At 42.5% G+C, this 144179-nt stretch overlaps 1 protein-coding gene across 1 annotated transcript; it reads right to left on the bottom strand.

Moving 5' to 3' along the window:
* Positions 1-30641: 30641 nt before the first annotated feature.
* OTOP2 (otopetrin 2) lies at positions 30642-142514 on the bottom strand. The gene is made up of 7 exons (XM_089654921.1): positions 142402-142514; positions 69314-69771; positions 50485-50621; positions 50289-50347; positions 43604-43743; positions 42682-43526; positions 30642-36958 (listed from the first exon to the last, which is right to left on the bottom strand). The coding sequence occupies exons 2-7, from the start codon at positions 69753-69755 to the stop codon at positions 36788-36790; spliced, it is 1794 nt and encodes a 597-aa protein (XP_089511047.1). The 5' UTR covers positions 69756-69771; positions 142402-142514; the 3' UTR covers positions 30642-36787.
* Positions 142515-144179: the final 1665 nt, after the last annotated feature.

Raw genomic sequence — 144179 nt, 5'->3', positions numbered from 1 at the left:
CTTTAATGACCATATCATCTGTAAGATTTATTTCTAAAATTTAATTCATCCACATTAGCAGCCTAATCTTAACTGAGAGGAGTGGAACCTGCTCTAGTCTTTGCTGGTGCAGCATATACTCTTTCAGATGTAATGTTCTGTGGATTCAATCCAGGACTTAAGGACTCTAAAGACTAGATTTTGTAAACGCTCTAAAGCCTTTCTCAACCTGTGTTCCAGTGGACCCCAGATTTCTGAGAGGATGAGAAATTTCTGACTCTTGGATAAATTAATCACTGATCTACAGTTAGGTCCATATATATTTGGACACGGGCACAATTTTAGATTTTTCAGGTATTTACCAAAACCTATTAAAGTTATAGTTATATAAAGGATATGGGCTGAAAGTGCACACTCTCAGGTTTAATTTGAGGGTATGTACATCCAAATTGGAGGAAGGATTTAGGAATTACAACTCTTAAGAGTAGCCATCCCTCCTTTTTCAAGGGACCAAAAGTAATTGGACAATTGAATCAAAAGCTGTTTCATGGCCAGGTGCGGGCTACTCCTTTTATTATTTCTTCATCAATTAAGAAGGTAAAAGGTTTGCAGTTGATTTTAAGTGTGGTATTTGCATTTGGAATCTATTTCTGTGAACCTACATCATGCGTTCAAAGTAGCTGGCCATGCAAGTAAAACCAGCAATTGTAAGGCTTCAAAAACGAAACAAATCCATCAGAGCGATAGCAGCAACATTAGGAGTGGCAGAGTAACAGTTTAGTACATTCTGAGGAAAGAAAAATGCACTGGTGAGCTCAGCAACATAAAAAGGCATGGACATCCATGGTAGACAACAGTGGTGGATGATTGCAGGATCCTCTCTATGGTAAAGAAAACCCCATTCACAACATCCAGACAAGTGAAGGACACTCTCCCAGGAGGTTGGTGTATCATTGTAAGTGTCTACAATCAAGAGAAGACTTCACGTGAGCAAATACAGAGAGTTCACCACAAGGTGCAAACCATTCATAAGCCTGAAGAATAGAAAAGACAGATTAGACTGCCAAAAAAAATCTTAAAAAAAAGCCGGACCAGTTCTGCAAAAGCATTCTTTGGACAGATGAAACTAAGATTAATCTGTACCAGAATGATGGTAAGAAAAAAAGTGTGGAGAAGGCGTGGAACAGCTCATGATCCAAAGCACACAACATCATCTGTAAATCATGGTGAAGGCAGTGTGATGTCATGGGCATGCATGGCTTTTAGTGGCACTGGGTCATTGGTGTTTATAAATGTGACAGAAGCAGCTGGATGAATTCTGTAGTGTTTAGAGATACTGTCAGGCCAAATTCAGCAAGGTTGATTGGATGGCGCTTCATAGTACAGATGGACAATGATCCAAAACACACTGCAAAAAGCAACCTAGGAGCTTTTGAAGGAAAAGTGGAATATTCTGAAATGGCTGAGTCAATTACCTGATCTCAACCCAATTGAGCATGCATTTCACTTGGTGAAGGCAAAACTAGAGGTAGAAAGACCCACAAACAAAGAACAACTGAAGACAGTCTGGTAAAGCATCAGAGAGGAGGAAACCCAGTCTTTGGTAATGTCCATGGGTTCCAGACTTCAGGCAGTCATTGCCAGTAAAGGATTCTCAACAAAATATTAAAAATGAACATTTTATTTATGATATTCATTTGTCCAATTTCATTTGTGCTCCTGAAAATGGAGGGACTGTGTAAAAATGGTTGCAGTTCCTAAAATCTATACTTGATATTTATGTTCAACCCCTTGAATTAAAGCTGAAAGTCTGCACTTCAAATTAATTTGGATTGTCTCGTTTTGATTTATTCTGGTAGTATACAGAGCCAAAGTATAAAAATTGTGCCTGTGTCCAAATATATATGGACCTAACTGTATATGATATTTTTAGCTATCAATAGGGGGGGAAACAATCTTCCCACTAGCTACCAAATGTTAGTGGTTTTTCCCCACTGACTCTCCAAATGACCAACAATGTAAGGGAACACTATAGTTACCAATGTAAGGGTGCACTACACTGACAATCAATGTACGTCCAGCGAGCAGGCAGACAAAAACAAAAAAATCAAAACCGATTCCTCCATCCACACAAATGAGCTGGATGGAAGAATCCCCCCAGTCCCCGCTGAACATCAGTGTAAGGAGGCATTTCTCCACTGATCACGAGTGCAAGGGGACACTACTATGCTGTCCTGGAAGAATTATGGATAAGGAGTTACCAGGTAACTAACTCTTGTTTTACCAGTTCATCTTCCAGGACAGCCCATGAGAGGACATTATAGAAATAACCTATTAAGGTGGGGCTACTGCTTCCAGGAACTATTCCACAAGGCTTTGTCCTGAAAGGACAGCAGGGCAATCCAGATATGTCAAAACACTGTATGAAAAATTTTAGTAGTGAAAAGCATGCATCGTCTTTTAGCTGAATGTAAAAGAAAGAATTGTCAGCAATTAAATAATTTAAAAAAAACGGCATGGGGTCCCCCCTTTCATCCATACCAAGCCCTTTGGATCTGGTATAGATTTTGAGGGAAAGCCCCACGCCAAAATTTAAAGAAAAAAAAATGGTGTGGGGTTCCCCCCCAAAATCCATACCAGACCCTTATCTGAGCATGTAGCCTGGCCGATCAGAAAAGGGGGGGGGAGCGAGTGCGCGCCCCCCCCCCGCCGAACCATACCAGGCCACATGGCCTCAACATGGGGGGTGCTTTGTGGTAGGAGGAGCTCTCCCCCAAAGCACCTTGTCCCCATATTCATGGGGACAAGGGCCTCTTCCCCACAACCCTGGGCTGTGGTTGTGGGGGTCTGTGGGCAGGGGGGCTTATCGGAATCTGGAAGCCCCCCACGTGAATGAGTATGGGGTACATGGTACCATTACCTATTCAAAAAAATGTGTGGTGTGAAAAAAGACAGGAGTCATTCTTTGACAAGTCCTTTAATAAAAGAATGTCCCCTGAAATAGATCCAACGTCAATCATGATGTTCACTGCCGCTCTGAAAAAAAAAAAAGGCTCCGCTACTGGCCCTGGCCCCCGTCCGTCTGCTCAGAAGCTGGTTTGACAGTTCTTAAATATGTAAGGGGCGGGGCCATCACGTATGTCACCACGCCACCGTGTGACATCAGTGACCAGCATGTAACATGGGTGATGTCACTGGGTGGTCCCGCCCCTTACATATTTAAGAATTGTCAAACCAGCTTCTGAGCAGACTGCCAGGGGCCATCGTTGGTAGCGGAGCTTTTTTTTTTTTCTTCCCCCGTGGTGTTGGATCATTGTGGTCCAGGCAGCAGGCAGGAAAATGATCCATAAAAAGTCCTGGGTCATTACAGGCAGCAGGTAGAGCTATGTTCAGCACAGCCAAAGAATTGGTCCAGGCAGCAGGCAGGAACATCAGGCTTAGGGCCTCGGTCAGGTAAGACTCAGGCACCGGGGTAGATGCTTCTTCTCACCCAATCTCTTTGAAACCTCCAGGTTAACAGACCCTGTTCCGGGAATTACAAAAGCTGGAGAAAAACAAAAACTGTTTTTCTCTACTCAGAAATCTACTCTGAAGCCCCTCACATAATTGAGACCCCTGTGTTATCTTGAATCCCACTACTACAGTAACAGGACAAAAGATCAGTACAAGCGACAGGCAGAATACATGGTTGATTAACAGGTTGGGGTCAGTGCAGGAAGAAGGCAGAAACATGGTTGATAAACAATGCAGGCAGAAGCATAGTCGATAAACAGGCCAGGGTCAGTTAAGGTGGAAAGCAGTGGCATGGTTGGTCAAGGTAGCAGTTAAATGATCAGCACAGATATTGAAAACAGGGAAATGGCAGGCTTTTAGGAACCTGGGATCATATTTTAGTGATGTGGTAACGTCAGATGCAGTTTCCGATGCATAGGCCTGTTTGGGAGGGACCTCGGGGACAATGAAAACTGGTGTCTCTTCTAACTCCTTTTCTGCTGCATACCCAACATTTTTTTTGGCATCTTCGGCCTGCATCTGTTGGTGGAAACAGGGAAATGGATCTCATACAGCCTGCTCACAGAATGAGAGCTGATGTTTTCTGGGGTGGTTGGGGTCCTTGCTGGATAAGGGAAGTGACAATTTATTCTATAAATTTGAGAAAGGTGGTGGGTCTTTCTGTGGATTTGTGTTAGGGGACATACGCATTATAAAGGACCAAATTAATAAAATAAATTGTAACTTTTTTTATACCAGTAACGGGACCTTCTTGTTGCTAAATAGGGCTGTACCATCTGATCATTGAACTCCACCACTCCATGTAGAGATTATAGTCTTGGATGCATGCAGGCTTTTGGATGGGACCGCGTCTTCTGGGAGTTTCCACAGAAGTGTCATTGTGGATGGTGGACAGGATGTACACATACTGTATCTCTTATCCTTCCACTTCATGGCCAACACTTCTTCATTCTTCAGATTTGCTGATTCCCCCTTTGTAGCCTTGTGGTCACTAAACTTTGTGGTAAGCCCTTCCTGTTTGTTTGGGTGGTACCGCAGACCAAGGTTTTCTCAAGGTACAGGTGGTGGAAAAGGGGCAGACTTGTACAAAAGTTATGTAGTTAGATCTGATAACCTTTTTTGGAAAGTGGAAATGCCAGGTCCCAGACAATTTTTCCACTTGTGCCGATGTAGGTTGGGTACTCAAGGGGCTAGAACTGGGAATCTTTGCCTTCGTACACGTGGAACGCACACAAATATCCTGTGGCTCTTTCAAAAAGCTTGTAGAGATTTTACCCAGCAAATCTCTGGGTAAAAAACAATAAGTGGGTGAATTTTGTATATTTTTTCATAGCCATGATGATCTCGGGGAGGGCACTGGATATTGTCACTGAAATGAAGGACGCACATGGTCATCTCATAGCGTGACCTGGCCTTCCTCTGGATCAACTGTGGGTATAGGAATATAACTTTTTTTTTTTCAATGGTTGAACTGGATGGACTTTTGTTTTTTTTCATCCACACTAACTACAGTTGTGCTCAAAAGTTTACACACCCCGGGAGAAATTGTGAAATTTTGGCATTGATATTGAAAATATGACTACTCATGCCAAAAAAATGCTCTTTTATTGAAGGATGATTATATGAAGCCTTTTATTATCAAATAGTTGTTTAGCTCCTTTTTAAATCATAATGATAACCGAAATCACCCAAATGGCCATGATCAAAAGTTTACATACCCTGGAATGTTTGGCCTTGGTACAGACACACAAGGTGACACACACGGGTTAAAAGGCCAATTAGAGGTTAATGTCCTACATCTGTGGCTTTTTAAATTGCAATTAGTGTCAGTGTATAAATAGTCAATGAGTTTGTTAGCTCTTACGTGGAAGCACTGACTAGGCTGGATACTGAGCCATGGGGATCAGAAAATAACTGTCAAAAGTCCTGCGTAACAAGGTAATGGGACTTTATAAAGATGGAAAAGGACATATGAAGATGTCCAAAGCCTTGAATATGTCAATCAGTACTGTTAAATTACCTATTAAGAAGTGGAAAGTTCGGGGATCTCTTGATACCAAGCCAAGGTCAGGTAGACCAAGAAAGATTGCAGCCATAACTGACAGAAGAATTGTCTGCGATTCAAAGGAAAACCCTCAAAAGAAAAACGGGCTGCTCTGGAAAAAGATGGTGTGGTTGTTTTTAAGGAGTACAATACAGTGATACTTGAACAAAAATGAGATGTTTGGTCGAGGTACCAGAAAGAAGCTTTTACTGCACCAATGCCACAAAAAAGCCCAGTTACAATATGCCTGACAACACCTTGGCATGCCTAACCAGGCCTTTTTGTGTCATTGATGCAGTAAAGGCTTCTTTCTGGCACCTCCACCATTCAGCTCATTTCTGTTCAAGAGTCATCAAATAGTGCTCCTTCAAAACAACCACACTGTCTTTTTCAAGAGCCTGTATTTTTCCTGTGGTTATCTATGGGTTTCCCTTTGTATCCCAAACAATTCTTCTGGCAGTTGTGGCTGCAATCTTTCTTGGTCTACCTGACCTTGGCTTGGTATCAAGAGATCCCCGAACTTTCCACTTCTTAATAGGTGATTTAACAGTACTGATTGGCATGTTCAAGGCTTTGGACATCATTATATGTCCTTTTCCATCTTTATAAAGTTCCATTACCTTGTTACGCAGTTATTTTCTGATCCCCATGGCTCAGTATCTAGCCCAGTCAGTGCTTCCACGTAAGAACTAACAAACTCATTGACTATTTATACACTGACACTAATTGCAATTTAAAAAGCCACAGATGTGGGACATTAACCTCTAATTAGCATTTTAACCTGTGTGTATCTGTACCAAGGCCAAACATTCCAGGGTATGTAAACTTTTGATCATGGCCATTTGGGTAATTTCTGTTATCATTATGATTTAAAAAGGAGCCAAACAACTATTTCACAATAAATGGCTTCATATGATCATCATCCTTCATTTTTTTGGCATGATCAGTCATATTTTCAATATCAATGCCAAAATTTCACAATTTCTGCCAGGGTATGTAAACTTTTGAGCACAACTGTATTTAACTATGTAATTACAGCAGAATAAAAGAATAAATGGACATATGGTGGGTGGACCAGTAAGCATGTCCTTTTTTCTTTTTCTGTAAGCCCATGTTAATGGTGAGGCCAAAAATAACTTGAACTCCTTCATTGTGAGATTTCTCTATTCAAAGGGATGGACAAAAGATGAACTGGTGTTGTTTGCAATACATTGTTGGGCAAAAAGATTGCTCTGGCCCACAATAAACTGAAGTAAACTTTCAGGCAAACATAAATTAAAAAATTCAATTAGGAAAAGGATTATAACGTTTTTTTTTTTTAATGGTTGAATTGGATGGACTTTGTCTTTTTTTAGCCAGACTAGCTATGTAACTATATCAGAGTTCAGCCTTACATCAATTGTCTCATCAGAGTGCCCCCTTACATCAACTGTCCCCATCAGGTCTCATGGATTTGTGGATGCGCTCCCAGAGGTCTGGGGAGCACAACTAAAATATGGGTGGCCTACCCCAGCACCCCACCTTGATCCGCACACCCCAGCACCCCCCCTAGATCCTGGCCTGCCTATGTTCCTTGCACACATTACCTAATATTTCATGTGGTCCTGTGTGTGCTGTTCACACAAATCCTATCACTTCGCCAGCAGGTGTCCCTGTTGCTCTTTAAGTGTCTTGGGTATACAGAATTATATAGTAAATGCTTAGCGAAGTGGCACACAGAGAAATATGACCAACTTACTGGACATGGAACCATTTAGAGCAGTGAGGTTGGCTTCATATTTATTAATAGAATATGCTTATTGAACCACTACCTCAGCTCTTTGACCAATTGCAAAAATGGAAACTTATCCCTCCTGGGACTTAATGGGCAGAATAATAGATGCATAGCATTAGGTCTTTAAAATATATCAAAATTACACCCAATTAGTAACATACATATAGCATACTAACAATAGATTGTACCTATACCCTGTTGTAAAAAGGTACTAAAATTAACTGCCAACAATATAGCATAGCTTGGTCAGTTGAGGTGTAGTCCTCCAATAGATCCCAATATGTTTTGGAAGATAATTCCTTCTTCAGGGGTGAGAATGGGTATATCGATTCTAAAATATAACATGTAAAGATCAATAATGTGTCAAAGTCAATAAAAATTCATATATAGGATAGACTGATATATACCTATATACACATGATACTTGAAAGTTACAAATTATATGTATGTAGTGCCGCATAAAAGCAACGATACTAGCAAATCATATAGAGCTATTATCCGCGATCATCCACAAAGATCATACGGGGAAACTGCTCCAGGGCACACCACACAGCCGCAAGGATCCTTGGGTCCCCCACAGTATGTTTACAGAGTGTCTATATTGGAGATTTAGAAAGGCGTAGTTCATATCAAACATAATAAGTATAAATCAGCACACATATATATATAAAATCCTCAAAAATCCCTTAAAGTCATATCAATATCCTTCCCCTGAAGTACTAATAAAATATATATTCATTGACTTAAACCCAAAAACCCACAATTATAGCGAAAAGATCAAAACCCAAAGAGATTACCCAAAAAATAAAAAATATCAAATATATATAAAAGAACAAAAATAAATAAAGTCCCAATATGCAAAGTGTCCAAATAATGTGTCCAAACAAAGATCAATTTCTTGATAGGAAGACGCTTCCTACTCCACTGAAGAAGATGCAAATCAATCACAGGTGCTCTTCAAATACCTCAAAAAACAAAATCTCAACATAGTATATTACCTTTTAAATCCCAGAACTAAAGTGCCACACGTGTATCATGCAAAAAAAAAAAACACTCCAGTGTCACAGCACTCATGTGAGAGAAAAAAAAAAAAAAAAAAATTTAAATTTTATAAATATCACTGCAAACTATATATAAAGTGCATAATTACCCTAAAACAAACAAATTCCAGCTTGTAATCAACCACATATGTACAGAGTGTCCTTAGATTGGTATCCTCTTGTTCCTCAGGACCTCACAAACAGACCAGGAATCAGTATGTGAATTATAATCATATATAAAATTTATTGTAGCCACTTACATATAAAAACGATAAGATCAGCAAGACAGCATCCAACTCCTCATGCCCAGTATGCGATCCCCTTTCCGTGTGTTAGAGGGTCTCCCGATCACCAGGTAATTCCCCCTTGCTACTCCTATCCAGCACTATCACTTTGTAGCTCTGGGGGACACCTGAAGTGCACCGTTACTCTCCAGACCTCCAACACACAGGGATTCCAGAATCCAAAATGGCTGCCGCAGCACTTCCGGGAACGTCACGTGCCTTGGACGCGTTTCGTCTCTTCCGGACTTTGTCAACAAAGTCCGGAAGAGACGAAACGCGTCCAGGGCACGTGACGTTCCCAAAAGTGCTGCGGCAGCCATTTTGGATTCTGGAATCCCTGTGTGTTGGAGGTCTGGAGAGTAACGGTGCACTTCAGGTGTCCCCCAGAGCTACAAAGTGATAGTGCTGGATAGGAGTAGCAAGGGGGAATTACCTGGTGATCGGGAGACCCTCTAACACACGGAAAGGGGATCGCATACTGGGCATGAGGAGTTGGATGCTGTCTTGCTGATCTTATCGTTTTTATATGTAAGTGGCTACAATAAATTTTATATATGATTATAATTCACATACTGATTCCTGGTCTGTTTGTGAGGTCCTGAGGAACAAGAGGATACCAATCTAAGGACACTCTGTACATATGTGGTTGATTACAAGCTGGAATTTGTTTGTTTTAGGGTAATTATGCACTTTATATATAGTTTGCAGTGATATTTATAAAATTTAAATTTTTTTTTTTTTTTTCTCTCACATGAGTGCTGTGACACTGGAGTGTTTTTTTTTTTGCATGATACACGTGTGGCACTTTAGTTCTGGGATTTAAAAGGTAATATACTATGTTGAGATTTTGTTTTTTGAGGTATTTGAAGAGCACCTGTGATTGATTTGCATCTTCTTCAGTGGAGTAGGAAGCGTCTTCCTATCAAGAAATTGATCTTTGTTTGGACACATTATTTTGGATACTTTGCATATTGGGACTTTATTTATTTTTGTTCTTTTATATACATTTGATATTTTTTATTTTTTGGGTAATCTCTTTGGGTTTTGATCTTTTCACTATAATTGTGGGTTTTTGGGTTTAAGTCAATGAATATATATTTCATATCAAACATATTGCCCAAAGTGGCAGGCACCCCCATAAACAGGGGGTATCATACATGGATGGATATAGAGTCAAAAACCATTTAGCACAGTGGCTAAATGGTTAGCACTTCCGTCTGGCAGCACTAGGGTTGTTGGTTCGAATCCCAACCATGGCACCACCTGTCTGGAGTTTGCATGTTCCCCCTGTGCCTGCTTGGGTTTCCTCCAGGTACTCTGGTTTCCTTCCACACTCAAGACGTGCTGGTAGGTTTGTTGGCTCCTGTTTAAATTGGCCCTAGTATGGATATGTATGAATGTGAGTTAGGGACCTTAGATTGTGTACACCCCTTGAGGGTTAGGGATTGATGTGAATGTATAATATATATATGTAAAGCGCTGCGTAAATCGTCGGCACTATATAAGTACCTGAAATAAATAAAAAAGAGTTTAGAGCTTATTGACTCTATATCCATCTCTGTTTGTATACCCCCCCCCCCCGTTTATGGGGTACCTACACCTTTAGGGAATATTTTACCTGAAATATCTATTATAGGCACTCTGTAAATATACTGTGGGGGACCCAGGGATTCTTGTGGGTGTATGGTGGGCTCTGGAGCAGTTTCCCCATGAGGTCTTTGTGGATGATGGTGGGGCTCTTTATGACTACTACTGTTGCTTTTAGATACAGCACTATATACCCATAATTTCTAAGTTTCTAATTATTGTCCATCATGTGTACATATGCATTATTTACTTTGTTTGGCACATTATTGATCATTACATGTAATTATATCACCTGACCTTGTATTTGTTTGCATCAGTTCTTTAACCACTTCAATATTGGGCACTTTTACCCCCTTCCCCTCACACTTTGAATAAAATGATGGTCATGCTACACTGTACGGAAACACAATTTTTTATCATTTTGTTCACACAAATAGAGCTTTCTTTTGGTGGTATTTAAACACTGCTGTTTTTTTTTATTTTTTGGGATAAAAACAAAAAAAGAGTGAAAATTAAAAAAAAATGTTTTTTTTCAGTTTCTATTATAAAATAAGTAATTTTTATTCATAAATTTAAGCCAAAATTTATACTGCTACATGTCTTTGGTAAAAAAAAATAACCCAAATCAGTGTATATTATTTAATCTGTGTGAAAGTTATAGAGTCTGCAAGCTACAGTGCCTTGAAAAAGTGTTCATACACCTTGAAATTTTCCACATTTTGTCATGTTACAACCAAAAACGTAAATGTATTATTTTGGGATTTCATGTGATCGACCAACAAAAAGTGGCACATAATTGAGAAGTGGAAGAAACATGATAAATGGTTTTCACATTTTTTTTACAAATATCTGAAAAGAGTGGCGTGCATTTGTATTCAGTCAATACTTTATAAAACTACCTTACACTGCAATTACAGCTGCAAGTCTTTTTTGGGTATGTTGCTATCAGCTTTGAACATCTAGAGAGTTTTGCCCATTCTTCTTTGCAAAATAGCTCAAGCTCTGTCATATTGGATGGAGAGCATCTTTGAACTGCAATTTTCAAGTCTTGCCATTTTTCAATTGGATTTAGGTCTGGACTTCGACTGGACCATTCTAACACATGACTATGCTTTGATCTAAACCAGGGGTCTCCAAACCTTCTAAACAAAGGGCCAGTTTACTGTCCTATAGACTTTAGTGGGGCTGGACTGTGGCCATTGGGAGTAGAAAAGGTCCCAACGTCAGTAGGAATAAACCATGCCCCTTCTTTGGTGTCAGTGGTAGGAAATGTGGCTCATTGTTCTTGTCATTGGGAGGAATTGTGCCCCATCATTGGTGTCAATGGGCCCCATTGTTGGTGTCATTGTGAGGAACTGTGGCCCATTGTTGGTGTTGTTGGGAAGAATTGTGCCCCATCATTGGTGTCAGTGGAGGGAATTATACCCCATTGTTGGTATCAGTGATAAAATATTGCCCCAAGGGCCGGATAAAAGCAAGCAAGGGCTGCATCTGGCCGCAGTTTGGAGACCACTGATCTAAACCATTCCATTGTAGCTCTGGCTCTGTATTTAGGGTCGTTGTTTTGCTGGAAGGTGAACCTTTATCCCAGTCTCAAGTCTTTTGCAGATTCTAACAGGTTTTCTCCAAAGATTGCCCTGTATTTGTCTCCATCCATCTCCCCATCAACTCTGACCAGCTTCCCTGTCCCTGCTGAAGAAAAGCATCCCCACAACATGAAGCTGCCGCCACCATATTTCACAGTGGGAATGGTGTGTTCAGGGTGATGTGCAATGTTAGTTTTCCGCCACACATTTTGGCTTTTAGGCCAAAAAGTTCAATTTTCTGTGTTCAATTTGCTGTGTCCCCCACAGCTTTTTGCAAACTGCAGACAGGACTTCTTATGGCTTTCATTCAACACTGGCTTTCTTCTTGCCACTCTTCCATAAAGGCCAGAATTGTAGAGTGTACGACTAACAGTTGTCCTGTGGACAGATTCTCCCACCTGAGCTATAGATCTCTCAGCTCCTCCAGAGTTCCCATGGGCCTCTTGGCTGCTTCTCTGATTAATTCTCTCCTTGCCTGGCCTGTCAGTTTAGGTGGATGGCCATGTCATGTATTAAACAGTGCTCCATAAGGTGTTCAAAGCTTGGGATATTTTTTATAACCTAACCCTGCTTTAAACTTCGCTACAATTTTATCCCTGACCTGTTTGTGTTCCTTGTCCTTCATGATGCTGTTTGTTCACTAATGTTCTCTAACAAACCTCTGAGGGCTTCACAGAACAGCTGTATTTATACTGAGATTAATCACACTGGTGGACTCTATTTACTAATTAGGTGACTTCTGAAAGCAATTTGTTCCACAAGATTTTAGTTAGGGTTATCAGAGTAATACAAATGCACGCCACACTTTTCACATATTTATTTGTAAAAACTGTTGAAACAAATTTATAATTTTCTATTCACTTCACAATTATGTGCCACTTTGTGGTGGTCTATCACATAAAATCCCAATAAAATACATTTACATTGTTGGTTGTAGCGTGAAAATTTCTAGGGATATGAATACTTTTTCAAGGCACTGTATGCTATGCATTATTGAAAATGGATCAATTCTGATGTACTGACTGCCTATTTCATTTCTTGAGGCCCTGAAATGTCAGGACAGTACAAATACCCCCCAAAGACAGTCCAAGGTATTTAGTAAGAGTCCTTGTGAGTTTTTTGAAGTTGTATTTTTTCCCACAATCTTTTGGAAAATGAAGACATTAAATATATATATATTGTTTTCTACACAAAATTGCCATATGAACAAGTTAGTTCTCACACACACATAGGCATACTTGCAATTGCACCCCAAAATACATTTTGCTACTCATTCTGAGTATGGTGATACCACATGTGTGAAACTTTTTCACAGCCTGGCCACATACAGATGCCCAACATACAAGTAGCACCTTCAGGCGTTCTAGGGGCCTACATTACACATTTTGTTTTCTGACTATCTACGGTATCATATTTTTGAAAGCCATGGAGCATCAGGACAGTGGAAACACCCACAAAATGACCATTTTGGAAAGGAAACACCCCAACGTATAGTCTATGAGGCATCATAAGTCTTTTGAACATGTCATTTTTTTCCACAAGTTTTTTGGAAAATGTGGAAAGAAAATTAAAATTTATTTTTTAACTCAAAGTTACATAATCTGGCCGAAAAAAGACAAGTCCATCCAGTTCAACCAAAAAAAAAAAGTTATAATCCTATACCTAAAATTGATCCAGAGGAAGGCAGAAAAAACCCAGCAAAGCATGATCCAATTTGCTCATGCAGGGGAAAAAAAATCCTTCCTGATCCCCCGAGTGGCAATCAGATATTCCCTGGATCAATTTACCTATAAATGTTAGTATCCAGTTATATTCTGTGTATCTAAAGCAATCCACTGAGTTTGCCAGAACCAACTCTTGAGGGAGTCTATTCCACATTTTAACAATTCTTACTGTGAAGAAACCCTTCCGTATTTGGAGATTAAATCTCTTTTCCTCCAAACGTAAAGAGTGCCCCCTGTCAGTTTATAAGATATTTCTAACAAACAGAATGGACATAACAAGAATTACAACCCAAAATACATTGTTTCTCCTCCCAATTATGGGGATACCACATGTGTAAGACCTTTTCAATGTCTGAACTGATTATGTACCCAACATTGCAACCTGTGTAACACAAAAAACAACAAACACTGTATAGAAAACAATGTCCTATAATGGTCGCCTCTGTAAGAGTGGTCAGTGAATGTAGCATAGTGTAGCTTCACCTACAGCAGTTTCTGTTCCTAAAAGTCAAGCGGGCCTACTGGTACGTGGCTGCCCACAACATAGCACAATGTTATGTTCACTGGCCAAGAAGTATAGGAGGCTGAACAAGGGGTAAACGAAAGATTACCTGTGGTTTGAGGAGATAATTTGTCCAGGAAGCAGGTAGAGGCATGGTCAGCAACAGTCAAAGGAATCATCCAGACAGCAGGCAGGAATATGGTCCATACACATGCCAGGGTCAGTACAGGCAGCGGGCTGACATCCAGACATGGTCCATAAAAGTCCTGGGTCATTACAGGCAGAAGGCAGAGATATGGTCAGTACAGCTAAAGTATTGGTCCAGGCAGCAGGCAGGAACATCAGGCTTAGGGCTTATTTGTCTAAGCAGCAGGCAGAAACACAGGCCATAACAAGTCCTGGGTCATTAAAGGCAGCAGGTAGAGATATGTTCAGCACAGCCATAGTATTGGTCCAGGCAGCAGGCAGGAACATCAGGCTTAGGGCCTCGGTCAGGTAAGACCCAGGCACCGGGGTAGATGCTTCTTCTCACCCAATCTCTTTGAACCCTCCAGGCTAACAGACCCTGTTCCCGAAATTACAAAAACTGGAAAAAACCAAAAACTGTTTTTCTCTACTTGGAAATCTACTCTGAAGCCCCCTCACATAATTGAGACCCCTGTGTTATCTTGAATCCCACTACTACAGTAACAGGGCAAAAGATCAGTACAAGCGGCAGGCAGAAAACATGGTCGATTAACAGGTTGAGGTCAGTGCAGGAAGAAGGCAGAAACATGGTTGATAAACAATCCAGATGGCAGGCAGAGGAATAGTCGATAAACAGGCCAGGGTCAGTTAAGGTGGAAAGCAGTGGCATGGTTGGTCAAGGCAGCAGTTAAATGACCAGCACAGATATTGAAAACTGGAAAATGGCAGGCTTTTAGCAATATAGGCTCATATTTTAGTGATGTGGTAACGTCAGAAGCAGTCTCCTTGTTGGGAGGGACCTTGGGGACAATGAAAACTGGTGTCTCCTCTAACTCCCCCTCTGCTGCATACCCACATTTCTTTTTGCATCATCGGCCTGCATCTGTTGGTAGAAATAGGGAAATAGCACTTCTACAGTCTGGTCACAGAATGAAAGCTCGTTTTCTGGGGGGGAAGGGGGGTTCTTGCTGGTATATAAGGGAAGTAATAATTTATTCTATAAATTTGAGAAAGGTGGTGGGTCTTTCTGTGGATTTGTGGTAGGGGACATATGCATTATAAATGACCAAATTAATAAAATAAATTGCAACTTTTTTATACCAGTAATGGTAATTGTTGCTAAATAGGGCTGTAGCATCTGATTGTTGAACTCCACTCCCCCATGTAGAGATTATAATCGTGGATGCACACAGGATTTTGGATGGGACTGTGTCTTCTGGGAATTTCCACAGAAGTGTCATTGTGGATGGTAAACAGGACGCACACATCTCTCTTATCCTTCCACTTTACGACCAACACTTCTTCGTTCCTCAGATTTGCTGATTCCCCCTTTGTAGCCTTGTGGTCACTAAACTTTGTGGTAAGCCCTTCCTGTTTGTTTGGGTGGTACCGCAGGCCAAGGTTTTCTCAAGGTACAGGTGGTGGAAAAGAGGCAGACTTGTATAAAAATTATGTAGTTAGATCTGATAACCTTTTTTGGAAAGTGGAAACCAGACAATTTTTCCACTTGTGCCAATGTAGGTTGGGTACTCAGGGGGCTGGAACTGGGAATCTTTGCCTTGTGGAACGCACACAAATATACCGTGGCTCTTTCAAAAAAGCTTGTAGAGCTTTACTCCATATCTGGCTCTTTTGCTTGGAATGTATTGCTTGATTCCCAGCTGGCCAACAAAGTGGACAAGAGTCTTGTCCACACAGATGTTTTGGTTAGGGACATAAGCATCAGCAAATCTCTGGGTAAAAAAACAATAAGTGGGTGAATTTTGTATATTTTGTCATAGCCATGATGACCTCGGGGAGGGCACTTGGTATTGTCAATGAAATGAAGCAAGCACATGATCAACTCATAGCATGACCTGGGCAGTACAGCAGAATAAGTGGTCATGTGGTGGGTGGACCAGTAAGCATGTCCTTTTTTTATGTAAGCCTGTCAAGGTCCTACCTTTTCTCAGGGCTTGTGCTGCTCCACGTGCTGGCATCCATCTTAGGTGTCTGCAAAGCATTGTGGGATCCTTTATGCTTTCAGCCCCCTGCGGCTCCTCCCTCAGGAGGTGGCGGCTTATCACATATAAGTCTGCTGTTTGTAGCTGTCCATTGCATTTGTGTCCTGTCTGTTGCACAGCAGCAAGCTCCTGTTTAGTTTCTCATTGCTCTCCTGGATACCGACTCGGCTGTGGCAAGACTCCTTCCTGGCTTCTGACCCCGGCTCTGGCGACCATCCTTCCTGGCTTCTGACCCCGGCTCTGGTGACCATCCTTCCTGGCTACTGACCCCGGCTCTGGCGACCATCCTTCCTGGCTTCTGACCCCGGCTCTGGCAACCATCCTTCCTGGCTACTGTTCTACCAAGTCATCTGCTGTTGCTGTTGGACTTGCATAGACTCTGTCTTGTTTTGTATAATAAACCTACCTTTAATTGCACCTCCTTGTGTGTCTGGCTCCTCGCTTCCTGACAAAGCCCATGTTAATGGTGAGGCTCAAAAATAACTTGAACTCCTCCATTGTGAGATGTCTCCATTCAAAGGGATGGACATAAAATGAACTGGTGTTTTTTGCAATACATTGTTGGGCAAAAAGATTGCTCTGGCCCACAATACACTGAAGTAACCTGTCAGGCAATCATAAATTAAAAAGTTAAATTTCTGAAAAATTTCAGTTTTGGCCTGCACACCTGGTTGTACTGTGAAACAGGGGATACTTGTTGATCCTGAGTTGGAGGGCAGCTATATTGGGTTTGCAAGAGCATGTTTGGGCCCTGGTTCTTGGGGGCCAGTGTAATATTTCAGTACTGCTACTGGGCCTTTCATCCTGGGGCCTACACTGCTGATGGGTAAGAGAGATACTTGGTGCACTAAGAGGAAAAAGTCTGGATGTATTATATGATGGCTAGTAAATAGACCGCATGAGTAAAGTCCTTAGAGTCCAAAGGTGGTTAAGGAAAATTCCAGCAATGCGTAACTCAGTGACAGCTGTTTGAAAAAGAGATATGAGAGTGTGCAAAACATAGAAAGAAGAGAGGCAACGCCATCTAAGCACAGCAATAAAAACAATTTATTTCCACAAAACTGGCAACTCACAATAGTAGTTAAATGAGCACTTGTCAACCGCTGTGCACCTCTGGTCCAGTCCCAGTGCAGGCAGGTCTCCAATAAGCTGTGCTGGTGGCTCTTAGCGCTTCCTGGTCGGCGTGGAGCCACAGGGCAGAAGAGAGAAACATCAGCTCCAACTACAACAGTAGGCGTGGAACACATTCAGGGTACGGGTGCTCTTTCATCAGGCGATAGAGGAGGCATATTTGGACAAATGATAGTTGGCGAACTATAGTGCCCAGTCAACTCATGGAGAGGCCAAAGTGCCATCATAGGTTAGTACAAATTACATATCAAGCTTCCCTCTCTTATACTAATGAAACTAAGTGCTCTTAAATTAAAATAAAATAAAGTACAATAAACATATAAGGAAGATATTAAGCAAAAGTTATGCAAATTAGGTGACATCGCAGGTTGCAGTATGTACAATCATGGTCAAAAATATTGGCACCCCTGCATTTCTGTCAGATAATGCACCTGTCTGAGGAATCCAAAATCCTTTTGGGAGAATGTGCTGTGGACAGACGAAACAAAATTGTAGCTTTTTGGTAAAACCCATCATTCTACTGTTTTCAGAAAAAGCAACAAAGCCTTTAACTGCTTCCCACCTGCAATGTACTGTGGCCAGGTGGCAGCTGCAGGCAAAGTGACGTACCTGTATGTCGCTCTGGCTGTACTAACACACGCGCAGTGTTCCCCGCCGCGACTGCTGTGTCCGGTGGACACAGCGGAATGAAGATCCCGGTGAACAGGACTCGGTGATCATGTGATCGCATAGCGATCACATGATGACAATGTAAGCAAAGCTGTTATGAATCAATCTCATTCATAACAGCTCTGCTTCTCTTCCTAGTGAGCTGTGATTGGCCCACAGCTGTCACATGATACATGGGGCCAATCACAGCACCCTGTACCATGTAACCAGCTCCAGCCAATCACAGATCACTATCTTGAGCTGTTACAAACCTAATTCATGACCGTTCATGAATGAGTTAGGTACATGACAGAAAGCTTTGCATTGCAGGAGAAATGATCTTCATCTCTCCTGCAAAGCAAAGCGTAAAAATAAATAAATAACTCTCTAACACCCCCCCCCCTTCCCCACAGTAGTACAATGTTACTGTAGCGTTCTGGGAGGACATCATATGACACCCTCCCAGAACTGGACAACTGTGCTGTAGCCGTCATTTGGCTATTGGCCGATTGGCAAGTGGTTAAATTGAGGGTGCCAATAATTTTGTCCAGTCCATTTTTGGAGTTTTGCATGGAATGTGTCAGTTTTGGCTTTTTGTTTCTCCACTTTTTTGTGTCATACCAATACAAACAAAAGAAAAAAACATGAAAAAGCCTAAACATTTGTAATTGTAACAATTTTCTGGGCAAAGTGGTACATTATCTGACAGAAATGCAGCGGTGCCAATATTTATGGCCATGACTGAATCTTACTTTGCACTATAATAGAGAGACCATAAGGGTCCTTTATGAATAAATAAGTAAATATGTAAAAATAAAAATGTTAATATATAAACAGGTAATTTACATATTATTACAAATGTGTACACAAACATTCTAGGTGATAATAATGTTACCTTGGCCATTTGGGAAAATGAAAATAATGTAGAGCAAGAGAAAATAAATAAAGAATAGAAAAAGTATTAGAATTGTAGAAGGATAGCCAGCTGCCGGATATATTAGGAAATGGATGTATCTATGTATAGGCTAAAGCAGAATTTGAAATGGATTAAGATTGTCTGAATACATGGTGGTGTATTGTCTCTCTTGAAGTTGAAGTCTGCACAGTTCTCTAAATATTCCACAGATGTGTCTCCTTAGTGTTTGCCTCCATTGTTATTCTCCCCTTTTTTTGGAGGCAAACTGACAATTTTGTAGCAATAGAGTTATACAGGGGTAGAGTTTCCACCATCCCTCCCATCTACCTCTTAGTACCGTTTTTGCCTTTATTTCCCCATCATTATAATTGATCCACGTGTTATATGATTTTTATACACCATAGGCTTTGTTTGTGCCAGCCAGTGATAATCATAATTGGTAATTATAATCATAATTAGATAATCATAAGTGGGTGTACTGTTACACCCACTTAGTTGGTACCTCTATTATTATTATTATACAGGATTTATATAGCGCACAGTTTGCTCAGCACTTTACAATATAACGGGAGACAATACAGCAACAATACAGTTCAATACAAGAGGGATAGGAGGGCCCTGCTCCTTGGAGCTTACAATCTAAGAGACTAGTGCCTTTGCTTATACATAGTTACATCCATTTCCTAACATCTCTGGTAGCTGGCTATCCTTTTACGATCCTAATTATCTTCTATTCTCTAATCATTATCTCTTGCTCTACGTTATTTTTATTTTCCCAAATGGCATAGGTAGCATTATTACTACCCTCTAGAATGTTTGTATACACATTGTTAATAATATAGAATCACCTGTTTATGTATTAAAAATTTTATTTTTATGTAGCTCCCTCCAGTTTAGGTAGGATTTTTGTCTTGCTAGAAGCATGGGATGAGTCAGCCTGGAAGTGAGAAAGTGAGGTTACCTCAGGTTAGTCTGAGAGGCCCTATGGATCAGGGCTTCTGGAGCCCTCCCACCCTTTATGAAAGCTCTGGCACTTTCTAGAAGAGGAGTGGAGAAGGCCTAGATTTGCACGTTTGGGGGAACCTGGCCAATTCCCAGGCACGAGGCCTGGCATGATGGCTAGGATGGCCCTTAAATATGGGAGAGCCTACACAGCAGGGGATGGAGTGAAGGAAGGTGTTGGTGTGTGGTATCTACAGGCTGAAGTTGGACAGAAGGATCTCCACTTCACTCGGTCTACTAGGAAAGACAGCCTGTCAGCAGAGAATTAGACAGCCCAGCTGCAATCTATTAAGCTACAGGAACAGGACAGTGTGAGCACTTCTACACCCCCTGAGCCAAAGAAGGGAGAGAGCAGTCAAGTGCAATACCCAACTAGTCCTCCCTGGGACTACTTCATTGTAGAACTCAAAATTCCTTGCTCAGGAACACCCTCAGGGTAGCCGGTGAATGGGGAGACTTTCATCTGGGGTCTAGGGAGCTTCACCAAAGGGGACCCAGTGCTCCTTACAGAGATTTTTTGCTGATTTTTGACCATTTTTGCTGAGAGTATCCCATTTACCCTTAGACCCCATCCAAGTTGTCAACCCTAAATAAAAACAACAAAACCAAGCTTAAGGACTGTTTTACTGACTTTGTATGAGAGTGCTGGAAAATGTGCGTTGCCTGGCTGTGCAGAGCTTAGGAGGGGACCCAAAAACTTAGCAGCTCTTGAGAGGGTAGCGCTACATTTACATATCTATTTATTCATACAGGACCGTTATGGTCTCTCTATTACAGTGCATAGTGAGATGCATATTTCAACCTGTGATATCGTCTAATTTGTATAACTTTCCCTTAATATCTTCCTTATATGTTTATAGCACTTTATTTCTTCTATTGTAATTTAAGAGCGTTAGTTTGAGAGGGAGGCTTGATATGTTTTTGTAGTAACCTAAGGCCTGATGAAGGAGCATGAATCCTCTGAATGCATGCCATGCCTACTGCTGCTATACTTGGACTCCTGCCTGTTCTGTCGATCCACATCAACTAGAAAGTATTGGGAGCTCCCAGCAGAGCCAAGGACAGCACACTGGAGACCTGCCTGCAATGGGACCAGACCTGAGTTGCACAGCGGTTGACACCAGTTTGACAAGCTCACATTCGACTACTATTGTGAGTTGACAATTTTGTGGAAATAATTTATTTGTTTTTATTGCTGCACTTAGATGGCGCTGCTTCTCTTCTTTTTGTGGTTCACACTGCAACAGGTGCTACTGTGTTGTGCAGTCACTGTACAGTATTCACATTGGTAACTCACTGTTAGCTGACACAGATCCTGTGTGAGGAGAGGAACACGGTAACAGTGAGTTACCAGTCTTTGTTTACATCTGTGATAGGCTGTGATTAGACTGGCAGTGGCTCTTTACCTTGATCGGTGATGCACTTGTCCAAGGGACACAGCTCACCACTGATCGCCGTGATGCTCACCTCCGGGAGCGCACATGCATGGCAAGAGTGGGAGAAACAAAAGGATAAAGCACCTCTAAGTGTAAACTGTGTGACAATATTTAATAAGAAGGTAAGTATAGCAACTCACATCTTGGATAATAAAAACAGGCTCATAGGGAAGTGGTATAAAAACGTCTGTAGCCAGATGTAGATGACTGATCCGGAGAGGAGTGAACATTGGTCCACCAGCAGGTGGTGCTGCATTAAGTAAAGCATGAATGGTGAATCCTGGCTGGGTCTCCAATATGTCCAGAGTTAGTCATGTTGGGGGAAACAGAAGGAGGATTGGTGACGGAGCAGTGGAACGCTGTCTGTTGTAGGGGGATAATGATCCAGCAGTGGCAAATGGTAAAAAGTATATACATAAAAATGACATATTAAGAGACATGAAAAATAAAAACATCAGATCTTTTTCTACATATATATACAGTCATGGCCGAAATTGTTGGCACCCTTGATATTTTTCCTGAAAATCAAGTATTTCACACAAAAAAGGTATTGCATTAACACATGTTTTGCTATACACATGTTTATTCCCTTTGTATGTATTGGAACAAATATAAAACAGAGGCAGAAAAGCAAATATGACATAATGTCACACAAAACCCCAAAAATGGGCTGGACAAAAGTATTGGCACCCTTAACTTAATATTTGGTTGCACACCCTTTGGAAAACATAACTGAAATCAGTCGCTTCCTATAACCATCAATAAGCTTCTGACACCTCTCACCCGGAATTTTGGACCACTCTTCCTTTGCAAACAGCTCCAGGTCTCTCTTATTGGAAGGACACCTTTTCCCAACAGCAATTTTAAGATCTCTCCACAGGTGTTCAATGGGATTTAGATCTGGGCTCATTGCTGGCCACTTCAGAACTCTCCAGCGCTTCTTTGCCATCCATTTCTGAGTGCTTTTTGACGTATGTTTGGGGTCATTGTCCTGCTGGAAGACCCAGGATCTTGGACGCAAACCCAGCTTTCTGACACTGGGCCCTACAGTGCGACCCAAAATCCTTTGGTAATCCTCAGATTTCATGATGCCTTGCACACAGTCAAGGCACCCAGTGCCAGAGGCAGCAAAACAACCCCAAAACATCATTGAACCTCCACCATATTTTACCGTAGGTACTGTGTTTTGTTCTTTGTAGGCCTCATTCCGTTTTCGGTAAACAGTAGAATGATGTGCTTTACCGAAAAGCTCTATCTTGGTCTCATCTGTCCACAAGACGTTTTCCCAGAAGGCTTTTGGCTTACTCAAGTACATTTTGGCAAACTGTAGTCTTGCTTTTTTATGTCTCTGTGTCAGCAGTGGGGTCCTCCTGGGTCTCCTGCCATAGCGTTTCATTTCATTTAAATGTCGACGGATAGTTCGCGCTGACACTGATGCTCCCTGAGCCTGCAGGACAGCTTGAATGTCTTTGGAACATGTTTGGGGCTGCTTATCCACCATCCGGACTATTCTGCGTTGCAATCTTTCATCAATTTTCCTCATCCGTCCACGACCAGGGAGATTAGCTACAGTGCCATGGGTTGCAAACTTCTTGATAATGTTGCGCACTGTGGACAAAGGCAAATCTAGTTCTCTGGAGATGGACTTGTAACCTTGAGATTGTTGATATTTTGCCACAATTTTGGTTCTCAGGTCCTCAGACAGTTCTCGTCTCCTCTTTCTGTTGTCCATGCTTAGTGTGGCACAGACAGACACACAATGCAAAGGTTAAGTGAACGTCTCTCCTTTTTATCTGCTTTCAGGTGTGATTTCTATATTGCCCACACCTGTTACTTGCCCCAGGTGAGTTTACAGGAGCATCACATGCTTGTAACATTCTTATTTATCCGCAGTTGTGAAAGGGTGCCAATACTTTTGTCCAGCCCATTTTTGGAGGTTTGTGTGACATTATGTCGAATTTGCTTTCTTTCCTCCCTTTTTTTGTTTTGTCCCAATACACACAAAGGGAATAAACATGTGTATAGCAAAACATGTGTTAATGCAATACGTTTCGTGAGAAATACATGATTTCCTGGAGAAATATCAAGGGTGCCAACAATTTCGGCCATGACTGTATGGACTGCTGAACCATGCACCATGTCATTTTCTTTCTATGGCAAGAGTAGGAGGATGTCAAATGACCTGCCCGACCGTCATTCTACAATACGGTAGGTGGGAGCCGGTTAACAACATGAATGCTAAATGTTTTCAGTTGCCCATTGTACAAATCCTAAAGAAGGGATCTAATTGATCCTGAAAGCTTGTATCATTAATAACCTAAAGGATAAGTTCACCTTTTTGAACATGCTTTTAGGGTGGGACATGTTACATGTTCCCATAGCTGAAGCCGCACCTGCCACCCCCCTCCCACTGACAGATTGTACGGGGAAACTTCACCTTGTACTAACTGTCAGATTTGAAAACAGCGCTGCCGTGTTAGGCTCTCCGCCCACATGGCTGCGTCACTGAGTGCCTACAATTCCCAGCAGCCTTAGTGCCTGTGGGCTTGTAGTTTTCAATAAACTACCACAGCGCCATGATAGTTCATTGAAGCTTCCTGTCAGAATATCTGCTTGCTCGAACATCTCGTACGGTAAACAAACATTCTGACAGGTCTGCAGGAGACTTGCATGGCATCAGCGATCTACTGATCACTTGTGTAATGCTTTCCAGGCTCCTGTGGACAAAAATACCTGCAAAAAAATGTGCATTTATTATTTTTGTCAAAAAGGTGAACTTATCCTTTAGGTTAGCCAGTAAAGGGTATCACTTAAACTGTAAACGTTTTGCATTATTCAGTGGCTAACACAGTTCAATACTCTACTACAGTTAGCCATTAAAAGGTATCTGCTCATGGTCCGGAGCAAGGAACCACACAAATGAATCTCCACATTTTATGGCATGCTACTCCTCTTTACTGCCACTACCTTGGCCTATGGACTAAAACTTTGCTGGGAAGCTGAAGTGGGAGACATGGATGACGAGGATTAGAGTAAGTTCTTGGACACTTGCAAATCTGTCTTTCCTAGACTGCCAGATTGCCTTATGCAATTGTACATACTTCATCGCACTTATTTTACCCCAATTAGGTTGGCCCGGTATAGTTGAGACCACAATCCTTGATGCCCTATCTAATCACTCAAGTACGTTGTATCATTTAATATGGGCCTGTCCCATTGTTCAGGGATTTTGGACACAGGTGGTGATGTTCCCACATAACAACATGGGCTCTCCCCTGCTGCTACACCCCAAACCGTGCTTATTGAGCTTATATCCCACACCTGACCTAGATGAGTTCACAAAAATTTTCTTAACTAAAACTGGATTATTGAAATTAATAGCACATTGCCCTTTAAGCAACTTCTTTATACTCACAGGAGCTGCCCATCCAAATATAACAAAATATAGGATTGCTGGCTACAATCTTCCACAACATGTGTATGATGTGCCTTTACCAGAGGCGGACTGACCATTTGAGCACTCAGTCACTGCCCGAGGGCTTGGGGTCAGTAGGGGGCCCCATGAAATGCCCCTGGTACCCTTTTTATAGGCTTTTTTGGGTGTGCTTTGACTGTGGGCAAGGACACAGGGGCCCCATGAGTTGTCAGTCCGCCCCTGGCCTTTACTTAACATTCCTTTCGTACTCACCCTTATTAGGTCTTTTATTTTATCAAGGGTACTCCTGTAATACTCCCTAGTCCAAGATGTGATTGAACACTCAGTGGATATAAGACCTCGAATCTGTGACGCATGCATTTTCTGCCTTATGTGTCTTAATTATGCATATTTTTCTTTTCTTTTTTTATGCTCTCCAGCCCTTCTGGGCATATACCTCACATAGATGACCATTCATACAGGGAATAAACCTCTAGATTTGTCATGTACCTACTTCTTATCCAATGTACACTTGTGACTGACTGCCTTGCACCCTGTCATCAGAGAACTGCTTCCTCGCCACTGGAACACAGGAACAAGGTATTATAGCTTGGAATTGCACCCGAGAACTAGACGACACTAGCTTAAGTACAAACCAGAACTGAACTTTATTGAAAATGTACACAGAATGTATACCACAGAAAAATTTGATAAGAGCTTGATCACATTATCCTAAACAATGCAAATTTTAAACAGTAATATCATCAGTACATCTAATGAACAGCTAGCGGCTAACAGTAACCTAATTAAACAGTGATCTAATTAACAATAAGCTAATCAACAGCCAGGCACTCAGATAGTCAGGGAGCCAGGGGCGGACTGACCATTTGGAAACTTGGGCATTGCCCGAGGGCCCGGGGTCAGTAGGGGGCCCCACGAGATGCCCCTGGTACCTTTTTCATAGGCTTTTTTGAGATTGGGCAAGGACACAGGGGCCCCATGATCCCCTATTGCCCGGGGGCCCCATGAGTTGTCAGTCCGCCCCTGCAGGGAGCCCAGCCCAGACAGTCCAGCAACTACTACCCTGAATACACAAAGTACATTATACATGCTATCTTTCAGGTGTTTGGCTTTCACGTGTGTAATATGTCCACTAGAAAAGTCATCATAAGACAAAACTCATACAATATTCGAACAGTCTGAAAAAGTGGAATTAATGTATCTTCATAGATTTCTTGAGGGAGATTGTTGATAAATATTTCTGTCTCAAATGGAGGAGCTTCTCCAACCCAGTCTGCAGGATGTCCCCATATTTCCTCTGACCATTAACCTGTACAAAATTAATATTACACATTTCCATCCACTCCAGAAGGAAAGATTTATTGTCTTTATTCAGAGAATGAATCCAAGCCTTGCTCTCAGTGCTCATCACGTTGTTGTCCATCATTAGTGAATGATCTGCTCTCTACATGGGATCAGAGGCTGAGCTGAGCTCTTTTCCATGCTCTGACCGGGAGAAGCAGACAAAATACCTGGTCTCCTCCATGGGCCATAATCAGTGGGTAGATGGGTAGCCACTAGTCCCCTCCAAAAGCCCTGTCCTGGTTGGGTCTGTCACAACACTTAACTGTTACAATGTTTGTACCTGGGAGATTTTTCTTTTTTGTTATCTGTCATATTACTGATACCTGTGATGTGTATCCTGTAAACTCCTATGCCTTTTTCTTTGTTCTTACTTCAATATACCGGTAATTTATGTTTCAAGTAAAAAACAAAAAAAACAGTATCTGCTATTTCACCATTAAAAGAATTTAGCATTACATATCACTGATGACACATTGTTTAAAGTGGTATTAACCCTTTGACTGCCAACATAAGCCATATGCTGGCAGGGGTTAGAGCCATTCCTCCTGTACTGGGCCCGGTCTGCATCAGTTCTGCAGAGGACCCAGGGCATAAAGGAGACTCTTTAAACACACCAGTGAGGTGAGGCTCACCCTCCCAGCAGTTAAAGCGTTATTAAACCTAGGACCCTGCATTCACTGTATCTGGTCTCCCACAGTGCACAGAACATGAAATGCAATTATTTTTAGTAAATATAAACTGCTAAATACCTTTTCTAATCAGCAGTGTATTGCAGTCTTGTGACATTTATCAGTGTCCAGCTGAGCACTGGTTAAAACTTGTAGGAGGAGTTTTCATTGTGCTCTGACTGTCCTTTGGGGCTGCATAACCCCTGACCCTCTGTCTGAACAGTGCTGATTGGCCCTGTGCTGATCACATGCACCCTTCCAAAGAAAAAATCATTCTGTAGCAATACACACTAAACTGAGCATATGCAGAGTGACTCCTAGAGCTCTGTACTATGAGCAGATGGATTGGGGACAGTAGAAGAAGAGGAGGATCAGAGAAGACAGGATCCAATAACCTTTTTACACAATGCCGTTAGGTTCCACAGTGAGTATAACAAGAATGATTTACAGCATATACAGACTATTTTACTGTTGTGGGTTTAGTAATACTTTAAGTTAAAGTTCTGTGGGCCCCATCAGTTCAGAAGCAGGGGAGAGGGGAATATTTACCCATTTTCAGGAGCAGGTGGAATAATCCTCTATGCTGCTGCTCCCAACAATTAATTCTGGCCAAGGCAGGTCAGAACTTAAATTTCATTGTCGGAAGCAGCAGCATGTAGGATTACTCCACCTACTCCTGAAAACGGGTAAACAGTCCCCTCTTTGTCCTTGCCCCTACTTCTGATGGGGCTCGAGGAACTTTTATTTAATTGCTGGGAGCCCACAGAATTACTGTGTGTGTTTCCAAAGGTATTTAAAGATCCCCCTGTCTCGAAGGGTAGATTAGCCAGCAGGACTGTCATGTGCATAAGGTTAGAAACATTGAGAAAACTCTACACTCAGTTGAAACACAGCACCTTCAGGTTTGATCACACTGAACTTTTGCCATTGCTAACATGCTTCCGAGGGCTGTAATTGTTTGGCTGTCATGTTGATCCACAGGCTTCTGTGCTGACTGAGCGACCAGAAAAAAGTGTAAAGCTAGAAGTAAAGTTAGGACCTCTCATCTGCTTACTTGTACACAGCAGTGAATAGCAGAAACTCCAGTTTTGGCATACATACAAAACATATTTTCCTGACTGACTTCATGACAGCATACATTTGGGTAGACTCCACTCTCGCTCCTATCCCATAGGACCCCTCTTCCATAAATGTTGAGGCGTATCCAAACTATGTGTTATTTTTTTGTTCTTATCATAGGATCAATCAAGATGAAATTGGTTTACTGATGGATGTGGGCTCCTGGATCTCTGGCAGGGTCATTAATGGAGATTGGTTGTTCTAAGCAATCAGGATGATACCAGAATGTCACACACAAAGCCTCAATCTCAACCTATCTACAGGAATCAGGTTCTAAACGTTGTTTTCTTGCTGGTACTACATTTCAGTGAACTTTCAAAAGATTTTCCCAGAATCAATTCCATTATGCTGTCAATGCTCTCCATCAGATGGGACCCAAAAGGATGTTAAGCCCTCTTCCCCAGAGACAACAGAAAATAGGTCTATCAGTGCTGTTTGGAGTAAGCCAGTTGTAGATTTATTATTATTATACAGTATTTATAAAGCACCAATAGTTCGCTCAGCGCTGTACATTACAAAGGGGGACAGAACATGTGACAGAACAATACCAATACAATGCAAAACATGAGGGGATTGAGGGCCCTGATTTATGAGAGCAAGCCTTTAGATGGAGGTCCCGGCATCATTGCTAGAGTGTGATCAGAGGTCTCAGGAGTTCTTCTTGAGGGAATGAAGGTGACAGTGTTTGATATGTAGGTAGTTCCAAATGACATGATTGTGACAACCTGAAGAATCATGAAGATTCTGGAGAGCAAGACAACTTTGTGGGGACAAGAACTGAGGGAATACTTCTCACCATATGGTGAAGATTTTCTGATTGATTTCTGGTGGAAAGAAGGGGGTTTGAAAGATTGGTTGTATAGGAGACAGCAACAGTGAGATATGAATATTCTCATGCCATTGTTCTCGTGTTTTTAATGTGATATCAGTCAATTAGTGGGTGGAAGATAGAAACAGGAACACTGGCATATGAGATCTATAGGAGAGAGGAAAAATTTAGAGGCAGGATTCGCATTACTTCGTGACCCAGTGTTTTCAGCCAACATGACAGACCCAATCAACTATCCTAGTCAACAGGCTGCAAACCAGTAGAGGAGGAAATGTAGTGCTCCTTGCCTTCCAGCTCCCTTGGCGTCACTTAGTAGTTCATATTGGATCCTAGGTGGTTTGTAGCTCCAGATGAATTTGGATGGTGATAGACCCTTTGATTCTGACACAAAAAATGATATCTGGACAAATCCCTATGGCTAGATACTCATTTTTTCATTTGTATGAGGCTGGCAAATTGGATTCTTACGATATTTAAAAAAAAAAAAAATCTATATTTAACTAATGGCAGGGCAAAACAGGCAGTCCGTGGTCTTGCAGTCTGAGAAGTCGAACAGTTCTAGGATTACAGGAACACATTATTAGGTCACACGAAAACAGGATAAAAGAGAAAAAGGAAAAAAGGGGGGATGAAAGCAAGGAAATGTATAGATACACTGCCCCAGAAGTTGGGATCTTAAAGTAGAAAGTCTTTTATAGAAGGACCAAGGGGTCAACATTTTAAAGTTTTAATGAAGGTTTTAACTACAGACTATAACTCTTGAAGTCTAGGGCAGTCCCAGAAAATGTGTAGAAGTATGCCCTTGGTCTCTTGACACAACAGAGAGGGAGGTACCCAAAGATACAGTATATTTATGTAGTTGTGGTGTTTTGTATTGTGTTAAGATCTTATATCTGTTCTCCTAGTATGTGTTTGTCAGTAAGACTTGTTTGCAAAGAGGAGTATCCAATCTCTTTGAATAATGTAAGTAAAATGGCGTAAAGAAGGAGTTAACAGCCCATGCACTAAATATTGCATAAGTAAATGCAATACACTAGAATCAGTCAATATAGCTAAAAGTCCATAGAATGTCCATAAACAACTATGCATTGGCAGCAGCTGTCCCCAGAGTAAGGCAGCTCTGTAGTGGGATTTAAAAGAAAGAGAAGGGAAGTGCCATCTAAGTGCAGTGTTACTGTAATTATATTAAAGGTTGCTTTTAGATGGCGCTTCCCTTCTCCTCTTTCTTTTAAATCCGATCTCATTGAGCCTGGGTTCCCCAGAGATTAGCATGGACTATAATCTTGATAATGAATGTTGCACGGGACTTTGTCCAAATATAGTGTTTGACTGAGAAGATAGACCGAGTCCCATGAGATGCGGTAGGTAATAACATAAGGATGCATGCATCTCATGAAATCTAGGCAGTTGGAATGTTAGCATCAGTCATAAGTCTAACCTGATGGGAAAAGTGTATTAGTCTGAATTGGCCTTTCTTGATTAAATTACAAAATTGGGAATCTTTAGGACTGTGAGGGAATAGTGGGGATCCCAGAATGGGGCTTATAGGGCAGGGAGTTGGTGATACAGTTATCAATCTGAAGAGGGTCTTGACTATGTTGATTGTATGGTGTATTAGTGAATGAGAAGTTGTTTGCTGTGAGATCAGGGCAGGGTTTATTACCCATGGCAGACCCTCAGTTGAGGTTATTATGATATTTTAACCAAAATTCTGAAAGAAAAATAGCATGGACATAAGCAAATGTATTCTGTTATTCTGTAGGCTTTCTTTAGCCAAGAGTACTCAGACCAATAAATTGTCAACATTTATTCATTTTCTGGAGATTCTTGGCTTTTAGACTGAATTAGAAGGATGAGTAATTACATTTTTTGGATTGCAAAATACATTGGTTTCATTTTTAATATAATCTTTATTATAAAATATTTCCAGACTGGATGATGTAAAATTGACTATGTATGTATATAATGATACATGCTTGTTCATGTTTGTACAGGTTCTATTTATATACAATATGAAATTACACATCTACACATGTACACACTATAATTCACAAAGGTAAATGTATATACTTTGACATATCTACACTGAAATTTTGCACCATGCACACTTGCCCACTGGATCTTTTGGCATTAAACCAGTTAATGACCATGAAGAATCTGCTGGTAGTTTCACAGTATGCAGTCTGTGCCCTACTAGACACAGGCAAACATTACAAAACACAAAGCTTTTAATGCTAAACCCTGGGAAAAGTAAACAAAATTACACTTGCAGTGCAGGGGAGCTGGGGAAACTGCAAGGGTTGTTTTTGTCTAGGGCACCTTAAACATTTGTACTGCCCTTATTGCTCACTCCCCCAGCAGGCAGCACTTTCCTCTTCCTTTTGGGTTGTGGGTGAGCCCTCAGTAACCTCACTTACAATGCAGGACTGCTTGACTTGCATTGTACATAATGATGTCATAGTGTAATTGAGTGACAGAGTGCCAAAGAGAAGCAGAGAAGGGACCTACTGCAAGGATAGCTTTAGGTGGAAGACCAAGATCCCAGTGGCATAACAATGGGAGCCACAGTAAGTGAAAGTGTGAGAAGAAGCAGAGGCCTGTTCTGGGATATCCTGTTCAAACAGAATGCTGCTCAATGTGGCTTAAATGTGGTTATTGAAAAACAGCTGAGAAAGAAATTCAATGTGCAGAAGAAAGATGAAGCAAAATCCAGAGTTTTTGATTCACTAAAATTTAAGGCCCCAGAAGACTACGGGGTCATTCACAAAGTGCAGTGCTTTTCTCGCATGCGCAGTGGGCACCCGGCTGTGAAGCCGCATGCTGTCATAGCCGTGTGTCCACACTAAAGATGCCAGGGAGTGAAACCAGCGGTGGTGAGGACACTGCTGGACCGAGGGACAGGTAAGTGGCTGTATTTTAAAAGTCAGCAGCTACAGTTTTTGTAGCTGCTGACGTTTATTTTTTTTTTCAGCTGGAACTCCACTTTAATGTTAGGATCCAGCTAGATGTCTGGACTAGCAGCTGACTCAGCCTCTTAGTGCACTGCTGGGAGCCTAAGCCAGGTGCTCTCAATTCCCCACAGCTTGGTGCTCCAGTGAGCACTGGAGGGGCAGAGTACAGAGAGGTTACTGACAGTCACTGCTCTCTGCTCACTGAAGACAAAGAACCGAGTGATCAGTAGTGTTTGATTGCTTAGTTCTCTGTCTTAGAAGCGGCAGGGGACAGATGCAGCATCGGACCAATGTTACATCCTCCTAGGTGAGCATGCAGGTTTGATTTTTTCCCAAACTTTTCTTAGTTTTACTTGAAGTTGTTTTGTTTATCTTTATTATAATTTCTTTCACTGACATTTCTTCCAAGCAGTTCACATGTGAAAACGTGAGACCAAAATTGGTAATTTTAATGCAAAATCGTCAATCTTCAAATTCTTCTGTTCATGTCCAATGCAGAACTATGAATGGGTGGCGTTGCTTGGTATAGGGTATGTAAGAAGTGCAGTCCTATTGTAGGACCTATAGGGAACCTATTTCATAGGACAGAGTGTGGACATATTTTCTACAGATTGTTTTGGATCAAAATTAGAAATAATGTGATCTATGTCGTGTTAGTAAATGATTTTTGACTATTTTGAATATTTACCAGAATACCACAAAATCACTTTGAATTTTGCTTCCATGGTCCTAGGCAGTTTTTACTACATGCAGACCTTACTGTGGTCCCAAGTGGGTGTTTAGCAGCATCCTAGTTATTTTCTCTCTTCCTCCGCTCCTCCTAATCAGTCATTCAGGCAGGTAGCAGTGATCATGTGATCATTCTTGTAGAACCAAAGAGTGAACCAACAATGTTTGTAACGGTGGTCCTCCATATCCCTATTTGTAACGGTGGTCCTCCATATCTCTTTTTGCAAAAACTTATCTTTTAAAATGTCCTAAAAATAAAGCAATCTCTGAATCTGATGAAAATGCATGATTAAGGCTAGGTTTAAAGTGTGTAGGGTTGTCTTGTTTAGCCTGTGGAGCAAATGATAGAAATATAATAGATTCCACCACCCGCACTAGAGAGTGGATAAAGAAACCACTTGACATCTGTGACCTATTGAATAACCAGTGACAGCACCCTGATTGGATGCAGTCACTGTTTGGCTGACAGTTTTCCACCCAGCTCCTTAGATTTTTCAGTGGACGTTTTTTGAGTCGGTAGTGACTAAAGGGCACCCCACAACACAACGAACACAGTCATTGCATGTGTTAGTGAAGGTAATAGTTCTGCTTATAGCTGGTCCAAACAAACATTATTTAAACTTCTCTAAAAACTGGAGATTTACTTTAAAGTTAAACTCCAGGCAAACAGTAAAGCAAAGCTTTTTTTACCTGCCAAAAGAGGTTTTAATTCTATTCATCCAGTCCTGAGACTGGATGAATAGACAGCTCTGCCACAAAGCACAATCCTGCTTGGAAGGGGAGGGGACCTGATTGTTCCTGTGCTGCAGTTTAATTTTCACTTATAGGTCCCATTCCCACCCTGTAACTGGGCAATGAAAGGGAAAGCAGAGCAGTAATGAGCTCATCTCTCTGCTACTGTGATCTCATCTCCAATCAACGTGCTCTTTGCATTGCAACACATCTGACTTCACTCCTTGTTATACTTCTCCTTCACCTCTATGATCTCTTCTGTACAGTAGACTGCAAGTTTAGACAGTCTGAAAATTTAGTTTAGACAAATACATTTAATAATGTAAAATTTCTTTCATTATGTAGTGAAATTACTTTGGACATTTTATATCTGCCAGAATGTTTAGCTTTAAAGCAACTCTGTCTCCACCTAAATTAATTTTTTTTAAATTCTCCTTTGTAAATTAAGGCTCTTAAACAGGTCCTCCTATCACCCTGACAGAAAATGGAAATACAGGTCCTCCTATCACCCCAACAGAAAATGGAAATAATCTAATATAGTGTACATAAATAAGTACACTTACATACAGAATATCCACTGTGCTTCTCTTTCTTATTGTGCATTTTACAGGGTGCCTCTGTAAAGTCTGTATCCTTATTGCCACACCATGATTTTTAAAATTTGTTTTTAAATTAAAAAATTTAGTTTTCTCTAAACAGTTGAGTTGAATGCTCTATGCACTTCATCTCACATGTGTGCAAGATCTCGCAACTTAGGTGCAAGGTCTCCCATTAGTGACGTTGCCTTCTCAGAGGACATCTCTAAGTTTCTTCAGAGAAACAAAAGTGGACACAAGAAAGGTAAGTAAAGACAAAAAATATTCACTGAAAAAAAAAACCAGTCGCTTTTACATCAGCATGCAGAAATGCTGATGTGAATTTTAGGAAAAGGGAAAAGTCCATGTTAATATTTATGTCCCGTTGCTGCATATCTTTTCTGTCTTACTTAAGATCTTTTAATATCCAAAACTTCTGGGAGTGTCAGGTGTTTGATCATCATTTGCTCTCTGTGGTTCCAAACTTTGGCTCCTATGTCACTACAGGTCACGGGGCCAGTGGATGGAACCACAACACGTGTAGGATGACCAGGCATACAGCACACCAGGAGGTTTCGGAGGCTGAACATGCTTCTGGAATGGGGCTTCTTAGTGAAAACATGGAAGTAGGACAGGTAAGTGTTAAGAGTCTAAGTCTGCAGGCAATATATTTTAAAATGTCATTTTGATGGTGGATGAATTGATTTAGAGAAGGAGGCTGCTTTAATGGAGCTGAACTCCAGTAGCTGTGCCCAAAAAGGCAAGTAGAAGGCAAAGGATTAACTACCAGTATTCCTAGATCTGATCTTTTCACCATTACTGACTTGACGTGTCTTGTTTTGCACAGTCTGTGTGTGGAAGCAACCATCTTGGTTGAGGCAAGGTTTTTGCTTTCTCATGTCAGACCCTCCAGCAGGAAAAACAGTGACTGGTACAGTAGTGACAAATCTTAATCCAAATTTAGTGAGACTAGTCGTCAGAGGCATCAGTCTTCGATATACAGCTATGAGGCTGGAGGCACAGGAAAGCCTAGGCTCCCTTACATACTATCAGGTGCTATTTTCAGGAGGAAAATGTACATTTTCAAGAAACTGCTTAGTTGCAAATAATATGTCTTAATTTTTACAATCGTGTAAAAATCTGCACTTTTTGAGTTCAGTTCTGCTTTAAAGAGCAAACAATTAGAACAATGGTGCAAGAGGTTGTCAAAGAGGAAAAAGAGACATTGCAACCCTGTGAGGTGTGAATTCAAAAGCGGTTCCTGTGCAATTTGGTGTACTTTGGCTCCATAGAATATGCTAGCCATATCCAAAGTCATATTAAGGTCACATTATATGACTACAATGCAGCAATGCAGCCACTCAGCACAGGACCCAGAAGCTAGTGGAGATCACTGGACTAGCTGTGTCTTCTAGACTGATTTCCAGCTTCCACAGAGATCCCACAGGTATGACGTATGTACATGGTTACATAGGTATAAGCTAGACCAAAGTAACTATGAATAAAATTCTATACCTAAACTTCAGCTGGGCTCTAGTCAGCCTGAGCTCTTCTTATTATTGCTTCTCTGTTCCTTGGGTTTCACCCAAAGTTTGGATTATTGTTTACTTCAGGCTGTGGTTAAAGTGGTTGTAAAGGCTTTCTATGCATGAAGGTAAAAACCCTTCTGTGTGCGGCCAACCCCCCAGCCCCCTAATACTTACCTGAGCCCCATCGTGTTCCAGCGACGTGCACAAGAGCTTCAGTTCTCCATGGACTCTCTCTCCTTATTGGTTGCAGGAGCTATTGGCTCCCGCTGCTGTCAATCACAGCCAGTGAGACAATGAGAAGAGAGAGGGGGTGGGGCCGAGCCACATGAACACGCTGAGCAATGGCTTGGGAGCAGGCCTGCTTGGGTGCCTCCATAGCAAACTGTTTGCTCTTGAGGCATTCAGCAGGACACCGGTGAGGGACCCAAGAGGATGGGGATTGGGGCTGTTCTGTGCAAAACCAGAGCAAGGAAACAACTGCCTTTAATTTCACATTAATGAGTGTCCCTGGCAAACAGAGCTGTTAGAAACAATATTACTGAGTTATGAATACTTATTCCTCTCGGACTCTCGTTCTAAGGCTGGTTTTGTCTGTGTTTGGTAACCCTTTCTCCTTGAGTTTATTGAGCTGATCTAACCTATAAAACATTCTAAAGTGACTGGTGCCTTTCTGACCTGAGGTTTGAAATGACAGCTCACTGAGCCGCCTGGGGATCTTCCTCATTTGCCCAGGGATAAGGGGATGCTACATATTCTCATAATTTACACTGCTCTTAAATTTCTTCTTTGTGATCCAGAAAAAATTGTTCCTATAATTGTGTAATGGGAAATCCAGCACCCCATCCACAGTGATGGTACAAAAAGATAAAAAGCTCTTTCCTCTTAGGTAGTATCCAACCTTATACGTAGGTTTTCTGTGCAAAGGTGAATTACGCTTTAAGGATCATGAGCTTTGCACTGATATCTATGTGTGAAATACCATGTCTTCAGCTATTATTGGGGAGTACATACTGTAAAAATATGCAGAGACTTCATAATACACCAGACAACGTGCAAAGGTTCAGCAGGTGATAGTGATACACCAGTGCACAGATCAAGTTGATAGCACAGTAAGAGATGTACATGTCTGCTGTATAAACACAGAGAAACTGAACACTGTGAATGTTCCTCATATTAAAAAAAAATAAGTTATCCATGACATTTTCAACACTAAAATAAATCTAGGTGGAGTAGTTCGCTACTGGCAACCTTCACTTTTCTTTTCTGCATTTTTCTATATTACCCAGACTTAACAGAAAAAAACACAATAAAGCGGGTAAAGCGACTTGTCTATAAATACATTAAAATAAATATATTTAATTACAGATTGTCTAGCAGAATGTGATAAGTTGAAATATTGTCTTTTGTGTTGTCTTCAATCTTCCCCTTTGGATATTCCTATATGTTGCCTCCATTGTATAATTTGGGTGTTATGACATATTGTTTTTTATCTTTTTGTGTAGTCTTAAGTCTTTCATGAGTTAGGACATTCTAAATACTTCCAAAAGACTGGCAGCTCCATGCATGCGGTAGAAAATGCCGAAGGGAAGGCTGATATTCGTGATTATAGTCCACACTGTAGGTCCATAGAACTTCAACTCTAGATTGTTCTTTAACTGAGGGCGAGCACCAAAGGCTGGCATGAGCCAAAGCTGTGAATGGATTTATAAAAGACATAGAATCTGAATAAGTAATATACAAAAACTACATTTTAAATAAAGTAACAAATGCATAAATTATAGCATTAGGTAAGAGTATTAGTGTTATGAACTATACAGAGATCATGCTTGTTTTAATTATCCTAACCTGCCTTAGAATACTTACTGTACTTCTGATGATCCAAGGAAAAAAAACATGTAGCCAGTAACTATACAGGGAAATTCTGCCTCTTTTCCTGTGTAGCCCATAGTGCTTGCTTATAAATTCACTCCTACTTGGACACGTTAGATTACTAGCATATCTAGCATATCCTACACTGTTGGTGGCACTTGAGATTAGGATTTGAAAAGTCTATACTATGGAGATCTCAATGAGCAGCAGAATGGCAAAGTGGTTACTTGCTTTGCATCATTATGGACCTCGGTTTGACTCCTGCCACAAAAATTATCTACATGAAATGTCTGTTTTCTCTTAAATTGCTTTTTGTATTCTGACCCAAATTGGTCATATATAAATGCACTTAGACCATGTGTGCTGTGGGTTATGTCAGTACTAGATAGCATAAAACAAATGCTAAGATTATTAAGGATTCTGACAAAGAAGTAAAATCTCTTCCGAAAACAGAACACCACCAAGAAAATGAGATATCCTCTTGCCTGCAGACAAGAGTCCAGGCCTTGATCGCTTTATAGGTACTTTCTGTAAACACAGTATAAAATTTCTCTACCCTATACTCAAAACTATTTTTAGTGACATAGCTACCTCTCATTTTCTTATCCAGGACCAAGAAGCCCATATCACCCTGATCCACCTTGATATCCTCAGTCAGTTTAGGCCTCAAAGTGTCTGCATGTAAATTTGACTGTTTCGTGCCCTGTCCTACAAAACAGCAAGGCTTTGATCCAGTTTCACCTACAGCAGCCACGTTTACCTTAAAGCTAGTATGCTTACTACTTGGATGCTCCCAGGATATAAAGGCATAGTGCTATAATTGCAGAACTGAGGTGCTCACCAGCAACTCCCAGAGGTAGAGGGTTCATGTACCATATCAGATGGCTTAAAGATGCAGAAAAGGTTCAAAGTAGATACAGTATGTAGAAGGGACCAGGGCTAGTGATTGGCTTGACACCAAGTGTGCAGTGGTCCGAGCTGGCTAGCATCCAGCAGAAGCTGAGTCCAATAAAGGATCAGGGAACATTGCAAACAGTAGCATATCCATTATCCAGCCAAGCAGGAACCAAAAGAGTTACCTATATCTTGGCAAGGGTCAAGTAACTGTAGCAATTCAAAACAAGACAAGGCACAGGTACAGGAGTCAGCAAAGTTGAACAATATCACAAGTCCGGAGCCCTGGGCTTGTGATGTTTAATAAAGTGCCACTAGTCATTTAGGAAAAAAGAAGCTAGGCAGGCAAGGCTGGCCTACTGCCTAACAATAGGCACACCTACCAATAAGGACACCACCCAAGGAGAGTGCCTCTGTCAGCCAATGGAAGTGAAGAAGACAATATCTGGCAATCGATAATTAGAGAGAGAGAGACCAAAGAAGCTATTGTAGGAGCAGGAGGAGCAACAATGGCTGCAGGGAGACAGAGAGAATACCAGACACGCCTAACATTGCCAAATGTAACTTAGACAACAGAGAACAACCCTACATCCTATTTTAGACTCGTACCAAACATGCAAGCTTTAGCCATTTTTGTAAAGTATCTGACAACACAATTCAAATAATTTCCCTTTTTTATTATGCCTTCTATTTATTGATACCAAGAAGGTGTTTGACTGCCTTGACTGGGATTTCTTCTCCACTCTCCACCAGATTGGCATCAAATCCTCTCCTGAAAAAAGATTATGGCACTATAAAACAGCCCCTAGACTCAAATCTGTTTGATAGGTCTATGATCAGATCTGATTGGCATCCACAATGGAACATCACAGGGATGTCCCCTCTCTCTATTGCTTTCTAGACATGGAACATCAAGTGAGAGTGTTCCAAGCTAATCCTACTATTCAAGGCATTCAGGTAAATGGCTGATACCACAAAGTAGGCCTCTTTTTGAATGACATGCTACTTTGGATCTCAAACTCCAGACTGGTCTTCCTTACTATACAATAGAATTCCAAACATTTGGGCAACTGAGCAATTTAAGTATGAACACCCACAATTCTGTAGCCTTGAACTTCTACAGGAGGCACTATGTAAGTTGAAGGAATAGTCCTCTAATTGACACTTATGGCTCGTTTGGGAAGGTTCAGTTAAAAGGGACATACTGCCATGCTTTGTATATATTTCCCAGGCTCCCCCCATCACTACCCTTAAATCTTTCTTTGCCAGACTTAAATCTTCTTTGATGCAATACCTATGAGCTCACTTCCCACTCCACAACTTCAATATGATGTATTAATTCACCACTAACAGTCATGAAGACAAACCTAACATAGAACTACATTCATAGACTAGATATTTCATTGCAAGGATAAATTGTGGGAGACTAGTTGACTCTCCAATACCTCTCCATTAACTTCTTCTCTTGGGTTCACCCCCTTTATACCCTTTTGATCTGAATACATCTCCTCTTGGGACTGGGCTCACTGCTCAAAAATCAAGAGTCTCTTCTTACAATAGTTCATGACACCAATACTGAGAAAGCCAGCTCCCCTCAAGCCTCACCTGCTGTCCTGTGTTGGTTAATTAGGGGCTTCTCCTCAATAACCAAGGCCTTGCAAGCTTGACATCTGGGGACACTTAATACCAGTGGCTCAGCAAATAAGAACCCATGTCTAGAACACTCATGTCCCATCTAAAAACTTGTCTGACTTAATTTGCTATCTATACGCTATTCTCCTAGATCAGGGGTACACAACCTGCCTCATAAAATGATCTTTACCACCAATTCACAAAAGACAAATTCCACAAAATATTTATTTTGATGCACAAATGCAGCATTGCAACTGCGGTGTAAGAAAATAAATTCAAGATTGTATTGCGTTTGTATAAATATCTTTCTGCCTTAAAGAAAATATCTCCCGCCACTTCAGATGGGTGCCGATACTGAAAAAAAGGGACCAAGTTGCATGTCTGGTGGTCTTGCTCTCTGATATCTTCCTTTTTAGTCACAAATCCTCAGTATATACATGCAGGTCACAGACCTAAAAATTCAGATGATATCAGAAATTGCATTTTTGTCACTAATTCCTGGTCCCATCTCTTCCATGAAAAAGACCTGTTGAGCGTCTTCCTCTTGGCAGCTAGAATGGTGATTCCCTACCTTCTATTAAGGAATGAATCACCCACCTACAGGATAAAGTTCTTCCCACCTACAATGCATGAAGGAACTGATGGTGTTACTACATGACAGATTTGATCAATATATCTCCACATGGAGTACCTGGATTGCTTCCATGAGCTCTGTACAATATAAGGAATGTACATCCTGTAATATAAAATACTTAGTGACTGGAAACAACTGTAGTCCTACTCATATGGACATTCATGCTCCTTGCTCCACTCAGCCTACCTTCCCTCTCCTTTAAGTCCCAATTACACCTCATCTGCCCACTTTTCCTCTCCTGTTGTCATCTTTCTTTTTTTCTAGTACTAGGGCAAGCTAAATGTCCACACAACATAACTACATATTCCCTAATCACAAAATGCTGTACCAAACTTCTCTTCTCCTTTCCTCTGACTGCCACATGGGCTTTGGAGCACTGAAACAATTGGCCTGTTGCTCATTGTTGACTATCAATTGTATCTTCGTTTATTTACAATTTCTTTTTTGTCTAATACACTTTTACTATTAAAAAGACAATCACTAAGGCCACTGTTTTGGAAGAGAACAATTAAATCTAATTTTACAACCATGGTAAGAAATAAGTTAACTAATGTTTACACTGGACTACATTAAGCTACCTATAGAAACACTTATGGTTGAGTTCCCCACTGCTGCCTAGATTTAAATCGAAGTGCTTCTGGATGTGGAGAACATATAGCACATCCCCTGACCTCCCCAGAGCACTTGGTGCCTGATCAGACAAAGGCCCAAGCACAAGAAGCATGCCTAACCATGTGTACATTATGACCATAATAGGATTCAGTTCCATTAGAGCTCTAAGGACTTACACCTGCATTGCTCTTTGAAGAACGGCATACAGTGGATCACTTTTCACAGAACGGTGCTGTACAGCTGACAGCCATTAGGTGTTACTACTGCCTGCTGAATGCCTTCTTTTCTTTTCACATCCAAACTGGCTTTTTGAATAAGACTACTGTGTCACAACTGCAAGGCTAACATTTGTCATGTGGTTGCAGGACAGCCCCATTTACTCAACCACATATTTTTACTGCCCTCAAGCTCAAGTGTAAACTAAACCAAAGGGTCATTTTGGGCAAGAGAGTGTCTGGAAGGGTAGTTAGGGGGGTAGTTGTTTTTTTTGCACCCAGTTGTACTTTAAAGGGGCTGTATTGTCTATATTTTTACTGTGTTGTATTTTCATGTCCTGGCTGTTCTTTTCTTATACGTCATTAAGTGATTCTAATTTCATCTTCTGCCATTGATCTGATCACACCCAGCTGAATGATCAAAGGAGAGACACACCTCTCACCATCTTTTCTTCATACAGCGGAGTGGAATATACTCATCCAACAGTGTTAAGGAAACTTCCTGTGTTTAAAGCCTTTTTTTGAAATGAATATTTAAGTAATCCTATACAAGTATAGAAAATAGTGACATAAGGGCCAGTTCACACCACGCCCACATCTGAATCGCAAAGAAATGTACTGTGCATTCTTGTGCAACTCACATGCGGTTCTGTGTGATGTGATTTTAGCCCATTCATTTTGAATGGGCTGAAATTACACCACACCAAAAAGTAGAGTATGTACTACTTTTTAAAAGTAACCAATTCTTTTTTGTACCAATTCTTTTTTGTAACCAATTCGCATGGTACAAAAGTACCATGCGATCCAGTGCCGGCAAACGCACTACGTTTGTGACCTGTATTTTTGGGGTGTCGTTAAATTTGTATTGACACCCACAGATGTAGTGTGTTTTGCATATGGTTTGCAATTCAGATGCGTGAACTAGCCCTTAAAGCTCAGTTTATAAAATTATACATAATTTAAATACATTTAGCAAAATCATTTTTTCTGATCTAACCGATCTAGTCAATCACAGTGCACTGGCAGTCCTAACAGATGTAACACTCAATACTTGCTAACATTATCTAGTTATTAATGTGTATGTATTGCCAAAAAGTGTGTGTATATTCTGGATGGTGTAGGGAAGGAATAGGCTCTCAATTGTTTTTAAATATGTAGATATATTTTTGCATTTTCCAACTGTAACTAGAACAGGAGGTGTGGGGAATCCTTTTCAGATGACAACTGACTAACAGGGGAATTCTGCTAAATTTATAGATATTTCTTCTTATTTCATGCAGCATACTTGGGTTAGGAAAGTAAGGAAAATCTCCCCAATGGGAGGAAATAGACAGCAAAAAATAAACTGATTGGAATTTATCCCTTCTTTACAATATTCAAAACTGAAACATTTGGGCTATACATACACTTTAAAGCACTGTATAGACTAAACATTTGCAGAAGTTTAGAACAGAACTTAGATGCATCGTCTCAGATAACATTCTACAAAATGGTTGTCAATTTACCAGCAATGGTATAAATATTTTAAGTTAGAAAAATTAAGTTTATGAGCACTTACTATAACATTGCATAGCAGTAGAAAAAGAGATATTTCCTGAACAAGTCTTCTTTTCAAATTCCATGGGTGATTTTCTGCATTGTGCATTGTATTCTCAGTATTGTTTGTTACAGGTAATGTGGATTCCTGAGATACTCTATCAGGCAGTGTAGGAGCTACCGCCTCATTTGAGTAAATAAGTTCTTTTGGTAGTTCCTCAGCCTCATCCAGGAATGGCTCTCGATGAAGTCCTTCAATAATAAAGGTATTCTGTAGTGTAAGTTGTACAATCATAAGGAGGGAGTAAACAAGATTCAAAACATTGAGCAGCTCCCCTGGAGAGGTGGCCACCATCGCTACAATGGAATAGTAAGATATACAATACTGGCCCAATGCTGCACCAAGGAGCAAAGCAACATCTAAAGTACGTGTTGGATTCTTATGGGCATCTATATGTCTTTTGTCAAATCTGTATATAACTGACCCAGCGAGTGAGCCCATGGACATAAAGCTGAGGACCACAATATTAAATGAATAGAACATAATATGGGCCTTGTAGCTTTTATCTGCTAGATTTACTTTAACCTTGTATGTAACAAGAGCCACAATTCCACCAAGAAGGACTATGCATCCCATGATAAGGCCAACAAAAATACTGTGAAAGCAGAAGCAAGGGCTAAGGCGACGGTGGCAAGGCATGGTGTCATCCATCTGACGTCCTACGTTCTTCCACATAACATATGTCATTGCTGAAGCAAACAGGCTGTACTCTATGTTGAATGGATAAAGGTAGTAATATCCTGTCTGAAAGATGTGGCACAAATGATTACTGCAGCGGCAGGTATGGCCATGTGCTCCTCCAGAATCTACAAAAGAATTGCAAGTCAATATAATGGTGAAAACAGTTTCTGCAATTAGTTTCCCCATTATAGTTGCTTCATACCTTTGTGTTCATGGTATCCATTTGTGCTGGACAACACCTTTAAGTCATCCTCCAAATCTCGAGTCTGGTGAACAGACTCATCTGTTACTGCAGCCATCCAGATACTGAGGTTAGTTATAAGGACCAACATGAGACCATATCTGTAGTAAAGCATTTTTAACATAACATATTAGTTCCTCTAGCGTCTTAATCAACATCATCATATCTTGTATCACTTCTATCATCAAATTTAATCCACAATGCCTATTCGGAGACAAGGGTAGAAAGGTGAACACACCAGTGAAGGCTTTCCTCCTTATAAATAGTCATGGGGTTGATTCACTAAAGGCAAATAGACATTGCACTTTGAAAGTGCAGGTTCACTCATTTTTCCCAAGAGCTAAGTGAATGTAATAAAACTTCACTTTGAAAAGAATATCCGATCAGGTGCAAAGAAAATAAACAGAATTTTTGCTTGCATGTGATTGGATGATGGAAATCAACAGAGCTTCACCGCATTTACCAAGCTCTGGGGAAAATAAATACACTTGCACAGTGCTCAGTCTATTTGTCATTAGTAAATCAACTCCATGGATTCAAATTCATTATAAAGATGTAAAGTGTTACTAAACCCACAACAGTAAAATCAGTCTGTATATGCAGTAAAACATGCTTGATATACTCACTGTGCAACCTAAGGGGGTAATCCTCCACATTGTGTAAAAAGGATGCTTGAGCCTGTCTTTTCTGATCCTCCCCTTCTTCCACAGTGCCAATCCATCTGCTGATAGCACAGAGCATTGGGGGCAAGCAGCACATGCTCAGTTTGGTGTGTATTGTTAGAGATATTTGTTTACTTGGGAGAGTGCATGTGTTCAGCACAGGGCCAATCAGCACTGTCCAGAGAGAGGGTCAGGGGTCCTGCAGCCTCATAGGACAGTTAGAGGAGAATGAAAATTCCTCCTACAAGCTGTAACCAGTGCTCTGCTGCACATTGATAGAAGTCAAAAGACTGCTCTAACTGCTGATGAGAAAAGGTATTTAGCAGTTTATATTTACTAAAATAATTGCATTTCCATGTTCTGTGTACTGTGGGAGACCAGATATAGTGAATGCAGGGTCCTGGGTTTAGTAACACTCTTTTTTATCAAAAGTCAGTGACAAAATTATCAGCTTGATCACCCTTCATGTTAGAACACAGCAGACCAAACTGAATGCAAAAGTAGCTCATAATGATCTGCAAAACCTCCTAATGGAATCACATCCTAAACAGCATTAAACCAAAGACTTTTAGCGCCATTGTAAAATTACCATGTCTTAAAACAGGCCTTACTGCATATTGTTAAAAACAGTTAATGGAATACACATTTGAGTCTAGTGTTCATTTTAATTACCAAAACCACATCTTTTCATATTCTTTAAATCCTGGTATGATAAAATTACATTCATAGCAAGCATTCACCCAAATGAATAAGAAAATAACAATAAGTTTGATATCACACATGCCATATTGTACAGCAGGCAGGTTGGGCATATTGCATCTCTCAAGGAGAGTGATCATAAGAACAATATCAAATCGACTGCTATCAAATCAGGATTTCATGCTATGTAATTATACATTGGTTGTTGGATTGTGAAGCAAGGTAATTGGAAATATCAATGCATTTAGAAAACTGTGGAAGGATCCACTTGAAAAAAATAAATGTTTCACAGCACTCCTACCTTCCACCCCTCAGCTCTGTTGATTGGGTGAGGACTGGTTCAATAGCACCCTCTAGAGAAGGGGTATTGAATTAAAATTTATGGGGGTCCAGTCAGTAAAATGTTTTTCCAGTAGAGGTTTGAATCTTATGTGTGTGCAATGATTCAGATACGTCACATCACAGTCCCCCTTTACATCACAGTTCTCCACTTTACATCAGTGTCCTCAGTCCCCCTTCACATCACAGTACCTTCTTTATATCACAGACCCCAATCACATCTCAGCTCCCCTTTTACATCAGTGCTCTCCGTCCCCTTTACACACCACAGTCTCCTTCATGTCACAGTCCCTTTCCCCTTCAAATCAAAGCTCCCCCTTTACATCACAGCTCCCCTTAACATCTGTGTCCTCAGTGCCCCCTTCACATCACAATTCCACCTTTACAGCAGTGTCCACAGTCCCCTCTACACATCACAGTTCCCCCACCTTTTACAGCACAGTCTCCTTCATGTCGCAGTCCCTTTCCTATTCACATCAAAGTTCCCCCCCTTTACATCACAGCTCCCCTTAACATCTGTGTCCTCAGTGCCCCCTTCACATTACAATTCCACCTTTACAGCAGTGTGCTCAGTCCCCACTTCACATTACAGTTCTCCTTTACAACACTGCTTCTCCCCCCCCCCTTTATGTCAGTGTCTTCAGCCCCCCACCCCCATCACACTACAATCCCCTTTTACATCAGTGTCCTCAGTCCTCCCTTCACATCACAGTCTCTTCACCTCCTTTACATCACAGACCCCCTTCACATCAGTGTTCTCCCCCTTTACATACAACCCTCTTCTCATCACAGTCCCCCCATCCCCTCCCTTACATCACATTCTCCCCCTCACATATCACATTGCCCCTTCACATCACAGCCTTCCCTCTACATCGGTGTCCTAACTTACACAGCAGAGCAGAGGGTGGGAGGTGCAGCATGTCTAGATGGAGGGCAGGAGCTGATGAACTTTTTATGTTACCAAGCAGATGAATGACAACCCCATGGTCTGATCTTAGTGGTGTGGCTGCAGTCCAGATAGGACTGTCACTTGGTTTGGGTCCAAACCATGGTCTACTATTTAGTGACCCTACTCTAGGGGGTCCACAAAAAGCTGCTGCAATTGGCAGCTGTGACCTCTGATTTTTTCTAAATTGATAAGCGTGATTCATGATAACCAATGACGTTTTTACATCAAACTGGACACCAGGCAACCTTTTTCACATTTCCACATTTAATCCTCTTTATTTTGCTGTTGCTTATTGGCTATTTTTTATATTTTTTGCTGTAATTTTTTTCTTACACAGTTTTTTCCTTTTCTTTCATTATAACATTATTTAAACATTGTTAGGCTGAATCTCTTGTTGCTTTGAAAAGTGCTACCATATTTTAAATTGTTACCTTCCTGTCTGTATGGCAGTGAGTGCCACAGACATTTCCTGAAATAATTCTTACAGCAGATATGACAAATTGTGCAAGCTTCCATTAAAACATGCAGTGGCAGCTACAATTGTTGTGTGAAGGGATAAATATGCAGTCAAATGATCCCAGTGATGATCATGCCCAGTCTCCCTGCACTTTGGCTGTTGTCTCATGAGCTATATAAACTGTGCAGGATGAGGCTGACACAGTGCCATTGCCACAGAAAGAATAATAATTCAAAGAACAGCAATTTCTTTTTATGAGAGGGTGAGCAAAACCTTGGACAGAGGGATGGCGGTGGATGTGGTATACTTGGATTTTGCAAAAGCGTTTGACACAGTTCCCCCACACACGGCTAATGTGTAAGGTAAAGTCTACAGGCTTGGAAACATTTGTATGTAAATGGAGGGAAAACTGGCTAAAAGATCGTATTCAAAGAGTAGTGGTTAATGATTCATACTCTGAATGGTCTAGGGTCGTCAGTGGTGTACCCCGGGGTTCAGTGTTTGGACCCTTACTTTTTAATATATTTATAAATGATATAGGGTCTGGGATTAAAAATCCTAATTCAGTCTTTTCAGATGACATCAAGCTGTGCAGTAGAATAATGTCTTTAAAGGATGTCTTCAATTTACAAGCCGACCTCAATGCACTGTTTAATTGGGCAACTGTGGCAAATGAGGTTTAAATGTAAGGTTATGCACTTGGGGGCTAAGAATATGCATGCATCATACATACTAGGGGGGAGAACAACTGGGGGAATCAATGGTGGAGAAGGATCTGGGAGTTCTGGTAGATCACAAGCTGAATAATGGCATGCAATGCCAAGCTGCGTTTTCTAAAGCGAGCAAAATCCTCTCTTGTATTAAAAGAGGTATAGACTCCAAAGAGAGAGATATGATATTACCCCTGTACAAATCATTAGTAACACCTCATCTGGAATATGCAGTTCAGTTTTGGGCACCAATTCACAAAAACAACATTGGGGAACTGGAGAAAGTACAGAGAAGGGCAACCAAACTGTTAAGAGGCATGGAGGAGCTCAGCTATGAGGAAAGATTAGAGGAACTGAATTTATTCTCTCTTAAGAAGAGGAGATTAAGGGGGGATATGATCAACATGTATAAATACATCAGTGGTTCATATAGTGAACTCGGTGTAGAGTTATACACTCTGAGGTCATCACAGCGGACAAGGGGGCACTCTATACGTCTGGAGGAAAAGAAATTTAATCTCCAAACACGGAAAGGTTTCTTCACAGTGAGAGCTGTGATAATGTGGAACAGACTCCATCAAGAGTTGGTTCTGGCCAGCTCAGTGAATTGCTTCAAAAAAGGCCTGAATTCCTTCTTGGATACACAGAATATAACTGGATACTAACATTTATAGGTAAAGTTGATTCAGGGAATATCCGATTGCCTCTCGGGGGATCAGGAAGGATTTTTTTTCCCAGCAGGTGAAAATTGGATCATGCTTTGCTGTGTTTTTTTTGCCTTCCTCTGGATCAACTGTGGGCATAGGATTATAACATTTTTATTTTTTTTAATGGTTGAACTGGATGGACTTTTGTCTTTTTTAAGCAGACTAACTATGTAACTATGTATGTAAACCCTAAAAATACATTTCTGTACTTAGCTGCCACTCCAATGATATATCAATTATTATTTTGCAGTCTAAGATAGGAACTAGGAAGGCTCCCTATGATAACACAAGAAGAGGGCACAGGACAACTTTAAACTTCTGACGTGATCAACGGGTAATTTTTTATGCTTTTATCAAAGCAGATTTAACAACATGCATGCAATGGTATATATAACAGACCAAAGGAGCGAATACACTAAGTTTGCCTAGAATTCTTCAATTGGAAGCTTCACCTGGATACACCCAACTACTGTACATGACCTAGTTCTAATAATTCAACGCTTTTCAACACAAGGAATCAGAGGGCCCTGCTCATTCTACTTTAACTGATATAACAGCAGTGGCAGGAGTATCAAAACTGAATGTACACTGCTCAAAAAAAAGAAAAAAAAATTAAAGGAATGCTTTTTAATCAAAGTACAGCACCAAGTAAATTAAACCACTGGGATATTGATCTGGTCAGTTAAGTAGCAGAGGGGGTTGTTAATCAGTTTTAGCTGGTTTGGTGTTAATGAAATTAACAACAGGTGCACTAGATGGGCAACAATGAGACAACCCCAAAACAGAAAAGGGTTTTACAGGTGGAGGCCACTAACATTTTTTCCCTACTCATCGTTTTTGACTGTTTTTCACTAGTTTTGCATTTGGCTAGGGTCAGTGTCACTACTGGTAGCATGAGGCAGTCCAACTTCTCCCAGCACAGTCTCAAGAGCATGGAGCAGATTCCAGGAGACAGGCAGTTACTTTAGGAGAGCTGGACAGGGCTGTAGAAGGTCCTTAACCCATCAGCAGGACTGGTATCTGCTCCTTTGTCAAGGAGGAACAGGATGAACACTGCCAGAACCCTACAAAATGACTTCCACCAGGCCACTAGTGTGAATGTCATTGACCAAACAATCAGAAACAGGCTTCATGAGGGTGGCCTGAGGGCCCGACGTCTCCTAGTGGGCCCTGTGCTCACTGCTCGGCACCATAGAGCTCGATTGGCATTTGCCACCGAACACCAGAATTGTCAGGTCCACCACTGGCGCTCTGTGGTTTTCAAGGAAGAGAGCAGGTTCACCCTGAACACGTGACATATGTGAAAGGGTATGGAGAAGCCGTGGAGAATGTTATGCTGCCTGTAACATTGTTCAGCATGGCCATTTTAGTGGTGGGTCAGTGATAGTCTGGGGAGGCATATCCATGGGGGGATGCACAGACCTCTACAGGCTAGACAATGGCTCCCTGACTGCCATTGGGTATCGGGATGAAATCTTTGGACCCATTGTCAGACCCTACGCTGGTGCAGTGGGTCCTGGGTTCCTCCTGGTGCACGACAATGCCCGGCCTCATGTGGTGAGAGTATGCAGGCAGTTCCTGGAGGATGAAGTAATTGATGACATTAAATGGCATCCACGCTTGCCTGACCTCAGTCCAATAGAACACCTCTGGGATATCATGTTTTGGTCCATCCGAAGCCACCAGGTTGCAGCTCAGACTGTTCAGGAGCTCAGTGATGCCCTGGTCCAGATCTGGAAATACCCCAGGACACCATCTGTCATCTCATTAGCAGCATGCCCCAATGTTGTCGGGCATGCATACAAGCACATGGGGGCCATACAAACTACTGAGTACTATTTTGAGTTGCTGCAATGAAATTTCAGCAAAATAAACTAGCCTGCTGCATCATTTTATCACTTTGATTTTCGGGGTCTCTTTGAATTCAGTCCTCTGTAGGTTGATAATTTTCATTTCCATCAAATGATGGGGCATCCTTATGTTCCTAACACATTACCCAGTCCACATCAGTATAGATATCCAGCATGATATTTTTCCCCATTGAGATCTGATGTGTTTTCAAAGTGTTCCTTTAATTTTTTTGAGCAGTGTATTATGGATATCTCATCAGATGATAGCTTTACCTGGAAATATTGGTGTGAATCTGAACACAGTGTTTGCTGGACACCCAGAGGAAATATGTCTGAAAGATAAAATAGAATGTATATTATTAAGCATACGTGAAGGATTTTTGGAGATAGTGAAAAAATTGTTTGAACGAGAAGAAAAAAACATAGATAATGCAAGACAAGGTGAAGTATGGCTTCTTAAGATTTTTACCTGGAGGATGATGAATGCGCTCTGCACCATGGGGTGAATTAGTTTAATTGGTGATTCGCAATCAATGTAGCTTATGTAATATCCAATCTTAAATACATCTAAAACTAGACTGCAGATCCCAAAAAACACCAGGCCACCTGTGAAAAGAGGGGAGAATCAATGACTCCTATGCTGTTACACAGTTAATATTTATGTTAATGTACATGAGAGTTCATATAGTTTATTCTTTGTACCATTTCCTATGGATATTTCTATAATTAGTAGTGCTGCCATCCAGTGGTCTTATTTGGTAATGCATTTGTTTTTCATGTTGCCTCCCTGAGATCTATGACACAATTCCTTTGTATATGAAGCTCCTCCCTTCTTCTTGAGTTCAGCACTTCCTGTGTCATGGAGGCAGCTAACAGACCACATGTAACAGGGACACATGTATTCTGCATAGTACGCTACAGAAAGTATCATCTTTTGACCGCATAATACTGGAAACCATTCATTCTGCTGTATCCTGTTGTCACATGTACAGAATAAAGCAACTTCTGGATGAACACAGTATTGGTGAGTTCAAGCTATCTGATAAGGATTGTCCACAGTGATTATATCTGCTTATACAGGCTAGGCAGAGAGTCTGAGTCAGAATAACTCCAGTGGAATTTGTTTAATGTCAAAGACCTCAATTACATTTTAGTTAATCAAAGGGTAGAATGGGACACTTTTAAGCAGATGCCCTTAGTACATTGAACACAAATGCTCATTAAAATGTATGTATAACCAAAACATACAAGTCTGCACGAATATACAATATTTCAGTCATTTTACAATATACAGCAACAGTATAGTTTTTCAGAAATGCTATGCCTTATTTTATTGCTGATCACCTGGTCGTGGTGTCTGCTGGGGAAAAAAAATGTGCTCATTCACCAATCCTGGCGAATCACATGGTTTACTTTGTTTCTTAGAACTTTATTGGCATGACACAATTGACATTTCATTAAGTTCAAAAAGAACAAAGTAAAAAACAAAGCAGTGTTGCGATGTGGTAGTTTGCATCGCAATCAGCTGCACTGAAAACTTTGTAGGAAGTCACAAGCTGACAGGTTGTAGCAGGGGGCTGATCTTTGTCAGACACAGGTTCCAGGCTTTACACAGCTCTATCAGTTGTAAACCAGCATCTCATCCAGGAAGTTGAGTTTGAGGCCTCGGCGGCGTGACGTCAATGCGGCAAGGCTCCTCCCTGACGTGTTTTGTGCGAAAGCACGTTATCAAAGGGATACTGTGCTTTATTTTTTTGCTAATGTGCTTTCGCACAAAACACATCAGGGAGGAGCCTTGCAGCATTGACATCACGCCGCCAAGGCCACATGGAAGGTCGGCAGCCATCTTTGAGCCTGTAAGCATTCATCTTTCATTATTCATGACTTGGATCTAATTTTATGCTGAAACCTTTAATAAAAATTACTACAATATCCAATACTTTCGTTTTGTGGCTTGTGTATAAGCCATTCAAAGTGGATTTATATCCTTTGGGTAACATATTCCTGTGGTGGAGATACATGAGAGGAGCTGTCTTCATGTGCTGTGAGGGACCGATTTGTGAGGTCTGTAGTGCTTTTCCTGTGTGATGAATGTGTACCAGTGGAGCCCCCTGTCCCCGCCTGAGCCCTGATGTACACTAAGGATTCTTTGGATATACGTAAATTCATGCGCATTATCATTGCGCTTCTGGTGAGTGCAAGCATACTACAAATCCTTATCACGGAAGTCACGTGCACGGAAATTTATGGATCACTTTTGGACTCTTTTATGTTTATGTATTTCAGGATGCATTCATCAATTATTTATTGATTTATTACTTCTATGTGAAACTTTTCACCATTGCCACTATTGCATTAATCATTCACATATTATTTCATCAATATTTTACGACACACTTTATATTTGCTGTGAGCACGTTTTAGCACAAGCATTTTGCGCCTCACTTTATGCATTTGTCACTTTCATCATTTAGCTCTGCATTTTATATTGATTAATTTAGCTGTGTGTTTCTTGTTACTACCATAACCTACCACCAAAGAACAACCCAAAATAACTTTTCAGCTTTTGACAATTGCAACAATACCCTATATGTGTATGTTATTTGTTGTCTGTACCCATAGTACAGCCCAGGAACAATAGTGCACATTTTTTTTGTTTATTTTTACGTAAAACACACTGACACCAATTTAAAAAAAAAAATTATTGATCTTGACCTTTAACCCTGACCTTGACCCAACCACTAACCCTGGCACTGAACTAGATCCAACCTTGATCTAGGTTTTTTTTTTTTTATTTTTTAATATTTATTTATTTATTTTTTTAACAGTTTTTTTTTCTCTATGCAAGGAGTTAGAGAGATACAATGTATCTCTCTCCTACATTCATAGAGAAAAAAAAAAAGGTGGGGGAAGACTATACAGTGGCTGATCATTGTGATAGCCAGTTAGAGACTATCACAGCTATCACGTGACCTGGAATCGGGAGGTCCCAACCATTAGAACGGGACCCGGGGCTCTCAATGACACTCGGGTCTTTCTGCTTGGAGAGCGCTGTGTGGGGCGCTCCCAGCACAAAGACAGGTATGTTATTTGTTGTTTGCACCTGTACTACAGCCCAGAAATGATAGTGCACAATTTGTTTTTTCTACCTAAAACACACTGACACTAACTGACACTGATAGCAATTAAAAAAAAAAAATAAATCCTGACCTTTGACTTTGACCTTGACTTTTGACCCTGACCTTGACGCAAACTAACCCTGGCACTGAACTAGATCAAACCTATGTCTAGGAATTTTTTCTTTATTGTTTAATATTTATTTATCTTTTTTTTTAACAAACAGTTGTTTTTCTTTTTTTTTTTCTCTATGCAAGGAGAGAGAGGAGAGATACAATGTATCTCTCTCCTCCATTTAGAGAGAGAGAAAAAACAAGGGGGGCGGGCTGTACAGTGATTGATCACTGTGGTAGCCAATCAGAGGCTATCACAGTGATCATGTGACCCAGAATCGGGATTCTCAGGTCCGATCATTAGAACGGGACCCGGGGATCTCAGTGACACCGCGGTCTTTGTGCTGGGAGCGCTTTGTGTAGTGCACTCCTAGCACAAAGACAAGCATGGAAACATGCGGCCCCACAAAAAAAAGCCCAGTTCTGTGAGGCCGCATATTTGTGTGACATCAGCGTCAAGGGATTAATGTATACATTGCTTGAAAATGGGAAAGAGGAAAAGGGTTTCTCATGTAGGTTTTTGGTGTATAAGAATATCCACTGAAAGATAACTCCACTGCTGTAAATAGTACCTTCTAGCAAAAGACAATTGCATTCATTAAGCCAAAGCCAACTCTGGCCAGGATTTGTATTTTCCCAGAATTAACCACTCATTTTCATATGTGGAAGCTCTCAAGATTTCAGACAAAAACTCCAGCTAATCCAAAACATTACTGGATCTCTGGCAGTTCCATGTAGTAAAGGGAAGGACTTGGTGGGGTAGTGATGTCATCATCACAACTCCAATCATGTAGTGGCCGGGAGGGCAGGAAAGGGCTGTAGAGGAAGAGATAGCTGGGAGGGGGTGCAGGCTATATAGAAACTACAGCATGCTGTTGGACTGTACATCTGAAGTAAAGGTAATGAGCAGGGGGGGACTGACCATTTGGAAACTTGGGCACTGCCCGAGGGCCCGGGGTCAGTAAGGGGCCCCATGAGATGCCCCTGGTACCTTTTTCATAGGCTTTTTGAGTTTGGGCAAGGACACAGGCCCCATGATCCCCTATTGCCGGGGACCCCATGAGTTGTCAGTCCGCCCCTGGTAGGGAGAGTGGGAGGGATTCAGACTGGATTTCAGTTATTGTCACTGTTATTTGCCTGCATATTTTAAAATATAAATATATAAAAGTCCATTTGTTGCTCACATATTGTAGCAATTGCCCACTTATTGCCTGCACATTGACATAACTAAATATTTGTTACCCAAGTAGAACCACAGCTTAACGCAAAAGACGGAATAGTTATATACACTGGCACTGTCAATGTACCACATAGAAGAAAAACAATATACACATAAAGCCAGGTTATATTACATGTTTATAAACACCAGAATATCATTAAAAATCACATATATAAAGAAGTTCCAGATTGATAGAATCATCAATTAGCTCATCAGATCAACGCATTTATTAAAAGAATCGCTTCCTCAAGATCTTTGTGTTAGATATACAAAATCCTATCTGGCATAAGAGTACAGTAAGTCCCCTACTTACAAACGAGTTCTGTTCTGGGAGCTCGTTTGTAAGTCCAACTTGTTTGTAAGTCCAACAAAGATCAGTTTTTGTAGACAATGGCTGCAAACGCTGATCAGTGTTTTCTTGCGGGGGGAATCCCGGTCAGAAAACAAAAAGGTACAGTGCTGCACCAACAATGGCCAACCCAGTGTGTGACAGGTGAACACATGTTCACATCTTTGAAAGTTTGCACGTTGAACGTTTGTATGTAGGGGACTAACTGTATCATCAAAGAGGTCACAATCCTCCAAAATACTATATACCCCAAAAGTAAGATAATGAAGTTCAAATACATGTATAAGTGTCAGTTCCAATAGTTCAAGAAAGTAAAAACTCCAGCCAGAGGCAAACAAATAATATCCGAGGTGGTGGTAAAATTACATGAATGAATAATGTGCCAACTTATATAATAAAGTGCCAGAAGGACTTCAAACCAACCACCCCCACACTAAAGCAAACATATAAAACCAAAATAGTTGTAGTTGTCTGCCTAAAAAAAATAAACAAACTCTTTCTGCCTAAGCTAGAAGGTGTTACAGAAGCATAATCATATACGAAGAAATGTAATCATGATTAACATAAAATTATTAAGTACCAGTATATGTTTTCCCTGTAATCATATAATAAGAAATATGGGTATTTTATGATCTAGTCTTAGAAGCAATAGTTTAGGAGTATAATTAATATTTTAACATGGATCACTGGATAAAATTACACCTATTTTTTAGCCATGGTTTCATATTTAAGATGATATTGTGCTGAAAATTAAAAATCATAAATGCTCAAGCCCCTCAATGGGATAATTGACATTTAGATTAATCTAAGGATTAAATTAGTGTGTCCTATAAAGACTGAATCAAATAAAATCATTCTCTTCCAAGAAGATTTATGTAGGGATTTATTGTCTCATGAGTGCTGTCTGATGAACAAGTAAAGCTATTGTATAGGCCAGCCTTTCTCAACCAGGGTGCTCAGGCACCCTGGGGTGCCTTCAGGCTTCTTCAGGGGTGCCTTGGCAAAATGCCCAAAAATTGTAAACAACCCACCCTCTTTATATTGAAATTGTAGCCTATGTACCTTCATGGTTGCCCATTTGATGTTCATGTGTTGTTAGGATTGCCAGTTTCTTGTCTTTGATTTGAAAAGGTGAGTTTAACTTGTGTGTGAGTCTATTTCTGGTAATAATCAGTAATATGGGTCCACTTAACAGAGTGAACTGATGAACTTTTGTTTATATTGGAGTTCAATCTCAATAATTTCTGGATGTCCTGTATTTCAGAATTTGACCAAGAGCCCCAGTTCTGAGATGTTCCTGTCCCCAGTGAGCAGGGGAAAGCTACCAAAGAGTAAGGCTAGCTCACTTTGAACCATCAGAAGCTGATTACAAAGTTCAAGTCTGTGGCAAAGAAAGGGATCTTTAATCAGTGAGGTTAATGTCCTTTTAACAGCAGTAAAATATCTTCTGCGCACTCATTGGGGTGCAAGTTGGTGCAATACAAGAATTCAGATCTCCTTGGATGGAATAGGTGGAAGGTGGAATAGGTGGAATAGGTGGAGGTGGAAGGATTAATGCAAGAACAGGCACTACCCCTTTAAGAGGTATTCAACTTGCAGTACCCCTTTAATACACAAGATGAGATGCAGGTTTTAAACAAGAGGTTTAAGTGGTGGACAGAAACACTTGTTGGTAGGGTTAATTCTTCTACTTGTTGGTAGGGTTAATTCTTCTCTAGGACACAGTAGCAAATTGCATTAATGTAAAGTGTCCCTTGGTAAATGTGGATGGACACTGCAATAGGCTCTGGTGACCAGATTATGCTGAGGATTGTTTGCTAATAGGCCACGTGAACTAGGCCTCAACATGTGCAACTTGTGAACAATGTCAGTAACTAGATAGAGAATGGTTGATTTGAGAAAACGTCAGTGTCAACTTAACTAGCTGAAGAATGGAACTCTCGCTCCCGATCTGTGGCATCATTCAGGTCCTGGGTGGTCTCTCTGTAGATGGAGGCCCCCAGTGGTCCTTCGGTCCTTCTTGTCGAGTTCATTCCTGACAGAAGCAATCTGGATTACCAGCCGACAGGGCAGTTCTCCAGACTCTTTGGCGATGGCAGCGGTTAGTTATTCCTCCCTTTTTTGTCCACTTTCACACTCTGTGGCCTGGTCCGCTCCTCTAGTTTTCCACACAGCCTTTTCCTCACACCCGCCATCCAACTCTCCCAGCTCACTTCCTGTTCCCGGGCTTCTGTATATATCTGCTTCCGCCCACACACCAGCTCCTCTGGGAAATGTAGTTTTTTAATTCGCTGTCTCTCAGCAAGGTCCTGCAGTTCAGCCTACAAAATCCACAGAGCTTTTCACCAGAGTGTGTGTTTCACTGAGTTGCAGGACACTGCCAGCTTATGTCTCTAACATCTTGCAATCTGAGTTATAGCAGGGTGTTACATTACTATATTTTAATCTCGAGCAGGCCTGGCACTATCAAGTCACAGCTTATTTTCCCTATCTTCAATTTACTAAATGTGCAAGTATTGGCCCCCTTTCCTCACAACTCAGTACGCTCAGCATCCTGGGGTCTCTGGGGAAGTAATGATGTGGAGTCAATGCTAAAACTTCCCGATTGCTGAAAAACATTGGCATAAATAATACCACAATCTTTTAAAGCAGGATGAAACTCACATTTTCTCTTACCCTCATCATACTTCAAAATCCCTCAGTGCTGTGCCCTTATTCAAATTTTGCAGTTTATTTTGGTCAATGACATCACTGATGTATGGATACTTTATTGTACATTCATGGCACACAGACTGTACCATAATCTGCCGAATGCCTTGCCATGGTGTCGTAGAACTTTGTCTCAGCATGGGTGCTCAATCTCAGGAGCCTCCAGGCAGCTCCCTACTTTCTAAAACCTCATGTAGCTATTGATGTTACAGGGGTTGTTCACTGTTCTTGATAGGGATGAACTGTGATGCTACTACATGCCAGCATGGCAACTCTGCTGGTCTGTGCATACATGGCTGAAGGGAGTAAGTTTGGAATAGAAATTATATTTCAAAGATGGTGCAGCTTTCAGGGGAATGTGGAAAACGAGCAATATGAAAAAACACAGTAGGCGTGATTATTACAGCTAAGTAGAGTGTTTAAAAATCTGTGTGAGATTTAGTAATGGTGTTGTGAATTTTTCAGGCTGCATGATATAGGGTGTAATTCCACTTTAAAAGCGACTGGCCCAATACAGATTAATTTGCAGTTGGCAAGGCCATAGTTTTAATGGGGTGATGAACCTAAATATTACATTATAACCATATACAATAACATTACAAACATCTCTACCAGTCACAGAGGAACTGAACAGTGCCTAAATGCCTGCCCTATCCCATAACTCCCTGACAAGCACTCAACTAACCACAGACCCCAGAGGGCATTAAGAAGGTACCATCCAACAGCTGGCAATGTAAAATCCACCAAAATAATGGGTTTGGGAAGGATAATGCCAGGAAAATGGCAAAAGATCAAAGATCAGTAATCACCACCCTTAGGCAGAAATGTCCAATAACACTCTTGTCCTTTAACCTAAATTATATGTAAATGAAGCCTAGTAAGCTTTTCCAATACATACCATGCTTCCCTCAGTCAGCACCCCCTTGCACAATTGCTCTAGTTCTTTAGAAAGCATTAAGCTGCATGAAGAACTAGTTCATTCTGCCCCTCATTCACAACTAGTCGGCCAATGTTTTATGGACTTGCCTGCATCGTGAGCAGTAAAGTCCCACCCTAGAGGAAGGGAACTAGACATCCTTCACATTTTGTGGTTTTTCTTCATCTTATTTCTACACTTCAAAAAATATTATTAGACTGATTAGACCTAACCACTACCTAACTAGCATAGTATTACTGACTATGCAAAAATCGACTGAATTAATTGTATGTTCCTGGAGAATCACTGTTACTCCCTTGGCAATGTTTTCTGCTCAATGAATGAGCACCAACTTGTATACATTTAAATCTGCTAAGAATGTGATTAATAGTCTAATCATGCCTACACAATCCAAATGCTATATTATTAGTATGGCAAGCCTTATTCATTATATGCCATTAGAAGAAAGTACAGCAATTGTGAAAAGGAACGGGGGGGAGGGATAGGTAAATGGGCCTCAGATAATAAGTCAACGGCTATACAGTACTTTGAATGTTAAAATGAATCTCTAACTTGGGATTTAAAGCAGAACTAAACTGCATCTGAGTACCACAAGAAAATACTATTTTAAAAAACCTTTATGTTTAATATGCATATATTATTATTCAAAGCAAACTCATTCATCCATGTCTCCATCCTTTATGTGGTTGGGAAATCACTTTGAAAAAAACGCTCCCCTAGCATATTTAGCCACATCCATGGGCAAATAATTAATGTAGCATTTGCTTCCTGGAATCCATCTGCCTTTAGCTCAGGCATACAGATAGGAGGGTGTGCCTTGCTCCTCCCCTCCTCCAGATGTAAGAAAAAGATGTGAAAACTCCTGGGATGTATGACATAATTTTGGCCTAAATCATAAAATAAGCAACTGAACAAATCTAAAAAAAGAAAGTTTAAAACAAGTAAATAGAATACCTTCATAGCTATCTATTAATGCTAGCACCATAAAGATTAAAAATAGTTCATGTCGTTTCAGAGAGTTTAGTTCCACTTTAACTCAACTAGGCTAGCAGATTGTGAGGGAAGTCCCACCCTTGATCTTCTAATCACTACCCATTTATACAGCCCATGCACCGATGCTTTCAATTCCTCACTCCAGCAATGCCCGTGTTGTGCCACCCTCGTAAGGGCAGCTTGTCATTTTGCCAAGGTTTGCCCTTCGTTGCCCTGCAGCCAGGCACAAGGTATTTTCTACAGCCAGGTACACACACTCTTGTTGTCTTCAATGACCAGTTTAGAGGATGTTTGTTTTTGGAGTTTTATTGTAGAACTCGGGATAGGGATGGGCAATTCAGTAGAAGACTCCAAAATTAGAACTATTCACATTGAGGACATCTAGCTGATCCCTTAGTTGAGCACTACTGAAGTTGTGGCAGAAAGTAGATACCAGACTTCTCTTTAGTTTGTAGCAACAAGTAGTTTAAGAGTGAGCAAAGTACTTTTTCGGTAGTAGTAGTTACAGGGCTGAGCTCCTCAGGTACAAGCCAGTTACGACAGACTGCGAGAGCCCAAAGGTAACTTAGCTGAGCAAAGTCCTATGCAGTAGCAATAGTTGGACAAACTCTTCAGAACACTAGCCAGTGTTCCCTTTCCTTTCCTTTCCTTTCCTTTCCAGACCAACACTGACTATCCAGCACCGGGGGTGGGATAGCGAGCACACAGAGTCCCCAAATACCTCAATGTCTGTTCTCACAAGGCCCAAGGAGAGAATGGTTGCCTCCTTCCAATTTTCCAAGCGAAACCCTCCAGTGATACCAGACAGAGCTTTGGCAGATAGCCCCCCTCAGTTAGCATACTGTAGAACCAGGGTCACTAACTTCAGGCCCTCAGGTCAATCACTTGAGGCCTGCATGGCAGCCAGTGCCAGGCAAGGCAAGCTTGCCTCCAACCTGGGAAAGACACTGAACCCATGTGCACACAGAACATAGATACCACTCCCAGCATGCAATTGGCCAGGGCTGTATCCATATTCATGCTGCTCATTTGCCTAGCTCCCTCTCAGGTTCTGTTAAGCAGAGAGCCCAAATAGATTTTCCCAACAGTCTCTCTGTTAAGCAGAAAAACACAGCTATGCTTAACCTAACTATAAAACCTACCTAGGAATGTGCTACACCTGTAATAAAGCTTCCAGCTGCATAACAAAAGTGTTGTATACCAATTTCCCATCTCATCTCCCTGTCATTTGCATGTTCCTCCTGTAGTTTTCCATGTTACAGGGGCAATGTCACTGCAATCCGAGCTTACAATCTAGGTGGGAGGGGATAGTGGTACAGGAGGAAGTGGCTGTGGGGGATGGAGTGGTAGGAGGAATGGAGGAGATTGGCTGTTAGGTGGGGGTGGGGTAGGCTTCCCTGAAGAGATGGGTTTTCAGGGTGCGCCTAAAGGTGAGGAGGGTAGGTGACAGTCTGATGGATTGGGGTAGTGAGTTTCAGCGGATGGAGGAAGTCCTGGATAAGTCTTGCAGTCGGGCGTGGGAGGAGGAGACCAGGGAGCTAGAAAGTAGGAGGTCTTGTGAGGAGCGAAGAGTACGGGTAGGGTGGTATTTTGGTATCAGGTCGGTGAGGTAGTTTGGGGCAGCGTTATGAATGGCTTTGTATGTCAATGTTAGTAGTTTGAATTTAATGCGTTGGGCAATCGGAAGCCAGTGGAGGGAATGATAGGGGCGGGTGGCAGAAGTGGAGCGGTTGGTAAGGTGGATGAGTCTGGCTGCTGAGTTCAGGATAGACTGAAGCGGGGATAGCCTGTGTTGGGGTAGGCCGGTGAGAAGGGAGTTGCAGTAGTCCAGATGTGAGATAATAAGGGAGTGAACGAGTTGTTTAGTAGTGTCTGGGGTTAGGAACGTACGTATTTTGGAGATGTTGTGGAGGTCGAGCCTGCATGAGTTTGCCAGCGATTGGACATGGGGTTGGAAGGACAGGTTTGAGTCTAGAGTGACACCTAGGACTTTGGCTTGCGGGGTGGGACTGATGGTGGCGTTGTTGGTCGTGATGGAGAGGATGGAGGGGGGGGGGGGGGCGCGGGCTGGGGGGAAAATTAGGAGCTTGGTTTTGGAAAGGTTCAATTTGAGGAAATGGAGTGACTGTCCAGTCTGATATTTCGTTCAGTAGGTGGGAGATACTGGCAGAGACTGAAAGGGTTAGGTGAGGGATGGAGAGGTAAATTTGCGTGTCATCGGCGTAGAGGTGATAGTTGAAGCCGTGGGAGTGTATCAGTTTGCCAAGGGAGGAGGTGTAGATGGAGAACAGAAGGGGCCCGAGGACAGAGCCTTGGGGGACCCCAACAGAGAGGGGGAGAGAGGGGGAGGTGGTAGCGTTATAGGTAACGCTGAAGGAGCTTTGGGATAGATAGGAGGAGAGCCAGGAGAGAGCGGAATCTCTGATGCCAAGGGAGTGTAGTTTATTAACCACTTCCTGTCTGGACACTTTTACCCCCTTCCTGTCCAGGGCAATTTTCAGCTTTCAGTGTTATCACACTTTGAATGACAATTGCGCGGTCATGCAACACTGTACCCATATGAATTTTGTACCTTTTTTGAGACAGATAAAGCTTTATTTCGGTGGTATTTATTCACCACTGGGATTTTTATTTTTTTTGCTATGTAAATGAAAAAGTCCAAAAATTTTGAAAAAAGTGTTTTTCTTAGAAAATTTTGCAAATAAATAATATTTCATCATAAATCTTGGCCAAAATTTATTCCGTTATCTTTTTAGTAAAAAAAAAAAAAAATACGCCAAATTAGTTTATAACCAAAAATTATAATTTTTAAACATTTTTTTTACATTTTTATCTTATTTTTTATATTATTATTTATGTTTTGTTTTCTTTGATTTTTTTTTTACATACTGTCACCCTAGCACGGGTGTCGGCAACCCGCGGCTCTTTTTCACCTTTGCTGCGGCTCCGGAGCACACTGCCCACCAGGTGACAGACAATAGGGTTGCCGTAGCTCAGTGGTCGGCAAGCCGCGGCTCTTTACACATTTTAATGCGGCTCTTCTGTGTGCCGGGCGCCCGTTCCCCTCCCTCCTCTCGGGTGGCCGCCCCAAAAGTCAGGACTCTGCAGCTAGCCCAGCAATGAGCAAACTACGGCCCGGCGGACCTTTTAATCCGGCCCGCGGAGCGTGGAACATTGGCTGTCAGGATGTAGGCGGGGCAGCGTGACGAACTCCTCTCCTCTCACAGTCCGCCCTGAAGACCGGAACGGCGCGGGAACACGGCGAGAGGAACGCGCGGAGCAAAGGTAAGTGAATTGACACAATATGGGGAATGAATTACTATAGGGGGGATGAATTACTATATGGGGGATGAAGTACTATATGGGGGATGAATTACTATGGGGGATGAATTACTATATGGGGGATGAATTACTATGGGGGATGAATTACTATGGGGGATGAATTACTATATGGGGGATGAATTACTATGGGGGATGAATTACTATATGGGGGATGAATTACTATGTGGGGGATGAATTACAATGGGGGATGAATTACTATATGGGGGATGAATTACTATATGGGGGATGAATTACTATATGGGGGATGAATTACTATGGGGGATGAATTACTATATGGGGGATGTATTTTCAGTTTTAAAAATGTGGCTCTCAAAATAAATTTCAATCGTGGTTTTGGCGAGATTTGGCTCAGTTGAAAAAAAAGGTTGCCCACCACTGACCTAAGGCTATGATTGTGATTATGATGATACACTGTGGCCCTGATTAACCCTTTGCTTACTGGGCCCTTAAACCCCCTTCATGACCAGAGCGCTTTTTGCAATATATGCAGTGTCGGATTTGTTTTACATGTTGCAATGGTTTTGCGGCTCCCAGTCTTTTTTTCCCTCTCGGAAACGGGTCCAAGTGGCTCTTTATGTCTTAAAGGTTGCAGACCCCTGCCCTAGCAGTACAGTGTCACCATGGTGACACTGTACTACTTGTGGGGGGTGATGAAGATTTTTTTTTTTTTTTTTACAGTGATTGCTTTTACACCCATATAGGATGTAAAAGCAATCATTTCTCTTTCTTTCTGTCTGCATTCTTGCAGCCATTGAGAAATACTGTGTGAGCTGTGATTGGTCATAGCTTGTCACATGGTACAAGGCTGTTGTGAATAGCCTTGTACCATGTGACCTCTGTGATCATTCACAGATTTCACACGTAGTAAGCAATGATGTCACAAGTGCAAGTACTTTGCATGTGATCACAGTGGACACCGAATAGCGGTGCTGCACGCTCCCAGGGAGTGCGCACAACTAGAAATAGCGGGTGCCGTTTATGAACGGCAACCCGCCCCTGGAGTGCCACTGTCCTGCCGTTTAAAAACAGTAGGCGGACGGCAAGTGGTTAAGGAGGAGGGGGTGGTCAGTCGAGGAGTAGGAGGACTGAGTAGTGGCCATTAGCTTTGGCGGTTAGCAGGTCATTAGTGATTTTGAATAGGGCGGTTTCGGTGGAGTATAGGGGACGGAAGCCAGACTGTAGTGGATCAAGGAGGTTGTTCTCAGTGAGGTGGGAGCTTAGGCGATTGTAGACTAAGCGCTCAAGGAGCTTGGATGCAAATGGCAGCAGGGAGATGGGTCTAAGGTTGTTCAGGTCGGTGGGGTCCAGGGAGGGTTTTTTTGAGTATGGGGGTGATGTGCACGTGCTTTAGGTGGGAGGGGAATGCGCCAGTAGAGAGGGAGAGATTGAAGATGTGGGTGAGGGAGCGTAGGATGGAGGAGGAGGGTGACTGGAGGAGTTGTGTGGGGACAGGGTCAAGGGGGCAAGTGGTGAGGCGGGCTTCTGAGAAGACCTTAGTGACCTACTCAGTGGTAGAAAGGCTGAAGGAGCGGAGTGTTGGGGAGGTTATAGTGTGCGGGATGTTAGGTGTGGTGGGGGGCAGGGCGGTTGCGAGGTCAGAGGAGGGGAGAGTTGATGGGGTTATAGTGGGAGGGAGGCTAGGTGGGGAGGTAGATTGAGCATTGGCGATGTCCTTACGGATTGCGTCGATCTTGTTTTGGAAGTGATTGGCAATCTTGTGGGCGGTGAGTGAGGTACTGGGTGGAGGTGGAGGGGGAGAGAGTAGGGAGTTGAAAGTGGAGAAGAGCCGGAAAAGGACAGGTGGAGAGGATGTTGATGAGGGTTACGAAGTAGGCTTGTTTGGCGGTGTGGAGGGAGGAGGTGTAGTTGAGGAAGGCGGATTTGTAGAGGGAGAACGCTTGAGGGATTCTGCTTTTGCGCCATAATCGCTCCAGCGCGCGACTGCGTCATTTAAGATTTTTAGTGTGGTCATTCTGTCAGGGTTGAAGCGGTTGGGGTCTAATGCTATGTGTGGTTAGGGGTGCTAAGGAGTCTAAGGCAGCTGACAGCGAGTCGTTATACGCAGTAGTGGCCAGGTCAGGGCATGACAGTGGAAGGATACTGTCGTACAGACGGTCACCTGCAGGGTGGAGAGGGGTCGGGTTCAGGTTGCGGAGGTTACGGCTGGTGATGGTTTGACGTTTGGGGGGGAGGTGTTAAAGGATGGGGAGACGGAGAACGTAATGAGGTTGTGGTCAGAGAGAGGGAAAGGGGTGTTTGTGAGGTTGTGGGGGGTGCAGAGATGAGAGAAAACGAGGTCCAGGGTGTTCCCATTGGTGTGGGTGGAGGACTGTGTGCACTGTGTGAGTGCAAAAGAAGAGGTTAAGTGGAGGAGTTGGGATGTAGCCGGGTTGTTGACGTTGATAGGGATATTGACGTCACCAAGGATGATGGTGGGTAGCTCAGAGGAGAGGAAGAAGGGTAGCCAGGCGGAAAAGTCGTCGAGGAAGCGGGATACGGGTCCAGGAGGCCGATAGATTACTGCAATCCTCAGAGGGGTGGGAAAGAAGAGCCGGATGCAGTGGGCCTCGAGAAGAAGGATAGAGAGGGGGGCTTTGGGAGGATCTGGAAGGTGCTCAGCGGTGACTAGAGCATGCCGACCCCACCACCTCTACGACCGCTTGGTCTAGGTGAATGGGACCAGACGAGACCTCCATAGGAGAGTGCCGCAGGGGAGGTGGAGTCAGTGGCTTGGATCCAGGTTTTGGTGACCACTAGGAGGTTGAGGGAGTGGGAGATAAAGAGGTCGTGGATGGCGGTGAGCTTGTTGCAAACTGATCAGGCGTTCAGGAGTGCAACCGAGAGTGGAGGGGTGGATGCGGGGAGGAGGGGGACAGGTATAAGGTTGAGGGGGTTGCGGCGGTTTGTGGGAGTAGGAGGGTGCCTAGTGGGTGAGTGAGGTGGTGAGGGGCCAGGGTTCGGGGAGATGTCCCCGGCGGTTAGGAGAAGATGAAGGGTGAGAAAGGTGGCATGGGAGCGGGATGTGCAAGAGCGTGTGGGTCTGTTAGTGGTGGCGTGTGGGTCGGTGGGAGAGTGGAGTATCAGGAGGAGGTGGTGAGAGCCGTAGTGGGGAGATGGAAGTAGTGAGGGTGCAATGTATAGTTGTTTTGGGGGAGTAGGGGGGTAGAGGGAGAGGGAAAACAATGATTGTATTATTGTGGATAGGATGAGGCAGCTTTTGACCTTCAGTTAGATCATTGATATCTGTTCCCCCCTTGTCGTCTGTGATTACCTTAAGGTGACTAACTCTACACTCTATATGAACCACTGATGTATTTATACATGTTGATCATATCCACCCTTAATCTCTTCTCAAGAAAAAATAAATTCAGTTCCTCTAATCTTTCCTCATAGCTGAGCTCCTCCATGCCTCTTATCAGTTTGGTTGCCCTTCTCTGCGCTCTCTCCAGTTTCCCAATATCCTTTTTGTGAATTGGTGTCCAAAACTGAACTGCATATTCCAGATGCTGTATTACTAATGATTTGTACCGGGGTAAAATGATATCTCTTTCTCTCTCTCTCTCTCTGGAGTCTATACTTCTTTTAATACAAGAGAGGATTTTGCTCACTTTAGAAACCGCAGCTTGGCATTGCATGCCATTATTAAGCTTGTGATCTACCAGAAGTCCCAGATCCTTCTCCACCATTGATTCCCCCAGTTGTACCCCCCCCCCCAAGTGCATAACCTTACATTTATCAACATTAAACCTCATTTGCCACATAGTTGCCCAATTAAACAGTGCATTGAGGTCGGCTTGTAAGTTGGAGACATCCTGTAAGGACATTATTCCACTGCACAGCTTGGTGTCATCTGCAAAGACTGAAATGTTACTTTTAATCCCAGACCCTATATCGTTTACAGTCCCTACACTGAACCTTGGGGTACACCACTAACAACCCTAGACCATTCAGAGTATGAATCATTAACCACTACTCTCTGAATTCAGTCTTTTAGCCAGTTTTCTATCCATTTACAAACTAATTTTTCTAATCTTGTAGACTTTACCTTACACATTAGCTGTGTGTGGGGAACTGTGTCAAAACACTTTTGCAAAATCCAAGCATACCACATCCACTGCACCCCTCTGTCCAATGTTTTGCTTGCCTCCTCATAAAAAGAAATCAGATTTTTTTGGCAACATCTGTCTTTCATGAGTCCATGCTGTCTGTTGCTTAAAATATTTTTTTCCAGCAAGAACTCATCTATGTGGTCTTTTATTAAGCTCTCCAGCATCTTCCTGAGTATATAAGTTAAACTAACAGGTCTATAATTACTTGGTAAAGACTTTGATCCCTTTTTAAATATTGGCACCACATTGGCCTTACGCCAATCCATAGGCATATTGCCCATGTTCCTTTGTATACACAGAGCTGAAGAAGGTATTTGATACATTTGACTTCTCCTTGTCTCCAGTCACCCACTGTACATTATTTTGCAAAGGGCCTACATGCTCGGACCAGACCTTTTTACTATTAATATATTTGAAGAATTGTTGTGGGTTTGTCCTGCTATCTTTTGCAATCTGTCGTTCAGTTTAAATTTTTGTGGCCTTGATTTCCTTTTTAATCTGTTATATTCTTTGTAATATTTAAACAATGACAGTGTTCCTTCATTTTTATCATTTTTAAAGCTATTTTTATTATTTATTATTATTTATAGCTTTTTTAACTTTGGCCGTAAACCACATAGGTTTTATTTTTAGTCTTTTAAACTTGTTGCCCATGGGAATATATATTGCAGTGTGTTTGCATATAGTCTTTTTGAAGAACTGCCAATTCTGTCAGTGTTCATCAATGCCAATATTTCCTCCTAGTCTAAGTCTTGGATAATAGCCCTCAACCTTGGAAAATTTGCTTTCTTAAAAGTTGAGTGTTTTTATCTTTTCCGTATGTGCTTGTTGTTTATAGCCAACATTAAATGAATTCATATTATGCTCACTACTACCCAAATGTTCTTTTATATGAACATTTGTAATAACCTCTGCATGGTTTGAGATTACTAGGTCCAACAGAGCATCATTCCTAGTTGGGGCCTCTATGAACTCTACCATAAAATTGTCTTGTATTAGGTTTATAAATGTTTGCCCTTTAACTGTTCCTGCAGTACCATTACTCCAGTAAATTTCTGGGTAGTTAAAATCCCTCATTATTATCACTGTCCCAGCCCTTACAGTCCTTTCGATCTGTGCAAGGAGCTGAGTCTCCACCTCCTCATTAACACTGGGTAGCCTATAACGAACTGCAGTGATTATTTTTGTAGTACGCACCCCCATGTGCAGTTCCACCCATAATGCCTCAGCATCCTCACAATCTCCATCAACCAGGCCTTCTTTCAGATCACCGAGATCACTTTGAGATCACTTCTCACATACAAAAAGACACTACCACCTTTCCTATTTACCCTGTCTCTCCGAAAGAAGAATAGCCAGAAATATTAATAGCCCAGTTATGTAAAGAATGAAGCCAAGATTCAGCAATACCAATTAAATCATAGTTCTCTTCATACACCAAAGCTTCTAACTTACCTATTTTGCTTAGCAGACTTCTTGTATTGGTGAACAAACACTTTAATTCATTGTTACATTTTGCACACGTATTTTGCATGTTTTTTATTTTCGTACAGAGGCTGTTTGTAACATGGGAACCTTTTTATCACCTGCCATAGCCCTCCCCCCATCTTTCCCCATTCCACCCACCAATAGGGACTGATACCCTTCTGCTGTCTGCCCATTTTATCTTAATTTTACCTGCCCTCTCATTCTTAGTTTAAACCTTCTCCTCCAACCTTCTCATAAACCTCTCACCCAGAACAGCAGACCCCCTTCCATTTAGGTGCAAACCATCTTGCTCCTTACACTTGTGGTCATTGGGAAGACTTACCCCCTTACAGATAGCTAAAAAGATCAATGGTAAGGACTTATCTGAGAGGCAGAAATTGCCTACTGCTCAAGGAACCATTAGCAACCTCTGGAGGAATCCTACTACACTATCACAATGAAGTCAATGGGAATCTGCTGACCTGCATTTGACGTGCTGTTCTAATGTATGTCAAGTGCAGGAAAACCATGGTTGTGTACAGCGCTCAAATAGCGGACCAATAAGGCCCCAGAGGATCTCAAATTAAACTTGCCCTAAATTGCTCTTGAAAACGTATACAGTTAAAAAAATGTCTCAATGTCCATAGCAACATAATCAAGATTAATGTAAGCATATTATCTATAAATACACAAGAATGCATGCATCCGCAATTGAACATCTAGTTTACATGTATAAAACATTGGGAGACCAATGTATACATAAAAGTGGTAATAAATATTTCTGTTGGTAATGACTGTATAAGTAGTGATGTTAGGAGTTAGAATAGAAGTAGGTGGGGTGGGTAAACGTAGGTAAAGTAGGAAGAAAAGGAGGAGGAATAGCAGCAGAAGTGGCAGTAAGCGTATTCATTTATGTTTATTTTAATTTTTGTAGCCTTATTACCTCTCAACCACACAGGTCCTGCATGGGAATCTTTATAGAGAACTGCATTTTTTCGGCATGAAAAGTAAAATTGGAATATCATCCAGAAAGTGGAGAGCAGCATTAGAATAACGAGGAAAGCAAGGACTTCTGTGTCCTGCACTATGACCTCTTCTAAGGAACCACTGCTAACAAGAACACAGGCTATCAGACCAACGTTGATGGCCAGCAGTGCAGATAACAAGCGACCCCCTTTCTTCCAGACTTGGTTGTGAACTGCTGGGCCGCCTGGCACCTGGTTTAGAACAGGCATTTCCACCTGGACAACTGAAGAGGCCAAAGTCATGGCATCTGTATTAGAGACGTGAACTGCATCTTCTTGTACTGCATGGGGGACGTTGGTATCTTGAATGACATCCTGTGGTACTTCCAGTTCTTCCTGGGCTGCTTTTGTGCTTCCCATCTTTCACTTACTGGTCCTGGAAAAGACGAAAGGAAAAAATTGAACCTACATCCTTTAAGCAAGTAATATATTTAGTGGATTGGCCAATGAGGCTCAGATTACATATATAAAGGCATTAACTATGGAACTGTAAATAGATTTATGTTTAGTTAATTCCATCTTAATGGTCACTTTCTCTTATTGACCTTACGGCACCTTATGTACTAAATCTCTACTGGCACCATTCCATTTCAAAAAGCAAAGAAGCGAATGGGTTAACACAGTGGAAACAGCTGTAGCTATTTTAATTAACAGAAGACCAGTCATCTCATTTATATGCAAATAAGTTTGATAAATCTCCTGCAGAATTCTGAAAGGTCACAGGTCATCACTTCAGCTCTGTGCAGCTCTAGAATGTCAGTGCAGCATTTTTAGCATAATGTCAATGACATTTTAAGACCTCTCGCCTTTGATTGATAATTTTATGGTCCCAGGGATGTGAAATAGTATTAGGATTGCCTTGTAGTATTACATACTTATCAACACCAATTCCCCCTGGTCTCATATATTGTTTTATATATTTACCTTTTTAGCTGGTAGAAGAAACCGTAATCCTGAGATTAATAAAAAGGATTGCAGTTTTTATGCATCCAGAAAGGTCAGCACAGATTATTCTATACATGGTGTTAGAATAATGCAAAACACTTTAGCTTACTTTTTTTTTGTGGAAAGGTCTGCACTGGCAGGCTCTGTGTTTCTCCAATAATGGGTTTCTTTTAAATAAGAAAAAAAATAGATTTTTTACTTACCTGTAAAACTCATTTCTTTTACTACATCACAGGGCACAGAGCAGTTTATTTAATCCTTATTAAGAGAGTTATGCACACTGGCAAACACCAGGGGCAGCTCCAGACAAATCTTTTGTGGGGTGCTGTGTTGGTGCTGAAAGTATAAGTGGGAGAACTAACACAGCATGACAGCTGCGTGGCCAAATGGTGGCCATGGCCAAAAGGTGGTTCTTCATGGACTAGCACACTAAATTGATTGTTGGAGTATAATAAGCCCAAATGGGACCAGCAATGATACCCCCCAGCAAGTGTCAGGGCCAGAAATAACCCCTGCAGGTGTAAAAGCCAGCATGGCAAAATAGTTCATCCCCAACATGGAGCAAAAAAAAAATGAGAGTATAAAGGTGAAATGCCTACAACTCGTTCTTCCGATAAAAGTACTTCTTTATTAAAGGGCACAGTGTGCAAGTTACAGCAGATTTACTCTGTCAACATGAGTTTGTTTAAATCTCATGGCATAGAGAGGGTTAAAAGACCAGCACGTGGAAGAGATGTAAATTGGATCTTATTAGAGAAAGAAGCTATATGGATTTTCACTTTGCAGACTAGAATTCCCTTAGGACTAAATCAAACATGGAATATACATCTTTTTCTCAAAAAACAATTTAGTTATCCTTTTATTATCATTTCTTTTTATTATTCTATTATTCTATCAGGCTGTTTTGGTGAACTACGTCCTGAAGTTTGTGAATGCCTTTCTATAATATTACATCATCACTTGCACAGTTATAATAAATCAATCTCTCTGCTATTTATTTATTAATATCCATCTTTTTCTTTCTTTCCCTAAAGTTTGATCTTTGTTCCTTTTTTTAAATACACTTATTTATGGTGAATGGTAACAATTATCTTTATTATACATCATACATAAGCACCCTGCTCATGATCTTTCTATCCTGAATGTATAACTATATTTTTGTATATTGTTTTATGTTTACTTTTTTCATATATTGTCATTTTTACTATCTTTTAGATTTTTCTGTTTTCCTCCCATCTACAAGTAACATCCAAGACACCTGATGGATAATAGACTAATTAATTCAAAAAGATAATAAAAGGTTTTTTTTTTTTAAATAACAACCATTGTAATACTTACCTGCTGTGTGCAGTGGTTTTGCACAGTGAAGCCTGGATTCTCCTCTTCTCAGGTCCCCTGCTGGTGCTCCTGGCTCCTCCGTTCGGTCGGGTGCTATGCTGCTTGCTATGGGGGCATCCGAGCAGGCTGTTCCCAAGCTGCTGCTCTGTGTGTCCATTCACACAAGGAGTCACGGCTTGCCACCCCTCCTCATTGGCTGACTGGCTGTGATTGACAGCAGTGGGAACCAATGGTTCCCGCGTGCTGTCTCAACCAATGAGGAGGCAGAGACCCGGGACAGCCGAGGCTGTTGTGCAGATTGCTGGATCACGATGGGGCTCAGGTAAGTAATGAAGGGGCTGGGGGAACTGCTGCATACAGAAGGTTATTTACCTTCATGCATAGAATGTATGAAGGTAAAAAAATCTTGAACCTTTACAACCACTTTAACTGATGAAGCCATGTGCAGTGGGAAGAATTTTTAGAGAGATTGTCTTTTTGTCTAGTATTTAAATATGTTTGTTCTATGAATTGTTTTATGGCTATGAATAAGGTTTTTTCATACTCATAGGCTGCCGTAACTTGCATACTGTATCCTTTATTAATAAAGTACAGTCATGGTCAAAAATATTGGCACCCCTGCATTTCTGTCAGATAATACACCACTTCACCCAGAAAATTGTTATAATTACAAATGTTTAGTCATTCTCACGTTTATTTCTTTTGTTTGTATTGGTATGACACAAAAAGCCAAATCTGACACATTCCATGCAAAACTCCAAAAATGGACTGGACAAAATTTTTGGGACCTTCTCAAAATTGTAAGAAATAATTGCATTCCACGTTTGTGATGCTCCTGTAATCTGTAATTAAAGCAATTCTAAAGGTTCATTTTACTTTGTTGTAAAATAACAAACATGTCTATACTTACCTGCTGTGTGCAGTGGTTTTGCACAGAGCAGCTTGGATCCTCCTCTTCTCGGGTCCCCCGCAGGCTCTACTGGCCCATTCTGTCTGTCGGGTGCCCACACAGCAAGCAGCTTGCTATGGGGGCACCCGCTGCTCCATGTATACATTCATGGCTTGGCAACTCCCCCCTCTCCTCATTGGCTGATTGGCTGTGATTGACAGCAGTGAGAGCCAATGGTTCCCACTTGCTGTCTCAGCTGAGGAGGCAGAGACCTGGGACAGCCGAGGCTGTCATTCACATTGCTGGATCGCGATGAGGCTCAGGTAAGTATTGAGGGAGCTGGGGGCACTGCTGCACACAGAAAATTTTTTACCTTCATGCATAGCTGCTGCTTATATTATATATGTGTTTCCGCAGTAACAAAGTTAATTTTTCTGGAGCCTAAAGTAAACTCACTGACTCACACCCAGGCTGCTAACAAGCCTCTAACTTTAGTACAAACTTTGTACACCAGAGGGCGCTACACTTGGAATATCTAGGCCTTCAATTGGGGGGTAAAACCTTAAACAATAATCATGAAAAAACAGCCCCTAGGAAAGCACCCCAAGGATACAGCAGTACATAGCACCCCACGAGGCTTGTGGCTGCTAATTAATCCAACATGTAGACAGAAGAGGGGGAAACAATTATTAGGAAAAGTTCTAAATTCTTTATTGGGATATCAAAATATAAAAATTCACAAAAACATATAAACCCCCCCCCCCCCCTAAATGTCAAAACCACATTCCTTCCCCCTGTACCTTTCCATAATACCCTGTGAATGAACAAATCAGTCACCAAGGGTTAATTCCCTTAGAGAGTCTCAGCCAAGGTGACTACCTCTTCCACCCACCAATGATATGCAGAAATCAACAATGCTGAAAAGCAAACCCCTGAAGATTAAAGCACAGCGGGAAATATCAACATACATCTAAATAACCACTCACTTGTTCACTTGCATAAATACAAAAGCATAGTAAATATTGTCTTCAAAAGTCCATCTTATTACAACAGTAAATATTTCGGTTGCAAGCAGTAGGTTTCAGTGGAGTGACACACAGTTACTTAAGGTGGAAGTCAACAACTTTTAAATAGCAGCAGTGAAGCAGATACCTGTGCTTGTCCTGCTTCAACTGCAGCCCAGAGATGTGTGTTACTTCGGCTCACAGCATTTCCCTCCAGTGGTTTAAACAGAGTGTGAAGGCTGATCAGCTGTCTGCTTCCAAGTCTCGGCTTGCAAGGTGGGCAGGCATGGTCTAGGAGGTACCAAACTGGCAGCATATCATAGCAATGCATTTCACCAATAGGCGAAACTCAGCTTCCACGGGATGTACCTTAACTTTAGGCCGGGCTGGTAGGCTCTACAGGTCAGACCTCTGGTATCTCCCCCTGGTTCTAGAAGCTTGAGAAAGTTTCTAAAAGCTAGTGGGTGGAGGTCAGAAGATGCTGATCTGCATGTTTAGGGGTATCTGGCCAATCCTTGGCAGGAGGCCTGGCAAGGTGGCCTAATCAGCACGTAAATATGAGAGAGCCTGGCCAGCAGGGGAGTTGGGTGGAAGACAGAATGCTGAGGTGTGCTGCTGTGTAGCCTGGGAGGGGACCCTGGAGAAAGGGGGGTTCTGCCTCCAGGCTGGAGTTTGGAAGGATGGGAGAAGGAATTTGACAGAGGGAGCTCCACTGCCCTACAGTCCACTGAGGAAGAACAGCCTGCAAGCTTGGAAAGAAAGTAGCTCAGCGAAAGGCCTGAAAGCAGTTTACCCAAAGCTACAGGACACAAGGACAGTGTGAGTAGCTCTACACCCCCAGGGCCTACAAGAGAGAAGGCTGTTAGGTGCATACCTAACCAAGTCTCCCTGGAACAGTTGTGCAAGTCTGTTTTTGCTCTGGGATACTCTTCAAGACAGCCAGTTGGATTGGCAGTTTCTAGCTGAGGTCTGAAGATGTTCATATAAAGAGGGGATCAAGTGCTCTTTCCAGAGACTGTGTTACTGATCCGTCAAGAGACTGATGCCACTCCAAGAGAGTGGAAAGTCCAGGATCCATCCTTTCTTAAACAGAGTTTAGGAAGTTTGCCCTCAGAGTTATTGTTATAAGTCAAGATGGGCATCTCATATACCCCTAGACCCTATCCAAGTTGTTTACCCCAAATAAAACAACAAAAAAAGCAAGCCCATGAACTGGTCACTAATTTTGAATGGAAGTTGTAAAATGCATGTTGCCTGGCTGTGCAGGAAATAGGGTGGACCAAATTCAGCAACTCTCAAGGGGGTAGCTCTACATGTGGGTTTTTTGTCCGGGATTCCCTTATGACAATCTCCACGGCAGTTGCCGTAGCAACTTCCTGTAACGAATCAGCAGGAGGTTGCAAACCCTAGTGAAATGAGCCAGAAAGGAGACGTTGTGTTGTACTACCCATTTTCCTGAACTGTGTATTCTGTCAAAGTATGCCATTACGCGTACTATTGCCCGTAGCAACCATGCTGGGCCCTTGCATTTATGTGAAGCTCGAATGTCTTCCTGCTGCAGCTGAAGACCGTGCAAATTTTCAATATGCCTGGTTCAATGAAAACAGTATTGTTACTTTGCTTGCCATTACCCGTAGCAACCATAAAAGGGCCATCACCTTTATGTGGATTACAAAAGTTTCTCAGTCACCCAACAGTGGCTGGGGTCAAGGACTGCTCTTTGATTTAACCTGCTAACATCAGGGAAAAATGTACTGTACTCTGTTGCCCATAGCAACCACGGCAGACAATTGTTTTTACCAGCATCACCCAGTTGGCCAACAGTGGCTGGGGCTAATTGCTATGTTTCTACAGATTCTATTTATGCCAACAAACATGGACTGTTCAAGTATTCCTGCAAGGAAACAGCACATGGTGTGCCTATGCGATCCAGCACATCTGAGGAAGGGTTAACACAAGCGCGGGAACAATCTTGCAAAACAGTGCTTCTGCAATCAGCGTGTCTAGTGGAGGGGCTTAAGTCTGTCCAGTACACCCAGCGTGGAGGGAAAGTGAGAGAAAGAAGCAGCATGTAGGATGGTGTACGGGTTTACCCCACGTTTTTGCAGCCTGTAATGCAGGAGATAACTCTGGATGATGGACACTGAAGTGTCTGGAGCACTGAGGGAGGTTTGCCCTTGGATTAGTCAGAGGTGCAGAGAGGCTGTGTCTGATGTGCCCGGCAGCTGGAGGCCTGTCGTCCTGATCAGTGCATGGATCAAATGTGGCCACTGTGGGAAACCGCTAATGAGGCTGACACCCAGCAATGTGGCACCCGTTACATACAGTGTGGGTCTGCAGTCAGGCCTGTGCATGGAGCAGCTGATGAGAAAATCAAGGAAGACCAGAAATAGTTGGGAAACTGATGCTGGATAGAGTTTCCCCCGTGAAGTTTAAAGACACCTGCAGTGGGGTCAAGTCCAAGGACAGAGATTCCACCACAAAGTTTAAGGACACCTATGGAGGAGGATAGAAGCCTGCCGCCACTTACAATTTGTCTGGAGACACTGCTGAAGGGTTGGTGCGTACCAGCTCATCTTTACACCTTGTCAGCCCCACTTGTAAGGAGTCAGAATGTAAAGACAGCTTGTCTTCGGGTGAGCCAGTGGGGAGGTAGATTGGGGGTCACCCAGACTGCAAGCGAAGTTTGGGCCCCTGGAGTCAGACTGTGATGAGTGGTCCCCAGACAACAAGTCAGAAAGATCTGCTACGCCAGAACCAGCTGAGAGAGTAGGGGAAGTGGAGCAATCGTTTTGTGTTGATGGACTCCAATTGAGCCCAGCCTATGTCCAGCAACGGGTCCAATCAGGTTATCAGGGATGTGGGCGAGGACCAAAGCCCAAAATGCTGCCTACAAGCTCTGGATTGTTCGGTATACACAATCCTGTGTTCTTCCTGGGCAAGGCAGGTTGCAGGAACTGAGAAGGTCCCCACGATTTCAGAGGGAGATTCAAAACAAGACTCCACTTGATTATCCCTATATCACTTACAGTATCATGGACATTATTGAGGCTTCTCATCCACAGTGGGAAGCGGACATGGTCTGGGACTTTATGCACATCCCCAAGCTACTGTGGAGGTCTGATAACAAGGGAGCTTGAACCCAATTCCACGACATTGCACAAGAATGAAGCCTGGGGCAGGTCATTCACAAGGACCGCGTGGTGGTTGCCAAGGCCAGGTGGCTGAATCAGAGCTATTTGGTTGCCATTCAGAAAGCTGATGGTGAAATCATCAGAATACCTAATCCCAGATTGTACTGTTGAAAGGGGCTGACACAGGGTTCCGGCCTGAAGACAGAGGGAAGGCAGCCACTGCTTTGTTTGTAGGGGAATCTACTACCCTTGCCCTTTTTTTTCTTTGCTCACCCCTTTGCCATATCTGTGATTCTTGGAGAATAAATGTGGTGAGGCCTAGGTAAAGTTAAGCTGCCATTTGTTACGGGAGGAGGGGGGGTCCTCCTTAATTTCTACTCAAAGACTTTATGCCAAATGCTTGGATTTTTTTCCAGCCACTGGCAGAATAATTTAAATTAGCTAGTTTAGTTAGTTTGTGTTTCTTGTTCACAGGATCATCATGGACTGCTGTGTTCATAAAGACTTTCTTCACCAAACTTTGCATGGGAGGGCTTCCTCTTATAATGAGGCACTCCACTTGTTTATTTACTGTACATATGGTACTGTTGTGTTGTAAGCTGTAGAGAGCTATAGTTAGGAATTGTAAATATTGTTATATATTGCAAGTGTACATAATCTATTTTTGTGCTTGCTATTTATTTGTACATAGTCCTTTCCACGTTTGTACCCTTTTCCCTCAAATTTTTCTAATGGGATACCCTTTCACCTGGGCTCAGGAGCCGTTTTTCAGCCCATGAGGATAAGGCCTCTTTTTTAGAGAGGGGTGGATGTAGCGCTTTCTGGTCTACATAGTTTGTAGTTTAGTTAGAAACCTGAAAGCAGTTTACCCAAAGGTACAGGACACAAGGACAGTGTAAGTACCTCTACACCGTCGGGGCCTACAAGAGAGAGGGCTGTTAGGTGCCATACCCATCCAGTTCTCCCTGGGACAGTGCTGCAAGTCTGTTCTAAAATTTCTTGCTCTGGGATACTCTTCAAAACAGCCAGGGGGATGGGCAGTTTCTAGCTGGGGTCTGAAGAGGTTTATATAAAGAAGGGACCAGGTGGTCCTTACAGAGACCATGTTACTGATCCATAAAGAAACTGATACCACTTCGGAGGGAGTAGAAGGTGCAGGATCCATCCTTTTTTGTACAGAATTTAGAGTTATTGTTTCAATTCAAGTAGAGCAACCCATATACCCCTAGACCCTATCCAAGTGGTTTACCTCAAATAAAACAACAAAAAAACAAGCCCATGGACTGGTTACTGACTCTGATTGGAAGTTGAAAAAAATGCACGTCACCTGGCTGTGCAGGAAATGAGGGACCCAAATTCAGCTTTTCTGGAATCAACGCCAATTTCTGGAGATTGAGGACCCAGACAAACCTCTCTATAGAAAGTACCATGAGAGATTTTGTTGTGCTCCAGAAGATGAGCAGATTGCTCTCTGAAAAGAAAATTGTCTAGGTACCCCAGAATAGGCACCCTCTGGGTCATTAGAAGGCCCAGAATTGAAGCCAGGATCTTTGTTAAAACTCAGAGGGCCATGAACAGGCTGAAGGAACCTCTGGTGAGGAGAAAAAAAAATCAGGACATGTAAGTTTCCATCCTTTACTTCCACTGATGCCAGGAAATCCTCTGGTTGGAGAGAGGTCACTCTGAATCCATTCAAAACCTTTGTACCTGAAGAAACTTGTTGAGATATTTGAGATTCAATATGGGACAAACATTGGCATTCAGTTTTGGAATCGTAAAAAGGTTTGAACATAGCCCTCAAAACTTTTTGCGCTCTGGCACCTGAATACTCAGCCCTTGAAAAAAGAAGATGATCGAGTGCTTGCAAATGCAACAAACTTTTTTGTGTATTCATAGAAACATTTGAAAGCATAAAGTGCGCAGGTGGAAAGCTTCAGAATTTCAACTTGTATCTGTGAACAACTGTACAGCCGACCCACTTGTGTGCAATTTCCCCTGCCACATTTTCATAAACTTCAGCAAAACATCCCCCTACCCATATGAGTGGGGGCACCTCCTAATTGGGAAAGGGGCTTAGAGTCCAGTTTTGATGGCTTGGAGGCCAAGGACTTCTTTCAGAACCAGGACAGAGGTTTCAACCTGGAAGTCGAAGCCTGAGAGTGGTCAAAGGAGTCACTTGTGGAAGTAAGAGTGAAAGTAGAGAAAGCAGCTGACCTTTGACTCAAGCGCTTACCCTTCTCTCAAACAGAACTCTTACCACCTGAAGTTTTCTGGATATACTTATCCAAGTCTTGCCCAGACAAATGTTCTCTGTGAAGCAGAAAACTTGCCGACAGCTTCTTGCTGGGTAATTCTGCAGACCAACACTTTAGCCAAAGAATACTGCACTTGTGTATGGACAAAAGTCTAAAATGCAAAACGGAATCCTTTAAAGGCATCCACAGTGAAACAAAATTTGCTAGACACCTGCTAAAATCAGCATCACTGCTAGCGAAATCTAATCTCCTGGACAGAAGTTTTACTCCAACCGTAAAACTCAGATTCCAGCAGCCACAACAGCTGGCTGCAGGGCAGCACACCCACCAAGGCAAAAAGACACCTTGAACAAGGTTTCCAGATGTTTGTCAGAAGTGTTCTTAAAAACCAGAACATTGTCCACCAGACACATAAGGTTTTTACTGAGATAACAGACCATGGCATCTACCAAGGGCATACTCCATTTGTTAATGAATTCCTACCCCACGATGGATGAATCTCTTTCGTGGAACAAACACCTTGTCAGGGTGAGTCCAGCCTGTGTATACAACCTCCTTAAGATGAGGATGTAAAATAAATTATTGGAAATCTCAAGGGCAGAGCTTTCTGTTTCAATAATATTTATGAAAATATTTAGAAAAAAAGGAATATACAAGAAAGCATAGGAAAACAAGGCCTAAAGATTGGTCCAGCATGATTTATGAAATATTAAACATAGGTGCGGATCCGTTATGCAGGCGGTGTATAATGGTGACACAGGAAAAAGAGTAACAAGCTTTAGGAGTAGCAGCCTGACAATTATCAGATCATTGGTAAAAATTGCTTCAAAGTTACAAACATGGAAGTAAAACCCCAGCTAATATGTAGGGTACCAGCTATTCTATGAAGGAAAGTGAGTTTCCCTCAGAGAAAACCCTCACACTCTCCGGGCCCACTGAAGTAGGCAAAGAACGACTAGCCTAAGGGGGACAAAAACATATTCTCCAGTTACCTATCAAATCTTAGGTTGCTCACACAAGACAAAAAGGGGTTCCCAATTCAAAATATCCTCAGAAAATAGGCTAAAAGCACAAGCAAAGAGAGGAAAAAAAGAAGGGGGGGAGAGAGAAGGAAAATCAGAAAGGAAAATGGGGGAAGTAGGTGGATGGTAAAAGGAAAGAAAATCAAGATCTATTACCTGGACACCACCAGAATACCCCTCATATAGGAGGTATTGTATCCAAGGATTCCAAATTCTCTTAAACAGTGGGACGGTGTCATGAAGTAAACTGACCAGATTTTCATTAGTCATTATCCAAGTAAGCTTCCTCTTCATCACCGCCAAGTCAACCACAAGTGTCTACCAGGAGGTAGCAATAGCGATCTTAGCTGCCAGCAAAAATGTAATTTAGGGCTTGTGTGTGTGTCTAGGCATCCTTTCCACAGGTTAAGTAGAGCTATTTGGGGTTTAACAATATTTACCTTGGTGATGGAATATTTCAGAGCGTGAACCATGATCCAGAAGCGCCTGACTTTACCACAGGACCACCACGTGTGAAACATTGAGACCACATGTCCACAGTCTAGAAAGCAGAGGGCCGAGGACTCTGGGTACATTCTGTGGAGGTGTTCAGGCACCAGGTACCACTTTAAAACTTGCCTACACCAAGGAGATATTTATAATGTCTTTGTATGCCTGTGTAGACTATCCCTTCCATTCCTCCTCAGAAATCTATACACTCAAATCCTTTTCCCATGCCAACATATAGGGTACATTTACCTGTAGTATTTATAAATAAATAAAAGAAAGACAGGGCTTGATCTATGTTAGTGTCAGGGTCAGTGCCGTGATTAGTATTAGTATCTGTGTGTTTAGGCAAGATTAAAAAAAAAAAAAAAAAAATTAGTGTGTGTGCTAGTGCCAGTGCCACCATGTTTTAGATCGGCTAAAAAAAAAAATAGCAAAATGTGCTTTATTGTTGGACTGTCTACTGCTACAAACAATAAACAATGCATACAGTGGGGATCGAAAGTTTGGGCACCCCAGCTAAAAATTTGTATTAATGTGCATAAAGAAGCCAAGGAAAGATGGAAAAATCTCCAAAAGGCATCAAATTACAGATTAGACATTCTTATAATATGGCAACAAAAGTTAGATTTTATTTCCATCATTTACACTTTCAAAATAACAGAAAACAAAAAAATGGCGTCTGCAAAAGTTTGGGCACCCTGCAGAGTTAATATCTTGTACTGCCCCCTTTGGCAAGTATCACAGCTTGTAAACACTTTTTGTAGCCAGCCAAGAGTCTTTCAATTCTTGTTTGAGGTATCTTTGCCCATTCTTCCTTACAAAAGTCTTCCAGTTCTTTGAGATTTCTGGGCTGTCTGTCACGCACTGCTCTTTTAAGGTCTATCCATAGATTTTCAATTATGTTGAGGTCAGGAGATTGTGAAGGCCATGGCAAAACCTTCAGTTTACGCCTCTTGATGTAATCCCCCGTGGATTTCGAGGTGTGTTTAGGATCATTATCCATTTGTAGAAGCCATCCTCTCTTTAACTTCAGCTTTTTCACAGATGGCATCAAGTTACCATCCAAAATTTGCTGAAATTTGATTGAATCCATTTTTCCTTCTACTCGTGAGATGTTCCCTGTGCCACTGGCTGCAACACAACCCCAAAGCATGATTGATCCAACCCCATGCTTAACAGTTGGACAGAGGTTCTTTTCATTAAATTCTGTGCCCCTTCTTCTCCAAACGTACCTTTGCTTATTCCGGCCAGAAAGTTCAATTTTAACATCATCGGTCCACAGAACTTGTTTCCAAAATGCATCGGGCTTGTCTATATGTTCATTTTCAAACGATGATTTTTGTGGTGAGGACGTAGAAGAGCTTTTCTTCTGATGACTCTTCCATGAAGACCATATTTGTACAAGTATCTCTTTATAGTGGAATAGTGTACCACAACTCCAGTGTCTGCCAGATCTTTCTGGAGGGATCGTGCAGTCAAACGTGGGTTTTGAATTGTTTTTCTCACAATCCTGCGAGCTGTTCTGATATTTTTCTTGGTCTTCCAGATGTTGCTTTAACTTCCACTGTTCCTGATGGCTGCCATTTCTTAATTACATTCCGAACAGAGGATATTGACATCTGAAAATGCTTTGCTATCTTCTTATAGCCTTCTCCAGCTTTGTGAGCGTCAACTATTTTCAGTTTCAGTTTTCTAGACAACTGCTTAGAAGAACCCATGGTGCTGATTGTTGGGGCAAGGTCAGATGAGTCTGGGCATTTAAAACCTTTGAGCTTGACATCACCTGGTCTTCCCAGACGATGATTGAGAACAATCCATGACACTGGCAGGTCTCAGCTTGGCAAAGGGGGCAGTGCATGCTATAAATTCTGCAGGGTGCCCAAACTTTTGCAGACGCCATTTTTTTGTTTTCTGTTATTGTGAAAGTGTAAATGATGGAAATAAAATCTAACTTTTGTTGACATATTATAAGAATGTCTAATCTGTAATTTGATGCCTTTTGGAGATTTTTCCATCTTTCCTTGGCTTCTTTATGCACATTAATACAAATTTTTAGCTGGGGTGCCCAAACTTTCGATCCCCACTGTACATATGTGGCATTGGGAGAAAAGTAAGCAGTAGTAGAATTTATTTTTGGTTGTTCTTTGTTGTTGGGTCATGGTAACGGCAAAAAAATGACATCCAAAGAATAACATTTTTGGGTTTTTTTACTATATTTGGCCAATTTTTCTTTAACAATGAAAACATTCAGGAGATACTCTTTTGTCCCACTTTCATGTAATTTTTGTGTCTTATTAAAGTACATGAGGTTGCTGTTTTTTTTTGCAATATGCTAACATCTAGTGGCGGTTTTGGGCCACTTGTTTACTAATATGATTTTGGTATCTTCACTTTCTGTTTAGTGCTAGTTTCCTTAGTTCTATCTAGAGCCTCCAGACTTTTTCCATGTTCTCTTAGTGTTAATTATTCTCAGAGACTGGAAAAACATTCTGTGTGCTGCAATTAGCTGATGTAAACATGCATTATATTCAACTTCTGTGTCTTATTGAAGAATTAAGTTGCCTGTGTATGGTGCCAGGTCAGCAGGTGACCATACTGTCTGGACAGACTGGGTCTAAGGAGGTACGACAATGCATAAATCGGCATTTAAAACAGGTCAGATACCATTAACCGCCACATTAAGGTCAATTTTCCTTTCACTGTCATGATCACCAATGCCGGAAGGTGAGGTAAAATTTCACTGAATAGAGTAACAATATGAGGGTTAATAGTAGCAAAAAGGTTGTGGATTCTTATTCCATCCGCTGACACAATGTTGGGGGTTATTATCGCATCCACTAACACCAATGCTGGGATTGTTGTACTCCAACTTCTTTACCGTGCGTTGTGATGTGATATGCTGGAACAATGCAGCAGGACCAAAGTTTTTGGGCGATGTGGTACAAAAACGCACTGCTATTGTTTCGCCCTCTGGAAGTGGGTGTATGTCGCCCTCTGGAAGTGAGTGTATGTCGCCCCCTGGAAGTGGGTGTGTGTGGTCCTCTGGAAGGCTGCACTTGGGGCCCTCTATAATTTTAAAGTTAACCACCACTGCACTAAGGGATCTTCCAAATGTCTCATTTGTGCAAATATAACTGATAATACCCATAATATTTGTAATATGTGTATAATAGTTTCTTTGTTGCCTTTCATCACGTGAAGGTAACATTCCTTAATATTCCATCCTAAAAGAAAAACAGCCATGAGAACATTTGACCGAGAGAGTTAACATTCATGAATAGAGAAAATAGCCTTAGGGTCCTTTCACAGGGGCGTTCAGTTTTTTTCATCAGTTCAGTCACGTTTTTTCAAAGAAAAAACAGGTGAGTTTGCATCCGTTTTCTTCATCTGTTTACATCTGTTTTTAGTCATCAGCTGTCAGCTGGGTTCCCCACTGGACAGCTGAATGTTAAAAAAAAAAAATAAATAAATTGCCGGCAATTAAAAAATAATTTAAAAAAATGTCATGGGCCCCCTCCATCCATACCAAGCCCTTCGGATCTGGTTTGGATTTTGAGGGGAACCCCCACACTGGACTACCCTTCCCCCAGTACAGACCCCTCAGTACACACTACCCTTCCCCCAGTACAGACCCCTCAGCACACACTACCCTTCCCCCAGTACAGACCCCTCAGCACACACTACCCTTCCCCCAGTACAGACTACCTCTCCCCCAGTACAGACCTCTCATTACAGAAAACCCTTTCCCCAATACAAACCCCTCAGTACAGACTACCTCTCCCCCAGTACAGACCTCTCAGTACAGACTACCTCTCCTCCAGTACAAGCCCCTCAGTACAGACTACCCTTACCCCAGTACTAAAGATGGGAAAGCCCAGGAAACAAAAATAGTAGAGTAGAATGTGTTCTTTTACAGTGATAAGTAATATGGTTGGTAATATGGTAGTTACCTGTTCTCATGTATAACTAAAATATTCTTAATATATACAGTCCTTGTTATTGCATTTGTAATAAAAAATAAAGTTTTAAAAAGCAAGTTTATATACTGAATAAGCTGTACTTTTATTACAAGCATAATACTTTTATATACACTGCATTTCACCTTCCCAATGTAACAAAATTACTTTTAATTTGTAAAACTACTCCACACTGAATTTTTTAAAATTTTACCTGAACATTTTAATTTTTTCCTGAAAAAAACATGACATCCACCAGTACAGACTACACTTACCCCAGTACAGACCCCTCAGTCTACACTACCCTTCCCCGAGTATAGACCCCTCATTAGAGAATGCCGTTCCCCCAGTACAGTCCCATCAGTACAGACTACCCTTACTCCCAGCACAGACCTCTAAGTGCATACTACCCTTTCTCCCAGTACAGACTACCCTTCCTCCTAGGACAGACACCTCAGTACAGACTACCCTTCCTCCTAGGACAGACACCTCAGTACAGACTACCCTTCCTCCTAGGACAGACACCTCAGTACAGACTACCCTTCCTCCTAGGACAGACACCTCAATACAGACTACCCTTTCTCTCAGTACAGACCTCTTAGTACAGACTACCCTTCCTTCCTTTTTTTTAGCCCTGATCACTGTATTGATGTCACTGGGGATGTCAGTGACACCAAGTCAGTTCTGCCCAGTGTCAGAATGTCAACCGCAGTCCCGCTATTAGTCACTGATCGCCATTACTAGTTAAAAAAAAATAAATTCCAGTATCTATATTGCCATTTGTAAACACTATAACTTTCACGGTAACCAATTAATTTACACGTATTGGGATTTTTGTTTAGCAAAGACGTAGCAGAATACATTTTGGCCTAAATTTAGGCCAAAATGTGATTTTTTTTTTTTTTTTACTGGATATGTTTAATAGTAAAAAGTAAAAAATATTGTTTTTTTCTAAAAATTGTCGGGTTTTTTTTTATAGTGCAAAAAAAAAAAAACGCACGGGCTCAATTCTTGGGGGTAAAAAGAATGTAAATTTAATTTGGGTGCAGTGTTGCATGACTGTGAAATCGTCAGTTAAATCGTCAGTTAAAGTAAGCGCTGTAATGCAAAACATAGCCTGGTTAGGAAGGCGGGTATATCCTCAGGAATGCGAGCGGTTAAGTGGGTACACAACTGAAGTGATAATAGCAAGGGTTCCTCTATGGCTGAAGTATAAAGATGTCTGCTTGCAGTGTCTTGCAGTTGAGTGACACAAGGGGTAGGGCTTCTGCCCGCTCACAAATCCTGATATGGTTGCAGCCTCCATGGAAACAGAATGCGCTATGCAGGCTCTTGCTTCTCAGCTGAGGGGTGAGGGATGGTCACCCAGCAGGCCGTCAGCGTGGTGAGAGCAGCAGCAGAAGCGTGGAGATGGGCTGTGGGAGTTTTGGAGTGGAGATGAACAGCCGCGGCACCCAGATCTGTGTCACAGCACTGCAGACCCTCTGTATGGAATGTCACTGGAACTGCAAGGTGCCAGCTGAGACTGTGTGCAGAACAGGAGCCTCCAACCATCCTATCTGCTGTCTCAAGTCAAGAGCGTGTGCTCGCCAAACGCAGTCCAATATATAGGCCCTCCCACAGCGCTCTTTGCTGGGCCAGCCTCCTGGGATACAGTGCAGGGTGGTAGTGGGACTACAGTTCCCAAGATCATCTGCTGTTACTCAAGAGATTAGCTCAGCTCAGTGGATTGCTGTAAAAAAGGCCTGGATTATTTTCTAGATACACAGAATATAACTGGATACTAACATTTATAGGTAAAGTTGATCCAGGGAATATCCGATTGCCTCTCAGGGGATCAGGAAGGATTTTTTTCCCCTGAAGGAGCAAGTTGGATCATGCTTTGCTGGAGGTTTTTTTTTGCCTTCCTCTGGATCAACTGTGGGTGTAGGATTATAACTTTTTTTTTTTAATGCTTGAACTGGTCTTTTTTCAGCCAGACTAACTATGTAACTATGTAATCCACACAGGGCCAGTCAGCACTGTCCAGAAAAAGGGTCATGGATTATTCAATCTCATAGGGCAGTGAGAGGAGAATGAAAACTCCTCCTACAAGCTTTAACCAGTGCTCTGCTGGACGCTGATAGAAGTTACAAGATTGCTCTAACTGCTGATGAGAAAAATTATTTAGCAGTTTATATTTACTAAAATAATTGCATTTCTATGTTCTGTACTGTGGGAGACCAGATATAGTGAATGCAGGGTCCTGGATTTAGCAACACTTTAATAGCACCTACATTCAGGCTGGGTTCACATATATGCAGTGCAGTATATCGCATGTGAGGAACCGCACCGCATTCCTGTGCAAATCACATGCAATTTGTATGCGGTGCGATTGGAGCCATACATTTTGTGTGGCTCAAATCACACCGCACCCACATTAAAAATGGTGCAGGACCTTTTTTTTGTTCCGCACTAGAATCTGATCGCATATGTATTCACATCTATGCGATCTGATTCTGCACATCACACTGCGTTTTGCATTTCGGGGTGTTGTTAGCTTAATATACACACCCGCAGCCGTTCGCATGAATGGGGTGCGATTGTGATGCGGTGCAGAATTCGCACAGAAAACTCTGCCGATTCCACACCGTATCAGCGTGAACCCAGCCTCAGGGTCGTATGTCTGTAAGCATGCATGTGTTTATGTAAGGCTGGCCATACATTATACAATTATCTGGAGATTTTTGGTTTAGATTTACCAAAAACCATATAATAGGAGGACAAACCTAAACAACACTTTCAGTTGTATCCAATTAGGCAGGCCCTTGCACTACACAGTTGAAGGTAAATCTAAAGGAAATTGGGCAGAAAATTGGAAGATAATTGTATAATGTATGGCCAACCTAAGTACCAGCTTACACCCATGAACAGGTACTGATTTCTAGGAGTGGCCGTGCGAAGCACCTGTGGCTTCTGGATGGGAATTAAGCCCAAAACAAGCCATTTGTGTGCATGAGAACTAAGCAATATTGCACCTACAGATTGAGCAAAGAGTATCTGACATTTTTGGAATGCTATTCATTTTCTCATGTTACTTTGAAAAACCCCATTATCCAGGGGTGGACTGACAACTCATGGGGGCCCCCAGGCAATAGGGGATCATGGGGCCCTGTGTCCTTGCCCAAACTCACAAAAGCCTATGAAAAAGGTACCGGGGGCATCTCATGGGGCCCCCTACTGACCCCGGGCCCTCGGGCAGTGCCCGAATTTCCAAATGGTCAGTCCGCCCCTGCCATTATCAATAATCAAAAGTTCTATTTGATACATCTTTTATAGAGGAAACAAACTCCTCCATAGTGGAATAAATACTGAAGTACTGCAAGTACTCATCCTTGCAGCTGGGTTTTTAAATCAAATTTAAATCCTAATTGGACTTAGAAGTTTGCAAATGTTTTTGTGTGGCATTTATGGGATATTGGTCCCTCCCCCCTCTACTTTTACTGTGCTAATTTTTCAGACACTGGTAATGAAATGGTTATCTTTGATTAACTTGAAGGCTTTTTTACACAAAAAAAAAAAAAAAGATTTTTGCTAAATAAAATGCCCAAAACTGCCGTTTTTCTGCATTTACCAGCGTTAGAGCGTTTTTACACCTAAAAAACTCCTCTAGAAACCCACTAGTTCTGAGTTTTTTTTTTCCAGCCAAAAAACGCTGATTAAAGCCTATGTGTGCATGGACATATAGGATAACATGCTGGCTGTAGAAAAAAACAAAAACAGCAGCTGCAAAAAAGTCCAGTGTGCATGAGGACTAATCCTGCATTTGAACTTGTATTGGTACATAAATATCTGCTGCTGTCAATTGATATCAGAGTCAGTATATAGAGATTTAACCGAGGGAGGATGTCTGCAGAACTTCATGTCTGCCTGATGACAGACCGATGAATATATCATAGGATGAACTTAAGGATGACGACTTGGAACCTGTTTTCTTCTTTGTTTCCAGACTAACAAGTTTATCAGATATTAAGCTGGATGCAGGCTAATTACATGTTTTTTTTAAGAGACTGAAATGAAAGAACTTTTCGAGGATAGTTGCTCTGCATCCCATTTTATTCAATTACTTGGATAGCCAATTTGAAATGGTATGTTTATTTTAAGTGTCATTATGTGCTTCATGTAGTGTTTTGTCAGACTACAGCAGTCTTTCTCAACCTTTTCAAGACAGAGGAACCCCTAAGATAACTTTCAACTCTCAAGGAACCCCTACTAAAAATGACGATATCTACAACTCATGATACATCAATGTGATGATCAATGGGAAGAATGCTCCTTATACGTGTGGTTACTGAGAAGAATTACCCCATTAAAGATAACTAAAAAGATCAAAAGTGTCAGTGGGAACTTATCTGAGAGGCAGAAATTGTTCATTGCTCAAGGAACCCCTGGCAACCTCTGGAGGAACCCTGGTTGAGAAACACTGGACTAGGGTGTAAGTTATATTTTTAGGAAGGCTTCAGAAGCATAGGTTGTGGCAATGTAACAATACGGCAGTGCCAGGATCACACTACAGTTTATGATGAGCCATGGCTTTGGTGGCATTGAGAAGGTTTACATACACCAAATAATTAATAAACATTACCACCTATACAGCAACATATTGGCTCCAGTGTTGTAGGGGACATTTTCATAAAGCCCCCTTCATATTTTGAAAACCATCAAAACTTTACCAAAGTATGACACAATACTCTTCTCCTATGGGTAGCACAGTGGCTAAATGGTTAGCACTTCAGCCTGGCAGCATTAGGGTCATGGTTTGAATCTCAACCATGGCACCACCTGCCTGGAGTTTGCATGTTCTCCCTGTGCGGGTTTCCTCTGGGTACTCCGGTTTCCTCTCACACTCCAAAGACATGCTGGTAGATTAATTGGCTCCTGTCTAAATTGGCCCTAGTATGTGTATGTATGAATGTGAGTTAGGGACCTTAGCTTGTACGCCCCTTGAGGGTTAGGGACTGATGTGGATGTACAATATATATGTAAAACGCTGCGTAAATTGACAGCGCTATATAAGTACATGTAATAATAATAATAATATATGTACTGTATCTGCAATGAATAGCGTAAGCAGTAATAACAGACAAAATATTTACAGGAACTAAATGATGCAATGAAAGTATAGACTTTTCGTTAATGGCCCATAAACATAAGGAATTAACACTACAACATTGTCAGAGGGTTTCCATATTTAACCACTTCCCCGTTCAGCATACCTATACAAACATCCGTTATACCAGGACCATGGCTTCAGCTATGATCCTGGTGTCCTTTTTAAAGGCAGCAACTGGACTTTAGCAAAAACTGATCCGAGAGGCTGTACAGCTGCCTGATCACTTTTACAGGGCTTGGAAATGCCATTGGCTGCCCACAGAGAAGGGTTCCTCCATCCCCTGCGTGATGAATGAAGCTGGAAGCGATAAGAATTTTGTCACTTTAGTGTTTCCCTGGCTAGACCACAAATCTTTCAAATAGAAGTACCTGTCACTGCCCAAAATATCACAAGGAATGTTTTTATTTGTGATATCAATCAAATTGAATGACAAAAAGATTAAAAAAGTGAAAAAAAAATTAAATTGATAACATTTTTTAAAGCACCCTCGTTCCCCTGTGCTCACATGCAAGTGCAAACATGCACATAGATCTCGCTCGCATACGTTGCAAACGTCACAGTAAGAGCAGTAATTCTAGCACCAGAACTCACATTTAACTCTAAATTTCTAAAGCAGTGGTATTGAATTAAAATTGAACGAGGTCTGGTCACTAAAATTTAGTTCTGGCCGAGGTCCGAATAGGGTGTGCCCATCAGTGTGTCCCCTTACATTAGATGTCGCCATCAGAGTGCAACTTTACATCATGTATTCCCATCACATCAGGTGTGCCCATCAGAGTGCTCCTTTATATCAGCGAGCAAGTAGATATACTGACGGAAGCTTTGATGAACTACCACGGCACTTTGGAGTTCATTGAAAACTACAAGCCCACAGGCACTAAGGCTGCTGGGACTTGTAGGCACGCATTCAAAGAACACAGTGAATGAGTGACGCGGCTGTGTGGGCGGAACCCCACACGGCCGTGCTGTTTTCAAATCTGACAGTACAGGGAAACTTCTCCCTGTATTATCTGACGGGGGGGGGGGAGGGGGGGCATGTAACATGTTCCCAAAGGTGAACTTATCCTTTAACTGCCTCCCGCTCGCCATACAAGGAAATGACAAGCGGGTGGCAGGTCTCTCATTCTGGGAGGATGTCATATGATGTACCCCCCTCTAGCTCAGCATGTGCACCCAGGCGATCAGTAGTGCACTGTGTCTCTGTGACACAGTAGATCACCGATCGCAGTAGAGCCGATGACATAGGCTCTATCATGTGATCAGCTGTGTCCAATCACAACTAATTACATGTAAATAGGAAATGCCAGTTATCGGCAGTCCTCTCCTCATGCTGACAGTGCGTGAGGAGAGGAGAGCCAGTAATTGGCATTCCTCAGAGGGGACATGCACACTAATCATCAGGGCACTGATGATTAGTGTAGCCCCATCAGTGCCAACTGTCAGTGCCCATGAATGCCACATATCAGTGCACATCAATACCACATATCAGTGCACATCAATGCCACATATCAGTGCACATCAATACCACATATCAGTGCACATCAATGCCACATATCAGTGCCCATCAGAGCTGCCTTTCAGTGGCAACTATCAGTGCCAGTGAGTGCTGCCCATCAGTGCCAGTCAGTGCCACCTATCAGTGCCCATCAGTGCTTCCTATCAGTGCCATATATGAGTGCTGCCTTTCAGTACCCATCAGTGATGCCTGTGAATACCCATCAGTGCCCATCACTGCAGCCTCATTAGCACACATCAGTGAAAGAGAAAAACTACTTATTTACAAAGTTTTATAACAGAAACTATTTCAAAATTTTTAGTCTTTTTTAGTTTGTTTAGCAAAAAATGAAAAAAACCCAGTAGTGATTGAATACCACCAAAAGAAAGCTCTAACTTTCTCAAAAAATGCAAAAATGTTAGTTTGGGTACAGTGTTGCATGACCACGCAATTGTCATTCAAAGTGCATCAGCGCTGAAAGATGAAAATTGGCCTGGGCAGGAAGGGATAAAAGTGCCCGGCAGGCAAGTGGTTAAGCTGTCACCTATGCAGCTTTTTAGGTATCGTAGTTTGTCGGCAATTCACAGACATGTAAAATTTAAAAGTTTGACATGTTCGGGATCTGTTTGCTCAGTGCAACATTGTTTTTATAGGTTACCAAAAATTGGGCATTATATTGTGTTTGTGTGTGGATTAAAATGCATTTAAGTTATTTATTCGCAATAGCTGCACTTTTATTCCATGGCCTCTACTTTCAGAAAATATATAATGTTTGGGGATTGTAGGTAATTTTCTAGCAAAAGATGCTGATTTATGAGAAATGTCATAATTGGCTCACATAGCAAGTGGTTAAAAAGGAACTGCAGTGTGGAAGTCATGCACAAAATAAAGCAGGCAAAAGGATACCAGTGCCCATCAGTGCACATTAATGCCACATATCAGTGCCAGTCAGTGCCACCTATCAGTGCCAGTCAGTTCTGCCTATCAGTGCCAGTCAGAGCCGCCTACCAGTGCCAGTCAGTGCTGCCTATCAGTGCCATACATGAGTGCTGCATTTCAGTGCCCACCAGTGAGGCCTGTCAATACCCATCAGTGCCTCCTCATCAGTGCCCATCAATGCCACATATTACTGCCCATCAGGACTAGTCACTAATGTTTCCTGTGGTGTCCCTACAGCTTATTTTTCCCTATTACTGACCTAACATACCTTGTTCTGCATTGTGTGTCTGTATAGAAGCAGCCATCTTGGTTGAGGAAGAGACCTTTGATTCCTCATGTACAAAGAGAACAGTGAGCTGCATAGTGGTAACATCCCCAAGCCTCAGTCTCCTAAGACTAGAGTCAGAGGCGGCAGTGCTTTAGATCACACACTGAAGATTATTATTAATATTATTATTATACAGTGTTTATATAGCGCCAAAAAGTTTGCTCAGCGCTGTACAATATAGTGGGGGACAGTACATGAGACAATACAGTAACAAAACAATATACAAGAGGTTCAAGGGCCCTGCTCTTTCGAGCTTACTATATATATATATATATATATATATATATACACACACACATACACACACATATGTCGTACCCCCGTATAGCAGGGGAAGTGCACAGGAAACATTTAAGACAAAAGCTAGTGTTTTTTAGGGTGCCGCTTAGATGCAATCAAAGAGTATGTAAGCCCAACATTTCACAACACTTAGGAAAACAAAGTGTGGTTAGTTCTCCAGCTATGCTGGGAACTCTGTGTGCTCTCCTCCTATAATCAGACTTGTCCAGACAATCCCCCGCACAGTCATTTACTAGAAAGATCAGTGTGCTGATGTTTCTCTTCCCCCAGCTCTCTAAGCCCCTTTGCAGCTGAGAACAGAGCAATTTCGATCTTTTTTATAAGAAGGGACATAAGGGGAAACAATTCTATGCATTAAGGTGAGAAACCTTTGTGCTGCACTATCTCCCCCAGCACCCCCCCCCTTATTCTTACCTGAGCCTGTTCTGATCCAGCAATGTGCACGACAGCAGTGGCTCTAGCCGCTGTCAGCCTCTTCCCTGGCTCCTGCTGCTGTCAAATACTGTGCCGAGTGAGTGGGGATGAGTTCCCCGCTCTGTGTCAATGGACACAGACAGGGGGACTAGGGAGCAAGCTCGCACGGGGGCACCCAGGGCTGCTGTTAGAAACCCCATACAGCCAACCTGACAGGGCTCCCCCCTGAAAAAAAAAAGTTTACTATGCTTCAATTATGAGTTAACACAGCGAGTGACTGGTACCAATCACTCATTGTGTTCATTCAGGAATGAAAGGGGCTTGTAAATGTGACCTTTCCTGCACTCTCCATCCTGAAGGATCCTATTGCGTGCTTGCAGCTGCCAGTGGCAAGAAGAGAAGGGAAGTCGGATGCACTGCTGGAGTGGAGGAACACAAATCCTGGGACAGATCCCATGTATGGCTCTCTCTGCAGCAGCTGAAAGCCAGGGGGAGGGAGAGCTGAAGAAGTCAACTTTCAGCTGTTGCAGAGAGAGCCATACAGGGGATCGGTTCCAGTAATTGCCCCCTAACACTGATCACCCTCCCTGCCCACATTCGAGTCACTCAGCTGCCTGGGCCCCTCAGCTGACTTGGGCCCCATACTGGAGGACCAGTGGTACCCCCTTATCCACGGCCCTGGGGCACCCGCCCAAGAGGAGGAGCACCGTCGGGGGACCCCAGAAAAGGAGGATCGGTTCTACTCTGTGCAAAACCATTGCATAGAGCAAGTATGTATAACATGTATGTTTTGGTATTTTATTTAAAAAGAAAAAAACAAAGCTTTAGCCTCGGTTCACACTGATGCAGTGTGCGAATTCCGCACCACATCACAATCGCACCCCTTTCATGCGAACCGCTGCGGGTGTGTATGGTAAGTTAACAACACCCCAAAATTGGTCCTCAAAACGTGGTGCAATGTGCAGAATCGGATCGTATGGGTGTAAATGCCCATGCAATCTGATTCTAGTGCAGACCAAAAAAAGGGTCCTACACCTTATTGGTGCAGATGCGGTGCGATTTGAGCCATCCAAAATGTATGGCTCAATTTGCACTGCGCAGAATTCACATGTGATTTGCACAGGAATGTGGTGCGGTTCCTGTGCGAATCACATGCGATATACTGCACTGCACAAGTGTGAACCCAGGCTAAATGTAGCTTTATGTTCAGTTCCAGTTTCAATGCAAATTATTTAACAGTAATTTACCAAGTTAGCAAATACTTGTGTTCTCTTGAATATATACATCACTTAATTAAAAATACCAGCTTCCTACTGTTAACCTGCCAAACCAGAAGTGTCATTTTCCATAGTGTCTGTACTTTGTGAGCTGTGTGCCGTGTCTGCTGTGTACAATGTTTGTGTGTATTGTGTCTGGACCAGGCTGCTGTAGAGGCTAAGTCCTCATGCACACTGGGCGTTTTTACATCTTTTTACAGAAATCGGCGGGTCCCCCAACTTTGATTTCAAAGTCGGGCTTGATGTGAATGGAGGGTAAAACAAAACAACAACAAAAAAAAGTTGCAGTCACTCTGAATGACCTCGTGCACACCTCCTAGGTGTCATGTATTGCTGCACTTTTTCATCTCTGAGAGCAGACAACGCCTCCCAGGTGTGCCTTCTTTAACAGAACATTCCAACCCAGACACTTTCCTTTATTAGCAGAATGAGTCAGTGGTTAAAACCATTTAGATATTGATGGATCTAAACTGGGTTTGTGTAACTTGCTTTTTGAGATCTGTGAACTGTTTATGTTAAGTCCTCATGCACATGGGGTGTTTTGAGAATGCTGGTAACGTTAGCTGTGTAAAGTCACATAAAAACGTGAGTTTTTCAGCTTTTTTTATAAGAGTTTTTGCATTAGCGTTTAGCTGCGTTTTCCCGTGATTTTTTAGTGGGTTTTTTTTTTAAATAACTTTTTTTTTGGTCAAAAAAGGTCCAAAAGATGCCGGTTTGCTGCATTTTTCAATGTTTTTACAGTTAAAAAACTCCTCTAGAAACCCACTAGTCCTGGGTTTCTTTTTCCATCCAAAAAACATCCCTGCCAAAACACGCTGATTACAGTCTATGTGTGCATGGTCACATAGGATAACATGCTGGGTGGTTTACTACCTGTAGAAAAAAAAAATCAAAAGCCAAAAACAGCAGCTGTAAAAATGTCCAGTGTGCATGAGGACTAAGAGGTTAGATGTGTGTAGCAATCTACCGCATACATTTCTGTAGGAGTCATTTATTTTGTTCAGTGGCCAGAACCTGTTACAGATCAGCAGCTTTGCTGCTGCTTGATCTGTCTAATTTATTCCTAAAGATTATCAGGCCTGCTGGTACATGTAGTTTCATTACTTATACTTGCAAAGTTTTACTGATACGTGTTATCCCTCATAACTTGTGTTCAAGACACAACAGGTGGCGCTTGTATCGCCAGGCAGGGGCATATTTACCACAAGGCAAACAAACAAGGCACTTGCCTAGGGTGGCATTTTCCAGGGGGGCAGTACGTCCCCCCAGAAGAAGGGATGAAAGAAGGGTTACGTGGTCCATGGGAACCAAGTGGGATCCGAGAGAGGCTTGATGGTGTATGTAGAGCCTGACTCTCACTGCTGGGGATGTCTGGAGATGAAGATGAGTGTCTTTCTCTCTATCGCTGGGGGGGTAGTGGAAGGCTCTCCCAGGTGGGGGGCAGGGATGTTGTTGGTCAATGTTGGGCGGGAGGGGGAAGGGGGGGGGTCAGTGTTGGTTGGTGTCCATGGGGGCAGATGATTTTTATGTTGCCTAGGACAGCACAAAACCTAAATACACTAATGTTGCCAGGTCCCCATGTTTCCCAGTGGCTTATTATTCCCTAGATTCCTAGTGTTCCCCAGTGGAGAAGATTCTGAGTTACCTCCAGTGCTTCTCGGTGTCCCTGACATTGCAAGAAGATTTTAAGTTACCCCCAGTGCTTCTTGCATCACTGACTTTCCGACAGCATTCTGAGTTACTTCCAGTGCTTGCTAGTGTCCCCGACTTTCCAAGAGAATTCCACTAGGTGACCCCAAGACACCTAGTGATTGATTTACTAAAGGCAAATAGACTGTGCACTTTGCAAAGGGCATTTGCTTCAGAGCTCAGTAAGTGAGGTGAAACTTCACTTTGCGAAGAATGTTAAATCATATTCAAGGAAAAACAGCATTTTTGCTTGCATGTGATTGGATGATGGAAGTCAGCAGAGCTTCCCCTCATTTACTAAGCTCTAGAGCAAGTTCACTTGCAAAGTGCACAATCTAATTGCTTTTAGTAAATCAACCATCCTAGTGTTCTACTTTCTAACAAACTGCAGTGACCTGAGATTCCTAGTGACCCTCTAGTCGACATGTGTCAAACACAAGGCCCGCGTACCGAATTCAGAAGAATGTTAAATCATATTCAAGAAAAAACAGCATTTTTGCTTGCATGTGATTGGATGATGGAAGTCAGCAGAGCTTCCCTCATTTACTAAGCTCTAGAGCAAGTTCACTTGCAAAGTGCACAATCTAATTGCTTTTAGTAAATCAACCATCCTAGTGTTCTACTTTCTACAAAACTGCAGTGACCTGAGATTCCTAGTGACCCTCTAGTCGACATGTGTCAAACACAAGGCCCGCGTACCGAATTCAGCCCCCCAGGTCATTCCATTCACCTCTTCTGCAATTTTGGCACCCCCCTCATTTCCGCCCCCACCTTATCTCAGCAGTCAGCAGCAGAGAGGACAGTACTCCTACTGATACTGCACCTTTCTGTACAGCCACATCACCCCCTTGTTTCTGCCTCTGCTGGTCTCAGCATTCAACAGACTCCAGCAGCTGACTCCAGCCCTCCTCTGGTCATCCTCCAGACTCTGAACTTTCTGCTTCCCAGCTCCGCCGCTGGCTACTTTCACGGAAGCAGCACATGGTAAGGGGGTTGACTGTGATATAAGGGAGGGTGGGGGACTCTTGACTTCTGATGGTGGGGGGCTCTTGACATCTGATGTGGGGGGGGGGTGGACATTTAGTCTTACAGATAAAACCGGCCCTTTTAGGGCAACCATAATGCCGATGTGGCCACCGATGAAATTGAGTTTGACACCCCTGCTGTAGTCTGACCTACCTTGTCCCTAGTGACTGTTTGCAAGTGTCTCCCATTTCAAGCTTTCCAGTGTGATTTCCATACCCCCGTGTACCCAGCCTCTTTCAGCCTATTCCCAGTGACTATCTTTATGTTCCTGCTTGCAGCCTATATCCCTGGACCCTGTTGTGACCTCTGAGCATTCCAGTGTCCTTCTACCTCTGCCAGCTTTCAGCCTTCCTGCACCTCTGTGATCCCCTATGAGTTTCAGCTTACCTTTTATTAGCATCACCTGTGACTTCTTCAGGGTCTCCCTGTGTATTCCTGGTCTGTTTCCTGTTCAGTGTCCTTGTGCACTTATTACTACTCCTAGTGATTCCTGCTGGTCTTTATGCATTGCTACTCACTCTTATTAACTTGTCCCTGTGTCTCTGGAGAAAGCAAGGTGGTTGCTTAGACTCCCCCAACCGGCAGTTGCTGGAATCCTAAACAACCAGTAAACAACATCTAGGACCAGAGAGGACTTTCCTGTTGGTGAGGGATTGTTTTTACTGGCCTCGAATGAAGTCAGAAGTAGAGGAATACTGCCGTACTTGCATGAGCTGTATACAGAGGAAAACCTTGCCCAAACAGGCTGCCTTGATGGGCCACCTTCACAGCCAGGGACCAATGGAGCTTGTGTGTATTAGGTTCCTGCGCCTAGAACCAGATTCTAGTGGATGGGGAAATGTCCAAGTGGTGACAGACCACTTCACTAGATACGCTCAGGCGTTCCCTACATAAAATCAACAGCCCAAAGCTCTAGTAGAAAAATTCTTTGTGCACCATGGACTTCCATAAGGATTCACTTAGACCAGGGAAGAGACTTTGAGAGCAAGCTGGTCAGGGAACTGTTGACTCTTCTGGAAATAAAAAAAATCCAGAACTATCCCTTATCACCCTCTAGGTGACCCTCAACTGGAGCACTTCAAATGAACACTCCTAAACATGCTTGGTAACTTGCCCCTGGAGAAAGAAGCAACAGTGGAGTCAGCATATTGTTGCAGTGATGCACGCATACAACAGCACCGAAAACTACACTACAGGCTAATTACCTTAGGCTGGCCATACATTATACAATTATCTGCAGATTTTTGGTTTAGATTTACCAAAAACCATATAATAGGAGGACAAACCTAAACAACACTTTCAGTTGTATCCAATTAGGCAGGCCCTTGCACTACATAGTTGAAGGTAAATATAAAGGAAATTGGGCAGAAAATCTGCAGATAATTGTATAATGTATGGCCAGCCTTACTGTTTAATGTTCAGACGGGAGGCAAAGTTAATTAATTTAGCCTTTGGTACAGCACCTGAACACCTTGTCTCTTCATCACATCAGAGATATGTGGAGAGGCTGAAGCACCAGTCAAGTCTGACAGTTCCCCCGTTAAACTCAAACCCCAATGTCTTTACCCTTCCTGAACGAGACATTGCAGGATTTTCAAGCCAGTTAATCAGCTAGACTCAGGCCCTAGTAACTCTACCTTTCCTGAGCCCGAATTAGATTTTTCAGGATGTATCCAAATGGAGAATTTAATGGAGCCTGTGGCTAGCAGAGACTCAGAGGTTGTGTTGGAGCAGGAGGAGAAGGCTTCAGAGGCAGAAGATGAAGTCAACTCTCAAGCTGGAACAAGAGAAAGATGGAGATAAAGCCACCCAAAAGACTGACCTATGACACTCTGGGTAAGAGCTCAGAAGAAGCATTCTAACCATGCTAGCCAATGAATTTTCGAAACCCCTGTGCATAGTACAGTGGAGTGTATCCTAGAGCCTGCAAACCTTCTTGATGACACCATCATGGAGGGAGTTTTAGAAAAATGACTTTCCCTCAAAATCATCTAGAGTCTCCTAACTCGTGGAGGGACTCCTGTTTGCTACATTTGCTCCATAATGAACACTTACCAATTATTGTCTCTCCTGATTAAGAGAGTTATATTTAAGTCAATTGTATGTTGTTTCAAACGCTGTTGGTTTGATTGTTAGTTCTTTGGGGACCAAAGACTAAGTGGGGGGAGTATGTAACACCCTGCATTAATACTAGTTGCAGGATGTTAACCACACGATGGCAGTGTTTTGCAGTTTCATAATTCAGACTTCATTGAAGCAAAGCAAAGCATTATTGAACTTTTGTGCTGATGGCAGGACTCCTGTAGTCAGACAAAGAGTAAACAGCCTGCATTTTCCAGAGGAGCTGGCAAAGGGGCAAGAGCTTTCAGAAGCTCGGGAACTTTGACAGGAAACAGGGAGTGGATGGTGAGAGCTGCAGTTGAGTCAGCCCTCAGAGGGAGAAGTGAGGAGGAATCACAGACCGCTGGTATCGCTGCCAAGTAGGACTGAAAATCCTGCAGGCAGGCGGTTCAGAGTGCTGTCATCGGCATCGCTCTTCAACGGAGGTACCAAGGGAACACAGAGCCCCCCTGCTGGGAGACTGCTACATTACCGTGGCTACAGACCGGGTGAGAGGCTTCCAAAAACATGTTCATCAAAAGTTGCAAGAGTCATTGTTAAGTTCAACTGTCTTCAAAAGGAACTTTGTTTCACATCTGTCCAGTCTATCTTGCATTGCAGTCTACTGATTATTGCAATATCTTCTTAAACCGCAGGACTTTGCCACAATTTATGCATCCTGAAGACAGAATCACATTAGTGCCTCTGTTCCAGTCTTTTCTGATTCCAAAGGAACTTCTTCATCAGACCAGCTCACCAAGCTGAATGAGGGATGAAACCCTGTTGAAGTCTGCTACCGCCCCTTTCTACAACCTCAGTAAATGTTAGACTTCATTCTTTGTGTTAAAGAGTTATCATCTGAATTCAACATCCCTTAAATGAGAAATTCTCTCTAGTCTGTGCTAACACTATCTTGAGGGAATTTTTCTTTTGTACCAGGCAGAATCTGAAACTTTATGTGCACCAACTCGGGCCCCATCGAGCATGCAATAGATTGGACACCTCTGTGTTAAAGAGAAACAAACAAAAGGGACAGTCATCAGTGACAGAGCCCAAATGTGAGTTAGTCTGAAAGTTTGATAGTTCCTTCCAGCTCACTTACATAGTTAGTCTGGCTGAAAAAAAGACAAAAGTTCATCTAGTTCAACTGTAAGAAATAAAAAAGGTTATAATCCTATATCTACAGTTGATCCAGAGGAAGTTAAAAAAACAGCTTGGGGAGAAACATCTGAGAAGCTGGGATTGATGTTTAAATTCTGACTTTGCAGGACATTTAAGAATTGATTAAAGCAATACTGTGTTGCAAAACCTTGTTGAATCTTCTTGAGCAGAAGTGTCAAACTCTGTTTCATCATGGGCCGCATCAGCATTATGGTTGCCCTCAAAAGGGACGATTGTATCTGTAAGACTAGATTTCCAGAGCACCTCACCACCTCTTACATCAGATGTCAAGATTCCACACCATCAGAATTCAAGAGTCCCCCACCCTCCCTTCCATCACAATGCACCCCCCTTACCCTGTGCTGCTGCTGGGAAAGGGCTGGGGGCGGAGCTGGGAAGCAGAAAGTGCAGGATCTGGAGGAGGACCAGAGGAGGGCTGGAGTGAGCTTCAGAGTCTGCTGGATGCTGAGACCAAGGGAGCCGGAGACAAGGGGGTGCTGTGGCCACACAGAGAGGCACAGGATCTGTAGGAGGAATTCTGTACTCTACTGCTGAGGCAGGGGGGCAGAGGCGATCCTCTCTGTGCTTGCACTGAGAAGTGCAGGATCTGGCGGAGGAGTTCAGTTCTCCTGTCAACTGCTGGGACAAGGTGGGGGCAAGGACAAGGTGGGAGCTGCAGCAGAGGTCCGAGCGCCACATGAAATGGCCTGGTGGACCAGATTCGGCTCGCAGGTCTTGAGTTTGACACTTGTTCAAGAGTATCTAACTTTCATTCACCACAAACTGTGTGTGTTAATTTTATATTTTGATGTCAGGGGGTCTTCCTTGCCAAAGGTTTAAGGTGGTGTCAGCAAGGGGTGAGCTTCCAAAGCGACCCCAAAAAACACTCAGCGGCCCTCATGCTCAGTTTATAAAGAATAAACAGGTGGCGCACACACCTAGTGCATTATCCAAGGTTTATTCAAAGGTATATAAAGGATAAAAAACATACTCACAGACGAATCATGTATCTAAAAAGCATGTGCATTATGAAGATGGCCACAACGGCAAGCAAGGTGTTCCAAATGCGGTCAAATGGCTGATGCATTTTGGGGACGAGTCCCTTTCCTCAGAGCTGCTGACCAGCCTCTAGGACTGGTCCAGGACTTGCCTCATCAGCAAGGCCCCTACCATCGTTCCACCATATCCACTACATATCTGGACCAGTCCTAGAGGCTGGTCAGCAGCTATGAGGAATATTAGATACATGCTTCGTCTGTGAGTATGTTTTTTATCCTTTATACCTTTGAATAAACCTTGGATAATGCACTAGGTGTGTGCGCCACCTGTTTATTCTTTATCTAGTGGCTGATCTCCCAGTCTGAGGAGGGCTGCACCCCTGAAGCATCTCCTTTGGTTGTCTCTGTCCTGGTTCCCTTGGCTTTCCTTTGGCTGTGCATTTCCTGAGGTGCTGGAGAGTACACACATATGTGTATATATTATATACAGTCATGGCCAAAAATATTGGCATCCCTGCAATTCTGTCAGATAATGCATCACTTTGCTCAGAAAATTGTTGCAATTACAAATGTTTAGGCATTCTCGTGTTTATTTCTTCTGTTTGTATTGGTATGACACAAAAAAGCGGAAAGGCAAAAAGCCAAAATCTGACATTTCACACAAAAACCCAAAAATGGACTGGGCAAAATTATTGGCACCTTCAATTTAATATTTGGTAACACACCCCTTGGAAAAAATAACTGTTGCTTCCTGTCACCATCAATGAGTATATTGCACCTCTCTACTGAAATTTCGTATTTCAATTATTAACTTTTTAAACATTTTAACAAAGAAAAACTTGAGCAAAAGGCATGCCCATGCAGGGGCTATCAATGGCACATAAAAAAATAAAGAGAACAATGCTATAACACCAACAGTGCAGAAGGTGTGCCCGCGCAGGGGCTATCAGTGGTATAAAATACAAAAACAATGATATAACACCGACAGAAACTCAAGCCAAAGGCAAATATCTACCGCCTCACAAATATCAAGCAAAAAGAGTAAAGAAGGAAGAAGAAGACAAGACCAGAAGCAGGGGTCCAGGAACGCCAATACCGAACAGCATCATAAACACAGACTAGCCAGGGGGAGTGTGGGAAAAGCATATACCAACCACGGCTCCCATATTTTTAAAAATTTTCATTGATGCTCAATGAACAGATGTCGAGTATCTGCAATGACTCCCAGAGTGGTCATACAGTCCCGAGGGAAAGATGTACTTTTCAACGCCTAAGCAATTGTTCTAGTAGCCGACAAGAACAAATAGGAAGCCAACTTCTGTTGGGGAGCCAACAGGCCCGGTATGGGACAATGAAGCAAAGCATACAGAGCTTCCCGGCATATGAAGAGATGGAACTCTTCTGGATTTTTGGACCACTCTTCTTTCACCAACTGCTTCAGGTCTCTCAGATTGGATGGGTTCCTTTTCCCAACTGCTGTTTTGAGATCTCTCCACAGTTCAGTACTCTCCATTTCTTGGTGCTTTTTGACGTGTGCTTTTGGTCATTGACCTGCTGTAAGACTCATGACCTCTGACAGAGACCAAACTTTCTGACACTGGGCCCTACCTTGCACCCCAAAATTCTTTGGTAGTCTTCAGATTTCATAATGCCATGCACATGGTCAAGACATCCAGTACATGAAGCAGCAAAGCAACCTCAAAACATCAGTGAACCTCCACCATGTTTGACTGTAGGAACTGTATTCTTTTCTTTAAAGGCCTCATTGATTTTTCTGAAAACAGGGGCTTTACCAAAAAGCTGTAATTTTGTTACATCTGTCCACAGCACATTCTCCCAAAAGGATTTTGGCTCTCTCAGGTAAGGTTTGGCAAACTCCAATTTGTTTTTTAATGTTTCTGTATCAGCAGTGGGGTCCCCTTGGGTCTCCTACCATAGCGTCCCTTTTCATTCAGATGGCGACATGTAGTGTAAGCTGAAACAGTTGTACCCTGTGCCTGAAGGTCAACTTGAATTTGTCTGGTAGTTGATTTAGGCACCATTCGAACAATCCTTCGGTGCAATCTTTGATCAATTTTTCTCGTTCGTCCACGTCCAGAGAGATTAGCTAATGTGTCATGGGCTGTAAACATCTTTACAATGTTGCACACAGTGGACCCAGTAACATTAAGATCTCTGGAGATGGACTTGTAACCTTGAGATTGTCCATACTTTTCCACAATTTTTGTTCTTAAATCCTCAGACAATTCTTTGCTGCTCGTTCTCTTCTCCATGCTCCATGTGTCACACAGAGACACACAACAGAAAGATTGAGTCAATTTTTCACCAAGTTAACTGGTTGTCGGTGTGGTTTCTATATCGTCAGCACCTGTTAATCAATACAGGTGAGTTTAATTACAAATTACAGGAGCATCACAAACTTGGAATGTCATTATTTCTTACAATTTTGAGACAGTCCCAATAATTTTGTCAAGTCCATTTTTGTAGTTTTGCATACGGCTACAATCACCTGTAGTTTTGCATGGAATGTGTCAGATTTGGCTTTGCGTTTCTCCACTTTTTTGTGTTATACCATTATCAATATTGTTACAGACAGCCACTGACCATCAATACGGAGTGGAGGGGGATTTTTTTTTGTTTACAGACAGCAACCACTGACTAGCAATGCTGGGACAGGATGGGGTTAATATTCCAGTCAGCACTGACCAGCAATGTTGGGGAGGGTTTACAGACAGCCATTGAACACCAATGCTGGGACAAGAGGGGTTTATTGTTACAGCCAGCCACTGACCACCAAAACTAGAGCGGAGTTTTCTTAAATCCTGCTACTGATCACCAATGCTGGGGGAAGGGGAGCATTGTCCAATGTTGGGGGAGGTTTACAGACAGCCACTGACCACTAATGCTGGGAGGGGGGATTACAGACGGCTATTGACCACCATTGCTGGAGGTATTTTTTTTATAGACAGCCATTGACCACCAATTCTGTAGAGGTAGTGTTACACCTATGCTGGGGACAGGTTATTTTTATAGCCAACCACTGACCATAAATGCTGGGGGGTTAACATTACTTCCAAAAATGCACCAAAACCTCACCTCTCCTTTGAAATTAACAGATAACATGGTAAAAACACATAACAAATGCAACACACCTGTGGGAAGTGATTTGTCAAGTCCAGGGATATGAGGGAAAAAACAGAATGCAAACGCATGAAAAATGCATAAAAAACACAACACAATAAAAAAAAAAAGCAACAAAAACTAATTTGCATTTTTTATGTGTTTTTTTAATGGAGAAATGTGAAAGCAGCCTTATTCAGCAAAAGTCAAAACTTTCCTTCTGTTTATTTAAAGGTATCAGAAAACCCAGTCCTATATATTATTTAACATTTTTATGTCATTTCAAACGTCCTTTTTACCCATAATCCAGCGAACAGCTTGATTGGGTATGTTCCTGAACCTGTGCTGTGGAACTTTCTCCCACTCTCTCGGTTTCCTGTTAGGGTCACGAAAGAAAAAAAAAAAAGAAGAAAAGTGGCCCCATGAGACTGTCAACCCTATTACCCATCTGTTTTTTTAAATTAATTCAATTCTTAATAGAGAATCTATTAATAGGCTCTTAATAGAGACTATTGACTCCATGGTTCTCTGTGATGCTTTGGTGGTTCTTTCTGGTTTGTGTTTCAGGTTACAAACTGTTTGTTTTTGCTGGGAAGATTTACCTCGATTGCTGGGCAGGTCTTCAGTAAGCTGAGCTCTTGATTGGAGCTGGCAATTAAGTCTAACCTTTCACCTGTATATTCCCCTCTGTCACTGGGAGGGTCAGCAGTTACTTCAGGTCTGTCATATGGGCTCTCCTCTGGGTTATCCTTAGTCTCCCTTTTGGATCTTCTGACCTGCTCCCCACCCATCTTCTCCTTTTCTTTTTTTGTCCATCATTAAGGTCAATCTTTATGTGGATAGACACAGATTGGTAAACTAATATATATATATATATATATATATATACATATACACACACACACACATATATATCTCATATATATATATACATATATACACACACACACACGCCGGAACACTGTTCTGGGACCTCCGCCAGAGTCAGTGTTGGAGGCACTGGGAGCAAAGCCCGCTGCCGCAGTGGAGTGACCATATGGCGGAGAGTGCGGGTGGGTTTAGCAGGCAGGAGGGCAGGTAAGCAGGCGATACAGCTCAACTCCGGCTGCTGCCTGAGAGAGCAGAAGGTGGAGTGAACTCTGCTCTGCCTCTACCTGCAGACCGGAAGCTCGTTTTTTTGCTGGATATGGGGCTGTCTGTTGTGGGATATGGGGCTGTCTCTTTGTTGAATACGAGATGGTGTCTTTGCTGGATATGGGCCTGTCTGCCTCTTTGCTCCATATGGGGCTGTCTATTACGGGATATGGGGCTGTCTCTTTACTGGATATGGGGCTGTCTCTTTGCTGGATGGGGCTGTCTGCTGGATTGATCTATTTGTTGGATGGGGATGTTTCTTGCTGGATATGGGCCTGTCTCTTTGCTGGATATGGTTAAATCTCTTGCTGGATATGGGCGTGTCTCTTTGCTGTATAAAGGGATGTCTTTTTACTGGATATAGGCCTGTCTCTTTGTTGGATATGGGGATGTCTCTTGCTGGATATGGGCCTGTCTCTTTGCTTGATATGGTTATATCTCTTGCTGGATATGGGCCTCTCTTTTTGCTGTATAAAGGGATGTCTTTTTACTGGATATAGGCCTGTCTCTTTGTTGGATATGGGGATGTCTGTTTGCTGGATATGGGGATGTCTGTTTGCTGGATATGGGGATGTCTGTTTGCTGGATATGGGGATGTCTCTTTGCTGGATATGGGGAATGTCTCTTGCTGGATAAAGGGGGGGGGTATCTTGCTGGATATGGGTCTGTTGAAATCATCTGGAAGTGCCTCTAGGCTTACTTTGGCACTGGATATATCTAATGTTTTGTGTATTATACTACATTGCTTTTTACTAAATTTCATACAAATTACTTGTATAGCCCCCCAAATTATATTTGGTCACCTGTTCTCTAAAGTTACCTACAAATTACATTAAATATATTGAAATGCGATCTGGATATATATATATATATATATATATATATACACAGTGTGGATCGAAAGTTTGGGCACCCCAGCTAAAAAGTTGTATTAATGTGCATAAAGAAGCCAAGGAAAGATGGAAAAATCTCCAAAAGGCAAATTTTTAGCTGGGGTGCCCAAACTTTCGATCCCCACTGTGTATGTATATATATATATATATATATATATATATATATATATCTTTCACAGACACATTGAAAGAACTTACAGGCATATGTGTATCAAAGGGAGAAAGGCAGCCTTCACTGGTGTATCCTTCTGGAAGCTAAAGTGGAAGTGCAGTGGTAGCTGGGAAATCTTTATTAACAAGCATGGGACACTCCCTGTTTTTTTATTGACAAAAGTCTAAAGCAGGGGTGTCAAACTGGCAGCCCTCTAGCTGTTGTGAAACTACAAGTCCCATCATGCCTCTGCCTTTGGGAGTCATGCTAGTAACTGTCAATCTTGCAATGCCCCGTGGGACTTGTAGTTTGGCAACATCTGGAGGGCCACTAGTTTGACACCCATAGTCTAAAGAGTGCAATTGCAGTGAATGGCTAATAGATGGCTCCCTCTTGAACACAATTTTGTGGATACAGAACAGCTACCTCTTAGCATAGGCAATAAGAAAAGGTTTCCGTGCAGTGGCTGTAAAGCTAGAGTCTTCATTCCTGGCTCTTCAGCCAGCTAGTGTTGGGGGCCAGTTGTACTGTTGGTGTACATTATAATAGTCTCAGTCAAGCCTGCAGGCAGCAATTAGGCTACTAGATGATTGTATAGACAATTCCTATAGAGCTCAGTCTATCTAGCAGCAGATAGCAAGTCCACAAGTCTCAGCGATATTACAGCTCATCCTTTGGTCACACATGGTGATTAGTTCACTATCTGCTCTGCACCAAGGTGACTCAGCACTTCGGATCCCACTCAGGCTGTCAATATGCAACAGTGATGGTGCACACTGGACAGCGATGTGCACTCTCCAGACTCACTCATGGCAAGAGGGATTTGTGTCCTGTACAGCCTGAGAAAACAGCTCTTTCCCCTCCTCCTGGCAATCTCTTCTCTGGGGACTCTACACAGTAGGGTCTCTCCTCAGGACAACTGCTCCTGCAGTGCTGCCTGACTCTGTGGAACTCTCAGCAGCTCCCTCCTCTTGCTTATATAGCTATTAACCCAGGGGTGGCGAACAAGTTAGACACAAAGAGCCAAAATTTTAAACTGTGAAAGTCAGAGAGCCACACCACGCAGTGACCTGCCAAAACAGACAAACACTCACACAAAAACACATAATTAAAACCATATTATTCACCATAACACTTTCTTCCCCTTACAAAACACAGGGATGACCAGAGACTGCGGACAGCACAGGGATGACCAGAGACTGCGGACAGCACAGGGATGACCAGAGACTGCGGACAGCACAGGGATGACCAGAGACTGCGGACAGCACAGGGATGACCAGAGACTGTGGACAGTACAGATGACTGCTGACCTTTGGGGAGGTGGGGAGCGGGTACCTGAATTTGACAGGTACCCGCTCTTACTTCCGCAGAGTTTTTGTTTGATCTTACCTGTTCCTCGATCCAGCCGTGCGCTGTCTTCCCGGCTTCCAGTGCGCATGAGCGAGAAGCACTTGCGCTTTGTGATTGGTCCGGCGGCTTCTGGGATCTGTCATGTGTCCCAGGGACCGCCTTACCATTCACAAAAAGCACCGCTTCTTGCGCATGCGCACTTGGCACCCGGCTGTCATGCCCAGTGCCCACACTACAGAAGCCGGAAGACAGCGCGCCGCTGGATAGAGGAACAGGTAAGATCAAAGAACAAAGAAGTAAGAGCGGGTACCTGTCAAATTCAGGTACCCGCTCCCCACCTCCCCAAAGGTCAGCAGTAAGAGGCAAAGAGCCGCATTCATTTTGGCCGGGAGCCGCGTGTTCGCCCCCCCTGTATTAACCAATTCAGCATCGCAGGGCAGCAGCTACAGAGAGCAGCTGCAACCAGTGTTTCTCTCACTCTCATTCTTGTTCATGTCAGAACATTAAAAAAAAAATTTGGTTTGGTTCTCCGCTGACAGCTGATGATTCATTACATTACCACACGTTTTCACTACTAAAATACCTTGTGACTTAATAAAATAACCCTTGCAGTATTTTAGTAGCGTTTTTTAGTGAATGCCAACATTTTTTTTATAAAACACTGTGCTGTATACCTAGATACCTGTTTGTGATTTGTCCCTGTATGAGACAGATTGAAAATAAGTCAAGATAAATATCATTTTAGTTTGAAATCCCAAACTATTTTGAACTAATTTAATCTGTGAAGACTCTTGTGGACAGAACAAAGTCTCTGACAATTTTGATTATGATATTCACATTGCTCCAAACAGCGAGAAACTGACTAATGTTTACAAGGACTGAAGCCCACTGTCGGCTGACATTACTTAGCCAGCCCAGGCTGGGGAAAGATACTGACTTCAAAGTCAGGATCCACCCCAGAGTCTGGAGCGTCACCTGGCTCAGCGTCTCAGCAAATTGCAGAGAGCCTGAGCCAGCCGCTCCCTCCACAGCCCAGCGCTCCAATGAGCGGATGGGGGGGGGGTAGAGCAGACAGCGGTAACTGACAGTCCCGTTCTCTGCTCAGAGCAGAGAAGAGAATTCAGCAATCACCGATCATGTGATCGCTGAGTTCTCACACTTAGCCTGGGTTCACATATGTGCAGTGCGTTATATCGCATGTGATTTGCACAGAATCCGCACCGCATTCCTGTGCAAATAACAAGTGATTTGTGCGTGGTGTGAATGGAGCCATACATTTTGTATGGCTCTATTCACACCACACCCACACCAAAAGCGTGCAGGACCCTTTTTTGGGTCTGCGCTAGAATCAGATCACATAGGTATTCACATCTATGCGATCCGATTCTGAACATCACACCGCATTTTGCGGACCGCTTTCTGGGTGTTGTTAACTTAGCATACACACCCGCAGCTGTTCGCATGAACAGGGTGCGATTCTGATGCGGTGCAGAATTGGCTCTGAAAACGATGTGACACAGAATCAGCAGCATGCATGTCATGACTGTTGGGTCTGTTGGATTTTTATTACTCTAATACACCTGCTAGTAAATTATTTGCCATGTAGAAATATCATTTCTACCAAAAACAGTGATTGATCAGGTTAGTGATGTCTGACTGCTATTATTTTGAACACAACTGTATATATTTTTAAACAGAGGCCCTAGAGCAGGGGTATCAAACTGGCAGCCCTCCAACTGTTGCCAAACTACATGTCCCATGAGACATTGCAAGGCTGACAGTTACAAGCATGACTCCCAAAGGCAGAGGCATGATGGGACTTGTAGTTTCAAAACAGCTGGAAGGCCACCAGTTTGACATCCCTGATCTAGAGAATAAATGGTGGGTGTTGCACTTTTTCTGCAGTGGTTTACACAAATTATTTGTGAAAAATACACTTTAATGAATTTTAGTGCACACAAACTATGAGCAAAATCCTCTCATTTTAGTATTAAAATGTTAGTATTTTAATTTAGTATTTTAATAATAATTTTAGTATTAAAAGAGGTATAGACTCCACAGAGAGAGATATATTACCCCTGTACAAATCATTAGTAATACCTCATCTGGAATATGCAGTTCAGTTTTGGAGATCAGCTATGAGGAAAGATTAGAGGAACTGAATTTATTCTCTCTTGAGAAGAGGAGATTAAGGTGGGATATGATCAACATGTATAAATACATCAGTGGTTCATATAGTGAACTTGGTGTAGAGTTATTCACCCTGAGGTCATTACAGAGGACAAGGGGGCATTCTTTACGTCTGGAGGAAAAGAAATTTCATCTCCAAACATGGAAAGGTTTCTTCACAGTGAGAGCTGTGAGAATGTGGAATAGACTCCCTCAAGAGTTGGCTCTGGCCAGCTCCGTGGATTGCTTTAAAAAAGGCCTGGATTATTTCTTAGATACACAGAATATAACTGGATACTAACATTTATAGGTAAAGTTGAAACAGGGAATATCCGATTGCCTCTCGGGGGATCAGGAAGGAATATTTTTCCCTGCAGGAGCAAATTGGATCATGCTTTGCTGGGGTTTTTTTTGCCTTCCTCTGGATCAACTGTGGGTATAGGATTATAACTTTTTTTTCAACGGTTGAACTGGATGGACTTTTGTCTTTTTTCAGCCAGACTAAATATGGAACTATGTAACAAACACGATATAATACCCAATTATTATGTAAAATATAAAAGATGATGTTATTCCACGTATAAAGATAGTAAACATGTCATGCTTTAAGATTGCGCATGCCCGTGGAACAGCAATAAACTACATCTAATTATCCATAGGCAACACTTTAAAAGCCTTTACAGGTTACCAGTTTAAAGTTACGCAGTAAGTCTGGCGCTAGAATTATTGCACTTGCATATTGTAGTTGCAGGCATCCTGCCAGTATTACCACTCAAAGTCCCACAACATACTGGCATGTCACTGTGGCATAAGTGGTAAATGGGGTAACCTAGAACAGAAATCCTGCCAGAACTTACTAACAGCTGGTTTATTCCTGTTTGTATGGTGATATGTATTTCGTCCAGCAGAAGGTGGTACTTCTCAAAAAGCCAGGGAAAACCTAGCCAGCAGAGTTAACCCTTGCTTATCAGGACTCATGACCTCACCCAGGCAAACACAATTAAATAGTGCAATTAACAGCAGTTTTAATTATTTGGTTGGGTTGTATTTTCTGTTTAGACAGGAAGCACAGCAATATGGAAACTGCACTGCCTCTTGGTGGCATTATAAGTGGATTTTAATGCCCTAAAGACAGTGCAGCTTTTGTATTGGCTCTCACATCAGTCACATGATTAGGAGTCCATCTCACTGGCTCCCAGTAAAAAGCCTTGACAGAAAGCTGTGACAATTTAGGGATTAAACATTTATTAAACCTGAGGTACACTGTTACTCTGCAGAATAATTGAAGTCCTCTTAAACTTCCCCCCAGTTTTGCTGTGTGACAAATCAGAGCTAGGGAAGGGGCTTAGAAGAGCTTTTCTTGTCTCACTGGTGTCTGGCAAGGCTGCCAGGAGTAGGACTGCAGAGCAGCAGATAAGGTGGCAATGTGCATCTGGCAAATCTAGGAACATCCCCAATATGGCTGTTCCTGGGATGGAGCATAACTCCAGGTACACCATTGCATATGTTAAATCTAATGATTAGAATTTCCATATGCAACACTGCAACCACAGAGACATATCTCACAACTTTCTGAGGACATACCCCTGCCACGCCCTTGGTTCAAATGTCCCATGAAAAATTCAAAAGCAAAAAATTATTAATTGAAACCCAAAAGTGATTTTTTCCCCCCACGTTTTTCCTTTATAATGCTTTTCAAAATAGGAAATATAATGATTTGGAGGTTGGTTGGAAGGTGTAGGGTGTCATCACATTTTTATATCATTCTATATAGCAAAAAAAAATGGAAGAGTGAGAAGAAAGGGGACAGAGAGATTTGATCAATATAGACAAGCCCCTGTAATAGAAGGTCAATTAGGAGCTATGCTGATATATGAATAACATGTAAAGAAATTATTTTCTTTTTCAGGCCTTGTGACATTTCTCTTCCATGTGGTGCCATTGCTGACAGCATGAAATGGGAAGGGTTTTTCTTTGTTAAGTAATACCCTTTTATAATCAACTGGCTGCTGGATACCTGTTTAATGAATAATTAGACTCACCTGTAGTTGAATTCTTGTTAACCATTAGCCGCCCGGCCAATGGCCATTTGGCGGCTTCAGATGTGCTTCTCCATTCCGGGTGCACGCCATTTGGCGTGCTCCCGCACATGCGCCGTTTGCGGCAATGCAGAGCGGCGCAGCAGCGGGATCTGTCACGGGCTGTGCACCTCGGACACGGCCGATGACAGATCCGAGTACAGGCTCCCGTTGTTGGTACCATGTGACCTGCTGTGACCAATCACAGCAGGTCACATGACAGTTGTATACAATGGATGGCTTCATTCATGATGCCATCCATTGTATACTAGTGCCTAGCTGTGAATGGTCACAGCTAATCACATGCACATGTCATGTGATTAGCTGTGACCAAATCACAGCTAAGCACAAAAAAAAAAAAAAAAAAAAAAGCTGAATGAATCGATTTCATTCAGGTAAATGCTTGCTTATAGCAAAGTAATCCTTTGCTATAAGCAAATTGTGTAGAAAAAAAAAAAAATACTGATCACTTCCCCAAAGTAGTACAGTGTTACTATGGTTACATTGTACTACTTTGGTCATAGTAAAATATGAAAAAAAAATCTTAAAAAAAATAAAAAAAAAATGTAATAAAAAATTAAATATAATAAAAAAAAATAAAAATATATATATATATTTTTTTTTCATACTGTCACCAGTCAGTGTCCCTGTTAACCGCCATTCCAGTTATATGATGACGCTGTACTGCACTGGTGACAGTATGTAAAAAAAAAAATAGTGAAAATAATTTTTTTAATTTTTTAATTTTCCGAAAAATTATGACATAAAAATACAACTTCAAAAAACTCGCCATGCCTCTTATGAAGTATGTCGGACTGTCGACTCTGCAAAAAGGGGTCATTTGTGGGATATCTGTACAGTTCTGACATTCTTGGACCTCAAGAAATTAGATTGGCTGTCAGTACTTCAGGATTGATCAATATTCAGATCTATACCATAGTTTGTGAACTCTATAACTTTCCTACAAACTAAAAAATACATCCTAATTTGGGTTATTTTCACCAAAGACATGTAGCAGAATACATCTCGGCCTAAATTTATGAAGAACAATTATTTATTTGTAAACTTTTATAACAGAAACAAAGAAAAATGTGGTTTTTTTTCAAAATTTTTGGTCTTTTTTTGTTAATTTAGCAAAAAATAAAAACCCCAGCAGTGATTAAATACCACCAAAAGAAAGCTCTAGTTATGTGAAGAAAATGATAAAATTTTAGTTTGGGTACAATGTTGTATGACCGCGCAATTGTCATTCAAAGTGTGAGAGCGCTGAAACGTGAAAAATGGCCTGGGCAGGAAGGTGTAAAATTTAGCTTTGCTCATAAGACTTTCATTGGGGTGTATCCATTTTTGCAACATGGTCTTGAATGAATTTGTTAGGAAAAATACTTTTTCGTTTGTGTAAATTAACAAATCTTGTCAGCAATGACCCGCATTTGTGGGAGTATTTTGTAGTATAGTGTCCCACAGAAAATGTTGATTCTGAAAGGAAAGCAAAGGTTTTCTGACAAATCGGTTGGGGTGTACTGTATATATATATATATACATATATATATATTTTTTTTTATTTTAATAAAGTTTAACAGATAGCAAGGAGATATAGTGCTGCACTTACTTAGATAAAATAAACTAGGCACCAGGGGAATGATAGATGGATGCAAAATAAGGCTGATCACTGAGGAAGAGCCAACAAGCTACACAGGCATGCTAATGAGTATCAAAAAAACTACAAAAGCATGCTGATACTGTTAGAGATATATTGGTGTTAAACTCTCTAGGTGTCACGGTCTGATAAGAATGAATTCAAAAGGATTCTCTCTGTAGAGTACTCTATCCCTGTCACTACTACAGTTGGATTTTGGAATATGCTCAATGACTATGCCATGCAATTTGTGGATTTGATGTTTTTTTTTTTTTTTCCATGAAAAGTTCAAAGGCCGCAAAGATATCACTTCAATGCCTCTGAAATCTACACCTAAACATTCCATAGGGCATGTGCCTGGTGGGCCGGGCTTAAGATGACCGGGCCGCACAGTGGGAGGTAAGCGGCGACCGCGGTCTGGTCAGGGCTAATACAGACCACGGCCGCCGCTCACCTCAAGTTGTGCGGCTATGCCCAAAGCAGGGCAGACAGGTGGAGTGGCAGTGACGGCTTCTGAAGACAAGCAGGAAGCGCCGCTGACACACAGACACCTTCTCGGCCAGCCACTGCACTGAGGGGAGAATGGCGGACACTCTTCTTCACCTGCGGCCGTGGCACACTGTGACAGGTCTGTAGCAGCGGTGGATGGGGCTGTCTCTTTGCTGGAGGGGCTGTCTCTTTGCTGGACTGGGCTGTCTCTTTGCCAAGTTGGGTCCAGCAAAGAGACATCCCAATCCAGCAAAGAGACAGCTCAGTCCAAGAAGAGACACCCCGTCTTTGCTATATGGGGATGTCTCTTTGCTGGATTGGGCCATCTTTTTGAATGTATAGGGGCACTGTGATTAGATCTCTAAGGGCACTGTAATGTAAAGGTGCACTGTGATATAAAGGGGACTGCGCTGTAAAGGAGCATTGTAATCAATACAGTGCCCCTTTACAGTGCAGTCTCCTTTATATCACAGTGCCCCTTTATATTACAGGGCGGAGAACTGACTCAGTGAATATTCCGTCACCAACTGCCCCTGAGAATGCCCTTGTACCCCCCCCCCCCCAGAAATTGCTCAATCTAAAATGCCCAGGCCTATTTTATGTCCCTGTTCGAGCCTGGTCTTGCCTATATATCAATGAGCATGGGCATTTTAACAAATACTGTATATGCAAAGCTCTGTTTGCAATTATAATAATCATATATCAGACAATTATCACCTGTGTGGGAGGGTGAAAAAAGTCCAAAAGATCAAGGCATTACAAGCCTTCCAATAAGTTAATAAAACCCTCAAGTTTTGACTCCACCTTTATGTGTGCAGAAGGGGGATCCTCACATCTGTACATGAAACTCTGGTGCCTGCCAGGATGTGTCCATGTTTGCTATGATCTTCTTGATACACTCAGGTAAGAATGCAAAAAGGGAGCACACTCTCCTAGTGCATTATCATGATAAAAAGGAATTTATTTGAAAATGACAAAAAAATGTATACTCACAAACCAAAATTCATAAAACAAGCTAGGAACCAATGTGACAGTCCGAGCAAACGGTATTCTAACAGCAGGGTGTGCTAACACGTTTCGGGAGAGCTTAAGCTCTGAAGAAGGGAGTATACCCTGCTGTTAGAATACCGTTTGCTTGGACTGTCACATTGGTTCCTAGCTTGTTTTATGAATCTTGGTTTGTGAGTATACATTTTTTGTCATTTTCAAATAAATTTCTTTTTATCACGGTAATGCACGAGGAGAGTGCACCCCCTTTTTGCTTTCTTCCAGTAATATCAAAATTCCCTGATCTTTAGAGGGCTGCACCTAAGCGAGTGACTGTTACTGTGGTCCTGGGATGCTCACGGACTTGAGCGCTTGTGTTATGTTTTTTCTTTTGGCTCAGGTAAGAATGCCTGTATGAAAGGAATCCCAGTATTGGAATTGTTGTATTGTGTAGAATCGCCAATGCTCACAATAATATCTTATCCAGAATTATTGGATCAAATTTATTATTTATTTTTTCAAGAAATGTATTCCACATTGACTCAATCTGTACTGAGTACTGACCTATACTCAGGATTAGAACAAATTCTCAGAACATGGACATATTAAGAGGAAAAAAAATTCACAAAAATGCTCAGGATATGCACCAGAAAAGTCTAAGATGGAGTTCCTACCTGTGGGTTTAGAGTGAGAGTTGATAGAGAGGTAACCCTCAACAGACATGGTAAAATTAAGGAAGGTGACAGTTTCCAGAAAGAGTAGAATTCAATTCAATATTAGGGTGCTCCAAAATGGCCAGTCAAACCCTTCTACACGAAAAAAAAAAATATCCTCAACAAACCTGAACGTAGTCTTGTTACACAGATGATAGATAAAACTGCTGCTTCCAAAACCATCCAACAAATAGATTGGCAAACAAGGGGGGTACTGAACTCCCTGTTATCCCATTGTTCTGTTTAAGGAATTAGTCTCAACTTAAAACTGTTGTAAAGGGAGGGGTTCAAGTCCCCTTAAATTCAGTGGGGACAGTTGCTGGACAGCAAGAGAAAATGTTTAAATGACATGAATTCATCTTTGTTAGGGATAGTAACGTGCAAAGAACTATCCTCCAAAGAGGATCCAACCAAAGATCCATGCTTGCCTTCATAAAGTTCAAAGTCACTGTGACGTCTTGTAACCTAGACAGAAAATGGTGTATGTCTTGGAGATGAGGATAACACCATGACTAAATGCTGGAGATGAATGTCTAGAAAACAGCCAATGGCTGGTGTGGCCCCTCTAGAAGCACTATCGGTCTAGGCTTCAGTAGAGTCCTTTGGTAGACCATAAATGACTGTAAAGACTGGATGTTCAATCAAGATGTATTTAGCTGCATCTTCAGTTAACCAGCCATTTGTGACATCAATTTTCATAAATTGCTGTAATTTAGTGTTAAAACTCAAGGTGGGATCTATTGGATTCTGTTGGTAAGTATTGATGTAATGAAGATCAAGCATGCCTTGTCTATAAACAGTATATTTGGTAATAGCTATGGTTCCCCCTTTAAAGTGGAACTTTACCCATAACAGCTTGATAACAAATAATGTTCTTCAGCATGGAACATACATTCCACATTAATAATTATGCCACCAAAATTATTGTGTGCTGTAAATTATCTCCAGCATCGCTCCCATTTCTTTTTGCCGGAGGCTGCCATTTTGCTGAAGCCCAGAGCAGCAGTAAATCTTTAAGCTATCAGCAGCTCAGCATCTACAAATTTAACACATGCCTAAAAATAGAGAACAACTGAGCATATGCAGAGCAGGGTCAGACAGTGTATACCTACATTTTAAACAGTATAGGCACTTATTTTTAATGTTTTACATAGCTATACCTACAAAAGGAGCCAGCCTGAAGTGATTTAGCAGGACTTCTTTTTTTTACCTATGTTCCACTTTACAGCAGGTTTCAAAATTATTGTTTTATCATCCTTGAGGCATGTAATTCCTGCTCTCTGCTCTTTTTTATGAGCAGAGAATAGTTTCTATTGCAAGCAAACTGCAGTACATCTCTCCAAATAGTTTTGATGAACATTTCAATAGAAGAGAAATTGCCTGGAGGAATGAAGGTGCTCTTCAATTTAAAATTGTGGTGATGCAAGTCTGTAGTTTGCAACAAGAACAGAAATGCTGAGCAATTTTCAACTCTCTCATATTGGAATAGCTCAACATCCAGCTTGAATAAAATAAACCCTCAGTGTTTTTTTATGTAACACATGGAGCACTATAGAATGAACATGAACCCAGTAAATTGTTAAAATTGTCACCCCAGGTCTTGCAGCTTCCAACTTTTAATGCTGCAGGCCCCTATTCTCTCACTGCCGCTTTCCTGAACTTCCAGTCTTAACAGTTAAAGTGAAACTAAAGTCCTCTGATGAAATCAAGTCAAATACATATCCCATAACATTGGATATGAGGACTCTGAGGGACAGTCCACCTCCAGAGCAAAGGGAGACTAGAGAAAAGAACTGTCTTTCATAGGAAATGATCAGGTAAGTAAAATTAGCAGGTTCACTAGTCTTAAACGAACATTTAACTCTTGCAATGCGGGGCAATCCCACTACAAGGGAGCATTAAAGCAGTATTAAACCCCAAAACAAACATGTAATATATTGCAGCTTATCAATCATTAGATGTGGTGGCTGCATTTGTTTTCTTTTTTTTTGCATTTCTCTTCTGTTTTCATCTGGTGATCTGGCCACATCTCCAGGCCAGTGTCCCAGCTACAACACAGCCTGTCTCCAGCATGATCCTTGCCATCTCTGGCCCCATCGCGCCCCTCCATCAGTGAATGTGGCGGCGGTGATCTCTAGGCCAGTGTCCCGGCAACAGCACACCCTGTCCCCAGCATGATCCTTGCCACCTCTGGCCCCATCACACCCATCCATCAGTGAATGTGGCGGCAGTGATCTCCAGGCCAGTGTCCCGGCTACAACACACCCTGTCCCCAGCATGATCCTTGCCACCTCTGGCCCCATCGCACCTCTCCATCAGTGAATGTGGCGGTGGTGATCTTCAGGCCAGTGTCCTGGCAACAGCACACCCTGTCCCCAGCATGATCCTTGCCACCTCTGGCCCCATCACACCCATCCATCAGTGAATGTGGAGGGGGTGATCTCCAGGCCAGTGTCCCAGCAACAGCACACCCTGTCCCCAGTATGATCCTTGCCACCTCTGGCCCCATTGCGACCCCTTCATCAGTGAATGTGGCAGGGGTGATCTCAAGGCCAGTGTCCCAGCAACAGCACACCCTGTCCCCTGCATGATCCTTGCCACCTCTGGCCCCATCACACCCATCCATCAGTGAATGTGGTAGCAGTGATCTCTAGGCTAGTGTCCCGGCTACAACACACCCTGTCCCCAGCATGATCCTTGCCACCTCTGGCCCCATCGCACCTCTCCATCAGTGAATGTGGCGGCAGTGATCTCTAGGCCAGTGTCCCGGCAACAGCACACCCTGTCCCCAACATGATCCTTGCCACCTCTGGCCCCATCGCGCCCCTCCATCAGTGAATGCGGCGGCGGTGATCTCTAGGCCAGTGTCCCGGCTACAACACACCCTGTCCCCAGCATGATCCTGGCCACCTCTGGCCCCATCGCACCTCTCCATCAGTGAATGTGGTGGCGGTGATCTCCAGGCCAGTGTCCCAGCAACAACACACCCTGTCCCCAGCATGATCCTGGCCACCTCTGGCCCCATCGCACCTCTCCATCAGTGAATGTGGCGGCGGTGATCTCCAGGCCAGTGTCCCAGCAACAGCACACCCTGTCCCCAGCATGATCCTTGCCACCTCTGGCCCCATTGCTTCCCCTTCATCAGTGAATGTGGCAGCGGTGATCTCCAGGCCAGTGTCCCGGCAACAGCACACCCTGTCCCCAGCATGATCCTTGCCACCTCTGGCCCCATTGCGACCCCTTCATCAGTGAATGTGGCGGCGGTGATCTCCAGGCCAGTGTCCCGGCAACAGCACACCCTGTCCCCTGCATGATGCTTGCCACCTCTGGCCCCACTGCGACCCCTCCATCAGCGACTGTGGCGGCGGTGATCTCCAGACCAGTGTCCCGGCACCGCGAGCGGACGTCTCTGTTTGAGTGTCCTGTCTGCTTCGACTATGTGCTGCCCACCATCCTGCAGTGCCAGACCGGACACCTGGTCTGCAACCAATGACACCAGAAGCTGATCTGCTGCCCAATGTGCCTGGCTTCAGTCTCACCACCAGCATCTGGAACCTGGCCATGGAGAAGGTGGCCTCAACGGTCCTCTTCCCGTGTAAGGTAAGTGCCTGCACTGCTAGATTACCATCAATGCCCAGTAGCTGCAGCCATTCCCTTTAGCCCCTGGCAGGCTGGATGGAGAACTCACAAACTGTGTAGTTGGAGATCAGTGTATTCTAAGACTTCATATACCTGATGGATGATAAAACAGGCAGTGATATATGATATTTGATGTGTTCCTATCACTCCTATGAGTGTGATCAGTGTCAGAGGTTATGGCTGGTCTTGCCTAGAGCGCCAAATAGTCTAGCACCTGCCCTGAGTATACCATAGATTCAGCTACAGACTTATAAACACTGCCATCTACTGGTTGAAGAATACATCTCCACTGAATACTGATGTAATTGTTGCACAAACAACATGAACGCTGTATTCCAACAAAGCATAGCCACAATAGCACAGACCGGGGTTTATTTACTATAACCGGAGAGTGCAAAATCTGGTGCATCTCTGCAAAGAAACCAATCAGCTTCCAGGTTTTTTGTCAAAGCTTAATTGAATAAGCTGAAGACATGCATGCCCCTGAAGACGTGCATGCGTCAGCTGGAACCGCATTTGCTGACGTCATGCCGCTGTTGCCAAAGGTTGGAATGGCAGACATCTTGGTACTCCATTTTACCTTCATTCTTACTTGTTTCCACATGGATTATCTTTTATTCATTATTTAATAAATACTACATTATATACTACTTTTGGCTCCTGTGGTGAGCTATTCCTCATAGGAGAGGGTCCACCTGCGTTTTTTGCCCTTGGCGGAGCATCCCTTGCAGAGGGTTCATTGCTGTTACCTGTAGCCAGATGAGATCTGCTTACATGCTGTTTACCAGTAGATGTCTGCTGTGTGTAGATCTGACAGAGGTGGTGGATTCCCTATTGGATCACTTCACAATATTTCACCGTGATTGCCGTACTTATATCCTTACGTACAATTTATAGCTCTTACTCCACTGGTATTTTATGGACTTTATATATTCTCACTTTTATGCTGCACTTTACTGTTTCACATTTACTGAACATTTTTTATATTTGATTTTTATATGCTGCACTTGACTGTTCCGCTGATCAATTTTTTTTTGCTATATGTCAGATTGACTTTGCACTTTATTTTCACTATAATATCATTCACTTATTTTATCGCTGCACTTTCTATATATTTAACCATAAGGCCATAAGGAGTTGTTACCTATACCTTGGTGCTAGCTGCTTTATAGTTCCAGCGCTAGCCTACACTTGATATTTATATTTGAAGATAGAAGCTGATTGGTTACCATGCACAGCTGTACCAGATTTTGCACTTTCCAGTTTTAGCAAATCACCCAATTCACAGGATTGCCAAGTGAAAACTAGGGAAAAAACCTGAAAAAAGAAAACTATGAGGTTTACATATGCTTTAAGAGAATTTTGCTTTGGAAATTCAATCCATTTTCCTATATTTGTCTGCCTATTGTAGGAGGATTGCAAATTCTGAACCTGGGAAAAGTGTTTTGGGCTCTATAATATTCAGAGTACAACCATGCAAGTCAAGGTCTATACAGCACTTCCCTATCATTTATATTCAAACAATTAATCTTCAGTAGTATCGCTGCCTGGAGCAGTGGACCACACCTATTGTTAGTTGAAATGTATATGTATGGATGGCATTGTGATTTCACTTAATATCCATCACCTTGATAAAGGGGACATTCAAATCTTTAAAGTGGGTTTTCTCATATGGAAGTCCAGTAAACTTTCTTGGACTCTAACCTGGTGTGCTGACTTCAAGTGTTTATAGGATTTTATTACTTTCTGAGTTGCTGTGAGGCTAGGTTCACACTCATGCGGTACATCGCATGTGATTCGCACAGGAACCGCACTGCATTCCTGTGCAAATCACATGCAAATTGTATGCGGTGCGATTTGAACCATGCATTATGTATGGCTCAAATCGCATCACACCGCATCCGCACCAAAAAGGAGCAGGATCCTTTTTTGGGTCTGCACTAGAATCGGATCACATGGGTATTCATACCTTTGCCATCTGATTCTGCACATCGCACCTCGTTTTGTGGACCGATTTTGCGGTGTTGTTAACATACACACCCACAGCTCTTCGCATGAACGGGGTGCGATTCTGATGCGGTGCGGAATTCGCACAGAAAATGCTGCAAATTCTGGACCGCAGCAGTGTGAACCCAGGATAAAGGTACATTTTCTAGATTTGTCCTTGTGACTGTTTGTTGGGAAACGGCTGCATATGACTCTTGCCGGTCAGATGTTGCTGGACGCATGGCTGAACCCTTTTTGTGAAAAGGCACAGAGAAAGGAAATCACATTATAGCAATGTAGTTTGGCTAAGAAGAACATTACATTCTGCAAGGATTAAACATAACACAATGCCATCTAGTGATACAGTCACTTAATCACAGTATAATAAATGATAATTGTTGTTTTCGCCTATGTCTGTATAAACAGCATGCTAACATTCCCACTCAACTATTTCTCATGTAAGCTGTAGGCAGGTGCAGTTAGCCACTGTGCCGCTCTGTACCAGAATAGTGACCTTAGGTCAGTGGTGGCGAACCTATGGCACACATGCCACAGTGGGAACGCAGAGCCCTCTCTGTCAGCACACGATCCAAGTTGCCCCAGCAGCCGAGCATCGGATAACAGCGCACAGGGGCCATGCACATGCTCGGAAAGGAGTAGTGATGATGTCATGAGCTGTGACTAATTAGCCACAACTCGTCTGGGGTTTCGCATGGCCAGTCAGTGTGCTGCCAAGGATATAGACACTATATTGCCAAAAGTATTGGGACATCCCTCCAAATCATTGGATTCAGGTGTCCCAATTACCTCCATGGCCAAAGGTGTATAAAATCAAGCACCTAGTATTGCAGACTGCTTCTACATTTGTGAAAGTGAGGTGAATTCAAGCGTGGTACTGTGATAGGTTGCCACCTGTGCAATAAGTCCATCTGTGAAATTTCCTGGCTACTAAATATTCCACAGTCAACTGTTAGTGGTGTTATAACTAAGTGGAAGCAACTGGGAACAACAGCAACTTGGCCACAAAGTGGTAGGTCACGTAAAATGACAGAGTAGGGTCAGCGCATGTTGAAGTGCACAGAAGTTGTCAACTGTCTGCAGAGTCAATAGCTAAAGACCTCCAAAATTCATGTGGCCTTTAAATTAGCACAACAACAGTGCGTGGAGAGCTCATGGAATGGGTTTCCATGGCCGAGCAGCTGCATCCAAGCCTCACAACACCAAGTGCAATGCAAAGCGTCAGGTGTAGTGGTATAAATCACGCTGCCACTGGACTCTAGAGAAGTGGAAACATGTTTTCTGGAGTGACAAATCATGCTTCTCTGTCTGGCAATCCCATGGATGTGTCTGGGTTTGGCGGTTGCCAGAAGAATGGTACTTGACTGACTGCATTGTACCGAGAGTAAACTTTGGTGGAGGAGGGATTATGGTGTGGGATTGTTTTCCAGGGGTTGGGCTTGGCCCCTTTGTTTCAGTGAAGGGAACTCTTAAGGCGTCAAGCATACCAAGAAATTTTGGACAATTTCATGCTTCCAACTGTGGGAACAGTTTGGGGATGGCCCCTTCCTCTTCCAACATGACTGCGCACCAGTGCATAAAGCAAGGTCCATAAAGACATGGATGAGCGAGTTTGGGGTGGAGGAACTTGAGTCCTGACCTCAACCCGATAGAACACCTATTTGGGATAAATTAGAGCGGAGGTTGCAAGCCAGGCCTTCTTGTCCAACATCAGTGCATGACCAAAACAAAGTTCTGGAAGAATGGTCAAACATTCCCATAGACACACTCCTAAACCTTGTGGACAGCCTTCCCAGAAGAGTTGAAGCTGTTATTTATTTTATTTCAGGTACTTGTATAGCGCCGTTAATTTACACAGCGCTTTACACATAGATATATTGTACATTCACATCAGTCCCTAACCCTCAAGGGGCATACAATCTAATAGCTGCAAAGGGTGGGCCAACTCAATACTGGGATGCCATTAAAGTTTGCGCGCGTGTAAATGCAGACTTCCCAATACTGTTGGCAATATAGTGTGTGTGTGTATATATATATATATATATATATATATATATATATATATATATATACACACACACACACACACATATACACACACACATTCATATACAAAACTCAACCAAAAGAGGATGGGTCTGAACAAATAACACAATCACATAATTAAAAACAATTTAGAATCGTGTAACAATTTGAGTATCACGCTAGCTGATGAATATATCTTCGCATAAGGTTCCCATTTTGTAGGTTTTTCTTTGGGAACATGTACGTATGCTTTTAATCTGTTTTAAGTCAGGTTTCCTTCCATTTTATAGCTCATATACAGTTTTTTTCTGTTGTTTTTCCATGGAAATGGTTTCAGAGATAGCAGCCATCATAATTATCTCTCCCCATTACAGTATGTTGTTGCCATATCCATATCAAAAAGCGTGCTTCTGCCACTTTCACATAAAGTGCGGTTCATTCTCTCGGCAGCCCTTATTTGTTCTAAATGGTACAGTAGTCTAGAACAATACACCATGTTTCTTCAGAATAGCTTGTGTTTTACCACTTGTGTACTCTGTGCCTTTATCTGTTTGGAGCATTTTAGGCATTTTGCCAAATGTGTTGCTTACTTAGGTTTATCTTTGCTGTGTAACAGATAGGGCATAGTATACCTGAGTAGTTACTGTATCATTGAATGTAAGAAAAAAAAAAGCTTTTCTTTCTTGAATTCTAAGCTTTCCTACAGGGGCGGACTGACAACTCATGGGGCCCCCAGGCAATAGGGGATCATGGGGCCCCTGTGTCCTCACCCACAGCCAAAAAAGCTTATGAAAAGGCCAATTAAAAAGGTACCAGGGGCATCTCATGGGGCGCCCTACTGACCCCAGGCCCTTGGGCAGTGCCCGAGTGGCCAAATGGTCAGTCCACCCCTGCTTTCCTAGGACCACATAGATCTGAGTGAATCAAGTCCAGGGGCTTTTGGGTTCTATTGTTGCTAACTTCAGGGCTTTTTTTTGTGAACACAGGAGAAAGTAGTTCCGCCATCTCCTGCAAAGAATGTTTGTAATGACAAGAGGTGCTGGGCTGTGCTGGAGAGTCTATATATGCTGCTTTCTAGGGGATCTATTACCATTGGTGGGGATCTATTTTTGCATGGGGGTCTTTTGTTGCTGTGGAAGTCTACTGTTGCTGTTAGGGGATCTATTGTTGCTGGGTGGGCCTTATCTTGCTGGAGGGGTCAATTGCTGCTGGGAGGGATCTACTGTTGAGGGAGGGGTGTATTGTTGCTGCTGGAGGATCTATAGATGCTGGCTGCTGGGAGTCTATAGTTGCTGGGGTAGATCTACCTTTCCTGGGGTGGTTCCATTGTTGCTGGGGGAGGGTCTATTGTGTGGGGGAACGATTTTTGCTGAGAGTCTATTATTGCTGTGGGGGTCTTTTGTTGCCCATGGATCTATTGTTCCTTGGGGTCTGTTGTTGCTGACTGCAGGGGATCTATTTTACTGCTTTTCTTGTTATCATTAACACATTTCATGCAAATTACTTAGCATCACAAATTGATACTGGGTTCCGTATTATCTAAAAGGAGTGGGACAGGGAGGTGGGTAGGGGGTGGAACATAGGGAGGGTGCACGGAGGTGGGTAGAGGGTGAAAACAAGGGGTGACTAAAAAGGGGGAAGTTCCTGTACCTATTCTCTGAGACAAAAAGCCCTGGTAACTGGTACACTTCGTTATTCGACTGATTGGGTCACTTTTTATGCCATTGGCATGCTGATCTGCTAGTTTCTTAATAGTTTGAAGATTCTCGTGTCCAAGAAGACAGTTCCAGGTGTGAATACATGGAAAGATTGTTCCTTTTGACAGTGTTAACCAGTTTCTGCTGATACAGTTCATCTGTGATTTTTGCTTTAGCTAGTATGTGGTTTCCTTTTCTGATAATACAGTTTCAAAACCGAAAGGAAAAAATGTGCTAGTGCACAAATTAGGACAATCTATAAACAGCTGCCACTCTACTCAGATACACAGTACCACAATGTAGAACCCAAAGAAGTGCAGCGCTAAAATGACAAGAAAACAAAACAAGTGTTAGTGAGGTGGCAGCATGCGGTGAGCAGCAAGGAGGCTGCCTGGCCTAGCGTGGTGATGTCACACTGCCTGCATTCTGAAGTATCATTTAGATGTATGTTTTTTTTCTCCACATTCACATGTTTACTATACTGTAAGGGCTCCTGCTTTCTCCTCTTCTTTCTTTTTATTGGTAGATGCTCCTGACAACTCTGAACACCGCTGACAGCACATTAGAGTATGAGTAATCCCAATTATTAAAATCTCAAATAAGTGTCATTTCAAAAGTCATGTTACTTTTTTTTTTTAAATCTACAGCTTTCTTTAAAATTATACCAGGTGATCCTGCCATGAAGGTCCTTGTTAGGCACAGTCTATTAAAGAATGACAAGTCTCTTCCCCGGTCTCCTACATTGTTTCCAGTGGAGATTACAAGTAGATGTGCATTTTTTAAACAAATTACCGTATTTTACGCTCCATAAGATGCACCTGACCATAAGATGCGCCTAGGTTTTAGAGGTGGAAAACAAGAAAAATATAATATTCTGAAGCAATGGACTGCAGGCACAGTACAGGAGATGACCAGAGACTGCGGACACAGTACAGGAGATGACCAGAGACTGCGGACACACTACAGGAGATGACCAGAGCAGGGATGGACTGACTGGCACTGCCCGAGGGCCCGGGGTAAGTAGGGGGCCCCATGAGTTGCCCCTGGTACCTTTTTCATAGGCTTTTTTGAGTTTGGGCAAGGACACAGGGGCCCCATGAGTTGTCAGTCCGCCCCTGGACCAGAGACTGTGGACACACTACGGGAGATGACCAGTGACTGCGGACACAGTACAGGAGATGACCAGAGACTGCAGACAGTACAGGGGATGACCAAGAGACTGCGGACCTTTGGGGAGGCAGGGGGAGCAGGTACCTGAATTTGACAGGTACCCACTTTCGCAGAGTTGTCCTCCCTTTAGTGTGGGCACTCGGCTGACAGCCGGGTATCCACTGCAAATGCGCGAGAAGCGTTGCGCTTTGTGAATGGCCCAGCGTCTTCTGGGACCTGTCATGTGTCCCAGAAGACGCCGGGCCATTCACAAAGTGCACTGCTTCTTGCGCATGCCCAGCAGGCACCCAGCTGTCACAACCGGGTGCCCACACTAATGATGCCGGCGCGGGAAGACTATACAGCGCTGGACCGAGGAACAGGTAAGGTCCTGCTGCTGAGAAGAGCCGAGCGGCCGGCATGGTATTCTGACATGGTGGCGGCAGCGAAATAGAGGACCGGCCGCTCCATATTCTCTCCATAAGACGCACTGACATTTTCCCTCCTTTTTTGGGGGGAAAAAAAGTACGTCTTATGGATCGAAAAATACGGTAACTGTCTCAGAGATTCGGATGTATACAAATCTCTGAATGGACGTATTGAATTGTAAATGAATCCAAAAAACACATGCATTTGTTTCACTCAGGTGACATCACATGATGTGATAGTAGTTTGGGCCTATGGAGAATTTAATAAAATTTTCAAATTTGTTCGATAATTCGGATTCAAGTAAATTTGTGATTTAAATGTAATTGTCACAGTCAGTTCAGTTCCATGCTGTAATGTGGTTCTTGGGGCCATCAAATTTTGCATTAATTATTCAATATTGAATCCTTCTGAATAGGTTTGATATATGAATATCGTTTCCTTTCTAAATATATATCAATCTCCTGAAAATACGGCAACATTTTTTAAATCCACCCATACCAACGAATGCACGAAATGAATGCTGAAGATATGAAGCAAATTCCAAAAACAAATTGTTCAACATAACGAATATGGTAAAACGCAATTCTTTAAAAATGAATGCATCTGAAACAAAATTAAACTTCTCAGCATGCACATGTCTAACTGCAAGTAGTCATTTGATCAGATTGGGGTTGAGTTACTTATTGCAAATATACTGTGCACTGCAAGTGCAGTTGTTCTAAATCTAATGGGAATCTCTTTAATGAGGAAGCTCTGCTGATTTCTATCATCCAATCATATGCAAGCAAAAATGCTGTTTTTTTTGTTAATTTTCCTTGCATGTAATTGGGTACTCTTTGCAAAGTGAAGCTTTGCTTCATTTACTAGGCTCTGGAGCAAGTGCACCATCTATTTGCCTTTAGTAAATGAACTCCATATTAAGCAGGCATGATTCACTGTTATCATCATCTGGAAATCCACCCAGCCATGCACAGAGCTCTCTAGCCAGTTTACACCAGCAGAGTATGTGCATTAACCCATCAGTAACCAATCTGTAGTCTATGTGCATGAACCTCTCAGTTATCAGCTGCCACAGAATGAGTAACCTTCTCATTCACCCACCCCTAGCTCATGTAATGTATATTAACCTCGTAGTGATCCATCTGTGGTATATGTGCATTTTCCCTTCAATGATCTACTTCAGGGGTCTCCAAACAGTGGCCCTTTGCTAGCTTAAATCTGGCCCTTGGGGCATTATTACTCCCAATGATCCGAAGAAAAAAAAATACTAATATATATCAGGTATTACTCCTACTGACCACAAACCTGAGGCCATGTTTATTCTAATTGATGCTGGTCCCAGGACATTTTCTACTCCCACTGGCCATAATCCAGCCCCCTAAAGTCTGAAAGACAGTAAACTGGCCCTTTGTTTGAAAAGTTTGGAGACCCCTGATCTACTTCAACAACATGTGCATCAAGTACTTAGTGACCTGTATGCGTTAACCCCTAAGTGACCCGTTTCAAGCATAAAAAGGGTTAACTTCTTTGCGCCCAGTTCCTGGCTCATGTGTGTAATCTATTTAGTGCTCCTTCATCTGCACATATGCGATAAACCTTCAGTGCATACAGTCATTCTTCAGACCTGCACTGTACCCCTCTAGCACCCTGCAAATTTAGCCTAACCTTTCAGCATCAGTACCCAATGTATGTGCATTAGCCTCCTAGCACCTATTTTTCTGATTATGTGCCTTATTCCCTTAGCCACCATTACCCAGCACATGCTCATTTACCTTTCAGTGACTAGTCAATAGCATGTGTGCTAACTAAGGATGCAAAAATACCATTTTATATTACGAGTGCGACTACCAATACCTTTTTTTTGTACTCACCTATACCAATTACCGATACCTGCTGACAACTGTTTTGTTTACACTTCAGATGTCAGCAGGAGTGATCAGTTAAGGAAATGGCGGCCCTGCTCCTTAAGCACTTCTGTTTTCACACCTGTTCACCCCTTATGGACCAAAGCAATTTTTAAATTTCTGCTATGGACCTGTTTATTCGGCGATAACTTATAACTGGTTACTTACATACTACATATATTGTTTTTTTTTTTTTTTAAGGACAATCAAAACTAACAAAACCCCACTCTTTTCTTTTTTGAGCATTGTTAGTATAAAAATAGAGTTACTGCACATAAAATGTGGGGATTTTATTGTGTAATTTATCCTGTTTAAAATTACACTAAAATTATGATTGTGGTACAAAGCATTTAAAAGTTATTTACAAATAAAATAATAATTTTTTCATTTTTGCTCTTTATTCGATATGTAATATATGTTGAAGGTGTACAATAATGAACAAAGCAAACAAAAAAATGTAATTATTAATAGTTTGTAAAGTAGACATGAACAAAAAAAAATTTAGCAGTAAAATAACTAAATGGAGAATAAGGAGTTTACACAGAAGTAGGGTTTTTTTTCTCCCAGTTATACTTACCTGGGTGGATGAAGCACTGATCTGTCTCCCACCGGCTCTACGTCTGAGTTCTCACAGCAGCCACTCTGGGCAGAGAACTGTGACTATCAGTCACCACTGTCTGATCTGCAACCCCCCCCCCCCCCGCACGCGCTTAGATGTAGAGGGAGCGGCTGGCTAAGTGACGTAAGCGGACAGTGGGCTTCAGCCTGCTGTCAGCTGACAACGGGTCACAAGAGTGCAGAATGAACTGCACTCCTGTGATCCACAGGAGAAGTACAGCCAGGAGCTTTGGCTGTACTTCTACTGTAATTAGAGCTGATTACGGTAAATTAAGGATTAATAGGGGGTTAAACAAAGGAACATTTAATTAAAAAACAAAAGTTGTTTTTATTTGACAGGTTGCTTTTAACTGACTTCAGTTAGTTCCTTTGATCTGTGGATGAATAAACAGAAAGATACAAAATGAAACAATGTTTCTCTCTTTTTATCTATCTGTTTTAGGCTGAGCAATGTTGTTGATAAGCATTGTCCAGCTGCTTTTTTTTTACATCTCCAATTGGTAGGACTTGTTTACACTTCAGCAGGGGGAACCCGCTGACAGCTCAATGAGTCATCAGTTGTTAGGGTCCTGCTCCTTAACAACCAGTAATTGTTGGCTCTTTTTTTAAATCTACATTTCAGCTGTCAGTGGGGGAATCCCGCTGACAGCTGGAAGAATGAAGCCTGAAGGTATCGGTTTCAGGTATTTGCACAAGTAGTTCAGAGGTCAGTAGTAAGTGATGCAGAGGACAGATTTTGCCTAACAGTGGGAAGAGCCTAAAAGAGAATGATTAGACAGAAATTGTGTCTAGTCACTGTATACTTTGCACACATTACTTGTACCTACAAAATATTGCTTACGACAGTCTCACAAATAAACATATACCTCAGAATCATAGATCATTTTAGAAAATGTAAACGTTTCCATTACATATGCTTTTCTACATAGTAAAATTGATCACCTTGCCTGTCTAACCATGTGATGTACAATATTATCTATAGAGTGTAGGGGTGTAGAGTATATAGATAACATGCAAAACAACATACCAAGTGCAGCATCAGGACAAGCTCACCTGTTCATATCAGATTTCCCCTTACATCAAGAATCACCATCAGAGTTCCCCTCAAACAGAGTAATCTCCCTTATCAAACAGAGTCCTCACCCCCCTTACCTCAGGGTCCACGGGGTTCTTCAGCCTTACCTCAGGGTCCCCAAAACCACCTAGCTTACTTCAGGATCCCCAGAGTCCCTAAAGTCACCCCCCATGGCTGGTTGTACAACTGCTGAACCGACTGATTCGATCTATCTGCTAACTTAGGGTAAATGCTAATGTCTTATCTCCACCTTAAACTGTCTCCCAGCAATGCATTGACTTTCTGCAAAACTCAGGATAATTAGTCTATATCTTTTTGTCTGTTTGTGGTTATTGATTCTCACCTCCTTTTGCCTTTCTGGGATCAGAGAATCAATCATCTTTTAAGATTTTGGACTGTGTATGTGTGGCTGGTCTGGTTTTGACAAACCTCCCACCAAATTCATGTGATCCTTATCAGTTCCAAATTGGGGCAAAGAAGAGTTGCTCATTTGATCATCTCCCTATAAATTTAGACCAGCTCATGGGGGAGGTCACAGACGGGGGTCATTTTTCCTGCATTAGTGCATTTTCTGCTGGAGTGTAAAGCAGCAGTTGAACACAGCAGTTTTCCTAAAGCAGGATAACTCAAGTAGCAAGAAGATACAACAAAGAACTGCACGCTGGATGAACTGCAAGCAAACACCCTGGGAAACATCTCCTACAAGTTTGATTGCCACTCCATGTACCTTTTTAATATGCCGCCTCTACCTGTTATCATATTATTATCCTCTGTTCTCAAAATCTAATTTCTTTACCCCTCTGCTCCACCCCAAAGCCTATACATCTCACCCTCACTGATACCATCTCCCTACTACTGCTCTCATCACCTCCTGCTGATACTTCAGTCACCTGCTGACCCAAACAGGATAGGAAGGCATGTGCACTGATATACATCCCACTTCCACTTTACTTTCCTCACCATCCTTCTTCTCCTAACCTCTGGAGATATCTCCCCAAACCCTGCTCCTTCAGTATCTCACCCCCACACCAGGCACCCTACTTCCTGCAGGAATAGCCACAATCCACTTAATTTAATCTCAATCCCCATGCTTCTAAAAACCACCCTCCCTTTTTCATGTGCACTCTGGAATGTCCGCTCTGTCTGTAATAAGTTCACCTCTGTCCATGACCTTGTTGTCTCCCTCTCCCTTAACCTACTAGCAATTACAGAAACCTGGCTTCAAGCATCAGATTCTGCTTCCCCCGCAGCACTTTTCTTTGGAGGCCTCCTCTGGACTCACTCATCCAGATCCAGTGGTCGGAAAGGAGGTGGGGTTGGTTTGCTTCTATCCCCACTGAGCACCTTTCAAGTCCTCCATAACCCTCCCTCTCTATCCTTCTCTTCTTTCGAGATTCACTGCATCTGGCTGTTTTCTCCCATTTCTCTGAGGATTGCAGTGATCTACCAGCCTCCCGGACCAGTGCCACACTTTCTTGATGACTTCTCTGCCTGGCTACCCTACTTTCTCTCCTCTGAACTACCCACTATCATTCTTGGAGATTTTAACATCCCAATTAATGTTAACAACCCGGCTACATCCCAGCTCTTCAACCTAACCTCATCTTTTGCCCTAACACAATGAATACAGTCCTCCACTCACTGATGGGAATACATTAGACCTTTTTCTCCCATCTTTGCACTCCCTACAACTTCACAAACACCCCCTTTCCTCTCTCTGATCACAATCTCATCACCTTCACAGTGTCCTCGTCCTCAAACACCTATCTTTCCAAGCAGCAAACAATTACCCACAGAAACCTTTACACAGTGGCATCCCGAGGCAGGTGCGGGGTGTGCAGTCCACACCGGGTGACACCGACCGCACGGGGTGACACCAGATCCGCTACACGAAAAGGTAAGTTGTAAAGCAAGCCGACGATCCCCGCAGAATGGATCCAATCCATCCTGCGGGGATCGTCGGCTTTCTTTACAACTTACCTTTTCTTGGAGCAGGTCCAGTGTCACCCAGTATAGGTTGCATGCCGACGATCGGATCTGCGGATTGAGCATAACGGATCAGAGTCCGATCCATTATGCTCAATCTGCAGATCCGATCCATTCTGCGGGGATCGTCGGAGGGGGTGTCACCAAGTGTTACCGCAACGGGTGACACCAACCCTAGGGACGCCTCTACCTTCACAACTTAAACCCTTCTCTTTTCCACTCTGCAACTGACCGCCTCTATGTCAGAATCTCTCCCTTGTCTTGCCCTGACCTGGCCACTGCTGTCTACAGCAGTTCCCTTTCATCCACACTAGACTCACTTGCTCCTCTAACTACATGTACAAGTATCAGGCCCCAACCTTTACAACTGTGGCAGACTGACGACACCAGAAATCTTAAGTGACATAGTTGTGCACTGGAGCAATTGTGGCGTAAAACCAAATCTCAGCAAGCATTCACCCTATATATATATATGTTTTCTTAACATACATTTCCTCCCTCCATGCTGCCAAACAAGCCCATTTTGTTACTCTTACTAATACCTTATCATACAGTCCTCCTCGTCTCTTTTCTACTTTTAACGCTCTTCTTTCTCCACCTCCCCCTCCACCCAGTACCTCACTCACTGCTTATGAGATTGAATATCATTTCAAAAACAAGATCAATGCATTTCCACTGCAGACATCTATCCCACTTAGCATACCTTATACTAAACCTCGCTCAACACTTTCCTCTTTTGACCTTGCTACTACTGAAGAGGTCACTAAAGTTTTCTCAGAAGCCCGTCTCACCACGTGCCCCCTGGATCCTGTCCCCTCTCAACTACTACGGTCACCCTCTTCTTCTATTCTATGCTCCCTCGCATCTTCAATCTCTCCCTCTCTAATGGTGCCTTCTCCACCCCTCTAAAGCATGCTCACATCACTCCTATACTTAAAAAGCCCTCGCTGGACCCCACCAACCTGAACAACTTAAGACCCATCTCCCTGCTCCCATTTACCTCAAAACTCTTAGAACGCTTAGTCTACAATTGCCTGAGCTCCTACCTCACTGACAACAACCTTCTTGACCCTTTACAGTCTGCTTTCGCTCTCTACACTCCACTGAAACTGCCCTACTAAAACTCACTAATGATCTACTAACTGCTAAAACCAATGGCCACTACTCCGTACTCTTACTACTTTACCTCTCTGTGGCTTTTGATACTGTTGACCATCCCCTCTTCATCAAAAAACTCCACTCTCTTAGCCTCTGAGACTCTGCTCTCTCCTGGTTCTACTCCTACCTATTGCAGCGCTACTTCAGAGTTACCTATAATTCTGTTTCCTTCTCTCCACGTCCTCTTTCTGTAGGGGTCCCTCAAGGTTCTGTCCTTGGACCCCTTCTCTTCTCCATCTACACCTCCTCCCTTGGTCACTTGATAAATTCCCATAGCTTTAAGTACCATCTCTATGCTGATGACACACAAATCTATCTTTCTACTCCTCACCTCACCCTTTCAGTCTTCGCTCACATTACTAACCTACTAAGTGACATATCAGCATTGATGTCATTCCACTTGCTCAAACTCAATCTTTCTAAAACGGAACTCCTACTTTTCCCTTCAGCCCATGCCCCCTCCCCTGACTTCTCCATCAAGACCAATAATACAATCATCAGTCCCTCCCCTCATGCCAGGGTACTAGGTGTAATCCTAGACTCCCATCTGTCCTTTCAGCCCCAAATCCAATAACTGTCCAAATCTTGTAGACTTCACCTCCGCAACATCTCCAAGAGACGCCCATTCTTAACCTCTGAAACTACGCCATAACTATTGTAACTCCCTCCTCATTGGCCTACCTCATTGCAGGCCATCTCCTCTTCAGTCTATCATGAATGCTACTGCCACCTTACCAACCATTCCGTATCTGCCATCCCTCTGCCAATCCCTCCACTGGCTTCCCATTTCCCAACTAATAAAATTCAAAACATTAACAATAACATAAAACCATTTATAACTCTGCCCCAAATTATATCACCAATCGTGTCTCCAATTATCCCCCAAACCGTCCTCTCCTCTCACGACCTACTGCTCTCTGGCGCCCTTGTCTCCTCCTCCCATGCTCATCTCCAGGAATTCTCCAGAGCCTCCCCCATCCTCTGGAACTCTCTACCCCAATCTATCTGACTATCGCCTACTCTGCCCACTTTTAGGTGATCTCTGAAAACCTCTCTTCAGGGAAGCCTACCCTGCCTTCAGCTAATAACGGAATCTTCTATTCCTCCTACCAGTCCATTCCCCACAGTTATTACCTTTTGTACCACAAGCCCCTCCCTCTTAGACTGTAAGCTCCAAGGATTAAGGCCCTCATATCCCTCTTGTATTGAACTGAATTGTTGCTGGATTGTCTCCCGTTATATTTTAAAGAGCTGAGGAAACTGTTGGCGCTATATAGATCCTGTATAATAATAATAATAATCTATGACCAGCTTTAATGGATGGTCAGCCCAATAGTAGCCAAGCAAACCAATGCACAGTAGGAAAAGGTTAAATCAAAGTAAACCATCTTATGTGATAACTGAACTTTCACTATACACAGCTCTGCAGCTGACTCTCCAGTCTATGATGAGCGCTAACAGGTCGGAGATGAACAATCACTGCACATCCCAGCTTAGCCTATATACTTCTCAGCTGACTGTGTGTAGTGATGCTCAGCATAGGTCTTATATCAAGATACCCAGTGAACCCAGCAGTAAGTTTACAAAGTTCTGTGAAAAGGAGAAGGGAGCTGCTGAAGCTCTCAGTGTACCCCTGCATCTCTCCACTGCCCCAGCCCCAGGAGAAGGAGTTGAGCAGCCGGCCACAGAGTTCGGGGGTATATGGTTGGATTTGTGGGGTGGGCACAACCCCCTAGATCCAGCCATGCTGCCGTGCCCTCCACACTGCTCTCCTGGACATACTGCCCCCTGTCATACTCTCCACACACATCATCTGCATATACTGTAATACCCTCTGTAATACCTTCCACTTTCCTTTCCTGCACATACTGTGCCACACAATACCCTCTACACTCCCCTCCTGCACTTACTGTCTGCTGTCATATCCTCCACACTCCTCTCCTGCTCATACTGCCCACTACCATACCCTCCAGACTCCTTTCCTGCTCATACTACCTACTGCAGTACCCTCTGCACTTCTCTTCTGCTCATACTTTCCATTGTATTACCCCCTACACTCCTCTCCTGGACATACCGCCCACTGTCATATCCTCCACACTGCTCTCCTGCTCATACTGCCCACTACCATACCCTCCAGACTCCTTTCCTGCTCATACTACCTACTGCAGTACCCTCTGCACTTCTCTTCTGCTCATACTTTCCATTGTATTACCCCCTACTCTCCTCTCCTGGACATACCGCCCACTGTCATATCCTCCACACTGCTCTCCTGCTCATACTGCTCACTGCAATACCCTATGAATTATTTTTCTGCTCATACTGCCCACTGTCTCACCCTCCACAGGCCTTTCCTGCTCATACTATCCCCTGCAATATTCTCTGCACTCCTATCCTGCTCATTCTGTCCACTGTAATACCCTCTGCACTCCTCTCCTGCCCATACTGCCCACTGCAATCCTGTCTGCACTCTTTTTCTGCTCATAATGTTCACTGTAATACCCTGTATAAATACATCAGTGGTTCATATAGTGAACTCGGTGTAGAGTTATTCACCCTGAGGTCATCACAGAGTACAAGGGGGAACTCTTTACGTCTGGAGGAAAATAAATTTAATCTCCAAACATGGAAAGGTTTCTTCACAGTAAGAGCTGTGAAAATGTGGAATAGACTCCCTCAAGAGTTGGTTCTGACCAGCTCAGTTGATTGCTTTAAAAAAGGCCTAGATTCTTTCTTAGATACACAGAATATAACTGGATACTAACATTTATAGGTAAAGTTGATCCAGGGAATATCCGATTGGATCTCCGGGGATCAGGAAGGATTTTTTGTCCCCTGCAGGAGCAAATTGGATCATGCTTTTACTTTTTTTTTTTATTAAATGGTTGAACTGGATGGACTTTTGTCTTTTTTCAGCCAGACTAACTATGTAACTATGCACTCCTCTCCTGCGATTACTGCCCACGGTCATACCTTCCACACTCCTCTCCTGCACACACTGCCCAATGTCATACCCTCCACACTGCTCTCCTGCACATACTACCCACTCTTATACCCTCCATACTTCTCTCCCACACATACTGCTCACTGTCATACCCTCCACATTTCTCTTCTGCATATACTGCCCACTATAATACCCTCCACTTTTCTTTCCCACACATACTGTCCCATACAATACCCTCCACACGCTGTCCAATGTCATACCCTCCACACTCCAATTCTGCACATACTGCTGATTGTCACACCCTCCACACTCCTCCCCTGTACATACTGCCCACTGTCATACCCTCCACATTCCTGTACTGCACGTACTGCCCACTGTCCTACTCACCACACTCCTGTACTGCACATACTGCCCACATCATACATTCAGCTTGTTCAATAAAAGGATAAGTTTACCTTTTGGAACATGTTACATTTTCCACCCATATTTAGGGTGGAACATGTAATATGTTCCAGCTTCGACTGCCAGTTCCCTTGATTCTCCCCTTCAGTGGGACAGGGGGCGAGGGATCTTTTCCCCACACCTGCTGTCACAATTTAAAAAGAGTTCCCACGTGGCTGTGTCATTCATTTAAAGTTTCCTGTGAATGAATGAGCTAATACTACCATCAGCTACTGCAGCTGACAGTTTTTAGTTTCCAGTGGACTCTCATAGTTCATTCATAAGCCTTGCATCTTTCAGTCAGGCCATTTCAGAGGTATGAGCGGAAAGTTGTAGGGCTTGTTTGCAGAAGTCTGAAATTGTACCTCTGATCACGAGTGCAATGCTTTCCAGAGTACTGCAGGAAAAAATAAAAATGCAGTTTTTTTCTGCAAAAATACAGTATGTGCATTTTTTTTTTGAAAGATGAATCTATCCTTTAAGCTTTGGCAATGAACCTAGAAGCTAACTGGTTACTCAGCACAACTGCACCACATTCACAAATTCACAAAAAGAACATTGGGGAACTGAAGAAGTATAGAGAAGGGCAACCAAACTGATAAGAGGCATGGAGGAGCTCAGCTATGAGGAAAGATTAGAGGAACTGAATGTATTATCTCTTGAGAAGAGGAGATTAAGGGGGGGTATGATCAACATGTATAAATACATCAGTGGTTCATATAGTGAACTCGGTGTAGAGTTATTCACCCTGAGGTCATCACAAAGGATAAGGGGGCACTCTTTACATCTGGAGGAAAAAAACATGGAAAGGTTTCTTCACAGTGAGAGCTATGAAAATTTGGAATAGATTCCCTCAAGAGCTGGTTCTGGCCAACTCAGCAGATTGCTCTAAAAAAGGCCTGTATTCTCTCTTGGATACACAGAATATAACTGGATACTAAAATTTATAGGTAAAGTTGATCCAGGGAATATCTGATTGCCTCTCGGGGGATCAAGAAGGAATTTTTTTCCCTGCAGGAGCAAATTGGATCATGCTTTGCTGGGTTTTTTTTTGCCTTCCTCTGGATCAACTGCGGTATAGGATTATAACTTTTTTTTTTTCTTTTAATGGTTGAACTGGATTGACTTTTGTCTTTTTTCAACCAGACTAACTATGTAACATTCTATGTGCACCAATTTTAATAAATCTCCCCCAATGTGTCCTATAGTTCCCTTGCTGAATTTAGCCACAGAATAGGCAAAAAATGGACATACATATGAAAAAATTATAAGCGTTTGTACATTTTGAGGTTTGGTGTTCCCATTTACTCTGTTGCCCTAGGCACAGGCCCACTAGAACCCACAAGAACTATGGTAAACAGTCCTAACTACAGAAGCCAAGTGATGAGTATAAGTACAAATCTTAGCCATGTCCTTCCAATGCACATGACAAGACTGATGTTTGTGTTTGTATCAGTTATATACCAGTGACTAATAACTTCCTCAAGAAACCAGATTCTACTGCTGTGATGTCGCGCCTGCAATTAATTGTTGTAAAACGTGTATGAGGTACAAAGCTCAAAACACAAAGCAATTGCTACTGTGCATTCTGTACAATGTAGAAGTTACAATTGCTTTTTTAGCACCACATTTCAGTTTTTTTAGCATTTAAGATTGGGTGGAAGGTTTTGTGTATTAAAAGGCTTTTGCCAGTTATAAAGTGCATTTCTTTTTTACAGATCTGTACATCAGAACCAAAAGAAGGATTTCTGAGGAAGCAAAAGAGGATCGAGGTTTTGCTTTTAAAGAGGGATTGTCCTTCCAAATAGGAAAGGCTGGGAACTGTGCTAGATATACACAAACAAAACATTGAGACTCCAACACCAACACTTTGTTGCAAACATATATACTCTTTTACTAGTGCAAGTAATTTATAAGTAAGCCAACATTTCGGTACCACACAGGGTCCTTTCCTCAAGGCAACTCAGTGGCTGGTCACTATGTCCCCTTGAGGAAAGGACCCTGTGGCTGGTCACTATCTCCCCTTGAGGAAGGGACCCTGTGGTTGGTCACTAGGTCTCCTTGCGGAAAGAACTCAGTGGTTAGTCACTATGTCCACTTGAGGAAGGAACCCTGTGGCTGGACACTACCTCTCCTTGATGAAGGGACCCTGTGGTTAGTCACTAAATAAACTTGAGGAAGGGACCCTGTGGTTGGTCACTAGGTCACCTTGAGGAAGGGACCCTGTGGTTGGTCAATAGGTCCCCTCGAAGAAGGGATCCTGTGGTTGATCACTAGGTCTCCTTGAGGAAGTGACCCTGTGGTTGGTCATTATTTCCCCTTAAAGGACCCTGTGATTGGTCACTATGTCTCCTTGAGGAAGAGACCCTGTGGTGGTCACTAGATCCCATTGAGGAAGGTACCCTGTGGTTGGTCACCAGATCCCTTTGAGGAAGGGACCCTGTTGTTGGTCAGTATGTTCCCTTGAGGAAGGGACCCTGGGGTTGGTCACTAGGTTCCCTTGAGGAAGGGACCCTGGGGTTGGTCACTAGGTTCCCTTGAGGAAGGGACCCTGTGGTTGGTTACTAGGTTCCCTTGAGGAAGGGACCCTGTGGTTGGTTACTATGTCCACTTGAGGAAGAGACCCTGTGGTTGGTCACTATGTCCACTTGAGGAAGGGACCCTGTGGTTGGTCACTACATCCCCTTGAGGAAGGGACCCTGTGGTTGGTCACTACATCCCCTTGAGGAAGGGACCCTGCTTTTGGTCACTATGTTCCCTTGAGGAAGGGACTCTGGGGTTGGTCACTATGTTTCCTTGAGGAAGGGACTCTGGGGTTGGTCACTATGTTTCCTTGAGGAAGGGACTCTCGGGTTGGTCACTATGTTTCCTTGAGGAAGGGACCTCTGTGGTTGATCGCTACTTCCCATTGAGGTAGGGACCCTGTGATTGGTCACTGATGTGTGGTCCCAAAACATTGCAGACTGCTGTGATATTGCACGAATAACACAGTATATACTGTATGTTTGCAATGCGTCCTGGTGACATTTTATCATTTTGCTGTGGTTTGCTCCACATCATCCTCTGCAGTCACTATTAGAACCCATCTGTTACCAAGGTCAAACACTAGAATGAGTGAAGTCCTTACCTTAAGATTTATAAAACATACACAAACTACATTTCATTTGTTTTGCTTACAGCAGGAGATCACCTAACATGCAAAGTACCAAAGTCATCCAGGAACTCCCAGGCTTACAATAAAGTGCAATGTGTCATAGTGACCAATCAGAATTCAGCTAGCATTGGTCAAAATTCTATAAAGTAAGTTCAGATTGTGGGTGTGGACTACTGCACATTATATTTGCCCCTGGTGCTGTTCATTGAATAAGCCTACAAGGGTATATTCCCATGTCCATTATTACATACTAGCTCATGCACTTTCATCTCCTACGCTCTGAGAAGATATTTGACAATCTATGGCACTCTTTTACAGACGTAGGACTGAATTTATGATCAAAATGTTCCATTCTTCAAAAGTGCCTAGGTCAGCATGACCTCTAAATATATTTCTATGCAAAAATTGTTATATCATTGTATACTGTAAACATATTATAGCAATCTGATAATTGTGTGATTGGAATAATTTAACTTGTATCCATATTCACCAATTTACTACATTTCTGCAAACAAACTGGAGAAGAGAGAGAAGCATTTTATGTCACCTACACTCAGATCACAAATCTCTCTGATTTTTGAAGTCCCTCATCCATGGAAATTCCTGGACATATACTGAAGATGTTGTCCATAGCAGCCAATCAAACTTACTGTAAAGACACACAGGAGAGCACAAATGCCTAGTGCATTACCACCACTGTTTATTAATTCCAAATGGCAAATATATGCTCACAATATTAGTTAAGCTCTGAATAAGGGGGTGCATCCCCTTAAATGCGTTAGTTTATCAACTTTGGTGCATGTAGTCAGAGGACATTGCCTCAAGGCTGGAGTTATTTGATATACCAGTTCCATTTTATGTTTGCAAGTTTGTTTTTGTCATTTGGAATTAATAAACAGTGGTGGTGGTAATGCACTAGGTGCTTGTGCTGTCTGAGAAATGCTGCATTGGGTGAAGTTATCACACCTTTGGATGTACTACAGTTTGAGTGCTGGAGTGTTTGAACTTTACTGTAAACTTTTTTACCTTCTTAGAGAATGAGACCTGATTGGTTGGAACAGATGACAGTTCCATTTTTAGCCCTCTTCAATGAGGCTGGTAATTAGACTATTATTATTATACATTATTATACAGGATTTATATAGCGCCAGCAGTTTGCACAGTGCTTTACAAAATGAAGGTAGACATTACAGTTACAATACAGTTTGGTACAAGAGGAAACAGAGGGCTAGTGGTTTCTTTGGTTATTGGGAACCTTGGTTCCAGTTCAGGTTCTACACAAAGCCCTCAATGGATATGGTTCTACAGACCCACAGCTGACAACCATCTGTGACCTGCAACCTGATTGTAACTACAGCCTAACCTGAAAATATTGTACCTACAACTATACCAAAATCTGTATCTTACTACTAAGTCAAAAAAGAGAGCTGCATTTGATAAAAGGCAGTGCGGTTACACAAAGGCTTCCAGAAGCTGACCAAGATACAGAAGGATTACACGAGATGGTTCATGTTACAGACTGCTAGAAATACAGAGAGGGACTGCTAGAAATTGCCAACAATATGAAAAAAGACTGCCTACATAACTGGAAGATTGCCAGATTTACAGGAACCTTCTAGGTCATATCATATACTCTTCTATTCCATCCTAAAATGTTATATATCATACAGGCATACAGAGTTACATATATAGTTAATAAAGTTGGAAAATGTCCATGTAATAAATAAAATTCAACCTCTGCTGGATATATTTCAAAACAAGTCAAATTGAAGATCCAACCAATCTAAGGATGTTAAGGAGAAAACCAGAAAATATTGAGCATTACATTAAGAAAAATTCCAGAAACTTTCATTACAATTGAGCTCATGATTGTAATGTGGTACAACGAATGTGGTATGTCAGTCATTAAAAGTGTACTGTACCAGGTGCCGAAAACAAAGCCAGACCAGAAGTTCTCCATATAAATGGTTCAAGGAGAGTAACTATCCTTTCCTGTAACAGTAATCTACGGGATAAACGTGCAAAAGGAAAAATGCAACAAACTAAACAAAATTGTCTCTCTAGGAAAGAATACACCCAGGTTAAATCACTTTGAAAGTGAACAGGTTGCAGCATGTTATCTTTTCAGTTGCTGTTGCAATGAGGTTCTTACCTGCCGCAGGTGAGAGATGCAGTGACAGCAATCAGTGCTGATCTACGGATATTTGTGTAACCATTTAGTGCTAACTGCTCTTCCTTCCTGGGAAGCTCTTTCCAAGCAAAGCAGCGAAATGTTTAAAGTAACTTGGGTTGTAGACCAACAGGTTCTATATGAGTGACACTCCCAAGAAAATTATTACAGGAGGTGCTGTGCGTGGGGCTAAGAATACTGTTCACGAAAATGTTTCACTAGTAGGACCAACACCCACAGGCTGCACGATTAATGTAATCTGTAATACCAGCCTGGCAGGGGTTTTTAATTTGCCTGGTTACTGAAAGTAGAAGGAGGGGTTTCACAAAGATAGGGTCATGTACTTCACTGGATGTCGTCAAACATTAAACAGTCTAATGCCTTTCATTGCACAATAAATTATCTCAAAACCTGTGTAAGTCTTTGCATTTGCTTTATTGCTACTTAAGTACCAGAGGTAGATGCTACTTGGGCACCTTTACTTTTTTCTCTGACCTTCAGAAACCAGTTGCTGCCACCTGTTGATTTTGGGCAGCTTCAGTTGTTATCCAATTAAAATTACACAAACAGAATTGCTTTGCCCTGAACGTCAACTGGTGCGCACTTTTTTACAGCTACCAAACGGACCATAGCTAAAGCCTGGAAAACCATGATCCTCAGCTTTGAAGCTTTTAAAAACCGCATGAACAAAATTATGGTAAATGAAAAAATTAACAGCCATACTGTCAGATACCTATGATAAATTTCTCTATGTCTGGCATCCCTGGATAACTCATGCTAAGCCATCTCGATTTGGCAACACTCTTTTATCGATACAACAACCTGGCGTTGTGGACCCTCAGGATTCTTTCTTCTTTCTCCTCATCCTATACTTTCTTTTCTTTAGTATTTTCTAGCTTTTGCTCTGCTTTCTCTTTTCACCCGCTTTCGTGTTTAAATTCAGTTACTGTAATGATTAGGGATGGGCTTCAGGTTCGACTCGAACATGGGCTATTCGTGTGTTCAGTGAACACATGAACGGTACAGGTGTTCAGCAGGCTGTTTGCCCACTGCGTCCCACAATGCACTGTGCCCTAATAGTGCATTGTGATTGGTCAAAGCAATGCAGCTGACCACAGGTAAGGTGCAATGCTTTGACCAATCACAGCACGTGATCATGTCACACTGGCTCCCCCGCCGTCTGACAGTTGCGTCCGCGATTACAGTTCTTACATACGGTCATAACGTCACAAGGGGGTGGGGTCAACCCCGCCCCCTTGTGACGTCATGACAGTATATAAGTACTTTCATCGTGGGTGCAACTGTCAGATGGCAGGGGAGCCAGTGTCGCTAGCAGAGCATTTTTTTTTTTTGGGAAGCGACAGCAGCGGGCATTTTGACTGACGTTGGATCTACTTCGGGACACATTTTTTTTATTTTCATTTTTAATAAATGACTTGCCAAAGACTGTCTCCTGTCTTTTTTTACACTACAAATTTTTTTGTGAATGGGTAGCGGTACTCATTCACATAAGGGGGAAGGGGGGCTTCCAGATTCTGAGCCCCCCCACTCATAGACCCCCACAACCACAGGCCATGGTTGTGGGGAAGTGGCCTTTGTCTCCATCAACATGGGAACAAGGTGCTTTGGGGGGGAGCACCCCCGCATGTTGAAGGCATGTGGCCTGGTATAGAGCTCCCTCATACCTCCCCTTTCCTGACCTGCCGGGCTGCATGCTTGGATAAGGGTCTGGTATGGATTTGGGGGGGGGGGGACACCTC

This window comes from Staurois parvus, unplaced genomic scaffold (genome assembly GCF_062004578.1).
Source record: "Staurois parvus isolate SC_StPar_1 unplaced genomic scaffold, SC_StPar_1.0 ptg000813l, whole genome shotgun sequence".
In the NCBI taxonomy this organism is placed as follows: domain Eukaryota; kingdom Metazoa; phylum Chordata; class Amphibia; order Anura; family Ranidae; genus Staurois; species Staurois parvus.
The sequence above is the reverse complement of the archived record's forward strand: the minus strand, read 5'-3'. Positions and strand labels throughout refer to the sequence as shown.

Coding starts and splice junctions, on each gene's coding strand:
- OTOP2 (XM_089654921.1), bottom strand. CDS start 69,755: ATGGGAAGCACAAAAGCAGCCCAGGAAGAACTGGAAGTACCACAGGAT. Junction 50,348..50,484: donor GCGCATTCATCATCCTCCAG/GTAAAAATCTTA, acceptor TTTATCTTTCAG/ACATATTTCCTCTGGGTGTC. Junction 36,959..42,681: donor TACTGCTATGCAATGTTATA/GTAAGTGCTCAT, acceptor ATCCATTCACAG/CTTTGGCTCATGCCAGCCTT.